We start from the raw sequence: 122,780 nt of genomic DNA, 5'->3' as shown, positions 1-122,780 counted from the left end.
AATGCATAGGATCTATTCGTAATACAGATATATGATAAAATGTTGATGTTGCTTTTCTGACATGAGGCAGGACATGTAGTATAAACTAAACTTGCTATACTCACAGTTTTTCCAATGTCTTAATGTTGTTGAATGTTCCATACTGCAAATTTACTAGCTTTAAATCAACCAGATGTCTGAAATTGTAAAAATATCAATTTCAGTATATGACTTTATGATATAATATAACTATTTTAGCGATACATTTATATTGCACATATTACCGGAGGTATTTACTTACAAATGCTTTAGGTTTTTAAGGTTATCAAATGCTCCAAGTTCAATGGCCTCGATGGGGTTGAAGCTTAGGTTTCTGGAAAGAAAGAATACTAATATCAGTCATTCTCTGATCAGAACAGGTGTGAGCATTTCAAATAAATTTTCGAATCGATATCTTGTTATTTATCGGCTATGACTTTATATTTTTTTTCAGTTTTATTTAATCGGAGTGGCTTCATCAGTTACATAAACTGCTGTCCTTGAGGGCTCTGATTTTATAACAGAATGAATAGTGGAAGACAGGTTTATATGGCAGGTGATCACAGGAACACTAATATGCAACACTCTAAAAAAAATCTGTCAAATGACTAGTTAATCGGGTCATCTGGGTGCAACTTTTATTTTATTCATATTTGAATATTTTGCTGCCGTATTTCACGAGAGCAGATTTATTTCTGACTAGAATATATGTCATAAATGTGACTTTACATATCAGTTGACTACCGATCTAGTCAATTTGACTGATTTGTTTTAGGAGTAAACGTAACCCAATGGAAGGTGTTCTTATGCCAATCGAACCTTCCTTATTTAAAACCATTGCATATGTTGGATCGCCAGGTCTTTCATTCATGAGATTTGTATGTTTCATAGATAACTTCTGATATACTTTGCATTCATTCGTTCTTAATAAAGTATATTCCAACCTCTTTATGCTCTCTCTCTCTCTCCCGCTCCCTCTCTCTCATCAAGTGCATTTGAAACCCAACAAATCCTGTGAATACTTACAAATCCTCCAAACTAGTCAAACCAACAAATGTTCCTGTTTCGAGACGTGTTATATAATTGGCGTATATGAATCTGCAGTTTTTGAAAAAAGGCAATGGTACAAAAGACACCTTTTAAGTACTTAGGGCGTTAAGAAGAATTACATGCAGGAGCATGACGTCACATAGCCGAGGGCTTTTGGTCTATTTCAAATGTACATTCTGTGGGTAATTACTGTAATGTCCGAAGAACTGATGTTTTTATGGTTTTTTTATAAATCAAGTGGCGACATTGGATCTCATAAATGATAAACCGTCCCTCTCTTAAAGCCATGATCAGTCGATATACTTTACTTATGACCGTTCATCACCGGTCATTGCGTTTAAAAAATATATTTTTATACTTCTCCGAGGCTCATTTCAAAACACATGACAGGCGAATCATTGACATACTTTACTCATACTTTGATAGAGGTTTGATGTATTCTCACTCTAAAGATTGTTGTATGACGGAGTTTGAAGCGCCCTACCAAGAGAAAAACTAAATCGAATTTAATCACCAAAAATTAATTCTCACTTAGGAAACGTCCTCGAGCTCATCAATTCATAATACAAGAATATACATAATATGTATATATTATATTTATATATTATATAAATATATACATTTTGGAATTCCCCGTTCACTGTACCAGACGAACATGACAATATAAATAAGTATAATTGATGTAAGACGTTTTATGTTTCAGGAGCTAGCATTTGAGTCAGATTAAATAAAGATACAATAAGCTCATCAAGATTCCTAATACTTTTTTTAACATGAATCATGTAATGATGCATTTGATAGACTATGTCACTTACAGCCATGAAAGTGATTTTAATTCCGAGAAACATCCTGGCTCCAAGTTAGAGACGCTGTTGTTGCTCATATTCCTAGGACAAAAACAAATATGTATTTGACATTTGGACCAGTTTCACAAAGACTTGCTAGTGTGATACCTTTGTTAAGTATGCACAGCAAAAACTGTGGTGTTAACCGGTGTCCATAGAGGACCACACCAGTTATTTTACACCGGTGTTAAATTGGTGGTGTTAGTTTTACACCTGTAGGTGTTATTACAACACCTTTGGTTGTTACATTTACACTCTTTGGTGTTATGTTCAATCTTTAGGGTGTAATTTTAACACCTCAGGGTGTGGTCCTCTATTAACACCAATTGGTGTCAGTTTTAACACCACATTTTTTACAGTGTGGTAATACCATTATAGCAATCCACAGCAGCCTAGTACAACGAAGGACACAGTGACAGATATCCAATAATTGCAAAGTAACCAAAGTTCTAACTCTTTATGAAGCGGATCCCAGTATTCTCATATAGCGGTAAGTATCAATGTATGTAGTTTCGATTTGAATAACTTTGTTATTTTGTAATAATAATAATAATAATAATAATAATTAGACTTATATCGCACCAAATCCACTCTGTAGAGTGCTCAAGGCGCTTTTTAGGAAATTTTATCTAAATGTCATTGTCTTTAAAGATTATTTATTTTCCTGCACCTCTCATTATAGTTTTTATTCGATGTGGAATTAGTTGTGATTCTTACTAGATTTGTCAATCCTACTTACAACCGCTCATGTTCTCATGATAAAACTTTTTGACGGAATATGCTATTTCTGTAATTCAAAGAATCATATTTTTTACAATTTCAATTCTTTATTCCATTTCCATTCAAAGCATAATACAAAGTAATGTAAAGTAATACAAAACAAAAACAATTTTACAGACGAGCATTCTTACTTCGTGAAACAAAAGACAGTATAATATTGAGCATATTTATGGAAATGAGGGGGGCCCACTAAAAAGCAACACTGTAAAATGTGGACCCCCTTGGAAATGAAAAAATATAATCGACTTATTCTTATGCGTTTATATACAGGAAACAAAAAGAGAAGGAACAAAATATTCGTTATACACATTCACAGAACAGTTACTGGATTGGACTAAAGACGTATGAGTTGCACCGTTTCTCAATATCTGGTTCCCGGTACTTGTGAACAGCAAGTTGTAGTAGTTAGATAATAACTATATGTACAAATTCCCACATCCAGTAAAATACTTACAAACCGTAGAGAGCTGGAAGGCCAGAAAATGTATTCAATGATATATTCATTATGCCGTTGTGAGAAAGCAACCTGTAAAATTAGATCATTTAATTGTTTTCGTAAGTATCATTTTTCTACACTAGATATCTCTTTATACTTTTTTAAAATTTATTATAAGATTTGTGGCTACAATAGAATGGTAGAAATGTCATATAAACAATTAAATTTCTTGAATATCAATGATCTATGTGAAGATACTAGTAATTGAGTGATTGCTTTGAAAAAACTAAGGTGACATGGAAGTGAAACTTTCAATGCAATTTTCTCTAAGAATTATACATATATGTTGTAAATATGAAAAATACGTCATCAAATTATTTTGATCGATGAAGTAACAAACTTACAAAATTCTTAATCGGGGAAGATTTTCAAATACACCAGCGGGTACGAGATTCAGCGAATTGTCGTTCAGATATCTAAGATGAATGAAAGATATTTAGTTGGAAAATGAATAAATCTAAATACTTTATTTTCATTTTTTATTATATTTTATTTTTCTTGAATGACGTGAAAAACAATGTAATGCCTCTTTACGAATCTCAATCAACATACTGAATTCAATAAAAGGTGGTACGTTCGAATTTGCAGCGATCTATAAGAAAGCCCTGATAAAGTAATTCACTAACATTTCACCAACATTTCCAAAACAGTCATTCGATTTAGCTAACATGATCTACATCAATATAGACAGGATTACTCATGTCTCATCCTTTACATTTCGGTAAAATTGATGCTTGAAAGGGGAAAAATAAAAGAATCACAACTAATTCGTTGAGGTAATTGAACTCATTGTCAGGTTTTAGTGTAAAATGATGATGGCATTGGTATGAAATTAATAGTTCTCGTATTTGCCAGAGATGTTTGACACTTACAGTCCTCTCATAGAAATTAGGTCGGTAAAGCATCCCGGCTCTAGAGTAGATATGTTGTTGTAGCTCAGCATTCTAAAATGAAATGTTTGGCATTTTGTCTTGTCAATATCATAAAGTGTGGATCTTAATTATTATGACAGTATTGATAATAACATACAATTTCAAAAAATATCAACAGCCAATATTCATAATACATGTAATTATAACAATGGTGATGGTGATGATGATAATATCAATAATAATTGAATAATACTATTGACAAAGATAATAATGAATATATCATGATAACAATAATGATTCATATTTTGGGGTAAATATGAGATACTTCAACTTTATAAGCCTGTCTTGCAGCAAAACTCGCATAACATTACATTTATTCATTCTAATACACGAAGCACCTGCTTGGAATGATAGGAGGTCCTATATGCATGTTTGATAAGTGTTTGGTAAGACTAGGCCACGCGGATCGAACCCACGATTTCTCGTTCCAAAGGCGGACATTCTAACAATGAACTACCATGCCCTAAGCATAACTTTATAGACTACCAAAAATATATAATGTATATTTTCCTATTGGTACATTACAAAAAATTGGAGATCGGGGAATAAATACATGAAAATCCATATTTTACTGTTTCGAATTAGACAGGAAATTAAATACTCCGAAAATTTGCTTAACTAAATGAATTATAAGTGTCTGTCTTGAGGGATTAACGGATCACGTATGCCTTGGATTATTAGAGTGTATATGCCTTGGATGAATATGCCTTATTCAATTGAATATTCCTAAATAATTTCCCAAAGAAACTCATTTTCTGAATCTTAGAAATGTCAAAATATTCGTTTTCTACGTTTTTCATTGCTCACCAATTTAACAAAAACACACAGTGATGACCCAAAAGTAGGAACTAGTCATTTACACACACACCCACACACACGCGATTTTTTTTTAATAACAGCAACATATGTTTGGTTTAAAAAAATCTCCGTCGGATTGTTCATAGACTAAATTGTATACTCACAGCCGATCTAACTTGATGAGAGCATTAAAGACCCCGAATGGAATACGTTGGAGATTGTTATTGTCCAAGCTTCTACGAATGCAATATAATACAAAAGAAAAGTACTTATGAATTTAAGATATATAAAAAGTTTTATACATCTGAAGCACAGCAAAATCATATTATCTGCACTTTCCAACTTAAATATAGACGAGTGCGAAGAGCATTTAGATAATTCATGTTTAAGCATTTGGATGGTCGGATCCTTATGCTGGCCATTGCTCTAGAATATAGACATGTACAACGAAACAACTCTACAATGGTAACCATAAACTTACAAACGTTTCAGCAATGTCAACCCATCGAAAGTTCCAGGTTCTACAACTGAAATCATATTTCCGGAGAACACCCTGAAAAAAAATCAAAGACATTAAAATGCAACATGATATGATCAATAATCAAGTAGTAAGATTATCAGCAAAAGAAAGGTGTCAAGCTGTGTGCTTGAATGTTGCGTGGTTTCTCTTTAAACACGCGACCATTCTTTGCAAGACTTCGAGAAAGTGTATTTCCTTTACTGTAAATTTCTATTTTGAATCATTTCTAAATATATTACCCAATGGACAGATGGGGGAAACTGTAATATCAGTTGAAGGTTTCTCCCTCGAGTTCATACTAGGTTCTTCATACCGTAATGGAAACCATTATTGATGTATATGAATTAAATGCATTATTACAAACCATAGACATAAATCTTATCAAAGCATTGATGCTCAATACTTTCACCAGCTACTGTATTAAGAAGCATAGTCAAAGATTCATAACAAATGAGTGATCAACAGCAAGAAAGAAATGTCACGTAATAACTTTTACAATAACATCTTCATTATGTTTACTGTGAAAACATGGTCATGCATTCAAAGTTGCTATCATACAATGATTTTTATTTTCAGTTATAGGTTATCAAAATCAATGAAAATGGTACCTACAAAATTTTGAGACTGTTTGATCCGCGGAACAACCCTGCTCGTAGAATTGTCAAGCTATTTTCATTAAGATACCTGCAAACAAAATTAATATTCAAACCTCATTCAACATGTTAAAGCAGAAATATGTATTTCGTGAATTTACCATGGCAACCTAAAAATGTTTGGTTTGGATATTGAGTATGTTGAGAGCTGGTGTATGTTGAGTATTTTTTCCAAAAGTTCTCTGGCTGATGACGTTATTTTTGTATTTCTTCATAATAATGATGTGAAATATATGTGTATTAATTACCATTCAGAGGGAACCAGACAACTGTTCTTGAATTATATATTTAAAAAAAAACGCACATTGCATATGATGGCACTTACTCCACCACCCCAAAACACAACACCTTTCATGAGCGCGAGCACACCCACACACACTCTCTCTCCCGCCCGCCCCATACCCAGCACATCATTTCGTGTCAACAACCCACGTATCAACAAACCAGCTAACGTATCATTACACACGAACGCACAACACCAGACACATCCTTACTCTACACCATTAAAAGTACACACTAAGCTTGCAAACACTCCCACACCATCAGACAATTTTTTAAGCATGATGTTTTTATTAGATCTTATTTCTGAGATCATACCCGTTTCATTACATTCACACCCAAATATACCATCAGACACACACGCGTATTCATACGTACCCATACAATCGGTCTAACCCGCGTGTTATTACATCTACGCAACACACAATCAGACACACCAACGTATCATTACACACGCACTCACACACCAACACACCCACGTACCATTACATACACTCCCACACACCCATTAGAAACACGCTCGTTTCATTTTGAATGCACTCACACATATACACAATTGCTTTCACAGTGTTGCTCACACCAGCTAAACGTGTAAACAAATTGTAGTGATTTTATGTATTTTTACAATACTCACAAATTCTGGAGTTGTGACAAGTTCGCAAAGACATCATGGGGTAAGTCGGAGATTCTGTTGTGTGTCAATGCCCTTGAAGTAATTATAAAAGCATAAAATATCTATGAGGACTGAAAAATATGGTATGGATATGCAAACTTGTTAAATAATGAAATTCGATAATATATTCCAGTTCCATTATGTAATTTCTTACTAACTTAAACAAGTACTATAGTTTAACATTTTTTTTTACTAACTTCTTCATTTTTGGAGAGAGAAATGGAAATAAAATTATGTGAAAGGCATATACAACTGCACAATATTGTGGTATAACTTTTAGACGGTTTACTCACAGGTATTGAAGCTTCTGTACATTTTTAAGGACTCCGGGTTCTAGACATTCAATTTTATTCCATGATAGTATCCTTTAAAGGAAGAAAAAAAACATTTTGCTTGTTTTATTTAAAAAAAACTGAAAGAGTGTTCCAGGCTAAATAATCATGTAATGTATAAAAGAACATTGAACAAGGTGCACATTAGAAATTCCATCGAAATTTAGCTCTAGAAAATTTCGACTGCACAACTTTTAAATGATTGTATTTACATTATTCACTTTCATATAAATAATAACAAATTATAGTAAAATCATTTCCCCATGTACTTGATGATTATAGGACTTGTTTTGTCCCATTCCATCTATTTCCACGAGTGTCGAGCAATTTCCTTTTTTAAACGTATCAAGTCTTATCATCAACTTACAGCTTTTGAAGCATATTCTTGTCTTTCCAATCACAATAAAGCATGGAATACAGGCCGGTATCTTGTATAGTTCTGTATTAAAAAAGATTACCAGTAAACATGGTAAATACATTAAACATCATTCGATTACACTTTAAAAATATTGGGTAAAAGTGCTCCATGAGTTGTCCAACCAACATTCGGCATTTTTTATATAGTGTGATAAAAAAATTGCCCATTCCAATTTAAATGCTCCTTATTTTTTTACCTTACTAGTCTTTATTGGTCCTTAAATAGTTTTAAATTGTATATGCATTATCATCAGATTATTATTATTATCAACAAGTATAATTGTTTGTTTGGTGTGTTTTGATGTCAGTTGGACAGGTCGAAGGAAAGCGAAATTGAAGGCCCAGTAGCCCACGAGGCTATATAGAAATTTATGTAGTAAATTTTTTATATAAATACAACTCATCTGATACTCTATGTTTCCTGGTAGTGGGACATTGACTTACTTATGCTACAGTCACAACGAAAAAACAGACTCCAAGCGGATCAAAGCTGTAGCGTTAGTTCGAATGACTTACCATCGGTCGGTTTGGAGTTTTTGGTGTGATTGTAGCGTTACTTTTTATGTATATCATTACAATAACTAACGAGTAAAGTTACTTACATTTCAGTGAGAAGCAGGAGCAAAGAAATATCGAAGGGCGGTAGTCGCATTATTGTAGAATTCCCTGTGAATTTTCTGAAGCATGCGAAAGAAAAATAAAAACAGGGACCCCTAATTTGATTTTCGTAAAAAGATGAGCAAAGAAATGGTTGTAGAATGGTGCAATATTTTGAAGAAACTATGTAAAAATGGACAAAGGTATGTAATCAAAAAAGACAAATTTCAAAGCTGAAGAATGAATTTGGAACAAAAACACAGAATAACTACATAAGACAAATAGCAAGAACATTTCCATGCGGATCTTTATCCATAATGATTTTTGTTAATGTCTCATACGTACACTCATCCATAGTAATCCCTACAAATGAATTGCTTATAATTGCTTGTAATTGAATTGCTTATAATTATAATTTTCTAGATATTTTCAGAGAAGAAATTTGTCAGATACCATCCTTTCTCACTTCAGGTAGTATTTTTGTCTTGGTCACGTCAACATAGCAGATATATGAGAGTATACTTACAATATTCTAAGGTTATGACTGAAGGTGATATCACCAACTTCTTGGTCATCTTCTTTACACTCTGCTCTTATATGATTGCATACTTGGCACTGTGGCGGACATTTTGCAATACTTTCTGAAAGGAAAATAAAATAAGAAAGACAAGAAAGTGTTAAAGGTGAAGATGTCTTTCAAATCTAAATTCATATCTCATCAGTTCTTTCTCTGCAAAATGATATGAAGGATTGTAAAAAAAAACCTCCACCGAGAAGCCTTTATTTAAAAAAATAACTCAATAAAAATTTGCCACGAAACAATTATGATACTTTCGTACTACATTCAATATTGTTTTCCAAGCATACACTAGTGGTCTTACAGAAATGCTGTAACAGAGACTCGTCATCGACAAAATTCATATCAGTGAAAAACTAACAGTGGTAAAAACCCCTCATTGAGAGACATGCAAAGATCATTTCAATCATGCGCATAATTATTTATTGTATAATTATCATGATTATGTTGCATTCATCCGCAACAGGGGCCGCGGAACGGTTTTCAAAGTGGGGGGGGGGGGGGGCTGATCATACAAAAAAACACAATCGTATGGTCATTTTGCGTTTTTGTACATGGTTTTGGAAAAAAAAGTGGGGAGCTGAATCCCCCCGCCCCCAGGTTCCGCGGCCCCTGCGCAAATGCAACGACCATCCTTCTCCTTTTACCCATGTCCTGAAAGACGTTTACAAAAAGGAATCTAAAAGCTCCTTTTCTCTATAAAGCATTCACTCTAATCAATCAAAACAAATCATTCAATTAAAACAAAGTAACTTGAATTACGTACCGCAGAGCATCTCATCACTCCCATCACTACAATCCTGTATCTCATTGCACTGCTTTCTTGTAGAAATACAAGGCTCTGTCTGGTTCAAGCATCTCACGTAGTTTGATCGGCAAGTGGCGCCTGAAATGCAAGTAAGAATTCGAGGGTAACTGCAATCCCATTGACCATATGCAATGTCAATTGCTTGAATAAGAAACAGAAGTAGGGCCTAAAAACATTTGGTCTTTTCCGTTGTTTTAGGTATTACTTTGAATATGTATTGTGAACAAAAGTACGTTGCGTGTTTATTCCCTCACCACCATCAATAAGTTTAACATTCTATGAAACAACTACTTCCTTTTAATGATTTATATTGGACAATTTCTAATAAATTTAAACAGTCAAGGCTTACTAACTTTATAAGAAAAAAATCAGGAGACGGATTATCTTTAGGTACTAAAAATCACGGCACTCACCACAAAAGAGTTCATCATCTCCGAGGGGGCATTTTATATAGCCATCGCAAATATCGTGAAGATAATTATAGGTCACGTTACTTTTGATGCATTCCAGGTGAATTTCCTCTTCTAACATAAAATGAAAATGTATGCCAACATAGTAAAAAGAAAGTATACAAACAACAGCAGTATGACAACCATTGTAGACGTAGACATTAGTAGAACTATGTCTAAATAAGGGGAGATAAATATGCACAATCGACTTTGGAGGAATTATGTGTGTGGGTATGTACGTACCCACATGCGTACCTATGGGGGGCAGGGGGTGCAGACTGCCCCCACTGACAATCACAACCCATGCAAGGGACGTATCCCTGCCCCCCCCCCCCCCTGACGAGCCACCAATGGTCCCCTCCTTTGGAGTTGAATCCATTTTTTTCCTTTTTGGATTGTCATTTTTTTTCTGGTGCGAAATGTCATTTACATGCGGTTGTGGACCCTTTTTTTTTGCTTGTCAAAGTATTTGTGGCGGACGATTCCCCCCCCCCCTCTTTGGAAAATCCTAGGTACGGCACTGTACGTAACTGTGTGTAAATAAGTAAATTTACGTTTTATCATTCAGGCATCATTATCCTAGTTCCTTTAATATCATTAATATCATACCATATTAATGCTACTTGTATCATTAACAGACAAGAGAGTGAAGGCAAACATATCATGCGAAACGTGTTCTACAACAAAAATAATTAACACTCTACAGTCAACCCAGGTGAGGTACATGTAAATGTTTACCCTGTGGGATTGGTTCCTATAGCGCTGGTGATAAAATAGTAATAGTTGCACTTTATAGTTCATGACAAAAAACAAGCTGTATAAATCAAGCTACTTTTGTTATTGCTATCAACATAATCCCCATCCTCATTATTAATGAAAATATAACTTTACGCTGATATTCACGATGCTGTGTAACAAATAATACAAACAAAGCTTTGAATTACGAATTATTAACAATATGTTATTAAATCAGGAGCTGCTAGCAGATCGGCTTAATAGCTGAAGTACTATTTAAAGAAGTATATATGATTTACAAGGGAAAAATATCAACCTAACAATAATTGAAATAGGTTACTTACCGGCTCCAACGTTATGTACGATCCGAAAATAATTTTGCCATAAGACAAAGCAGGGTAAAAAAATGAGTTGAAAAGTAAGCTTCATTGCTGTTGTCCGTAACGTTCCATTCCATTCAAATAGAGTGTCTTCCCTCTTTGAAAGTGAATTTTTATAAAGCTTGAACGGCCAACATCAGCCAAACGATACTATTAAATCCGCCGAGGGCCAAATTTTCTTCGAAACCCAAACAAACGGCCCCGTGTTGGACAAGTTGACGGAAATGATGAACAAATATCGGACCGAATGCGAAGACACGCGTTGTTTGGACTGCGACACCATGGGATGCTTCATTCCATCATTAAATATCTTGTTAGTCTTGATTGTGTCAGTCTTAAATGTTTCATATAGATACGATGGCAAAATGAAAATGACAATCTAGGGGGCCTTTCATCAACATTTTTGTCCGACAACTTGTCAGATCTGACATCTTTCCTTGATTTTGATTGGCTGAGAAGCACTGTAACTATGGTAACTGTCGGATAAAATGGGACATGTCGGATTAAACGTCTGACATGTCCTTTCATGAAATGCTCCCCTACTGCACGTCTTTATTTAATAACAAATGACGCTTCATGACAATTTTTAGCATAGCAACTACATTTACATTCAGATTTCAATAAAAGTAATAAGATCATGGTATTTAGAAGTCCTACACGTACGTCTTTGAAATCAAATTCCAAGGAAATTCAATTTCATTAAAAAATATGTAATATTCGGAGTCAATGGCTTGTATTCTGATAGCAGGTTTAAAGTTGTGGTTTAAGTATGGAAAGCCAAAAGAATCAAAATTTTTATTAAGTTGTATGTTTCTTATGTTTACTGTGCTCTTTCCTGATTCATCGATGGTGAAGACAATCATCTATTTATACTTCCTAGACAGTTATGAATGATTTGAGAGCCAAATGAGCTGAAGTATGACATCTCTACTGTTAGTGATTTATGTAACAATTGGCTTTCCATACTTAAACCAAAACTTTAAACCAGAGTTTAAATTAAACCTGCTATCAGAATACGGGCCAATAAGTATATGCCTGGCAAATTTCAGTAAAACTTTTCGATTCGAGTTATTTTTGCCCACAGAAAATAGGGCTAGTCGTTCTCGGTCCATTACTAACTTTGGCCAAACTACAGTTATTATTGATATATTTAAATGATGTGAAAATGCTCCCTTCATAACTGTCCCAGGACCAAATTTATACAGCGTATAAAGTACAATGACTACTACCAGCATGACCAGTGCTGATCTAAACAATTATAAATATCATTCGCATGAAAAAATACTTTCTTCTTAAAAAACTAAACCAGCATGCACTACGTTTACTGATCAGCCGAGTAAAATAATGTAGACGGAATACGTTTGTTGCCATAAAAATTACCAAGTTTGTAGAAACATCACTCGTCAATTCAACAATATTCCCACCAAATTGATCATGTTTGATGAAGGAATGATACTGCGCATGTTTGTCAAAATGTAGACACATAATAACCACGTTAACCGTCAGTCAAATTAGGAGCAAACAATGTGTTCAGTTATATGAGCTGAAATGTAGATGGCTCGAGGTAAAGTCTGCGCATACTCATGTTTGTTTTACTGCATAAAATGTTGTCGAAGTTTTCCTTTCCCTAAAATGTCGTCATGATTATTGAGAAAAGTGACACCTTCTCTCAAAAAGAGCATGTATACTATTTCCACTCTACAAATTTGTATACAAACACAAAATCTAATGAGCAAGAAAATATTACAGCTTGAAAATGAGAAATCGCGTGCAACATCTTTTGTCTATCAGTTCTTTGCCTCATAAGCATGATAAGAGTAAAGGGAACAACAAAACCTAAACATTTTTAAATGATGAATAATAATGTCTCGACGAACTTCCAAAGGAACCTTGATTATCATATCCCTGGCTTTATATCGGAAGGTCTTACAACGTAGGGCCTACCCACAGATATTTCAAGGAATTACTTCCTGCCAGGTACCCTTTACGTCACCTGGGTTGCTGAGTGCAGCTCAACCATGTCAACGCGGAGCGTTTCTTACCGATGGAAACTACGCGATGGCTGAGATTTGAACCCACCCCTTCTTTTTAAAAGTACATGTTTTAATTATATTTGGGTTGATTTTCTGCTAAATTTAAGAGCATGCACCAGTATCTATCAGAGGAACGTGGCAGTGTTGATCGATTCCCGGCCGCGAGGGTCGTCGATAGCTACAATATATCATACTCGCTCATGGCAATGAAAATGATATCAAGTGCCCTTCACTCAAGTGGACTGTATCCTTATGAGAACAACTAGCAATCGACTAATACTAGTAGTGACTTTTTAAGACTTTCCATCGATGTGTAATGTGGGCGTGTGCGCGCATGAAATATATTTTTTTTCTTCGTATTGATATAAAGTAGAGAAATGACAGTGATGAAGTTATGTTTGCAAATGGAATTGCTGGAGTGTATTGCTCCTGGACATAACTTAATGACAAATATACACTATCTATACTATCCTTGTAAAAACATAGACATTGGCGGACCGTGGTGGAGAAAAGGCAAACAAAATTAAGAAATTTTAACCGGCAAGGGCATCATGAACGAGAAGATGAATTCGGCAATGTTCAGGCTCTAAAAATGCATCGAGCGTTGTTCGAGTTAGACGATGCCATAAATCACAACAATGATTATTGCGTGAATAATCGTAATGATGATGGTCATAATGCCAATTGATATTAATATTAATAACCAAAATATTAATATTATTAAAAATGATAAAAATATTGAAAGTAATGTTATTCATCAAAAATAATGACAACAACGAACATCAATAATGATAATAATAATCATCATCGTCATCAAACCACGATGGTAACGAAACAATAAAGAAATATTTTATACAAAGATTGTTATTTCATTCTTTCTCTCAAATGCACTTTCCATTGTGCTTTGTTGACTACGTGAGGATTAGTGTTTGATTAGGGAGTAGTTCCACTGATATGATCTGGCTTTCATAACGATGAAGCCCCTCTTGCTGTTATTAATTTTCTCCTTAACCATCCCCCTTTTCTCTCATCTCCTCTCTTACCCGCCGTCTCCTCTCTCTCTCTCACACTCTCTTTCACCTCCTGTCTGTACTGCTTAATTTCGTCATCATCTGTAAATAAAGTAGCCTCCCACACAACCACAAAGAAAATTTTACAATAAAACATTAAAACATCTTATTCAGATCTCGGGAGCAGATAAAACTGGCCATACTTTGTTCTCAATTCAGTGCCGGTCGCACTACACGTCGTTAGCCTAACAGAGCGCTAAGAGTGAGCTTATATAGTCGCATCCTGCGAATTGTGAAATCAAAATATTTATCTCAATGTGTAAGTATTGTTGTAACATTAGGCATCACTGCCACATTGCCAGTTGTAACAGGGCCTCTGTTAGCGAATTGTTAATAACGTTACAGTGCGATCAGCTAATACAGGTCTTCAGTCTGATTCTTTGCAGCATTGGTATTTCATATCACTCTTGCGATAGAAAACAGCCACGCAGCCTTAAGCTTTGATGAAAATTTTACAGGTTATAAACCGTGCATAAAACCGATCCCAAACCTTTCTGTAATCATATTCGCCATTTCATCCTGAACCAAAACCTTTTCACATGCCCATTCCTAATGGGATACGAGAAAAAAAATCGCATGAGCCAAATCCTTCCATCATCATATTTATCACATTGCACCAGATCATTCTACAGTACGTATATACGTTTAAAAAGTCCCCCAAATGTAAAATCTACATTATGGGAATGAGCTTCACATAATTATATCGGTCTCTTATATCGGAATGGAATAGAGTTCAAGGTTTAATGTTTCTGAGAATACCGAAAAGAAAGGTTTATTAAGATCAATAAGTTTCATATTTCGGAGAGAAAACTAACCGATCCTTGTAAATAAAGGTGTGCTGATCACAGCTGTTGAACGTTATTATAATCACAATCATGCACTACCCGAAAGAAAAAAATATTTGCCTTCACTTTCATCCAGTTTGCATGCCTTAACGAATCGTGCAATATGCGGTATCAATGAAGGAAAACAATCGGTTCTACCGGTAGTTTCAACGTTTCTACAATATTCAATATTGTTTATTTATCTATTCCCATTCGGTCAGAAAAAGGATAGGCAAATGTCATCCGCATCGTCTTACACCTCGTGATATCTGGGATATTCGAAATTTGTCAGTAAAATTCGAAAAACTGAATTTGCGCCAGACTTTCCACCATCTAGTAAGAGCACAATGGAATCACGCGTCATTATCTCTTTAGCCTTTTACATAATTTTTCAACATAGATTTACCTTCATGAATGCGAATCAGACTTTTTCTTCGCCACCTCCTTTTTCATCGCCTCCACCAAACGTAAATTCTTGTCACAATCAATGTAAGTATAATCTTACTTTAAAAGTAAAGTATTGCCTTTTTTAATAAGGCATTATCATGATTATGGTATTAGAGTTGAATGGATGCGATAAAGAAATATATATCCGAAACATATATATATATTAAATGGTTCCTTTGGAAGATAAGTCATATTTTATCGATGCACACTAAATATGAAAACACTGAATATGAAAATACTACTTAATGTGAATACACTACTGCTCAAAATGTCTGCTTTTCAGATTGGAATATATAAATCTTCAGCTCGCGCTTCGCGCTCGCATCATTTCTGTACCAAAATCCCATACTTTTCATGATTAAATAGGTGAATAGAATGTCCCGTTTTCAGTTCTAAATCTCAAAAGAACTCCCGCTTCGATTGAAATAATCTTTTGTTGTATATAATATATCTTGTTCTTTATTAAAAGCGTCCATTAAACTCTTTTTTTCCAGATCGAAATATCAAAATTATCAGCTCGCTCTCTAGTGACATACATGTATCTATCCTCCTCATGAGTTACTATATATAAAAACAAACCTTAACAGGTACATTTTTCCTGTTTTCATATCATACTAAAAAATTTCAGCTCGCGCTTCGCGCTCGCATTGTTGGTGATATATATATATATATATATATATATATGTAATATAGGCCTATGTGTGTGGGGGTGTAGGGGTGTGTGGGTGAGTTAGTTAGTTTTGTGTGATCGAGCGCCTTTGGAACGTTGCCTCATGATTTTGCCCCCCAATCTGAAAAATGGATCGACGCCCCTGTGTGTATACATCATGCTCATTAAAGAGATAACTATGTACAAGTTCCAGACAATTTTTGTCATTTTTTTCCTTTCGTATGAGTTTAGAATAGGCTTACGTGTAACACAAATTGAATTTTCAGTACACTACAACAATGAAGGAACTTCCAAGAACACCATGCATATCAACCACTCCAAATGTCCTAACTTGTGATTTTAGTGGGGGTAATGTTGAAAGATCCCCATCCACATGAACAATTGTGTCAATCATCCCCCCCAACAAAGAATACCGATCGACACCCATGTCTGCAGATATTTTCTACATATCATATGCATGGATATAGATTGATTGTCTTGAGGAACTCGATGAGGTACTCATTAAGTTAGATTTTGGAATAAGTGAAGAAATCGGGAATAATCTTTACCAACCCCCGTTGCTCTAATTGCCGAGCTGAAACGACTACTTAAAATCAGACATGGACTCTTTCTATGTACCCGCATCCCAACACTACATTTTTTTTTAAAGCCACTAAGCTGATCTACGTAATAATTTACACTTCTGTAAATTGATTTTAGGCCTTAGCGAAGTATAGTCGTTAAAAATCATGACTCTTAAAGTCATGATTTTCTTAAAGAGAGAGGGATTGCTGGTTGAGTCTGTGAGAACCTTAAACTTGATGAAATGACTATAGACTATTCATGTTTCGTTTCACATTAATTTCGCTTTGTTTTTATTTCTTGTTTTTGCAGCATGTACACGTATCAGCCAGGAAACACAGAGTCTGATTACTCTGATGCCCATTTTTAGCAGTACTCGACAAGTGCTGAATGTCACGTGTCCTAATCACTTCAAGCTCATTGGTGCTTCGTTTCTTGAATGCATCGACGGTCATTGGTCTCCGCCGTATGAATCACTTTACTGCGCAGGTAAGAAATTTCCATATAGGCCCACGTGATGCACTTTTGTTGATTACAATAACACATTATAAAGATAGATAAAACGTTTACTTTGTTATTTATAACATCTAAATCTCGCATTGGCTTGTAGATAATATCTTTGTCAAAACAAAATTATAATCTTCTAATTTGATGAAATATCAGTTTTTTATTGTTTCACTTCTAATTCTTCTCGATTTGTGTCGAAACTTTGTATGTACAAATAAAGGTTGTCAAGCAGGACATAAGCTTAGCTGAAAAATGTAACATCGTCTACTTAAACCGTGGATTATGAAAATAATAATGAATGACATCTATATTTATAACGCGTTCGCAAAATGATCTGAATGAAAAGTTTTTATTCGACGGCATTTGGAATAGGAACAGCGTTTACTCCAATTATTTCACTATATAGCAATTCCATTAAATGATCTACCTATTGTATGTCCGACCTCAAATATTTCAAGTCCTACTTCACCTCATACACTAACCAAGTCATTGTCATTTGACAGTGTTACAGACTGTCAAAAGAACAAGAAATCAGAGACGGATAAATTCATGAAGGTCCCACATATAAGGGATCGGACGTACATATTTTTTGGAATTGCCCTACAGTTATCCTCAACTGATAACTGCTAGCATGAAAATTTCCAATTTAAATTTTAAAAAGAAAAGAAATTCATGGAAGATGGTCCTGTGTAATTTCTTTTAAAGCTCCTTGCACTACTTGGAACTTGACATTACCAGCACACATGATTACCCAGCCACCGCTACCACAGACGGAAATGGTTCGTCATATGAGCTCATTCTTAACAGAGTGTCATGAACATCCCCCATACCCCGAGGCCATCCACCACGGCAGGAAGGTCCTACCACTGAGCCGCCACTGACTAGACCTAAGGGAGAACTCTTCTGCTACGATAGCGCATGGTTCTTCCGTAGTCTCTTTAGGTGCAAGAATGTTACAGGGAATGTACCGATGGCTATGACGACAGAGGCAATGACGACTGAGATTATGTCGACGAGTGTTTTCTCGACGGTTGGCTTTGATGACTTGGAGCGTACGAATTGTACGGGTCAAGGTGAGTCTTGGGGTGGTTTTCCCAATCATCCTTCCAATATGCATAGGTCTATTTCTGATGTGTTCATTGATAAATCAATAACTGAATCTAACCCTCAAACATGCATCCACAGCACCTGGTATATTCATAATATTGGGAAGCTGGACGGGAATCATCGCATACAGAGAGAGAGCAAAATGAACTTGAATAATTCCGAAACTAACCGTACTACATTCTCGAATTTCCATTAAGGCCACCGCACACCTTACGACCCGACCGGTCGCCGACTGGCTTGCGACTGGGGGAGGGGAGATGTGACGTCACAGCTCTTATCAGCTTGAGAGTCGCAGACCGGTCAGAGACAAGTCGCAAGGAAAATCGGAAGGATTTGACATGTCGAATCCTTATGACTGGATCGTCAGCTCAATCCAACCTCCAGCCAATCAGACAGCAGAGTTGCATAACGCGTATTATGATAAACAACGCGCATACCCAGTTGTAAGCGCAATTTCTCAGTTTTTATAGCAAAAAGCAAAAAGCGCATGCGTGAGTCGCGATCGGATCGCAAGGTGTGCGGTGTCGAGGCTTATGACTGCCTTGCGATTCATCTCCGACCGTCGGGTCGTAAGGTGTGCGACTGGGCGAGGGGAGTTGTGACGTCACAGCGCTTGTCAGATTCAGAGTCGCAGACCGTTTAGAGACAAGTCGCAAGGACAATCGGAAGGATTTGACATGTCGAATCCTTATGACTGGATCGCAAGCTCAATCCAACCTCCAGCCAATCAGACAGCAGGGTTGCATAAAGCGTATCATGATAAACTACGCGCATACGCAGTAGTAAGCGCAATTTCTCAGATGATATGCCAAGAGGCAAAAAGCGCATGTGAGTCGCAGATCGGATCGCAAGGTGTGCGGTGTCGAGGCTTATGACTGCCTTGCGACTCATCTCCCCTCACCCAGTCGCAAGCCAGTCGGCGACCGGTCGGGTCGTAAGGTGTGCGGTGGCCTTCACTCAGTCGCAAGCCAGTCGGCGACTGGTCGGGTCGTAAGGTGTGCGGTGGCCTTTAAGGCCTTTAATATATAATTTGTACTTTGACCTATGAGATGTGTCGTTTTGTCCCTCTAAAGTGACATGAAAAAAAATCGACTCTAATCATTGTAATATAACGCAAATCCGCCCAAAAGGAAATTCATCGCGTAATATTTGTTTGCTTGAATGTCTTTATCATTTTGAGGAGTATCAAACTGAGTATTAAATAACAGGTAATGACTGACCATGAGACCGTTTCGAGAAAAAAACCTGTAGGGTGTTTAACTCTTGTTATCATAATTATGAGCAGTGCTTCTCAGCCAATTAAAATCATGGAAACATGTCATATCCGACAACAACAAAAATAGCTCTAATAGAACAACCCCAATATGAACTCGTCTTGATCGCCATTATATACTTTGTTCAGATCCCATAGCAAAGAATGAGGTAAATGGAATCTCTGATTGATACCATCAATTTCTGAGTGGTTGGTATATTGATATTCTAATTGATTTTATAATGTATTATACTGTTATGAGTACCTTCTGCAACCTTCTACAAAGCAAAACATGCAACATTAATCGCCAAACACCATTTTTGTAATAAATCAAAACAGATCTGTCCATCGTGAAATCATTAGATACAGTAGTATCGATAAGTAGATAGCATTAGTACATTAATTATGCTTTAGAAATCAGTAAACCTGAAGTAATCAATATCAGGAGCAAGCGGTAATTAATTCTTACATATGCTGCAGTATATTGAGAAATACATTTGAGTAATTTGACCTCAATACATTCACAACCCCAATATGAATAAATACTTCTTGGAGGTTGCGGGATTCCATGCCCCTCTCTTCATGATAGTGCATGGCGCAATAAGCCAGTTCGTAGTTCCTTTCTGCGCATGATCAAAAGATTCTACGCATGATCAGAAGAAGGTCATTTGTACTAAAGTGACATGGTGCTTTAAAAATCTAATGTGATAAGCACCAACTTTGATGTCTTGATTATTCATATATTCTTTTGAATTGTCGTTTTCATTTATATCCACAAAAACAAAAATGCTTCCACGAACGACTGGTATTTCACAGTTTGCAAAGTACATTGTGCAACATGCTAAGATATGCATTCAAAGTAGGAATGCAACAAATGCCTTCATTAAGTGTTCATTTGTGTGCTATTCTAGTCACCTAGCTGGTCTAATCTATTTCTTCATCCTGCTATGTAAGGCAAGCTTATGTAATATCTTGCTTTGAAATCTGCCTATCATGATGAAAGAAATGAAAGGTCATTTGACCGAAATTGTCCATGTAACTACGAACTGGTCATTGTCGTCAATTTGTGACGAAACTTTGTATGTACAAATGAAGATTTTCAAGCATGACATAAGCTTACCAGAAAATGTAACATTGTCTATACGTAAACCGTGGATTATGAAAATAATAATGAATGACGTCTTTATTTATAATGTGTTCGCAAAATGATCTGAATGAAACGTTTTTATTCGACGAACTGGTCTATTGTCGCCATGATATTGAAATGAGATTACCTTGGTGCATCGAATGGAATATCGGGGTTTTTTTTATTGTTTCACATCTAATTCTTCTCAATTTGTGACGAAACTTTGTATGTACAAATGAAGATTTTCAAGCATGACATAAGCTTACCAGAAAATGTAACATTGTCTATACGTAAACCGTGGATTATGAAAATAATAATGAATGACGTCTATATTTATAACGTGTTCGCAAAATGATCTGAATGAAACCTTTTTTATTCGACGAACTGGTCTATTGTCGCCATGACATTGAAATGAGATTACCTTGGTGCATCGAATGGAATAGGGCGACAGACACTGTTCACGAACAGTTGAAATAAACAGCAATTGAAATATACGCCACTGAGAATACGTCAAGTTTGTCTTTCGTCGGCTCTCATCAAACGTGTTATCATAAACGTCTACATTTCTATTCAAGCAGATAGCCCTTTACAGGTTTAGCTCAGATACAATTATTTTACACTTGATCAGGTGATTAATTGATATATAGATAGATTAAAATGAATGAGTTGAAGAACAAAATTGAATAAACATTCAATCAATTAGGCCTAACTTATCAATTAACGGTGATCAATGATGAATGATGGTTCCTCTATAACCTTAATTGAATGGAACCATGGCAAATACTGGCATTATTGCAAGATTTGATGTTGGCAAATAGAGCCAAATGTTGATTGTGTTTACAAGGAATGAATTGTGTTTGAAGTTCTGCCGCTCAGCAAATCTGTCACTGGAGAAAAATTGTAATATAAAACATTAATATAAATTTTACATCATGCATATTACTGAATATTCTCACCAAATTTCTTTTCGCAGCAGACAGTGGTAATATTACTTCATTTACAGTTGCAGAAGATTCAAGAGTTCCCGCTTCGATTTTCTACGCTCTCTCAGCACTCGCTAGTGTTCTCTTCCTTATTGTCATTGTGCTGGTTGTCGCCCTCTGTAGGTTACGAAGGTACGCGTATATATTTTTTTCAGATAGGCCTACTGGTTGTAATGCTTCTTTGTTTTGATATCTAGGCCAATATCAAGATTCGCTTTCTCAGAATATTTAGGTATATACCGGTAAGATGTCAAATTAAGTTCAAAAGATATAAGAACCAGTTTTGATGAACGATAAGTTTCCAATTGTTATACCCAAAGTGAAAATCAGTTCATATATTTTTACTAAAAGGTAAAGGACTAGTCTGCGATCCGGTATTATACAACTCCCAAGAAAGTTTTGTAATCTGATTGGTCCAAATCGGATCACATGACATTCAGTGAATTGCACTATTGCATCCAAAATGCACTATCCTGCACTCTGACGTCATACCAAAAGTACTATCCTGTACTCTGACGTCAGAGTGCAGGATATTGCGAGGTCCGGAATTATCTAGAATTTAGATCACATAGCATTTTGGGCAACTCAGTAACATGGAGGTGTATAATACAAACAATGCACGCATTCTTGTGCATAGAGGACCTAACTAATGAACTCTGTGTGCTCGACTCGCCAAATGGACATACCGCACTCGGTCCTGCGGTCCTCTGTGCGGTATATCCATTGGCTCTTCTCGCACATCGTTCATTATTAAAGGGGAAGTTCACCCTGAAGAAAACTTTGTTGCAAAAATAGCAGAAAAAATGGTAAAAAATATTAGTGAAGGTTTGAGGAAAATCCGTTAAAGAGTAAAAAAGTTATTAGAGTTCAAAGTTTTGCACTTGTGACGTCATAAACGAACAGCTGCCCCATGTGTTATGTAATATAAAATGCATGAATTTCAAATTTTGCATGGTTCCTGATGACTTAATTTTCTTTTCTATTCATGGTCGGGTGTGAAATGATTTGTCTATTGATATACAAAAGGTACAGCGAAAACCATTATCAATTTTCTGAGAAAATTACATTTCATTGATTTTTTACCATTTGCTATGTAGGTATGCTGCTCGCATATGACGTCACAAATCAAATAATTGAAAGTCTAATAACTTTTTAATTACTAGTATTTGATGAATATTTCTCAAACCTTCGGTAATATTTTTTCTGCTATTTTTAAAATAAAGTTTTTGTCAGGGTGAACTTCCCCTTTAAATTTTGGCCCTGCGTGCACGTGCTTACGTGCATTATTTGTATACTAATGCCTCATTGCATTACGGATTACTGTGTGACTGACTTCTCAGGACACAGGCCCTTACAATCATGACAAAGAATTCAACGATATATTCAAATTCATATCGTATGAACCGATTTGTTTTTTTAATATGCTTTTATTTCTGCCCAGAAATATCAAGGGTCCAAAGCGTATGCAGAAATCAGGATTTAAGGATCAATTGAGTATCTTCCAAAAACCGACCCCATTGAATCGTCCGCCGAAGCTTCCCGAACGACCAAGCACTGTTGGTTCCGTTGGTTCCATTCGGTACAAGGAACATCAACCGCCAAAGTTACCAGGTCAGAAGATAGCCGAAGAGGAAGCAGAGGCGAAAAGAATCGAAGCCATCCGAACAGAGATCTATGAGCAGATTGGGAAACGAAACGATTTGCCCGAATATATTGACATCTACCAAATGAAGTAGCAAAAGTCTATGGGTATAAACGGAGGGCAGAGAACAGTCAGAAAGAGGTTTATAGGGGATACAATTATTTTTCCCTTCCAGAATCTAACATGGTGTTGTCGCACTCTCTCTTCAAAAAGAAACGGGGGGAAAAAGGCGCAGGACTTTTCCGGGAGAATTTACTATACTCGATCTATTCGATTAACTTTCTAGTGTCTGCGCTTTAAAGGTCAAGTCCACCTCAGAAAAATGTTGATTTGAATCAATAGAGAAAAATCAGACAAGCACAATGCTGAACATCAAAATCGGATGTAAAATAAGAAAGTTATGACATTTCAAAGTTTCGCTTATTTTTAACAAAATAGTTATGTGAACGAGCCAGTTACATCCAAATGAAAGAGTCGATGACATCACTCACTATTTCTTTTGTTTTTTATTGTTTGAATTAAACAATATTTCAATTTTTACGAATTTGACGATTAGGACCTCCTTGCCTGAAGCACAAAATGTTAAAATAATGGAATTCCACGTGTTCAGGGAGGAATGAAACTTCATTTCTCGATCATGACAATGACGCAGAAAATAAAAATATTTTATATTTCATATAATAAAATACAAAAGAAATAGTGAGTGAGTGATGTCATCAACTCTCTCATTTGGATGTAACTGGCTCGTTCATGTAACTATTTTGTTGAAAATAAGCGAAAATTTAAAATGCCATAACTTTCTTATTTTACATCCGATTTTGATGAAATTTTAAGTGATATGTTTGTTGAATTTTTCTCTTTTTATTCAAATCAAGTTTTTTGGGGGTGGACTTGTCCTTTAAATAGGACCGAGTAACATCTCATATCCTTTCAATCTGAATAAAGCTAAGTTGTTAGAGTGTGTTATACCTACTACGCCAGTGCTATTAGTAACGTGAAGTAGATGTATGTTTGCATAAATATTATACTTCGGTGACCTGCTTACCTTGTCATAAAGTCAATATTGTATTTTGTTGTTATCTTTTTTAAGGGGGGAGGGGGTTCCTTCTTCTCCCGATTTTTTTTTCTTCCCCATTTCCGCATCGTTCTTTTCACAAACTTCAAATTACTAACTGATTTTGAGCTTATTCGACTTAATAGTTCCACAAAGTGCATTCTCCTTTTTACTTTTTATTTCTTACTTCTCATATGAATCCAATCAGTGCAATCTGTACTTTTACCCTAAATTCCTTTCAATATTTTTACGCTCTTATTGTTGTCCTGCGTGAACCAGAATGTTGTGTAATTATGACAGTTTACAATCATTACCTATTTTATTCACCGTACATTCATATTATTCATTTTATTATTCCTTGCTCCGTGTAAAAACCTTTTTCAATAACGTGATAGCAGCCTAATTCATTCATTTTATAAAATATTTAGTGTAAATTCTTGTCAAACTTTTTAATTTTATGATCTTTTCTTATAACAACGTATATCATGTCACTTTTGTTATTCTGTTTCATTTACCGTTTATGTTATGCTTCTTTCATATGTTTATTGACCCCATGTCGACTAAACTGAAAATGGGCTATCAATCCGTTTTGCATTTTTTTTTATACGGAAAATAAATACTATACTACTATACTATACTATAATATTCCTCATTGGCTGATAATGATACCTGTAAAATGATTCACATATACCTGTATACTTCTTTATTTCAAAATTGAGTTTTTATTCTTTACTATGATATTTAGTTTCAAGATATTTTTTCACTTTATGGACTTCATTGCTTGCCTTTCTGAGTTCTTTTTCAATTTCCCCTGGTCAAGAACTTTGGAAAAATCTATGAAACACAAGTCAATATCGATGTTCGTCACACATTTAGTATGAAATGAAGTGTGTTGTATATTTTACAGGGGTAAAATATGCGACATGTCCGGTATGAAAAGTATTATCATTGTTATTTATTGTTAGTGTTATTTGTTACCCTCCTCCTCATCATCATCTCAATGCTTAATTAGTATTATCAGCATGTTTTTCCTCATCGTCACCTTCATAAAAGTATAATAATTTCATTTTTATTGTATTAGCTGATGCCATGTTGAAATAGCTTAAGCAGGAAGACGGATATTGAGGAGTAATAGCAGGTTTTGTTCTGTGTTAAAAGTAGGTCTTAGATGTAGATCGATGAGTGCAAATAAATTTATTTATTTATCCTCGACACAGATTTTTTTTAAACTAAATTTCATGCTATTTACGTCAATCTGCATTTCCCAAATAATATATCTAGTTGTTAGCCACTAGCCTTCAATATTTATTATTCAAAGGTTGTTTAATGCCGATATTTGTTTATGAAGATATAACTATTAGCAGTAAATTGCTATTCGGAATGTTGTGATAGTTGTAGAAAGTACTTAATTCTTTTTTTTAATAAGAGCATACTTTATCAACATTATTATCGTTTTTACACATTAGACATGCCAGAGGAGATTGATTTTCAATAAATTTTTGTATTAATCTAGACATATCTCTACCTCTCACGAATGACGTTTTTTATCCAATCCTCACATTCGTTCTCGGCGATTGAAAACCATTCGAGCGTACAATGTACACTACACGCCCGAACCCGTCTTCCTTGTTGTATGGGTGTGGATGTTCATGCGCATGAGTCGTTTTGTGAGGTATGAGACGGTGAATGTGCATGTGTGGGTGTGTGGGTGAGTGTGTGTTGAGAAGGATGAGGGTTTGAATATTTAACTCAAAAGCAAAGGCTTGTTGAACGTTTGTGAAGACGGCCGGTATATGTTCAACTGAATTTTTTTCTTATAATTCATATCATTATAATAATTATGAAGAATTAAACAAAATGTAAAAGTAAGAAATCTTGAAAGTCGATTATACTAGTAGATTCAGCATAAAAGGTATCCCTGAAAAAGACGCTGCATCGATTCGAAAGTTTTATCGCCATAAATGGCACACATCTTACTCTCGTCTTCAATGTATTGTGCTATTGTGCTTGTACACGTTTATCGTAATGCTTGTATGACAGCTATCAATGGATCGCTACTTACATCGGCACAGAGTTGACCGTGGACTAATTATAGCTATGTTCGGAAACGAAACAAAAAAACCCAGATAGAGAATGAGGGAGAGGGAGGGAGGAAGGGAGTTGAAAGAAAAACAGAGAAAAACAAATGAACCTGCATTGTAAGCCCTTCTTTCTTTCCTTCTTATTTCTTAACCCATTGGATCTAGAAGCGGGTGATCTCTGTACAAAGCAAAGGAAATGACAGAATTCACTAGTCAACATGTTAACAATCAAAACTCGTAGACACTTCCATCATACAAATATATACCCCTATACATGCCACTCAAATTTCACGTATGAATTGATCAGTTAAGAAAATAGACCGAATGGCGTTCTGGAAAATCATATTATACTGTTATACGCGTATATCGATTGGAATCTCCGAAGGTTTTAGAGGTCTTGATGGCTATGCGGTGAAAATCCCCTTCCCTATGATGCTTGGCTCGCACACTTGAAAGAAACAAAAAAATAAATGAGCTAAATGCATGGGACTAAAGGGTGAGTGCGGTAATATACCCATGGTTGGTCCGATGTTTTTCAATGGGGGGGGGGGGGGGGGAGATGACCTAAGCATTTGAATTATAAAGGATATTTCACCGTTACACCGCCACGTATTTCGGCTCTTTTCGGACTTTTTTTTAGCACCGAGAACGACGGTCATCCCGTGCGTGCAGTGTCGTACAGTGGGCCGGGGCGAAACAAAAGTGCGCCAAAAATCATTTTGGGAAATTTCAGATTTTTAAGTTTTGTCATGCCCAATATTTCAGCTAAAATATTTCATTTCTGGTATGTGCATAAATGTTGTTAACTTCCTACCTCAAATCGTGAAATGTGACATTTTGCGAAATGCCGCGTAAAGCCTACGGCAGCCTAGTAGAAAAACAGGCCATTCACAGGAGGTTTTTCATGTATGAATCTGAAATGGCTCCCACAAAATTCTGATTTTTTCTTTTTTCGTGTGAAAGGGTTCAAACTAGAAAAAAAGACACCTTTCACGTGGTTTATATGATAATTAATCCTCGAAATAGGCTGATAATCCACCTTCTTTCTGCATTTACATTAGAAACGTTTGGATTTCCGTCTAAATTCTAGCAGCATCATTTTTTTTTACATACTACAGTTTACATACGTTTACATGGCGTAATTTGTCTTTTCACAGATAGGTTTTTAAGTAGCCAATCAAAATTGGTATCAAGGTGACGTCATATTGGCTTTATATTATTTTCAGTCGATTCTACGCCCCAAGTCACCCCTAACCAAAATGTGAGAGTAAAAATTTAACACAGAATACAAGTTTGGCACACCAGCTTACAACTCATTCTCGCCCACTGTTCGTCGCCCGTGATTGGTGTCTACTTAAGTCATAATAGATGTCATGACATTTACTCCGGCGACAACTACTGATCCGATGGAAATTTTGCAAGTTAAACCAAACCTATAATCTAATTTCCAAAGCTGAATCAATCCTAATCCTTATATCTACATAATTTAAAAACAGAAACTTTATTACCCTTTAATATTTAGCCAATCGTTTTCTTTCGCCAGAAAATTGACCAGCTTTGCCGAATCGTCTTATTCTCTTATTCTTTCATTTTTTTCACTCTTTCTTCTCCTCTCTGACTTTCTCTCTCTCTCTCTCTCTATATATATACATAATATATATGTTTATGAACTTCACTTTATATATAAGGGTGTATATATCTATTCATGTAACGAAATCGCAGTAATCATGTTCTATACATTCCGCCTTGGCAAAAGGCAAAAATCAACAAAGACGATGTTATGCCAATCTCAAAATCATGTGGCGTATATCTACATATCGTTTTATGAACTTCACTTTATTTAACAAATGCAGGTACAAAGTGAATACAAATTAATATAAAGTAAAAATGGTGATAACCATACTGAAGCCAAGGCATGTAAAAATGAGCTGTTTTACGTATAAGACAATTAAAATACTGGGCAAAAACTTACCAAAACAATGAATTACCAATAATATCAAATGCACAAGAAATTATACCGTAATAGGCACATATACACGATTATCTAATCAACTTTTCTATCACAGGCATACACACTTTTGTCTTGATAGACTAGGAGCAAGGTCAGGACCTATAAAATAGGAGTTCGTTCATCCCACACCACAAAAAAGGTATGACACCAAGTATGGGCCTTCAAGATCACTGCTAGGTAGGTAGTAGTCTTTACATGTGGTATCGCTTTTTGTCTACAATCGAATATAAAGAGCAGTGTAAAATAGAAAAAAAATGAAGAGAAAATTCAATAACCTTTAAGGAAATGTGAAATGTTTGTTTCCATATTTCCGCTTGCATATATCATAAATTCGTCATTGATGTATCGCAATGTGGCTGGGTAATAGCTCTAACGTTACCATGGTTACTGCAACACCTAAGAGTAAAATTTAGATATCAAACATTCAAAATAGGAATACACTCATGGCCAATGTCCATTTCTATCTCAAGTAGATATGAAAAAAATTAGACGATAACAAGAAATACTAATTGATTCATGAAGTGTTGGATCCCAAATTAACGGCACTACAACATTGTGAATAGTAGCCCACAAGGCAGTTAAAACGCATCTGAAATATTTTGTATTATTGCCAAAATATTCATTTAGTTATGAATAATGCATATCTAATCCGACTGTATTTTCGTAGAGCGCCACATGTCATGTTATCGTCTCAATTGTTTCATATCTACTTGAGATAGAAATGGACATTGGCCATGAGTGTATTCCTGTTTTGAATGTTTGATATCTAAATTTGACTTTTAAATGTTGTAGTAAAGTTGGAGACTTAGAGCTATCACCCAGTCACATTGCAATATCAATGAGGTATATACAAGCGGAGATGTGGCAACTTACATTTCCCCTTAAAACCATTAAAAGTTGTTATTTTTTAAGATTGTTCTATGGGCCAGATGTTGCCATTATCAAATGATGAAAAGTGGCCAGTGGTTAAATGATTTAAACGTCCACAAGGCAAGATGGTGATCTTGATGATATTCACAAGCTATGAATTTATCTTGATAAAAATAAACTTTATAGCACAGAGAGAAAAATAAAGAACAGTGCCACTGAGTCTTCTAATGTTCAAATATCGTTGTACTTTCAACCCGGGGTGGGGGGCACTTACATTGAGGAGTGGATACCATGCGCGACCAAAAAAAAAACACGTAAAAAGGATGTCTTTTCACGATAGGGCACGTTACGTACGTAACGTGATAAGGGTGTCAAAAACACAAAAATAATGAAAAAAGGGTATCTATTTCACTAGGGCAATTACGTGTTTAGGGTCGAATTTGCGGGGGTGATAAAACAAAATTAAAATGTTTTATATAGGATGTCCTTTTTGCCCCAACACTTCGTGTTTAGAGTCCAATTTGCGCGAGGTGTAGAAGGTGGGGTCGTACTAAACCAAATAAGGTAAAGCCGACGACCGAAGGACCCGTAACAATAAAACATTCCTGTACTTGTTTAGGGGTTCATTTCAGGGAATATTTGCCAAGAGTATCGTTTTGTTTCCAATGCTTGTTGACGGTAGGGTTTCACACCCCAATACTTGTTAAGGGGTGCATATTCAGAATATGGAAATTACGTGTTTAGGGTGCTTTTTGAGACCCCATGGTCGCGCATGGTCGCGCATGGTATCCACTCGTGAATGGAAGTGGCCCCCCGGGACTTTCAAGGGGTTTGGTGTCAAGTGCAAGCTTTTACCAGGACTAGTGTATTTTTTATTTATTTATTTCATTTCTATATAGGCCTACATTTCTTCCAACATGCATGCAAATCAGAAACATACATAAATACAAAATCAATACAAATCAATCATACAAAGCGCTTACACTTGAAAATTGGTAATGACAAGGAATATACAATAAACAAACACAATAGATAAACCAAACCTTAAGAAAACATGGATAGTTCTACATGTGTATGCTTGAAAAAAGAAAAATAATCAGAGACCAGCTAAAAAGCGAGGCTTGTATGACGCTGATATAACGAACTGTATACATTAATATCAACGGAACGTAAATAGGAGATTATGGAGTATAAGCCGTATTCGATTACACGGATGATAAATGCATGGTCATGTATGATGAAATAACTGAATAAAGCTGTAAGTGATGAGTGCAATGCAAGTACACGTAAGACGGTGGGGTGGGGTGCAAATAATTTGACACTACATGCTCTCAAACAAGGAATTGTAGTTCTAAAACTTCGTTCTGAAATAATAGCAAACAGCTAATTATTCCTTGCAAATTAACCAGAGGCAAAGATCAGAACATAGGGTTTTAGATTAGAGTTACGGAGACATATTCATATTTAGGCTTCCATCCGTCGCGGCTATTGTCGACTCAAAGCTGACATCAGACGTGGTGGTACGGCCAAATACCCGGATAAGTGTTTTGCCAAGGGCGCGTCGAAAGGTTGTGTTCAAAAGAGAATAAATTACGGTGTTCCACCAAGAATTGTTTATTAGGAGATAGGCAGCTGTGATTCTTAGAGAATGAGGGATCTGAACGTGGTGGGCGAAGTGAAGTGATGCCATGATGTTCCAAGGCATCACCAAGATGTAGAACGATATCGTAGCCATGACAACGGTCCAAAGGCTCCTCATCTTGATGCTGTTTTCACGAACAGGTTGTGGTAAATACGGTGTCATGTTGAAAGGACCATCAGTGGAACTCGAGGTGCCGTCCTGCATGTTTCCATTCTGGCGAAGTGAAGACTCGTTACCAAGACTCCTTGAATGACGAAGAGCTATACGCACGACGTTATAGTTGGCGAATGTCGAGATCAAAAGGCTACCATAGAATATAAGGAGGATGACGACGAGCGATGGCCGAAAAGATATGCCAATTCCAACTGCTGAAAAGTCTGAAACGCACGTTCTTTTGGTGGACGTGAAGTCGGCTCCTACATTGGTGAAAATGGCGTTCCCAATGGAAATAAAGGCAAGAACGGAGAGAACGTATTGTGCGCGCACTGCGGTCATGATTGAAGTATACCGCAGCGGTTTAGTGATGGCGATGTAACGGTCAACGGTTGCAAATGCCATTGTTAGAGCTGACTGGTTCAGACATCCCGTACAGGCCATTGTTCGTACTGTACAGGTCACTGTGTTCTGTAGTTGCGGAGCGCAGGAAAACAAAAAGCTGAAGAAGCAACAGAACAAACCAGTGAGAAGATCGGTAACGGCTAGTGCCTGGAATATAAGGCGAGAGATCTCTACAAAACAGGATGGCTTCAGATGAAGAACCATTAATGTTAGAGTGTTCGATGTAATAATGAGAAAAGTAGAACACGCAAAAGCTATCGCCTGTGCAACATTGGGCTTCAAAGGCCCAAGGATAATTTGAGAAGATGGCGTTGATGCTGAGGAATTCATGCTAGCGTCCCCATAATCAAAGTACTCGGAGTCGTTCACAGTCGAAGACTCCATCGCACTAATTATGTTGGCATATTCACCAGAAAATCACGCAAAACTGTTTTTAATATTTAGCATCTGAAATATAGGCCTACATAGAAAGTACGAGTAAAACTGAACTCATTCTAAAGCTTCATTTTTATCCCCGAACGTAGACTGAGCTTAATTGTCAAGTAATTTGGTTGTGAGAAAAGAAACAACGAGGTTTTGTTTTTCCCGAGTCGTATATCAATGAGGATTTTTGCCTTTGTGCGGAAGTAATGTCACCTTCACTGAAAGAAAAGCACATCTTGGATCCTGCTCATATAGGTACTTATCCAACCAGATAAACCATTTGATCATTACCATCAGCTGTATACAGAAGAGAATGAATACCTGTGTGTCTTCCGGTCACTTCTTCTTTGGAAATTACACACGATACAACTATAAGGGCACGGTAGAGAGTTGATCATGCCAAGATTAAGATGATACTAGACTGATTATCATTTTATCAACCGTGTCTGCAACGGCTGTAAAGCAAACTGAGGAGATCGTATTGATAAGCCATAAATAGTCTAAAAAGGCCTTCGAAAAGGATATTTTCCGAGTGATAAGTATCCGAATGCAAGTGTTCATTTGATGCAATCGACTCTGGGTTTGGTTACTTTAAGGCTGCAATATAAACAGAAAGAAGAAAAGAGTTCATAGTTTGTTATTTAAATAAATTGAAGGTTGTATAACAGTAAAATATAGATTGATAAGGGAAATACACGAAGACATTTAATTTTTTTTCTGACTGGCGTAGTCACATGAAGGTTTATTGAGTGCAGAATCTTGGATTCTGAGATAAATATCGGTAGGATTTAGACATATTGATAGAAAATAATAAGCGTTTAAACTCTGTTTAAGTAAAGTCTTTTAATACGTCTAATTTGAAAATAATAAGCACCACTTTTACTTCTTCAAAACAAACTCTCAGATGTAGGCCTAAAATATTCGGACCCCCATACTCGGTAATTGTTATTCCATTTACAGTTCAAACTTAGGTCGTATAAAAATATGCAATATCAGTGATTAAAAATAGATGACAATTATATTATATAACATGCAGTTACATTAGATTATAATAACAAATAAGAGATAATAACAGAAATGATAATAGAAGTAGTAATGATGACGTAGTGTTAAGAGTATATATTATCAATGATTCACTTACCTTTATGCATGTAAATAACTACAAATAATTAACTTATGCTATCATATTGTAATTTGTGTATTGTATACTTGCAGTCCCGATGAAGATCTACATGGATCCAAAGCTTGACCAGTAACAGAACTCTTCATACACACACACACACACACACTCACACACATACATACATATATCATCTTATCGCAGATTTTAATCATGATGACATTGTGCTCTCATATTGATGTTTATCGCATGCTTCTTTATTATATTCCAAGATAGAAAAGTATGTTATCAAAAAGCTCTTTTCCATATATATCGATCCATTCTCCATTTACCGCATACTAGCATTGAACATCAGGGAGGTCAAGATGTAGAGTAGATTTCTAATCTAAATTATGTTCTAGGGTATGGAAATTCCTCTTTATCAACGCCTTCATTTAAATTACTTTCCAAATTACGTGCCAATCATACATTGCTGCGACAGCACTGTCGTCAACTGGTCAAGGGGAGATTGCATATTGGGGAACAGGAAAGATCCAGGGGCGGTATTCTGAAAACGTTCTTATCTTAATTTTGTTCTTATCTACGTCACTTTCTTAAATTGGTATTCTGAAAACGTTCTTATCTTTTGTTCTTATCTTTGTTCTTATCTTGCTCTCCACCCCCAATGCTGAGCGCGTAAATTTACAACTCGCGCATATAATATTAAAGTGCGCTAAAAAGATAAGAACAAAATCAAGATAAGTGGTATTCTGAAAACGTTCTTATCTTTTTTCTTTCTTATCTTTCACGGTATTTAAGATAATATTTAAGATAGCTAGAGGGTTATCACATCTCACGATGTCTGCGTTTTTTTCTTGCTCAAAATCGATGGCCACTAGTAGTAATAAGTACCCACAAGTATTACTCCCACCATTTCTTTCATTCACCCTTTATTTTGCCCGTCTATTTTTTCTATCCCTTTTTCTTTTTTCTTCCTTTCTATTTGTCTGTCTTTCTTCCTTTCTATCTACATGTCTTTCTTCTTTTATTTCATTCTTCATTTATATCTTTTCTTTTGTTCTGTTTAAATCTTTTAATTTTTTTCTTTTGCTTTGTTTCATTTATACTTCATCTTTCTTCCATTTTTATTTTCCCTTTTCGTTTTATCCCTTTCTTATTTCTTTATAGCTACTGAGTATTTATTTCTTATTTTCCCCCTTTTCTCTTCCTTTTCTTTCTTTCTTCCTTCACTTTTTTTGTCATCTTTCTATTTTTCTTCCTTATTTTTTCGTCCATTCTTTCGTTTTTATATATGCTTTTCCTTTTTGTTTCTTTCTTCCTTCACTTTTTTGTAATCTTTATTTTTCTTCCTTATTTTTTCTTCAATTCTTTCGTTTTTATATATGCTTTTCCTTTTTTTAATCATTCATTTTATTTTCCCCCTTTTGCTTCCTTCCCTTTAATAATTCTTAATTTTTCTTTCTAAATTTATTTTATTTCTGCTTTCTGAATTTTTTGTGTCTTTTTTACTTTCTTTTTTTTTTCTTTATTTCGTCGCTCATTCTTTTTTCGTTCATTCTTTATTTACCCTTTTCTTTACTTTGTTTCTTCTCTCTGTCTTTCTTCTCTTAACTCTTTATTTTCCCTTTTCGTTTTTTTTTCTCTTTCTTTCTTTCTTTCTTTCTTTCTTTCTTTCTTTCTTTCTTTGAATTTACCTTTCTTTCCTTTATCTTTTTGTAGTCTTCATGTTTGCGTTAATTTTCCTTTCATTTTTTCTCTCTCAATTTTATTTCTTTGTTTCATTTCCCTTTTTTCTCTTCCTTCACTTTTTACATTTTATTCCCTTTTTCTCCTTTTTTTCTTTCTAACTTTCTTTTATTCGTTTTTAGACTATTTTCTTTTTCGGTTCCATGTTACTTTTTTTAATCTTTTTAGTTTGACCTTTTTCTTTTGTGTGTGTGTGTTTCCTTTTAGTTTCTTTCCTTTCTTTTTGTTCCTTCACTTTATCATTGATAATTGTTTTATTTCTTTCATCCTTTTCCTTCTTTTATTTATTCTATTTTTCGTTCTTTTTTATTTTTAAGTCCTTTTTGCTTGCTTTCTTTCGTTTACTCTTTATTTTTCATTATTTTCTGCTTTGTTCCTTTCATCTTTTTTCTGCTTCATTCTGACCCTTTTCTGTCTTCTTACTTTAATACCTACTTACTTTCTTTCTTCATTTTTTATTCTTTATTCGTACCTGCTTTATTTACTTTTTTCTTTATTTTATGCACGTGGACGTCTCGAAATAATAAAATCAGTCATTGCGTATAAAATGCCTATTTCGCGCAATGCGCCAGAAACAGTGTACGCGCAGCGCCCATGATATTCTCTTCACATAAGGTACGCTTCTATTGGTTAAACTGCCAATATAACGCGCATTTTGATTGGTAATATCCTATAAATGGGCGTGTTGAAGATAAGAAGAAGGCAGTCCTTACAAAGATAAGAACGCGTTAAGAAGATTTTCAGAATACCGATTTGCAATGATTTTAGCGTCTTCTTATCTCAGTGAGATAAGTTAAAAGGTAAGAACAAAGATAAGAACGTTTTCAGAATACCACCCCAGGCGCTTATTGTATTTTATGGGCCCAATTGTCTTTGGACTCTGCTTGTGCACTTAGACCCATATATTTCTTTGTCATAGTTGATGCTGGAAAAGCTATTGAGATCGGTATTTATTTTCCATCAATAGACTTTATTTCCCCTGCTCTTGAAAAGGATTTTATCGAGCGGACTGATCGACTTCATTAAAGGAAAGAAAATCATTATTTCAAGATATTCATACGGGCGCTTACACTATAGATTTATTGTTTCACTTACATTATAGAGTCAGAAAGTCAACATGTGAGAAAACCCAAAAACATGAGTTGATCGGAAAAGAAAAAACATCAGAGGAGGGTGCTCAATTGCAAATTTGCTCTCTCAGCCAATTTGATACTATGTAAGCTGAATTATGATTTTCCAGCGAAAATCACTTCTTAAATTACGCCATCACATGCTTTTATGTCATCTATACCCATTTTTCTACAGCAATTATTCATAGGCCTATCCTCAATGAATTTAACTTTGGTGCTACTAGGATTCTTGAAATGTTCGATATCTCCATAGAATCATGCAAAGGAATAACAAAAATTGCAAGTATATAGCTAATCCAACGCCTCCAAAATACTTCCAACATTTTTGCTGACATTTCGAATATATTCATTTTGATCTTCCCTTTAACCGGTCATGGAAGCCGTGTCATTAAGGGGGCATGCTTCATTATTCATCAGAATCAAGGTTACTGTTAAATTTAGATTAAATAATAGGGTGATTAATCAGTAATTATATGAGCCGCAGAGCCTAATTACCGTATTTCGTAATAATGCGTAACTTTCGCCACTTAATCATTATAATTAAGGGGCGGATCCACGATTTTCCAAAGGGGGAGGAGGGGGTACATTTTTCCGAGGAAAAATTTGACAAGCAAACAAAAACAAAAAAAGGTTTTCAACCGAAAATTAATGATATTTCGTTCCCGAAAAAATTGACAAGCAAAAAAAAGGTTTTTACTTTCAATGGGGAGTGGGGCACAATTCGGTTTTATTGGCATTTTTACATTACAAATTTTAATTTTGCTTCTCAAGGGGGGGGGGACTCGGCCGGCTGTGCCCCCTCCCCTCCCCCCCCCCCCCTCCCTGGATCCGCCAGTGATAATTTGAGTATATGACGAACAAATAAAATATTTTTCATTTCCAACATATATAAGATTTGAAGATTTTTTTTTTTTTGAGGGGGGGGGATTTGAATAGGCCAAGTGCACCTCACATCCCCGTTTCAGAAGGTCTTTTAAATGCAATTGATGTTAAAAATTTCTTACTGTAGGTAAGCAAGTAAGCATCCGACCAAGTAAGCGAGTACAAAGAACTATGATAGTTCCACATCAATACCAATAGCAAATCACTATTGTCATCATGGTCATCAGGACCATATTCCTTCAGTAATGAACATTTGGGTCATGTGTTGTAGGCCTATACATCTTTACATCATAATGCAGTGGATTGCAAAATCATGCACAAATTTACGCATTGCTTTCTGAAACATCCTCGTTAATAAAAGCCTAATGAAAGTGATTTAAACTAGAAATCAAATCGTTATGGAAATGGAGAACGAAATCAATTCTATCCAAGATTTAGAATTTCTCCTTCATTGAGCATCCTTTTTTCTCATTTTTTGCGTTCCGCCCTGAACACGGTAACAAACGCTTAAAACGTCAAGCACATTGTTAAACCCCACTGGATTATGGCTGTCTATGTTGATCATTATTTTTTAGAATTGCCTTAAAAACAAGTCTCACTGGAATAAAAGAATAGAGTACTCACTTTTAATACTTTTCTTTTGTTGTTGCTGGCGAATAAAGAATCATGTCGACGCATTGATCAGCTTCGTGTCATCATTTGTAGTGCAATAAAGGCGAGGGATCTCTGCCAATTGGTTATGAATATCACGAGTGAACATCACGCATGCGCTTCGTTTGGGAACGTTAATGTGTTTTGCGTGAAAAGTTTAATCCGTCATCATGTTAATGAAGAACGTGATTACCATTAAAAAAATCATTCATTATATATACCTTTTATAAGACCGCTATATCTATTTTTCTTCTAGGTTTTTATTCCAGCCATAACTCCAGCTCGATGAATGCGAAAGGATAGCGATTTTGAGCTGAAGAAATTGATAATGAGTATAACTGAGTATGTAAATAGAATTGTTTTATTATGTAATATTACATAATTATAAACATGGATTGTCATATGAAATCGAAATCTATGATATGATATATTTGATCTTTCAAAATAGATGGACATTCTGTCATTTGATTTTTTTTACAAAATATTTAGGATATAGGTATCATTAGTAACGGGTGCAGTTGTAAGTCCATAAGCTAGGTGTTTAAACTTGGGTTATAAACAACAACAACACAACACACACTCAAACTCACCCCAAACGCACACACACCCTTACACCCCAAACACAAACCTCTTTTTCACTCCCCATACAAAAAGAGTGAAAGAAAAACACGCTCACCATCATCCTCACACACACAAACACCACCCCACCTTCACCACCACACACTACTTCTATTAAGAGCTTACAGACATGTTTTGTGATAAGCGCTATACAAATAATGTTAATTATTATTGTTATTCCTCACACCCCCAACCATAATCCTCTTTCTCACAAAAAAGGAAGGACTCACGAGGAACATTGGAATATGTATATATATGACCTTTTCAACCTCCCACCACGGTCACTAATTATTATTAAAGCCACATCTAGCAGCAAATGCGAAACGAAAGATAATGATGACAAATAGTATGCAGGCCTATATTTCTTTTAGACGTGGATACCAGGTGATGAACTATACAATGAACTATTTTGGTCGCATCTACCATCAGATTCGGAAGGGAAAATGATGACAAACAATATTAATGACCTCCCCCCGGGACCTCCTCCCTCATTATCTTCTGTTGCATAAATCTTCTCTCGTTCTCTCAACATAACCCTCTCCCTCGATCTCTTTATCCCATTTCTCAACCCCTCCCCCTCTTTCCCGCCAATCCCTTATTCTCCCTCGATCACTCTTTCACACATCTTTTACTATATCCTAGTTTTTCAAACGACATCGCCTTCTCCATCACACCCCATACTCTTTTCATTCCGTATCTTCCTCTCTCCCCCTCCTTCCCTCTCTTCTCTTGTCTCCCTGAAAATAACCACTAAACAAAGAAAAACATTTTACAGAAATACATCATACCATGGGTCAGGTATATATGGCCATATCCTTGCATCATCTTTCCATTTACTCCTGCTTTATTTTTCTTGACCTAAAATTCCCATCTATCATCGATTTTGTACTCGGAGCCAATTACTGTAATCGTAGCACTTGCGCCAGGCAGTTTATACGGTGCTGATGTTCCAAAATTACGGAATGGTTTGCCATATGCAATAAGATCCTGTCCATCAGTAGAAACGTTCAAACGTTCTTAGACTAAGAATCTATCTGTTCAATTAATTCCCATACATACACATTCCCTTTTCCCTATTTTCTAAATTTGTTCTCAAGCATTTCATAAGCCCTTAATTGCAGCGCAGTAGAATATTATGCACATAGTTTCTGCGCTATAAATCAGTATATTATTATTTATCATTTTATGGTGCTAAATACATAAATCGGAGGTAAAATTGAATTATACATAAAAAAAAAATCCCCCATGCAAATATGTGATAAACGTGACCTCGAATACGGTAGAATCGGGTGTAGAATACAATAAATATTGTCCGTTAAAATGTTCAAATTCAACAGTGTGAATATTATAGTATCACACTGTGGACACACGTACACCTCGAGAGTGTGAGTGTTCACAACGTTTTCACATGGTCAACCACAGTCATGTTTAAGTCACAACGTTGAAATGCTCATTTTTTCAGTGTGAAAGTGACTTTACATCTGTATTTAGCAGAAGATACAAAAAGATCTACAATTCTACATAATGTCAACGGGTCATCAGCAGCAAAGTTGGGATCACTGTAGACATCTGGCAGCTGTCTGTTTTGAGGAGTTTTGTAACTTTTTTTTAATTTCTCCCCGTACACAGACGGCTCACGATCGTGCAGCCGCCATTAGGGGGTTAACAATGCACCCCCGGCGGGGCTCATCGATTTTTGTCTTTATTTCATAAGATATATAAAAAGAACTGGACCAAAATATAGATTATTATTCCGTTTCGGTCTGAAATGCACCATAACGGGGAAAATAAACTTAAAAGAACATACAAAAAAAACCAGTGACTTACAAATTCGGCTGTCGCGCAACTCCATTTCCCTGGTCTATCCGCTCTTAATACATAAACAATTGGCCATTGAGTACAGATCGAGTTAAAACTTCGTTCTCAGCTGTCAGTGGCGTAGCTACGGGGGGGGGGGGTCCTGGGGGCACGTGCCCCCTCCCGAGATTTGGTGTCCCCCCAGAAAAAATTGGCAGAGCAAGAAGAAAAAAAAGAAGAAGAAAAGAAAAAGGAGAAAAAAGAAAGACAGAAGAAAAAAGAAGTAGAGGAAAATGAGGAGGAAGACGAGCGAATGAAATAATGTGAGGGGAAGATTTGCAAAAAAATCTTTCATGTCACTATATACAAGTTTTGCTTGGGCTTCGCGCCGGAATTGCAAAAAAAATGTATCCAGAATGCCTGTTTGATGAGATTCATATTTTGCTTAATAGGCTGATATGTAGCAATTATTGAAGTCAATATACAAAAGGGCCCGCTGGAAGAGCAGTCTTGTGATTGAAGTGGCTACCCTGGGTAAATAAAACGTTATTATTATTATCATTATTACATCAAAGGTTAAAGCGTATAAGGCACTAGACGACACCGTACTGAGTTGGTCCCAGAAGACTCCATTGCTCCACCTTTTCCCAACGAGGCCATGCACCCTGCACTCCTGCTGTGCAGTTTTTGCCAACCGACATCCCTCCTCTTTCTTCTTGACCGCCTCAACCACCAAATTCCTCCTGTCTTTCCTGCCTTGCGTGCTATCTACTATCTAATGCCAGGACGATACCCTATATATCCCGCTCCCGCCCACTTGGAAAGCACCACGCATCTCCTCCCACTTAGCCATTGCCACGGCTTCATCTACAGCCTCTTCTGTCGGTGGCATAGAATCAGCTATTGTCTGATCCTCGGATTCTCTCATCATCATGACCAAGACCAACCCACCTTTACCAGCTTAACTCTTCTACCACTGATGCCATATGAAGTCTTATCGCTTTCCGGATCTACAAAAGAATGCCAAATCCGTCAACATCCTTGGAACACCTAACCACGTCCGGTAGAACGAGTTCATCTTCTGCTGCATCCTCTCCGCACTCTGGAAACTGCCACCTCATTCACCTGCAGTTACCACATGATCCGTGGCAGCAACCCACAATGGCTGATGTTGGCATTGACCGCGGAAAATATGACGTAGTTCCGGCAGTTCGTGTTGAAGGATGGTGTTGAATGTCGTCTGCTGACTGAATCCAGCACTGCGGCTGGTGTTGACGATCTACGTGCAATTTCCCCATTCACCAACACCAACACCCAGGGATTGGGAATATCATGATAGTTCGGTGTTGGTGTTGGCAATCTCAAGCTCGTGAACAGGCGGCGAACACGATGAAACATCCCCGAATAGCTTTTCCAGTTAAGATGAGTTCAAATCGTTTGAGCTTTATATATTTTGATGAAGAGTAATGTTCACTCTTTCGAATGCTTGAATTGATTAAAGGATTTGCATTCTGTACGATGATAATTTAATTAATTTCTCTCCACTATCATTTTCGTCGTCGAGACTTCTGGCGTGAAGTTGAGATGATTTAGCAGCACAGCGCAGAGGCGTGACGTCGGTGCCATCGATAAAGCAATCGGTAGCGTTCCTCTGAACCCATCTCCGTGTTGGAGCTCGGTTCAGCGCCCCTCTTACGCTCTCCACACCAACACTAACACCGAACTTGAAATCACCCATTGTTTTGTTTTTCCAGGTGGTGGTACGTGCGAAATGCCATAATATATGAAATAGCTCAATTAAATAAATTATCAATTAAATACGTGCAAGATATCAAAAATATAGCGCTCAAAATATCTTTTTGTCAAGATGCCCATTATGACCTTGTTAGAAAATATTTCTGTAAAGGAAATTTATTCATAAAAAGGGCAATTAATTTCCTATGTATTCTTTGGTTTCATGAATGTGTTTTTCACTTTTATTTTTTTAGGATATGTGTTATGATTTCACTTTTTCAATCATAAACATCATGAAGTCAATTAAATCCAATTAGTATAGAAATGACAATACGCTGAGGAATTTTGTTGAATACTTTGTATTGAGATTCCACATAAATCAGGTTACTAAGACATTTTTAGTCAGGCAGATTACTATGCTTCAAAACTACCTACCTGGGCATCACATATTTGGTTTTAAAAGTTGCACCTGACACAAAAGGAAAAAAAAGTCATGTAATATGTGGTACAACCTGTCTGCAAGCACAGACTCACATGTGACTCTATCTGAAACCATGTCTTACAGTGAAGACTAGACACCAGTCTCTCTTTGTGCCTTGGTAAAGCCAGCCACGGTACATGGTGAATATAGTCTCACTACTTCAGACTCATTGTGCACTGTGCAAAATTGCAAGTGTCTGTGAATGAAGACTACGGTATAACTTAACGACTTGGAATTGCCATGTGGACCATTAAAGTGGGGGTGGAGATTAGGTTGGGACCGCCCCCCTTCAACTTTGTTGCGGTTCACCATCATATTCAAATTTAATTAAAACAATAATGGTCAATTAAATTTTTTTTAAAGATTCAATTGTTAGATAATACAATCTATCAAAGCCGTTCGAATGGACATTGATATTCCTCTCCAAAACACTTCTTTAATTACTAACCCATTTAACAGCCCCACAAACAAATAACACAAAGACATTAATGATTTATTTGAAAGCTGCTTTAATGCAGGTTGTTATTGGCCTTTTCATCTAAATTCTTGTCATATAAAATTACACATAAAATGTTCACATATAAATTAAACATTCAGTCTGTATTGTGCCAACATGCCGTAAATATCATATTAAAGTACATGAAGCAAAATATATATATTTCAAAATTTTGCACTGATGAGCATATAGAAGAATGATCAGGAAAAATAACAGAAAAGGAAATACAATGTACATACACAATAATCTGAATTAATCATCAGTTATGAGTTATTTTAATAATATTCTAGGAATTGTGTTTTCTTCTTTTACAAAAAGAATAATCATATGCAGCAAAGATACACAAATAGAACTGACCAAGTTCTCTCCTTTTCTTCATAAATACAAAACCAATTTTCAATATCAACAATGCATTAAAGTATAGCATAATAGAATTTATTATAACAGGTAAATTTCAGGTCGAATATTTGATCACAGATGCCCAAGATCAATTTCTAAGCCTTGATTGTAAGATTTTATCCAATCACTCAAATTCATATTAAATTCTGATGCCCTAACTATTATAATCTTCAGAGATTCTGAGCTCACATAGAAACTGATAATACGTGGAACTTGACAGAGTAATGTACACATGCCATGTGCAAAGTCTATATATGCCCACAAAATGTAATTGATAGATGTAAATAAAACTATTGAAGGTAAAGAATAATTCTCATAAATAATATATCGAATATACTTTCATAAATGAGAAAGAATGTTGATTAAATGAATGCCTGTATAAAGATAATAAAAGTCAAAAAACATCCCTCCATGGAAATATATCTAAAATGAAACTAGCTAATGTACAAATCACATTAAATAAGGAAAAGGCTAGTGACAGTGTATATTTCTGCAACAGTAATAGTACAGTATAATAGTTATTTTAATATGTATGAAATATGAGATTTGTTTATGATGATGCATGAGATTGCAAATTTAAAATCGGTAGTATATGATTTATGGTGTCAAGAACACCATCTGTAGGTGTTCCCAGGTATTATATATAACATGGAATTCTAGCAGAACACCAAATAGGGTAGAAGAATAACAGATTGTTACAATAACACCAATGGGTATTGAACTAACACTGGTGAAAACTGCTTGCTGTAGCAATGTATCCAATATAAGCACTGATAGTGTTCATTTAACACCACTGATTCAACAATGCAGAGTTCATAAAAGTACATTGTATGGTGGATCTAAAAATGGCTACATCAAAAGTATATTCCAATGACCAAATGAAACATCTTTTGATCAGTATGATTAAACATCATCTTGTATTCATACTTGCAAAAACAAACCTGTTTTACTATTTGATGGAAGGGACTGGGAACACAAGACTTCAATTTGAGAAAAATAATAGCATTCTTCCTGTGACAGTAAGATATTTACATATCAGACAATAGGAGTAAAAGGGGAGAAACAGATTATTTCAAGAGTCTGAGGGTAGTGTTGTGTGGAGTATTTCAAGGAATGCAACAATATTTGGGTGGAAAATCAGTATTTTCTTTTTTTCTGCAATATACTTTTTGTATACGTATCAGAGGAGTTTTTCATAACTCCTACAATGTTTTTGTAAAAAGGGACAATGTTATGAATTTCGGAGCTCTTGGCACTGGTATTGGTTGTATTCCTACACAAAATAATATAATATTATTTCTTCCATGCTTGCATCGGTGAGTAACACATACTTTGTTGAGTATAAAAAAACTTGTACAGCGACAGGTATAGTCAACAACTAAATAGTGCATGAAAGTTGCCATTACTGGCCAGTTGACATTCAATATCATATCATAATAGCGATTCGAAAACTGAAACCAATTACTTCACAGCCATTTTAACATGAATGACACAGAGCAATGACGGCCTTCAAGAAACGATGCCTTGGAGATAGTTCATGAAGCAATTTGTAAGTTTTAGCTACTTTAGCCTTCAACTGATATGCCTAAAGCAAATCTGTCAAGAAATTACCAACATGCTTCAGGGTAATCCCATAGAATATGTATAATCCAATTCCTAATTCATCTCTGCTTTCCAGCTCATAAAAAGGAGCCATTATCAAAATAAGGTTCAAGAAGTGATTTAAAAGAAAAAGATGGAAACAGGGGAGGGGGTAGGACAATTATTTGATGGAAATATCTTTCATAAACACTCGTACTCAAGTTCCAGAAACATACAAACAGCAGAGACTTATACATTTCTGTAGGACTGCTCAAAGCCTACAAAAGATGAAAGTCAACTTGAAAATTTAAATTATAAAATAAAAACCCTGTGGCTATCATAACAATTACCATTAGAAGAATATAAAGCTTACTTCAAACAATGAAAATTAGTGTCATTAAGGATGTCAATGGATCTCTGTCCTAAAAGAATCTGTATGAGTTATTCCAAGGTTATTTCAAGGTTTATTTCATTTTTTTCACTTTCTAACAAAGGTTACTTTGACTAACTCACAAAACATCGAGCAAGGAGAGTGAAGGTTGATAAAAAAAAGACAATCACTGGTCAAAAAGTCTGTTACTGACATGTATATTACTGTTAGTATTCATTCAAGAGTAAAAGTAATTCAACAATCTTTCTTCTTCTCTTTTGAAATATGACACACTAATAATTACAGGGGACCCCGGACCTACTATGAATTACTTGCAGGTGTAAACAAAAATATATGGTTGGAGTTGGCATGTTTCAATGGTGACACAACATTTACTACTGTGACAATTGATCCAGGCTTAATTTCATCTCAGATGTAGGGTAAGGGTTAGGGCTGCCATAGGGTTTTACGTTAAGGCCTGGTCACACCGCCCGAGCGTTGTTGGAGCGGTTGGGAGAGAGGGTCGAATTTCGCTCACAAAACTGGAGAAAAAGTCGAAAACAAATCGTAAACAAACAAAAAAACAATCGAAATTGAAAATGGTGACGGTAGCGAGCGGTGATGAATTTTTTTCTCTCCGCTCCACGACCGCTCCAACAACGCTTGGGCGGTGTGACCATGCCTTAAGGTTTAAGGTAACATTTAGGGTTGGGTATAGTGTTAAACCCAGGTAAGAAGTTGGTCATTCAATTAGTGTGTGGAATTTAGAGTGGAGCAATTGTCGCCAAAACAAATGTCATGAAACCATTTCAATATGATATACAATCATTATGGCTATAGAACATACACGCATATTAGAGCTTGTGAAATGCTTAATAGTGAATACAATACAAAAATATATCTATTTTTCAAATAATCTCTACATATCATACATAGTAATAGTCGTATTTTATAAATAGCTTCATCATTACAAATTCTATTCATGAATCTTAATCCATTCATGACGGCATTTTCTGCACATTAAAATTGGTTTGCCTCATATGCCAAGTTCTACTAGCAGTGGTAAAACAGTTCAAGCTCATATCAAAATGTACTCACTGGCATCAGGCAAAGATCATGTTTACAAGATTCTAAACTGCGATTGATGACTGCAAGCAATGTTACATGTATGTGCAAAAGGAGAAACTGTGGAAGATTAAAATCAAATGATTTATAATCATTAATCAACAGCCATCATTTCTCAATTACTTCAATATGAGCTTTTCTGTAGTTACACAAAATAATACAGAGACAAGTAAGGGCCTATGGGTCAATCTGCATGCCATGTCTGTAAAAGTCTCAGTTGATACTCCTCTTACACTCTTGCACTATAGCCCTCATCAGCAGACAAATGTACTGCTTGGAATTTGTGCAATGTTCGCAAAGTGTAAGCACTCACGTACTTGAGAAGGTGTTGTAATACTACCATGAAATCTTTTTTGCTACTGACAATGAGATGAATACAGAGATGCCAAGTTCAAAGACCACTTATGCGTGAGATTTTCTTTGAATCTGAGTGAGATCACAGACATTGTGTACAATGTATATGGGGATAGGCTGTGATAGTTGCATGAGACAGAGATTTGAGGGGATGAACAAGAGTCCAAAATGATGTGTGAGACTTGGTAGCTCTGTGAATAAGAGCACAGGCATCTTTACACCAGCATTTTTTTTAAAAATCACTCTCCAATCAGCTAAGCTAACCCTTGGTAGAATCCCTATTGCAAGAAGAGCAGCATCACTGCCAGTTTACTGATATCAGTCAATTATGTGAAAAATGAGTTCCAATACCACTGGGGCGCCCTCGTGCTGTGAAACGGCACCATGCACAACCGGGATGAGCTCGTTGTCGAGACTGTTCATGTAATGAGGTGGGAGCAGTTGACCTTTTGACCCTGATTCATATCCAACCTAGAAAAAGGGGAGGAAGAATTCATTCATTTGAAGTATGATATTCAAATCAAGGGAATGACCAATATTTTACATAATATTCAATAGAATGGGGAAATAGAGTAAGGGCAGTGAAGAAGTGAGTAATGCTGATCAGTATGAGAAAATCTTGAGGTTAGAATTATTAAGCCATGATCGATCAAAACCTTTAGTAAATTACTTTGAAATGAGTCCATATTCCTAATGCTCTATAATGAAGAATATCAGAAAATTCCCTTCACACATTTTGTTTACTAGAACTACTTGTTAAGGATAAATCATACAGGGTTCCCACAGAAATTTGAAAACAGAATTCCATGACTTTTCCATGACTGAATTGCTGCTTTTCATGACTTGCCTCCTGCCACGGTTTCCAAAATCAGACACAGCAGAGTATGATAATTAAGTATGAGAGAACTTTGCAAGACACAACAAAACGGAAAGCTGCCATAGCCATGCAATTCCATTACTTTTCACAAATTTTCCAAATTCCCTGACTTTCCAGGACCACAATTTTTCCAGGACTTTCCATGACCGTGGGAACCATGATCATACAGTATCATTATTTATTTGGCCATAAAAACATAGACAAATTGTACAATTTAAATACAAAAATACAATTTGAAATTGAATAATTAAATATGGATAAGTAGAAATGAAAGAAAAGAGGAAAAGAGTAAAGAAAATTGTTTTTCCATGGACCAGGGGCCCGATGCTGAAAGAGTTGCAATCAAATGCATCTCTAAAAAAATCATGCGCAACTTCATTTTCAACCAATCAACAGCGCGCATTTTGGACTTGCAATTGATTTTTTGACTTGCGTTTAAACGCAACTCTTTCTGCAATGGGCCCCAGGGCTCACAAAAGTAAAATTCAGTACTATTGCCAAGAGGCATGCAAGCCCTCATAGAAAAACCATTTAGAAAATATTGCACATTCCAGTATGTCTCATCTGTATTGGGATTGGGATTTTTGTTGTTGCATTATCTGGTCAAAGAATTAACGCTTCACATGTCTTCAAAATTATATCAAGCTAACTAAATGTTTTAGTAGTGAGAACAAAATTGCCTCAACACACACAGCTTCTTTTCCTTCCCTTGGGTAGGTAGAGGGAGTGGGGAGAGGCGCTTACACAAATTAAAACATGGATTTAAAAAAATGAAATAAACTGACCCTTTCAATGTCCACTGTAACCCTGAGACCTAGTTTCACTAATCCAGCTTCCCTCAGTTCATTCAGGCTTCCACTCAGTGCCAGACAAAATGCAGAAGCCAAGCTTTCTGCTAGCCTGCTCAGGTCAACTGGCTCAGGAACATTCGGATGACCAAGGGACTCTCCTTCCCCGAGACCATTCTGGATAAAGAAGACCTCTGTCCAACGGATGGCTCGATTGTGACCGTGGTACTCGGTTCCATTGTGGATTCGTATGCTCTCCACGCCTGTCAAGGATCGACCGTCGATGGGACTGGTCACTCTGTGGTACAAATACAAATAAAATTCAAGATTAAGAGCCATGCCATATGAGATACAGATAAGAAAGAAATTAAGGATCTGACAGACACTAGTGCCATCAACTCTTTATATGGAAATTATTCTAGCCCAAGATACACATGATGTCGAGCATTGTGGCCCAGTGGATAAGTCTTCTGACTTTGAAATAGAGGGTCATGGGTTCAAATCCCAGCCATGGCGTAATTTCCTTCAGCACAAAATTTATCCACATTGTGCTGCACTCAACCCAGGTGAGGTCAATGGGTACCCGGCAGGATGAATTCCTTGAATGCATGAGTGCTGAAAGGCAGCTCGAGCTATAGCCGGGGTAATAATAACAATGCGCCTCGGAATAGAATATTTCTAGATATATAGCGCTATATAAATGCCTATTATTATACCATTTTTTCCCACTACAAAATAATGCAACTAGATAAGTGAATTTGTTTTTAGAAAAGTAGGGTCAGTTGGTATGCACTGGCGGGTCAAATGTGAATTTAAATAAGTCAGCATGCTTTCCAGGATCTGTCATGCTAAGGCAAAGAAACTGTTTCTGTGTTTTGCATGGTTTGCAAGAAGCTAATATCTAAGTTCTTGTCATTTCATGAAGTATATCAGCTCTAAAAATTTGCTATTCAATCACAAGCTCAGTTAAATTTTTCATTCTAATTGACTGATAAGCACTGGTCACCAACTGTTACTATGGTAACTGCAATGAACGCAAGTCTGAATGATACAATGTTCTAAACCTTACCCACTGTTGAAGTTCTTATCATCCTCCACCCACTGTACAAGGACAGTCTCTTCTGGCGTGTCTGCTACGCTGCTCCCGCAGGGTATAGACATCTCCTGCATCTGACGCATTGAGTCCTTAAGAAGCGTCATGGTCTCAGGACGGATCTGGACCATCAGACCGTCCTCAACGATGCTGGACTTTGCTGTCAGACCAGAACTGCTCTTGAGAGCGCCATTGAAAACGACAAAACTAGCTCCAGTCACTGAATTAATGGATGGAAAAGGTTGAAATATTAACATGATGAAAATCGCAAATGTTCATTGGTATTAAGTCTCATAGGCGATACTGGAACTTGTGATGTGTAGCATTTATGTAGCTAAGGGTGTATCTTTATTTGATTGGTCAATTAGTGAATTATAATTTTTTAATGAGAAGGGGAGAGGGGCCTTGTTGATGGTAACACACAATGATTTCAACAACTTGAAACAGTTTCATCAGATGCTGAAGGATTGCAAAACATTTGAGTTTTGAGGAATGGTAATAATCCAAACAAAAATCCCTCTATATTCTCTGCAAGGTCCCTGGGTCATAAGCACAGATGAAACGTAATTTACTTCATATCATTACTTCAGAGATTGGTTGGTCCTTTTCAGGACCAACACTTGCCCCAGAAAGATACATGGTGTACCGTGAAACTTACTACAATATACTTCATATCAGTTTTTACTGAGCAAACAGAGGAGCTCAAACACATATCCTATTGTGAAGTCAGGTGATAAAATGTGACATTCAATATAGTTTGTTTCTCTGGGCTCACCAAACATTGCAGTGTTGTTGTCTACATTCAACACTCGGCACGAAGGAGTGACTTTTGTGGTGGGGTTGACAAACTTTTGAGCACAACTGTATACACAAATTGTATCATGAAGACTAACCTTTTCTTGGTTTGTTCTGTATATTGATGGCCTGTGTCTGATAGGTACCCTGGTCATTCTGCATACAAACCAGATGAGAGTCTGCATCCGGACTAAAGACAGCCGCCAGTGCCATCACATGCTCATTGGAGTTATTTAACACCTTCATGAGCTGGGTAGGAATATACCAAAACAGTGGATTAGCTCAGCAAGAAGCTCTCAAATTTCTTTTACATCAAAGTAATTAACTTAAAATACAAGAGGGTATCATTGCGGCTCAATATACTGCCTGAATGAATAATTCCCACAAAATTTGGACTTTTAATATATTTCATCATGCTATACCATAACATCACATCAAAAACACTGAAAGAAAAAAACTGTAACCTAATCCCTTTAGTACACTATTCTGCATACATTTCTCTACATTTCTAGGTATATTTGTTGTCTAGATAAATTTGCAATATATATACATATACAAACCTCATCATATCGATTTCTTGGGAATTTGATTACTGTCTGTTTGTCTTCCATATGAATAACAACACCCCTGATCACAGGCAACTTGTACTGATAATTCTTAAAATCCTGCAAAGATATAGAGATTGTGAATGAAAAAAGATTTTTCAATTGACATATATCATAATGATCATGGCCAGGGCCTTGTAACATAAGCCCGCTGGGAGAACAGTTTCCGGAACTGAAGTGGCTACCCTGGGTAAATATACCGCTATTATTATCATTATCATAAACCTGTAACATAAACTGGGCCGATATCTATAATTGATACATTTATCTTCAACATGTTCAGCGATTTTCCTACTATTTACGTTCCCTTGATTCGAATGATCTTTTACCAAGTTCACATTATATTACATTGTTTACGTATTCGAGAGATCAGCGTCCAACAAGCCAAGCTTCTCAGCTGGTCTCTCTTTTCATTTCACCCCTTTCTTTTTTTAACATACACACGAATACTCATGCTTTTAAGAATGTTAAGTTTTATAAAATGATGATATAAGTATCGTATTTTGTTCGTATAATTACCCAATCTTTGCAAATGTAAGGTTCTTACTTTTGTTCATTTTCGTAATTGTATTTATGTATTAATGTATTTTTGACTTGTATGTGAAAAATGGAAAGAAAAGAAATGAAATAAATCAATAAACTATTGTTGCTGTTGTTGTTGATCACATCAATGTAAAATGCAGCCCAACGATCATGGCAGGTCACAAAACACAAAAAAACAAAATAACACCAACAGAGATCATGATCACTATCAAGTTGCTTTAAACTGGGATTAAGAAATGGGGGGATAGCTACATGTATGAGAAAGCACTATGTGCGCATAAAGTAGTATTAATCTAAAAAGCCATTTATGATATTCCCACCATAAATACTTATATCACATTGTTAAGTTGTATACGAACAAAGTGTTTTGATGCAGAAAGCGATACATACATTGAAATAATATGTCGACAAAGAGCAAATCAAAAACTAAGTTAGTGAAAATGAGGTGATTTAGACAAAATGAGGCATGACAGAGCACAATAAAGAAAAAAAGAAGAAACGAAGATTGTGAATTACTTACAGCTAGTAGGTTCATGATGGTATGACCAATCTCTCCGAAGACTGGCTTTCTGAATCTAACGCTCATTAGAGGACATGGATAATCTGTGGAATATAAGATTTTTTGACATTACAATAAGGCACTTTTAGTTTGGATGAAAGATGCTTCTCCAAGCGCCGACAACCAGGCCTTCATAGCACACATGGGAGATAAGTTCAATATTTGTTTTGTACATTTCTTCATTTTCACTTTGTTGGAGTGTGATGCAGAGTAGCCCAAGAACTGCAATTGCCACAGTACATGAAATTGCCAAACATATTAAATGCAATATACATTTTATATAACAAGTTATAATCTCACAATAACAAAATGAATTATGAACAAATATGAAAGATATAAGGTTGTACATCATGTTGATTCTCAATAAACAACCACTACAGCTACTCGATCTTCTGCTCCTGATTTCTCTACATTTCTTTTCAACAATAAAGGTGTCCTACTAACATCTAAATTCAGCTCCGAGTCTCAAAAGCAACCTCAGGGGGAAAACCTTAGCCCAGGGTGTTTCCCACTTCTGGAGTAGGACGGCTACCAGATAGGGTGGTTCTGGGAAGATGAGTTTCTGAAGACATTGGAAGGTTGGCCTGATGTAGAGAAATCCACCATGGTCTCTGCTACCAAGGAATCCGCCTCCAGCAAAGATTGTATGACTCATGTCTGTCACAGTATTACCTGATAAAAAAGGGGGAAGAGTGAAAACCAAGATTAACTTCAAGTGCAACTTCATTATAAAATCTGGGGTTCTCGATCTCCGGTCACAGCACCTTTGCCCGTGAGCAAGGCTTTTGATCGGCAATGCTCTTTTATCCAGCATTCAAATAAATGATGCTATATGTGCATTCTTGGTAACTAGGTGTGCACTTGTTTGAATAAAAAAAAACACCACTCCAACCATCACTACCATCATCACATCATCATCATCATCTTCATCATCACCATCATCACCATCATCATCGTCATCATTATCATCATAATCGTCATCACCATAATCATCACCACCACCATCACATCCATCACTATCATCGCCCTCGTCATCATCATCATAAGCATCATGATCATCACCAATGCTATTAATAACATTACTAACTACCGGTAATCAACGGAGTTGATGAGTTACTATATGTCCACATCTTAATTTTAGTGTGAATTTCTTTACTAGAACCACACAAACACACAGCACATACAAAAAAATCTCAAATGAATTAACCTCTTTTAGCATCTTCATAGAGACTGTACAGATGACAGAAGATGTCTCTAGGAATAGTCTTCTCATCTGGTAGACATTCTAAAATGATCACTACCTCATCTTGACCAACTGTTGCTAGTCCCTTGGTACTGAAACACCAACATGTCCTATTCACACAACAGTTCACTGAAACAAAACCAAAATAGATGATTTTAGTTTCCAAGGAAAATGTAATTTGCATATGAAGACAAACAATTGATGATGAACTGTACAGGTTCTTACAAGTGTCTTGTATAAATGAATGTCTAAGCCCTCAAATGTGACATATGAAAGCTTGAATTCATAGTCTTGAATGAAAATTTTGATAGGTATTTGTTACATGATCAGAGATATAATATATTCATTCTCACTGCAATTACATTGTGCATACAGCTTGAATAACAATTTGTTAAGAAATATGGGGCCCGTTGCAGAAAGAGTTGCAATCAATCGCAACTCTAAATATCATGCGCAACTTGATTTTCAACCAATCAACAGCACGACATGCGACTGATTATTTACTCTTTCTGCAACGGTCCCTTGCCCTCACTGATAATGTTACCATCACCAACAACTCATCACAGTGGAAGGAAAAGTTCCACATTTGCTCAAAATAATATAAAGTCTATCATATGGATTTAGGGAGGCTATCCACATTCAGGAAGAACAGAACCCCCCTCCCCATGTATAGAAACTTATGACAATATGCTCTCTCCTATAAGTATAGTAACACTATGATGCTTAACCATTTTAATACTTTTACCATGCAGCATCAGCAACTAATCCATCTACGATGAAGGTCTGATAAAGCTGGTAGCCTCACAAGTGGAAAACTTACTAAAAGAGGTAAAATCTCATGATTGTGAAAAAATAATTTCTTATATCATTCTTACTGTGCAATTTAAAGGAAATTTGTGTGGTACTTACAGTCTACTATCTGGACGAGAACCATCAGATTTTTGCTTAAAACAAAGACAGCAGGAACAGGATTGTCACCTGTATGTTAGAAAAATAACAGGTTTGTAAGGGTTCAAATATATTCTTTGAGGATGAGTTATACTTGGGGTCAAAAGAACATAATTATCTCTAAAAAAGATGACAATACAAAATACAATACGTAGGTAAATTACTACTAGAATGATAAAATGAATTGTAATGTCTCTAAAAACAAATTTATATGGACCATAATGTTGGAAAGAATTATTTGACTGAGAAACTATAGTTTTTTTAATCTCACATAAAGTTTTGAAATCATTCAAATCATTATCACTTGCATATTCAAGCATCAGGCATTTCAAGATAATTTTCATGATACTGCCACCAGAAATTACTATCCCTTATACCCCCAAACAAAGATATAACTAGAACATAGCAAGATTAAGAATTAATAAGTATAACATTATACCCAAAAAATGAATTCATGGAACTCATACTAAAGACAGATAAAACTTACTCTTCAAGTCATTCAAAATCTTCTCCATGTTGGGATTATCATCCACAGAAAACTCTGCAAATTATTAAGCAAATTATTAAGCAAATTAAAAACATATTCCTGATTTGGGATTTCTTATTTAAATGCTAACAGTAATTAACAATTACAATATAAAGCTATATAAATGTAACTATTAATTTTGACTTTGAAAACAATACAGAGTCTTCAGCACTATCATTTATCAGCCCTTTTTTCTTCCTTTTTTGTTCACGAAATCAGCAACCTTCACCTTTCTTATTGCAGATGCAAATTAAGACATTCTATTCACTGTTAAATTGTGTTGTGTTGTAAAGGTCCATGCTGTATACACTTATTACCATTATAAAAATTTGGTTTCCAGCACTAATAATCCATGACAACCCAAATGTATTTCAATGTTGTCATTCAGAAAATTGAAATGACAAATCAAGCATAAAATCAGTGCTTTGTTATAAAGAGATGGAAACAATCTCATGATTTATTTAGTACTTGATTTGCTGTAGACCTATAACTAATATCAACTTTATTGCTAATATTTCGTATTTTCCAAAGCAATAAGCTTCTCAATGGATAATAATAAATCTATTTCTCCTGTACATTCTATATATTCCATAAAGTATTTATTACAAAACATTCTGTTGATGGGCTGTGAAAACCATGAATCTAAATATCTAAGAAATTTGAGAACAAACTTTTCAGGATAATATCTATTTTAGAGTTGTGTCACAAGGGACAACCTTCTTTTGCCTACAATAATAGAAAGAGTTCTAAACAGGGAGAAACCATTTCCAGACAATAAGAGGTTTCCACCATTGCCCAAAATGCCCATTATTCCAAAATACACCTTTCTTTGAGTTGTTATCAGAATGTTTGAGATACAAGGCTTTAATCGCCTGATAATTTGTACCCCAACTCCTTGCATTGCCTATTTCCCTAAGGCAATGGGCTTGGTAAAAATACATAGTGAATTCCATATTACATGATTGCTCATACAGAATGAAATTTGTTCCCTCACCTCCCTTCACCTCAGTGGTAAGAATAACAGGAGGTAGTCTGGATTCATCCTCAGGGATGAGGCTCTTGTGCCACCCCTGACGTTGTAACCGCCTTCTGTTCCCTCCCTGGAGCTCCGGGATACCCCTGATGGAAGTGGGAATGTTCTGAACTGATGGATCACCAGGGATAGGCGTTGAGATCGTGTCACCCCCGCCTGTGGAAGGCGGGCTATTTGTCTGTCCAGTGGTGTCCTTGCCCGGGGCAGTGCCGTCTGAGAAGTGGACACTCCTTGTCTCTCTCAGTCTTGTACCTGCGATCATCATAATAATGTTAATATTCACAAATGATAATAATGTGTTCATGTGACCCGGAGATTCCTTTCCTACAAGTGAATAGCAATCGATATATAATGTGTATTATTTCTAGGCTTAAGAATTGTCCATGAATGTTTTCAACATTCAAAGATCTTCATCAGGGAAGGTCATACAAACTCCTTATTTTTCTGTTAAAATTACTCCAGTGGAAACCGTCTATGAAGACCACCAAAGGGTGACAAGAAAAGTGGTCTTTCTGAGTAGGTATTCTATACAGGCAGATTCCAATAATAATCTTTTCAATAGAGAATAGTTGTCAAGAGCAACCAAATTTGTGTTTTTAACAGGCAGGTAGTCCTCCTTTATAGTGCGTATCGAAAAAAAGTTAACACTTTGAAAAAGCCCTGGGACTTAAAAAATATACAAAATGTGGGTAAGTTTTTCACATACAATCTTAGGTTTGGGTCTCATCTATCCAATGAAAGTTAACCCTTTCTAGGCCGGAGGGGGGGGAGGGGGGTTCGGAGACCCCCCTCAACGCATCGTGCGATACTTTCATAGCGCAAAATATTTTGACCGCGCTGCTTGCTGACTTTTTACTTTCAAGTCTTGCGCAACTTTGAGACCAATCTTGCATCATCCGGGTACGCGGTTCAGAAATTATGCAACGTTATGTAAGTGCATGTCAGACCAAAAATTGCTCAAAACTGTGAAAATGTAAATTGTGTTTTCAACCAAAAATCCTAAATGTATCATTATTTTTAGTTTTGCTGGTCTAAATGTATGTATTTTATGCTGTTTATGCTCTTAGAAGAGTCCCAATGAATTCCATTGAAAAAACAATTAAAATAAGTCCAAAAAACAAAGAAATACATAAGAAATTGCAAAAAACAATATAATACATAAGAAATTGATCTGATATCACAATTTTTTCATGTAAACTTGCTAAGAACATAACAATGAATTTCTATGCCAAAAATTAGAACATTTGGAGCTTTTTTTATGGAGTTAGAGGAAAAAGTATGATTTCGCTTACTAATTATGCATAAATTAGCATAATTACTTAATAACAATTCGCATGAGAAAAATTACTATACAATTTTGTAGATTATATCCCAGACAACCTGCGTGCCAATTTTCGGCGCGATCGCGCAGTTGACGGCCGAGATCTCTAGGGTGGCCCGGGAGACCCCCCAGCCTTATGAACTCCAAAAATACCCCGGCCTACATGTAGATGGGGTTAAAGGTTTGACATAATCCACTAGAGTGAACACTGTCAATATTTGTATTTTTCTATTTCAAAGTCTGCGCAAATCATTTTTCACTAACTTTTCAAATGTAAGTAGTGTTCACTCAAGCGAAAATATTTTTCCACAGTTATATCGTCATTACTTAAATGGACCTGTACAAATGTTTAAATGTGATTTTAGGATTTTACAATTGTATAATTTACAGGATTTTTTTTCTAAGTATGAACTTTTTTTTGATACACACTGTATAGGTGATTGCTCAAGCAGGTGTATTACAAACTGCTGCAAATCTCAACATTTAAACCTAATTTTAACCTGGCAAAAAATGGTCAAACATTACACAGCCCATTCCTTATCGTTTAGTATACTAGCCTACATGTCAGGTTCCATTTTAATACCAAGAGACGTCGATGTGTGCCCAACATTTTCAAACTTTATTTACCCTCTGAGACAGGTCTCCTCAGGACGGACTTGCTCCTCTGGACGGTATTTTCTGGATTGGTTGTGGCAGGAGGTTCCAGGGTTTGTGCTACTGCTTGATGTGCAGGTGAACCAGCTGGGCTGTTCTCTAAAGAAGTTGTTCCACCCTGCCTTCTGACCCGCTCTAGAGCTTCAGCTAATCAAACATAATTATAAAATGCATGAATTGAAAAATCTATGCATAAAATAAATCATGACTTATAATCTTGTTTTGAAAAAATATATGACACATCTATGCATAAAATAAATCATGACTTATAATCTTGTTTTGAAAAAATATATGACACATCTTTTTTTGTTAATATTTATTTACAATATTTATACTATGCGACTGTTATTATTTTGTTATAACCTTTGTAAATATTGTATATATATGTATTTTGTAATTCTGATATTGATGTGAATGCAGAAATAAAATAAAATCAATCAATCAAAAACTTTATGATTTCATGTGATAATCGGCCCATTATTCAAGTAATATCAAGTCAAGAAATATAACTTCCCCAAGTCTGTTTTCTTGATAATAATAATGAATGCATTTATATCAGGAAATAAACATTACCCAGAAGATCTGCTTTATGGATAATTATGATGATTATAATAAGCACATTGCAATAAAAATGTCCCTCTGTCTTACACAGTTAAATATAAAAATCATAAAACAGCCCAACATTAATACATGCGATAAAGTAAAATGGTAACAAATTATAGTCTTATTTAAATTGTAGGTATTGTGATCAAATTGAGACATGATGTTGCTGTATATTTCAAGTACCGGTAATTCAATTTCAATCAAGTCATGGGGAAAAAATGCCCAGAAAATCTGCTTCATTTATTAAAAGTAACAATAATCATTTCAAAATAATACAGTGCATTACAATTAATATATCAATTCAAGAAAATAAAAATGACAGTGAAGATCCGAGTTGTGATTATAAAGGCAACTCTTTTTGGGCCCGATGTCTGTTGCATGTTTCTAACTAACCTTTCAAGGTACAGAGACATAGAGAAAGAGAGACAGAGAAAGAGAGACAGAGAGAGATAAACAGAGAGAGATATTAAAGGAGAGATACAGACCTGTGAGTATAGCATTGAGACAGCCTACACACACCCTTGCTTCTTTGCTATCCATGTACCTCAGTCGAACACGAACACTACAACACTTGGAGCAAAACACCTGTAAATACAAAAGCAGAAAATTCATGAGTTATCCTTCTACATCACTGGACTAAAATGTATGCATGCATGACATTTTCTACAGTAAAATGCCAAAGGGGGCTTTAGGGGGATTCATTTGCATTGAAAATTTCTGATCAAGAGTACATTTTTCATTTCCGATAAAAAAGAGACACAGGGATCCATATGAGCTATTTTTGTGTCAATACACTATCTAGGGTATACTGTACATGTATATTCCTTGCACTAGTATAAGCATAAGGTATCATAAGAATTACTTCATCTATGAATATATTTTATTGTATTTGACATGAGTTATGTATTTCTACACTTTGCTCTTCATACAATTTGAATTATGCCCAGGTCAGTTTTGGAACCATTAGCAAAATCATTGAATCTTTAATGCATTTTATTTATGAATTTGTCTGAAGCCATATAAATTTTATTGATTTATTTTGTTTTTTAGAACCTGGTCTGAATTACAAGTACATGATGTTGCAGAAAAAATGCCACCCCTGAGATGAAGTCAACCAAAAATGGTCATTCATCAATCATGTTACACACATTAAAAAAAAAAAAAAAAAACTTTTGTGTACCTTTCCACATGCTCTGCAATGATGTCTCCTTTTCCTGAAGGTGAATTTCAGGTTACATCCCATGCAGGAAGGTGCCTCTGAGTCAGGGATCCAGATAGGTGCAACATCACCCGGCACAGGTTCACCACCTCCTGGAGCTGCTACCATGTGTTGAGCATTCACTGCATTGTTCTGTGCTGTCATTGGATCCATTCCCTCAGACACAGCCAACTCTCCATTCTCAACAACACTGACATCACCGGCCATGTTTCCATTGGCTGAAGGCATGGCTCCGTTTTGGCTTTGCTCAACCGGAATACCCATGCCCGGTGTTAACGAGACGTTGGGCGGTGCCACGAAATGTGGATTATGAGACGGGTCACTCTCATTAATGCCCTGTGCGTGCTCATCGGGATATCCATTCATTTGTTCTGATCCACCCATGCCAAAATCAAGAGTCAGTCCCTGACGGGAAATATTGCGCTCTTTGTGTGTTGCTTGTTCCACCTGTTGGTAAGATGGAGGGTCCGGCGGTAAATTGTTTAATGAATCCTCAAGGTTAGCTTCAACAGCCAGCTCTGGAGACATTGAAGGTGGAACTGGTTGAGCTGTGGATAATTCCGGAGGAGCCCCAGCTGGAACTGAAAAATTTTGCACAGGGGCAAGATCTTGCAGTCTGCTATTTTCACTGACCTGGTGACTAAGTTCTGTATGATTGTTCATAGGGCTTGACAGATGAGATGTGTTTGGTTGTCTTTGAAGTTCTTTGGCAACAAGGGGCAGGCCTTGCTCCCCATTTTGATGGCTGGCTGCATGGCTTACAGTGTCAGGGTTAGCTTGGTGTCTTTCATTATTCATCTTTGGCATAACAGAACTGTCGACATCGACAGATTGCTGGGTGATTCCAAAACCTACAGTGCTCACAGCTGGATGGACACTTGATGAAGGGTCAGCTTTGCCAGGAGAAACCCCACCAGGACAATCTCCTGACTGCGACTTGGTTTGCATAGATGGGTTTAAAATGTTGGACAAAGCAGGAGGTACAACCTCTTCTTCCGTTGAAGATTCAAACTGAGGATTGCTTTCATAAAATGGGTCCACTTTGGCTAACTCATTGTCATTTCCTTTGGAATTGTTCATTTCCAACCTATACTGTTGATCGAGAATCTTTGATAAAGGACTAATTCTATCTTCGATATTGTCCTGATCATCAGGAATGCTCAAGTGATTACTATGGGGTGTAATACTCACATTGGGTGGTGCTGAAATGTCATTATTCAATGGTTTCATACTGTTGCGAGGAACCCTGGCAGTTGTCGGAGATGTAATATCTGATTGTAGTGGTACCATTCCCGGTGCTGAAGGTGTCACACTGCTGTCCATGGTATTCCTGTCCTTGTTCATCATTTCATCTTGCCCTGTCAACATGTAAGGTGATTGACTATCCCCTCCCATCACAGAAACATCCTGATTTGTTGGTCCAAAAGTGGGCATTTTCTTATCCCTTCTTAAAACCTCACTCCCAGACACATCATATGCCAATGGTTTTGAATCAAGATCATCCAATTCATCAAGTTCTGACTGAGACACTGTCACATTGGACAGAGTACTGAATCCAATGACGGGCGGTGACTCGGTCACTCTTATCACATTTGATGGCGGCTCCTCTTTCCCCTGATCTTTGTCGCTTGTGTTTTTCAGAGGGCTCTGTTCTGGAGTCTTGTAGCCTAATTGCTTTGGTCTTGCACCTTGTCTCATGTATTCCTGCATGGTTTCTGAATCCACTGGTGGAGTACTGGAGCTCGAGGTATAACTGGTTGGTGAACCTTTCTCCAAAGTATTGTCTTTGTTCAGTTCTATTGATCCAATTTCTGCTGTCTCTTGCTCCACAGGTTTCTGAATACCACTGCTCTCAACAGGTTTTTCAACTGGTTTATCGATCGATCTTTCAACAGACACTGATTCATCTTCAGTTCTAGTATAGAGGATGTCATCCCTTGAGTTTTGTTCTGTTCCACTTTTGGTGGAAGAATGATCATGAGTTTGTTCGGATATTTGACCAAAGGTATTTGGAGTAGACTCACCTACTGTGTCTCGCACACTTCCTACACTTTCTGAGTTGCTCTTTGATAGTGCCATTTGTGAAAAAGTGGATACAGGAATTTGTTCTTGATTGCTATCAAGTTTTGATGAATGTTCCTCACTTGAATGTCCTTTCAATTCAGATTGTTCTGTAGGTGGTGAGGAGTCAATATCATTCAAATCACTTATTGACATTGATCTTGTTGAATATGTTGTAAAGTCTTGCCGATCTAGCTGGGAGTTACTGTCTGAATACATGACCTCACCAGTGTTTCCAATGTTCTCGTCGGAGGCAGTTGCTTCAGATGGCTCTGCTTCCTTCTCAGCAGCCAAGCTCTCTTTCAGAGCAGAGAGAAGAGAAGATGGCTTGGCGGATGGTGCAAAGTCTGCCTCTGATAAATCTATCAGCAGATCACTTCCAGAGTTACTGGATGCTGCATCTGACTGCGACCGTTGATCTCCATCCACAGACCCATTGGTCAGCCCCCCTCGCTGGACATCCTCTAAAGATAGACCATTGGAGTGTGGTGTTGACTGGGTAAGATTGAAGTCAGGTTTGCCAGTGTTTGACATCATGTAAGGTTGAGAGCCTGACCCTTGAAGGTGAGATGGAATAGCCTTCCAGTTGGCTTGCTGGACGCTGGGTTCCACAGATTCTGCAGTAGGGAATAGCAAGAAAGAGAGAGAGAGGAAACATCTTGATTTCGAAAACGCATACAGTCTGCAAGTACATTTACATGTACATTCTTTTTTTTTTGGCATAGTGAATGAATGCGGTCTGATGTCAGAGACAAATTTCAAACATGTACACTGTAATATACTATGGAGCAAGATAGACTTTGTCGTTTTGGATTGAAGACACATTCAATCATGAATATTTTTGCTAGAGGGTTTGGAGTGTAGACCTCATCCTAGAAATATTATAATTTGTTAACAAATATGAGTTTATGCTTGCAGACTACATCTACACTGGACTACAATTCTAGGGATTTTCCTCAACATTGCATGTAGGCCTCATTTGTCCTTGTCCTCAGTCTGCAATTTATAAACCCGGAGGATCCTCTAGAAGTTTAGTAATCCTCTCCTTCAGACAAGTCTGAAAGCCTCTGACCAATTATGATTCAATCAAATGGCAATTATGTCATAGTACATGTCATTCTACACCTCCTCTTGACAACCATGGCCAGCTACAGCTAGTCTAAAGGCACAGACCTTTGCTTTTCACAATTTGCATAGTGCATAACGCAGAGTCTGAAGTAATGAGACTATCTTCACTATGTACTGCTGCTGCTTCTACCAAAGAGACAGATAGTTTGGAGTCTAGTCTTTCACTCTAGACATGTGGTATACACGTACATGTACTTTGCAAAGTGTCAAATGAGTATGTGCTCACAGACTACATGTAGTAAATCTTAAAGGACAAGTCCACCCCAACACAAAGTTGATTTGAATAAACAGAGAAAAATCCAACAAGCATAACACTGAAAATTTCATCAAAATCAGATGTAAAATAAGAAAGTTATGACATTTTAAAGTTTCGCTTAATTTCACAAAACGGTTATATGCACATCCTGGTCGGTGCGCAAAATGAGGAGACTGATGACGTAAATCCACTCACTATTTCTTTTGTATTTTATTATATGAAATATTCTGATTTCTCCTCAGTGTCAAGTGAAACAATGATTAATTCCTCCCTGAATATGTGGGAATTAGCATTAATACTATCATGGCTCAGTGAAGTTGGTCCTTATTGTCAAATCTGTGAAAAATGAAATACAGTATGTACAGAATTTAAATTCAAATCAACATTTTCTGGGGTGGACTTGACCTTTATAAAGCAAAGCCATCTTTCAGTCTCCTGATCCACAGAAACTGACTTGTAGCATTTATATCACTTTATAAGTGAGAATCACAGATTTGGGAAAAATTTCATTCAAGAAGTAAACACATTTTGTCTACATGTATATATGGATAATTGAATTCATTTGCTTTCGATCATTGTTCTTGCAATGTACACAAACATTTGATTTCGGTAAGATTGATATTTATTTCTTTAAACTTACTCTATAACAGCGAAAATCAATAAGAATGTGAAAATATTTTTTTTAAATAAATAAAAAAGTAATTTAAGTAAAAAAAAGTGCATTTTAAAGATCATCTTTAAATCCATTCTAAAGCATGACTTCAACAAAGGGTAAAAAAAGTAGTTGGTTAAATAGATCTGCAAAATTAAACATTAAATTGCATTGAATGGGGTTTTTTTCAGGACTCTTTTTTTTATTATTCAGGGCTATTTTGAGCATTCCTGAGGTGACATCAGCCCAAGTACTGGGTAATCTCCCCCCCCCCCCCATTGTTTCAGCTGAAAAGTCCAGCAATACAAGAAGCACTTCACAATTAACCCAGAACCTCATTTTGCTCTATCCTTGAAAATTGCAGTCTTTTTAACAAATTTGATTGTAAACTGTAATCATCAAAATATGAGCAATGAAAGCTGCATGTACAATACACACAGGCCCTAAACAAGCTCATGTACAGTATGTATGTACATGTCCTACACATTATATACTGCCAAGCAATATATCACCCAGGAGAAAAGCTTGTCTTTTGGGACAGTGATTGTGATCACAACACAGAATGAATTAAACTGCCATCTGGGTGTACTGAGCCAAATGTCCTATAATGACTCATGCACGGCTTTCACAGTTGGACAGGCAAAGTTGTTTATAAACTCCCACAGCCACTTTTATGACAACGGAATGACCAACTGGATTTTGGAGATATATTTAAAGAGTCATGTGAACATGTATGTCTCATGAATATATTTCATACATGTACTTTTCTTAAATCTGAAAAAAAAATCATATCATGGATCTTAAATTTAATTAATTTCATCACAATTACCGCCATACACTGTGGAAACATTATTATTTTGCCAAAATTTACCAAGAGTCGGGGGGGGGGGGGGGACACTCATGTATACTATGGTACAGGGGTGTGTCATCCTTTCAGATTTCAACTTTAGTCCTCTAGATACTCAGTAAACTTTAAGAAGCCACTCAAAATTTACGGAAGTATTTGCATGCAGGGAGAGGGGGGGGGGTATGGCGTACAAACATTTGAAAGGGCATCAGAGGCCATAGCCTTTGGTGGCCTTGAATTGATTTAAAGGCCTAGTCACACCGCCCGAGGGTTGTTGGAGCAGTCATGGAGCGGAGAGAAAAAATCATCACCGCTCGCTACAGTTCACCATTTTCGATTGAAAACAAAAATCGAAAACAAAAAAAAGAACAATCGAAAATGGTGAACGGTAGCGAGCGGTGATGATTTTTTTCCTCTCTGCTCCACGACCGCTCCAACAATGCTCGGGCGGTGTGACCAGGCCTTTAGCTCTGTTGTGTAGAGAGGACAGACATACATGTACATGTAACCTACAATGTACAAAAAATTCTTAAATCACACTTTATGGCCCAGGAAAAAAAAACAACAAATTTTACATTTTCGGGGCTACTTATCACAACTTACTGCCTACCGGTATTTAAATATTCAACATCGGATAAGCTTTGAAATTACAATGTGATTTTCCACCTGATGCTCTAGAGCATTTTGAGGGCGAAATCGCCCTGAGCTCCCATGTTATTTTTCCCCTGTCACAGACACTTGAACAGCTTCATAAGAGAGCTCTACCATCACTGTGAATGTATATTTGTAAACACATTATTTCCAGGACTTTTTAAAAGGATATTACATGCAAGAATGCTAGATAATACCTTATGTATGTTCATACATGTATGTATACAGCATGTACATTAAACGGCACTGTACACATGCATACTGTAGGCCTACATGTTTACAAACACCCATTGAGAATCAAGATAGATTACAAGTTTGCAGTTCATGCTGTGTACATTCTCTAATTATAATGAGCTTTCTATCTTATATCAGGTTTCCAAACCTTTAAGCTTTTAAAACATGGGTCTACTCACCATGTTCAGTAGGCCTATATTGGCATTGCATACATTTTGATACTGACAGTAACATATACTGTATGTACATGTAGGCCTGAACATACCTGTACACATTCATTCACTTTCTCACACTGCATTATTGTCAAAGAACCTACCTGTATCTCCAACTTCATGTACCTGCAGTCTCCAATCTTTAATAAAGCTCACAATGAAATGCTCCAATCTACTCTAAACCCATATCTGTTATAATGAAATTTAGCCTCTAGGGTTGTTAATTATGCGTGCATGTCTACACTTTAATAGCAGGGATGACGGAGAGAGAAAAAGCCAGATGCACGCGGCTAGATTTATGTTGTGATCCTTCCTTCGATGAGATTTAAGTGCTCCATTTTATAAGATGAGGGAGCGGAGACTGACAATATTCATTCATGCCACTCGGATGTCATAAAATCTGCAGTATGCCTACATGTAGCCTAGTACATGTACACATGTACTGTAGCTAGTTGAAGCATTGGAGGTACATGTAGACAGTGTCTAGGCCTGTATAAAACTGTGCAAGTCAATGATACTTCAGTGATACATGTAAAGCCTTCAATAAACTATGAAAAAATACATCACCACCAATAATCCAGTATGTATGTTGTGTTGAGGTCTTGAAGATTCATAGTTTGCATCTTATGCATTTTTGCCTCCACCTACTGTATTATAAACAAAGCCAGCAGGAAATCTACAATAATTTGAAGCGTTGTCAAAGACATCCTAACAACTACGTGTAGATGCATCTACATACATGTATTCCTTCCATCCCCACCACAGGAAATACATTGTTTGGGCCCAGAGCAAACTTTGCATCTATCGACCCTCCCAAATTCATGCAGAATGTAACTGAATCCTACACTCTATCATTTTGTCACAACCTCTCTCTAAACACAACAAAGCTTTACCACTAGAAGGTTTATCATGTAACAAAACCTTTCACAGCTTGGCAATATTCTGGCACAAATCAGTAGTTTTTAGTTTTTACAAGACCTTGTCCTCAAGAACAGTAATTCATTTTTCCAGTGTGCTGTACCTTTCAACTTGAATACAATTTATTCACTGTCCTGGGCTCCATAACACGAAGGTTTGTGATGAATTACAAATATGGAAGAACCGCACTGATTGGTCACTGGCCAGTATTTCAAACCTAATGCGCGTGTAACATTTATATTGATTGGTCAGTTCATTTAGCGATTGATCGCTAATCTTTGTGTTACGGAGCCCAGGACTAACTTTAAAAATCACTTTCCAAATATAAAATAAAAATGAAAAAATAAACATCAAAAACACAACATGAACAAGTCTTGTCATGGCTGTAAGCCTACAGCCCTACATACATGTACATGTATATTGCACTTTAATACATGTACTTTAATTTGAAGAGTGAGGGGGGGGGGGGGGTGCCGTTCCAAGAAAAAAAAAGGCAACTTTAATTTAAAGGACAAGTCCACCCCAACACAAGTTGATTTGAATAAAAAGAGAAAAATCTAACAAGCATAATACTGAAAATTTCATCACAATCAAATGTAAAATATTAAAGATATTTATGGCATTTTAAAGTTTCGTTTAATTTCACAAAACAGTTATACAGTATATCCACATCCTGGTCATTATGTAAATGAGGAGACTGATGATGTCATCCACTCACTATTTCTTTTGTATTTCATTACTTGAAATATGAAATATTATATTAAATTTACTCCTCATTGTCAAGTGAAACAATGATTAATTCCTCCTGAACATGGGGAATTAGCATTGTTTAGTAAATGTATTATATAGTATAGTGAAGATGGTCCTTATTATCAAATGTCTAAAAAATGAAAAATGGTATAATTCAAACAATAAAAACAAAAGAAATACCCGGTAGTGAGTGAGTGACATCATCGACTCTCTAATTTGCATGTCACTGAGTTGTGCATATCACTGTTTTGTGAAAAATAAGCTAAACTTAAAAATGCCAATTATTTTACATCCGATTTTTATGAAATTTTCAGAATTTTGCTGAGATTGATTTTTCTCTATTAATTCAAATCAACATTTCTCTGGGGTGGACTTGACCTTTAAGTTTAGGGCCTACATGTACTTCAAATTGTAGAAAAGTGAATGCATGAAAGTCTGAGAGGCAAGAGCTTTATTAAAAGGCCTGTCCCTAAATTCAGCAGGAACACAGGAAATTGAAAAAGGAACTTGACTTGATGGGTGCTACAAACATGCATTAGAGCCCTTGGATGTAATCTCTTGTCCAACAAGTAAACTGACAAACTACATGAAACCTTAATATTATAAACAGCATAATTTTAAACCTACATTTCATACCTGGACCCACATTGTCCCAATTTTACAAGCCTTCAGATTTTGGTTCTTTACTTTTGAACAATAACAACAAAAAGGAACAGAAAAACATGGATCCAAGAATGAACATACATGTATTCCCCTTTTCCATTTTCCAGAACTTACATGTACCATGTTTACAATACTTCAAGAAAAAGAAGAAAAAACCTCACATGTTTAAAGGTCAAGTCCACCTCAGAAAAATGTTGATTTGAATCAATAGAGAAAAATCAGACAAGCACAATGCTGAAAATTTCATCAAAATCGGATGTAAAATAAGAAAGTTGTGACATTTCAAAGTTTCGCTTATTTTCAACAAAATAGTTATATGAACAAGCCAGTTAGGGTGCGTTTATTCGACACTTTTTTACCCTAGAATCATGATTAGAATCATGATTCAAATCACGATTCTGCAGAATCACGATTGCGTTTAGTCGAAATTGAATATAATCATGATTAGAATCACAAACATGAAACACGAAAAAAGGGGCGTTTGGAAAGACGTTTCTGTAGAATCACGAACGAAAAAGGTCGTATGAACGATATCGTGATTTGAATCATGATTCTATGACGTCATTGTGTCGTGCTTCTTCCGGGTTCGACTCAAAGGCACGCGCTGTGTTTCGTGCAGGTTAATTTTCGTGTAGCAGTATTGCCAGCATTTAGGAATTATCATTCTGTGTATTGTACCCCCGGGGTTGTACTGTAGCGTCATTTGTATATTTCATTGTTTTCATCCATCATTTCTTCAAGTTCCAAAGGCACAAATTGGACTGACGATGAACTCGGGGCTCTGCTTGTGCTTTGGGCTCAGCCTGAAGCACAAGCATCCCTTACCGGGATTCACAGAAATAAGACGATCCCTTTCAGCGGCGCTTGCGAGGGAGGGATTTCAACGGAGATGTGGCACCGCCTGTCGAGACAAAATTAACAGAATTCGTGCCCAGTACAGGACCATCATACTACATCATAGACAAGAAAAATCGATCGGGAGGTGGGAGGGAGGATGAAGACCCCTTCTGGTTCCCGATCAAAAACAATACGAGGTACAATACACGGAATTCTGGAAGTAAAAGATTTATTTTTCGGAAGCCGAGTAAGCGTTGCACTTGCACAAACGATCGCGCGTTAGCTCCGGCAGCAGCAAAAATCTAGCAGCCGACGTGAAGTTAGAAACACGTGCGAAAATGTTGACCTATACTTCCTGGGTCAAACTGCGCACTGTGATGCGCACTGGATCAGCCCGAATTTAGGGAGAAACAGCGTTAGAAAGATGGTCGTATAAACGCTGATTCTGTCGGATCGTGATTCATGCTGCTGTTTTGAATCATGATTCAAATGGTGATTCAAATCATGATTCTGGGTCGAGGTCGCATAAACGCAGCCTTAGATCCAAATGAGAGACTCGATGATGTAACTCACTATTTCTTTTGTTTTTTATTGTTTGAATTATACACTATTTCAATTTTTACGAATTTGATGATTAGGACCTCATTGCCTGAAGCACAAAATGTTAAAGTAATGGAATTCCACGTGTTCAGGGAGGAATGAAACTTCATTTCACATGACAAAGATGAGAAAAAAGAAATATTTCATATTTCATATAATAAAATACAAAAGAAATAGTGAGTGATGTCATCAACTCTCTCATTTGGATGTAATTGGCTCGTTCATATAACTATTTTGTTGAAAATAAGCGAAACTTTAAAATGCTATAACTTTCTTATTTTACATCCGATTTTGATGAAATTTTCAGTGTTATGCTTGTTGAATTTTTCTCTTTTTATTCAAATCAAGTTTTTGTTGGGGTGGACTTGTCCTTTAAAGATGCACTAAAAACAGTATCAAGATGCACTAGGTTGCCGGCCCGGGCTAAAAATTTGTAAATAACATTTTGACAGTACTACAACACTGGTCTGCATGTAATACTTGAAAACGGGGGTTTATTTTCACGGATTTCGCGAATTGCCGATCGGCCGCGAATTTAACAACACAGGAAAATATTGCCAATATCCCCACAGGATCGCTTTGCTATTGCTCATCATGTGTAGTGAAAAAGCTGAGATATGCACCTCTATATAAAAGAAGGTTTAGAAAGTACCATCAGTGATTCAAAAAGTTAGCAAGAATTTCACTTTGTTTTATTTCTCATACAAAATCAGAGCCTTACATACAACTATTTTCTAACATAATTTTATTAATATTTATTCACTTACTTTACATGTAATATTACAATGTATTTTCCATGAAATACTTTGATTTTATTGTCATCTGATTGACTCTATACATACGTATTGGCAGCTATTTGCATACTCATTAATATTCATATTGTCACATGACCAGAGCTTTTAAAGGTGTAAATTTCTGTTCACAAAATTCAACATTTTTGCACTTTTACCAACTTTTTGAAAAATGAATGTAACAAAACACCAATGCCAAAGATTGCTTAACCCTATGGATTACAGGTAACATGGTAAAAAAAGTGAAATTTAAGCCACCTTTTCCATGCTTTGTAACTGTTTTTACATTGGACATATTTATGTACAAAACACGTGTTTTCAGCATGGGGATTTTGAGGAGCATAGATTTGCACATGATTTGCACTAATTTTGATTCTTTGAAATGCTGTGGAAGTGTTTCGTACATCTAAAAACAACCAGCGAAAAATTCTGTACGCAAAAATCAGAGCATTTTTCAATTTTTTAGAAAAAAAAATCCTTCCATATTTTTTTTTTCGGGGGGGGGGCGCTTGCATCTGAAGTATTAAAAACAAAACATGACAAAGAAAATCCATAATACTGTACAGATACTGCATGTGGTCTGTAATTGGTTTATAATCTGAGTTCGGTAACATAAAGATTAGTGATCAATCGCTAAATGAACTGACCAATCAATATTACACACGCATTAGTTTTGAAATATTGACCAGAGACCAATCAGTGCGGTTCTTTCACATAATTTGCAATTCATCGTAAACCTTTGTGTTACAGCGCCCAAGTTGCAATTTAGCAAAATCTTTTATTGATTTTTCTCAAATTGTTGGTGTACAGCATTACAGCAATATTCAAAACAAGTTACACATCATGTGGAAGAGCCGTGGTGTAGTGGTTCTGACTCTCGCCTTGTAAACAGAGGGTCGTGTGTTCGAATCCCACCATGGTCTAGCGTCCTTTGGCCAGGCGTTAATCCATACTTTGCCACTCTCGACCCAGGTGCTAAATGGTATGTTTGATTTTGCCAGCTCCATAATGAGGCTGGGATGAATGCACGGGATGCTCCCCAGGGAGAGGAAATTATGTACTTATCGTGCAGGTTTGAAATGAATCCAATGAACACTATGTTGTATTAAACTTGCGTTAAGCCACTCTGGGAAAAGCACTTTTTTTGGCTATTGTTATCATCATCATCATCTTTCTTATATCACGATCAGCGTTCTCGCCAGAAAAAAATTCACCCATGTCGGGGACTTGTGCTGCCACTCCTGGGGGGTGGGTGCGGGAGGGGGGGTTCACCCCTCCCTCGCAGAGCGCGGAAGGGGAGGCCTTTTCATCAAATAGAGACGCTAAGGAAGCCCCATTGTGGCATATTTTTAAGCCCACACAAATACACATAAATGCACAGATACTTGCCATTCAGTCCAAAGAAAGAGAAGTGCAGCTTTCCAGCTTATGAATTGTAAATATTTTCGAGAAAAGGGAAATCACGAAATGCATTCAACTTCGGAACAAAACAGCGTTCATGATTGAGGGTCATGTGATATGTAATGGAGTTGGTCAATAGAGTCGAGACGCGTCATCCAACTTAATTCGCTGAGCTAGCTGAGCGCATGCGTGTGGCTTTCGTGCACATACACAAATGCAAAATATATCACGGACACTTCCTAGTGATTTATGACTGTGTGTTCCAACACCAAACAACGTAATGGCGTGTAGATCGACATGTAAGTTTTGTGTGAGTCTGTGATCTGACGTTTCACCATGGAGCATAGCCGGTGTGATGTGCGGGGCAAACGGGGGAATAGGCAATGGAACGACCGTACCGTGCCGTCATATGCCCGCAATAGCAGCCGCGAGCTAGCTGGGCGCCTTGCCACTTTCCTAGCCGTAGTAGGCCTGTAAGTGGTCTTAAGTTGGTGGGACTTCGGCGCAACCCGATAAATGAAGTTGATATCACTAAGATGAGTTCATGGATTGTATTATTTTCTTCTGAATATTTCCATTTAATTTTTCCACGCATGTCGCTGAAATTTTACGCATGGTTCCACTTGGTCTCCATTTCCGCACGCATGGTGTTTGAACCATGTGTATTATACACTGGCGAGAACGCTGATCACGATAATTCTCTTTCCGACCGTGTATCTTTGGTGCCCACTTTATTCAGGTTGAATAATTTAAGTATTTTCTTGATTAAAAAAAATTAAATTGGCTGTACGTTAAAAATTGAATGTTTACCTCTCTCTCTCTGAACTATCAGAAACATGTACATTCAATACAAATAATGAATTCATAATATCAATAGTACTCTGCACAAAGCACATAATATTTGTTGGTTTTGAGTCTAAAAAAATGTTGGACTATTAATTGTAGATGAAGGTTTGAGTTTGCGATTCATTGCCTGCATGCAATACTGGAAAGCATGCATGATCCCTTTGTACACTCAGATACAAAGTACAATGTCCATACTAATAGTATAATTTGGAAAATTTATGCAATTCAATCCATGACTTGCATTATTGTACTGTATCAGAGTGGGATGCAAATATTCAGTTTTGTACTGTACAAAGTTGTTTAGGTCTACATGTATGCATGCAGTTTATCCTATTCATTTCTCAGCAATCAATGATTTTACGTACAAAGTCATGTGTAATTTGTGTGTGTATGTACAACAGGTCTATGATCAATATACTCTTCTTTGCTTTCATACATGTATACATGTACATGTACATACTTTATGTAGAATAGATTTTTTAAAAATCTGATTAAAAAAAAACTTGTTTTATGTTACATACTGTAGGTCCTCTGTACATGTATGGATTTGGTATTCTATAAATTCTGCTAAAATGCCTGACCATATACATGTACATGTAGATGTGCATACATGTATTGTAAATTACACGAATAGTGGTTGGGCCAGAATCCCTACCCAATTTGCCAAAATGATTTAGGTATGTAGTTAGTAACTGCTCAGTAATGGCAATGCATTGTATGTACTGTAGTACTCATTGCTCAACATTTAATAGCAGTGGCCAGCAGGCCCAGGGCAGCAACAAATGACATCAGGTAAGTGAGGATACCTGCCATTATTGACAACAAACAGAATCGAGAGCTCTACATGTATGTGCATGTAGTATAATCTAACCAACCACACAAAAACTAAACATGGATTGTAAATAAATAGGCTTTAATAGGAGGAAATTATAATTTTTTAAGTACTATCTATTGTCCACGGCGGACTGCATTTGCATTTGCATAAAATAAGTCAGAAAGCAGAGGATTGAGGGTATTTGAATTCCAGATCATCATGATTTAGCTGTGAACCAGAATAGCCTGGCGGTTAAGTGGCTGCCCGGAAAGCAGTAGATGGCAGGTTCGTATCCCACTGGTTCCAATTTTTTCTGACTTATGATTTCCAATACAGATCGAGCATGCGATCTTCAACACATAGGAGTAATGCCATAAACATGGGTTGAATTCCCTATTAAATCTAATCATTGTGATCAACCTCACTCACACACCAATGATGGATGTTAATAATTAGAAAAACACCTTCATTTTTATTGAACTCATCGAAGACCTGGTCCAGCTCATTGAATGAAGTCTGGGACCTTTGACCTTATGACCCAAAGTCATCCTCACTCAAAACAGTTCTAAAGGAAGCTGTTATCAGACTACTTTCATTTTGCTGAAACTCATCTAAAGACCCTGTTGGACTGTCCAGGTCAATGGACAAACTCTGGGACCTTTGACCTTACGACCTACAAATCATCCTCACTCACACGGATAGAAAGATGGCTAGACTTACCTTCATTTTGCTCAAACTCATCCAAGACCCGGTCCAGGTCATTGGCCGCAGCCAAAAAGGAATCCATATTGAAATACCCCTCCTACATGTACATGTACCCACAATTCCTGGTTGTGTTTAGAGATTGTAGTAGAAATGACTCCAGGAGTCCCTCAGACACAGCCACATGCAAGATTACAAGGGGAGGGGGTGCAGACTAGCAGGCAGACAGGCAGGCAGACACGGTGACAGAACAGGCAGCAAAGCGATACAGAGAGATGCCATTGGTTGAAGGGGGTGGATTTTAAGACAGCAGCCAAGTATAAGAAGCTGATGAAACAGAAATGAAACAAAAAAAGGTTTGAAAGAAATTAATCTAAAATTAAATAAAAAGGGTCAGGTCCAGCCCAAGTTTGTAATTTTAAAGTTGACTTTTAAGTTTTGAAAGTGCAAAATCAAATGAGCATAACACTGACAATTTCATCGAAATTGGATGTAAAATATAAAAAAATTGAATTTTGCGTTTATATCACAAGTCACAACAAAGGTGAAAGCACTGATGAGCCAGTGTATGTCACATTATTTTTTTTTTGTATTGTTTTGATAGGAATTTGTTTTGAAGTTTTAAAGATTTGGCAATTAATGAATCTCTTCATTAAATCACAGGTTGCAATGTTTGCAATTCCACATATTCTGAAAGGTATTAAGACTTTTTTCACATGATTAGGATTTTTTTTCAGATACAAAAGAAAAAGTCTGTGGGTGACATCATCAGCTCCTTCATTTGCACAATTACCAGGATTTGTATTTTTGTGAAATATTTACAAAACTTTAAATTGCTTCATTAAACTTTCTTCTTTAACCTTGGGTTTTGTCTTACTTACTGTTCAGATTTCAAAAGACCTTTTTATCAAAGGTAGACCAAGCCTTTTTAATTTTAAGGGCTATGTATTGCCTACATGTACATGTGTAGTTGTGTACTAGTCTACTGGATCACCTTTTTTGTCTCTTTCCTGTGCAGTTGAGTCTGGTATTCAATCGAACTTGGACAACTATCTAGGAATGATAACTTACATACACGGTACATGTAATCTTTAGTTTACTCCACATTTTTAATGAAATAAGGAAATCTGAGCATACTGTAGGAAACCTAAGAAATATGTAATTAAAAATATAATGAAAACCCAATAATGAAATTTGCAAAAAAAAAAAAAAACACAATGAAAACACATTTGGCTTCCCAAAATTTTAGTACAGACTTTAAGAGACCTTGACAAAGTTAAACTGAGATGGTATTCTATTGAAAAAAGTAATGCCACAATTATCATTAGGAAATCTTGAAAAAAGTACACCTGTAGAACTTTCTACACAAATCACATTTACATGTAGGTAGATCTTATAAACATGCAGTATCATGCAACGCCCCCTTAAAGGACAAGTCCACCCCAACAAAAACTTGATTTGAATAAAAAAGAAATTTCAACAAGCATAACAGTAACACTGAAAATTTCATCAGAATCCGATGTAAAATAAGAAAGTTATGGCATTTTAAAGTTTCGCTTCATTTCACACAACAGTTATATGCACATCTCGGTCGGTATGCAAATGAGGAACTGATGACATCACTCACTCACTATTTCTTTTGTATTTTATTATATGAAATATGAAATATTTTTATTTTCTCGTTATTTTCATGTGAAATGAAGTTTCATTCCTCCCTGAACACATGGAATTCTATCATTTTAACATTTTGGGCTTCAGGCAAGGAGGTCCTAATCGTCAAATTCGTAAAAATTGAAATACTGTATAATTCAAACAATAAAAAACAAAATAGTGAGTGAGTGACATCATCGACTCTCATATTTGGATGTAACTGGCTCGTTCATATAATTATTTTGGTAAAAATAAGCGAAACTTTGAAATGTCATTACTTTCTTATTAAATTACATCCGAGTTTGATGTAATTTTTAGCATTGTGATTGTCTGATTTTTCTCTAAAAATATTGGTTCAAATCAACATTTTTCTGAGGTGGACTTGACCTTATGAAATATGAAGGAAACCTCAACAAAATGCAGATAGTCATGTAGATAAAAGATAAAAATAAAACATGCCAACGGCAAGTGAAAATTTCAAATTTCAATAAAAATCAGATATAACATGAAAGTAATGACATTTTAAATTTTGTTTGATTTCACATAATGGTTTTGATGTCATTCCTACATGTATGACCTAGGATGGAATATTGAGTGACATCATCAACCTTCTAATTTCACTGCTTTGTGATGTTCTGTGAAAAAATATAAGCATTGTCATAAACTTTCCTCTTTTACACTAGAATTTTATGAAACTAAAAGCATTATTACTGTCTAATTTTCTCTTAGATTTATACGAATCAACTATTTGTTCGGGTTGATTGAAATTTTCATGGAAACGACTGTTATCAATTCCTGTGAAATATATTTCAAAATGGATGGATTTTCAAACTTTCAACTGCACACAGCGGAAATTATACTTCCTCTATTTAATAGAAGAACAGAATGATACACATGTGTGTCTAATTTCTAAATGACCTCTATTACCTTTCACCTTGTGACTGCAGACAACAATCAATTACAATTAAAACATACCCTAATCTAATGTAAACCAGATGATTGACGGTCCGTTTTGTTTACCAAATGCTTTCTTAGAATTTATAGACTTGTCTAGCCCCGCCAATCGGCCATCAAGCTGTAGGCCTTAAACAGTTTTTTGACTAGATCTATGCGGCTTGATGTATACCCAGTTGTTGTATGTCCAGACAGGTTGTGCATCCGCACAATCAATTTTAGAACTAATTTGGAAAAATTTACAAGCGAAGTTTCATCAATTTTTAGTACAAAATGTTAGGAAATATTATAGAGAACAAAATATAAGATGATTACTTCCATTGAATTCACATTTTTAGTGGAATCCAAAGACAAAGGCTTCAAAAATATAGTGTCTGGACACCCGACCCCCATCCTACCATTCCCAGCTGATGACGTCATGATACCAGTATTCATGGGCCTACTGTAGGATAGATAGATTGCACCATCACAGATGTGCTCAAATGAGTGCCTTGATCCCCACTTTTCAATGCTTTACTGCATTGAAATGAAAAGTAAGATTTCTCCACACAATATTAAGTTCATTCACCTGTCAAGTGTTGACACCAAGCAAGTACGCTCATCAACATATCAAGTTTCATAACAAGATTATTGGAAGACGCCAAGTCATTAAAAATAGACAGTGAAGGGGGGGGGGGGAGACTGAAGTCACTGAATCTATTTTTAGTAATTGCCTTCTATGTCCCGCAGGGGTAAGTGACAAAAAACTGTCCCCATAACAAGGACAATCTAAATTTATCAAGACAAAATTTGTCTTGGTTTATGAGGATAACCTTGTTTTCTGGGAAAACGGGTGAAAAATCATGATAAAAGGAAACCCTCCCATTGGAGAAAATCTGTCCCCTAAGGAAGGGAAACCTGACCTCACCCCCCCCCCAAAAAAAAGGGTTATCACCCAAAATATAAGGTTTTTAACCCCTCCAAAAATGAACACCCCCCCCCAAAAAAAAAATAGTTATCCCCAAAAATATAATGCAAGGTCATTTTAAAAAAAAATGACGAGCAAAAAAAAAGCTTATCACCCAAAATATAAGGTATTTTTAACCCAAAAAAAATTAACAACCCCCCAAAAAGGTTATCATCCAAAATATAATGCAAGGTCATTTAAAAAAAAATTGACAAGCAAAAAAAAGGTTTTATGTAAGGTCATTTTAACAAAAGTTTGACAACCCCCCCCCCCCAACAAAAAAGGGTTTTCACCCAAAGTGTATGGTAACTTTAAACAAAAAAACATGATAATTTAGATTGTGAATTATGTATTTTTTTCCATCATAATGAAAAGACCACAAATAGTCACGGTAGGAGGGACATTGTGTCCCCGCCCTACTATTTTCGGTAGGGGGGCCAGACGCGTCATCCCCCCCCCCCCCCCCCCGGGATATATGCCCATACCTCAAAGCATGTGTTAAATTGAAAAACAAAAACCCAAGGCCACGTACAGCCCGTTTATCTAGTCCTTAGTATTTGCCACCCCCCCCAAAAAAAAAAAAAAATGTGTAAATTATGAATAAAATATGGGCAAATTAACACACAAAAAAAGCATTTGGTCAAAATTAAAGAAAAAAACAAATAGATATCAAAAGAAGAGATCATAATCAATGCTTGCTTAAGACTACCATTAAAGGAAAAGTCCAACCCAACAAAAACTTGATTTGAATAAAAAGAGAAAAATTCAACAAGCATAACACTGAAAATTTCATCAAAATCAGATGTAAAATAAGAAAGTTATGACACTTTAAAGTTTCGCTTCATTTCACAAAACAGTCATATGCACATCTCAGTCTGTATGCAAATGAGAGAACTGATGACATCACTCACTCACTATTTCTTTTGTATTTTATTATATGAAATATGAAATATTTTTATTTTCTACTCATTGTCATGTGAAATTAAGTTCCATTCCTCCCTGAACACGTGGAATTCCATTATTTTAACATTTTGTGCTTCAGGCAAGGAGGTCCTAATCATCAAATTCGTAAAAATTAAAATATTTTATAATTCAAACAATAAAAAACAAAAGGAATAGTTAGTGAGTGACATCATCGACTCTCATTTGGATGTAACTGGCTCGTTTAGTAACTTTTTTGTTAAAAATAAGCGAAACTTTGAAATGTCATAACTTTCTTATTTTAGTAATCTGATTTTGATGATATTATTAGCGTTGTGCTTGTCTGATTTTTCTCTATTGATTCAAATCAACATTTTTCTGAGGTGGACTTGACCTTTAATTAATTACGTGTTGAAATTCAATCAATATATCAATCATGGTGTTCGATTTCTGGCATGAAAAAATGGTCATGTTGGTGTCATCTTTTTCCCCTTCTGAAACAAAAATTATCTGTAATTTAGAGAAGCCCTGACGGACACCGAGCCGACGTAAGAAGCACTTTAGGGAATATTGTATATTTTTTTTGGTCAACTTCTTCCAATTTTATTTTTCCGTAAAAAAAAGTGATAAAAAAATCACCATTTTTGGCATTAGTAAGATCAACCACTACTCAGTCAAATTGTGAAGTTTATGAGGCTCATCAATAATCATGCATGTTTGCGAAGGCACGATTGTGGCCGACCCGGCAGTAGCCTCCTCATTGACGTTGCGTATTGACATTCTCCGATGTGTTTGCGGTACCGCTGGCGCTGGCAATTGAAAGGCGCACTGCGCCACGTGTTCAAGTTCTGGCTGGTAGGCCCTATACGGTATAGCCGATACGCCTACTCAGCTCACTGCTCCTGACCTGCCTACTACCTGGTAAAATGTCACTAAGGTAGGTATATGGCTTATATAAATGCTATTGTAATTTACAAGTTACATGGAGTCGTGATAATAATTATTCACATAGTGTGCATAAGATTTTGTACATGCCGGCAATACGAATGACACAAAACACTCGGCCTCTCAGCGTCTCACTCTCAGTCAAAACAAACAGTGATGATCTGGTTAACTAATTTCAGTGACACTGACGTCGGATTTTCTTAGGAAATTTTAATGGAAATACATGCAAATTTACGATACAAGTTCACAGATTATTGAAAACTACAATTATATACTTACTATCAAACTTTAGATAGCATTTATTTATTCACACTTTACTGTAATATTTGTTATGGCAAAATACAGATTATTTTCGTCATTGCCCAAGTACACGGCAATACAGTACAGCTGACAGACACAGTCTCGATTGGATGGATCACGTGCGCATGCGCAGCGGTCGGTAGGTCGGCGCGGCGAAAGACTTCCGCATGTGACCGTCTATTTCACTTTTTTTCAGAATGTCCGAGGTAAACTCCGAGGTCAAGGAAATCTATGAGTAGTGTACCAATAGGCTACCCATTAAGGAGCACCAATTTAGTAAGTATAAAAACTGGACATGTTGGAGCCTTTGAGGGATAATGTTCGGAAAAAAATTATTGATCGATATTTGTCTTTTCCTCGTCTCGCCTCGGTCCCATACACATGAATTGGTGTCCAGTTAATCATGACTCGTGTCGCTTAGGATGGGGGGAGGGGGGGGGGTCGGGTATCCGGACACTTAATATTTTTGAAGCCTTCTTTTTTGTCTTTGGATTACACTAAGAATATGAATTCAATATTTGTAGTCATCTTCTATTTTGTTCTCAATGATATTTCCTATCATTTTGTACTAAAAATTGCTCAACTTCGCTTGTAAATTTTTCAAAATGACTTTCTTGATCTTCCAGACACACAACCTGTCCGGATACTTGCCCCGGGGACCCCGACACGTCTTCAGTACGTGTTCGAGCTGCCGCAGTAATCCGGATACATACATACATACACTCATTCAATGAACAAGGTTATAATATAACCTTGTTCTCAGTTATATCTCCATGTGTGGCAAAATAAGGGTGGCAATGTTTGGCTTATTTTCTCTTTCTGTGGGGCAAATGCTTGATTTTTTTACACTGACAGTTTCCATTACATCTATTATTCATACAACATGTACAACAACTTGGCTCTTATTTAAATTTGATTCTTTAAATAATTTTTTTCTTAATTAAAAATAGAGATCAAAAAATGAAAATATTCTTGCCATATTATTACTTTCCACCAGTAGAGGGCGTACACAAATATATGCCCAAAATTCAAGGTTTTGAGCGCTCTGGTGAACAGCGTTCTCGCCAGTATACGCATGGTTCAAACACCATGCGTGCGGAAATGGAGACCAAGTGGAACCATGCGTAAAATTTCAGCGACATGCATGGCGACATGCGTGGAAAAATTAAATGGAAATATTCAGAAAAAAATAATACACTCCATGAACTCATCTTAGTGATATCAACTTCATTTATCGGGTTGCGCCGAAGTCCCACCAACTTAAGACCACTTACAGGCCTACTACGGCTAGGAAAGTGGCAAGGCGCGCAGCTAGCTCGCGGCTGCTTTTGCGGGCATATGACGGCACGGTACGGTCGTTCCGTTGCCTATTCCCCCGTCTGCCCCGCACATCACACCGGCTATGCTCCATGACCTACCGGGAGCTGCGCTTACTGATATGATGGGAGTGGAACTTGGAATAAATGCATTGTGTATACAAGGAACTTGTACTGTGTTTGTCATTTATCCCGCCCTCTATAAACACAATGAACGAATAGCAAAGGATTGTGCTGTGTTTGTCATTTTATCCCGCCCTCTCTGCACACAATGAACGAATAGCAAAGGAGTTTGAGAACTGTGCGTGACCGCTATGGTGCATGGATGTTAGGCCTGGGATGATTGTCATTTTTACCATTCAATTATTTCCTGAAAAAATAATCGAATGATTCGATTGTTCGTCGGGAATCAGGTCTTTTAAGTCACAATACATGTAGTTGACCTACTTTATGGTGAAATCTCCATCAAAGTCACATGTTTAGAATAAATGAAAGTAGGACCTTTTCCCCTTTTCCATGATATTTATATCTTAAGAAACTACATGAAATGAGATTAAAACTTTCACTTTATTGTTCCAATGAAAATCCTTCCTAAATCCATGCTGGTACTCTGGTATTACGCATGCATCCCTCCAAGTGCCACACCCCTGCATATGAATGAATCAGCCCAGATAAGCCAGTCCAAAGCCCAAAGATGTAAACAACTCATTCATGAACTATTCTTTGAGACTGACCCCAGGTGGAGCATTTCTTGAACAATTTCATCCCTTGCCCATACCATGTCCCCGCCCCCACTTGTGGCACTGCCCACGATTCTACACATGTATTTCAAAAAAATATTTTGCAAAATATTTAATTTGAAATACCTTTTAAAATTACGATTTTTTATCATTTGAACCTACATGTAATGGATCTATTTTTGGAGACTAGTCGAGAAAGTACCGGTGAAGACGGTCGCATGTTGGAATGTAGTTTTCATTGTGTGAGGGGATAGAAAAAAGGTTGCATTATTGTTTTGAAACATGAAAGGAATTCTCTGGCTCCCACCCTTATCTTTCTCTCTCCCTCACACACACACAGATGGGGGAGGGGTCAATTTATTTCTGAAGTCATGACCTCTCCTGATAAGGGAACCACTGCTGCCTTCTTTGTTTCCCCAAAAGTTTCATTGGCTATCCGAAGGTCCAATCAGCTCAAGTGAGCTTGGTTGTGTGTTTTCTTATTGTTTTGTGCACGCAGACAATGAACTCATTTTGTGTATCGAGGGCAAGGTTGGGTGGGATTAAAAAAAAATCATGTTGGTGTGTAACTGTGAATGTAATACAATCATTGATTATTTTTGAAAAATTATCTCGGTAACATAATTTTTAAACCTGTATGAAGTGTCATCATTGTTTTCTTGTCATTTTGTTATTATCACTTGGGTATTCGAGTTCTCCCAATGTCATAATCGGGATCTGCCGAACATTCGATTTGTGTAAATTTTGCTAATCGATTGGTGATTGGCGGCATGCCAATCGAACCATTCGATCAATCGATGTTTACTCCCAGGCCTAGCATTTATGTGCATTTGTGTGGGCTTAAAAATACGCCACAATGGGGCTTCCTTAGCGTCTCTGATGAAAAGGCCGTCGCTTCCGCACCCACCCCCCGGGAGTGGGAGCACAAGTCCCCGACATGGGTGATTTTTTTTCTGGCGAAAACGCTGCTGGTGAATAAAAAAATTATTCCCAATTACTAATGAAAAATAAATTGCAACTGTATGGAAAAGTAATTTTGGTCAAAAAAGTGATATTTTAATGATTTTTTAAAGTGTGTGCTCTGTACAACATTGGCATACCATAGTCCTACCTCTAGATTCCCCACAGGCAGGGTGGTAGCAGTGAACAAGTGCATACATACATACATTTAATATTTATATAGGGGTCAATCCACGTCAAATCAACCAATTTTCAGACAATTTGTCACCCGACCCCCTTCGATTTTCTTTAAACTCGCACCAAATGTTCCCCCAAGTGTCTGACGGAAAAATCTGAAATATTTTGCCCCAAGGTCAAATGGTATGGCCTCCCTTAGCAACCAATGCGTGGACAAACAACCTAGTTTTAAAAAAATTTACTATATTTGATTGACTGCTGCAACCAAGTTTGATAAGGTAGAGTGCTTATTTTCTGGAAATTGGAAGAACTTTTTTGTCTTAACATCCACAGTATATTACGGCACGGATCTGACCAGCCGTTATTGCGCACGAGGTCGCCGAAAATGGTGTTAAGCGTCCAAGTCAGTGATTTTGGGTGCACATTTGGAAGCTCATAACTTCCAAATTCAATTAGCTTAGAGCCCAATATTATGCATACTTGAAGACTATCACTTGCTCAACAGACCTACAAAAAATTGGCTCAAACGTGCACGTCGTTTTCTTGAAGGGCGCCCTCAAAGTTGGATTTTTTATAAAAGTTGCCAAGTTCAAGGTCACGGATCACCCCTCGTCCCATCGAGGAGCTACTCCAATTTCTGTATACTGATAGACAATTACCTATATTTTCATGGGATACTTAAAATTTTTTGTGACCGAAATGTTAAATAGCTGGTTTACGCATTTGAATATGGTCGTAAACACCCCCAAACCAATGTAAAACGATACACACAGTTTATCAGCACATTTCAAATTGCAATAAATTAGAAATGAAAAGCCAACAAGTACTGGTATTGTCTGTAATGGTAGTCTGTAATTAGTACTAAAAGGATATGCATTACAAAGAGTTTGACTATTTGGCAAAGACCTTAAAAAATACAGCTGAAAATCATTAAAAACAATAAATCAGGTCGATTTTCCGTGATTATAGGGCGCTAAACTGTATTTACACGCACTTTCACTTGTGTGTCATTTCAACACAAATGATTATTTTAAGCTGATAATTGCCAATCTTGTTCCTTTTAGGTTCTATTTCAATATCCAAATAACAAACAAAGCAAAATTTCTACCTTTTGACCTTGACATTGATCTAAAAATAGCTGAAAATGCCTTAAATTAGCATATTCACAACACCCGTGAGCTTTACAACACATTTCAGAATTGATTTTCTCACAGACTTAAAGCCTGATCATGTTGATATTTGCACTATTGATAGTCCATAATGAGTACTTGGATGATCTATTATTAATTCTTTTTTTTGTAAATAACACAATGACCTTGAAGAGATGGCTGAAATTCACCCAAAATCTTTAATCTGCCAATATCCTATCGTTAAAGGTTGTTTACTCCGACTTTCACGTATGTGTCCTTTTAAGACAAATGATGATTTTAAGCTGATAATTGCAAATCATGTTCCTTTCAGGTTGTATTTTAATATCCAAATAATACCTAAAGTCACATCTTTATCTTTTGACCTTGACATTGATCTAAAAATAGCTGAAAATGCTTAAAATTAGCATATTCACAACACCCGTGAGTTTTACAACACGTTTCAGAATTGATTTTCTTACAGACTAAAAGCCTGATCATGTTGATATTTGCAATATTGGTAGTCCATAATGAGTACTTGGATGATCTAGTATTAAATCATTTTTTTTTACAACACAATGACCTTGAAAAGATGGCTGAAATTCACCCAAAATCTTTAATCCACCAAAATTCCATTGTTAAAGGTTTTTACACAGACTTTCATAATATGTGTCATTTCAACACAAATGATGATTTTAAGCTGATAATTGCAAATCATGTTCTTTTCAGGTTGTATTTTAATATCCAAATAATTCATAAATTCACATCTTTATCTTTTAACCTTGAAATTGATCTAAAAGTAGCTGAAAATACTATTTTAAGGCATTTTCAGCTATTTTTAGTTAAATTTCAAGGTCAAAAGATATTAAATGTCAAGGTCAAAAGATAAAGATGTGACTTTAGGTATTATTTGGATATTAAAATACAACCTGAAAGAAACCTGATTTGCAATTATCAGCTTAAAATCATCATTTGTCTTAAAATAACTTTAAATAAACACACCAAAAAGTTCAACTTTTTACATCTATGACTAGAAAAAGAAGGAAAACGGAAAAAAGTAGGAATTAATATGTAGGGCCTAACTACTTGTAGCATGATAAAATAATGTTGAAATTTGTCATGGATGATAGTGAAACTAATAACACAATCCAATATAAATGATATCATTATTTGCTTGACATTTAGTCAGCAGGGTGTCAGGATATTTGGTACTACAGGATTTGACAAAATTTGTGACTGCTACCCTCCTGTCATAACTTTTGTCATATCTTTTGCTTGTATAAAAGGATTGCGCATTTAAAGCCGTGTATTTTTGGTGCGCGCTAAAGAGAAGAGACAAAATTTATGAAAATTTTTGTGACAAAAGTTATGACATCCACCAGAATACCGATTTTGTCATATCTCTGAAAAAACAATGAAAAGACAATGTTCAGAATCACTGGCCTGGTCTCCCATCTGAAGTGAATAACAGACTGGTCCTCAATTCTCTCTTTTTTCTACAAAAAAATTATGACTACCTCTTCAACTTGATCCTCAATCTCTAACTTACTGGGCTTAGATTTGTTCTTTTTGATGCTTGGACTCTCCAAACAGTGGAGGGATCACCTAAGAGAGAGCTATAGCATTGTGTGTAAGCGTGCCACACCACTGTATTCAGTGCAGGTGTGAATGCAGTTTGAAAACACTCCATCCATCAGAAAGAACAAAAATGTTGATCTTGTGTATAGGAGAGTCACAACCTATGCACGTTTAAAACTAATACACTATTCATCAAAAAGTAGGGTGTTCACCCGGTGTATTGCACCTGCCGGTCCCAGCAAAATTCAGGTCAAGTCAATCTTGACGTTCATATGCCATAATAATCAATATAATGATTGTGGGCATTAATGGAAAGACAAGACAAAGAACAAATCTACCAAGAAATTATTCATATAAAGGACAAGTTCACCCCCCAAAAATTGACTTAAATAAAAAGAGAAAAATCCAACTTAAATGAAAAGAGAAAATTCCAACAACCATAACACTGAAAATATCATTAAAAATGGATATAAAATAACAAAGTTATGTTTTCAAATTTCAGAAAGAGTTCCATATACACCTCCACCAAAAATGACAAAAGCTTGTCGAGACTTTCATTTTGTTCTCTTCAGATTTTTTTTTTTAGTGTTTCTTACCTTACTTGGGACTTGACAATAAATAGTATTAAAATATACTGTTTATTGCCATTTAGATTTCACAAATTATATAAAGACATACATGTAGGTAAAAATTATTATTAAATATCTGTAGATTTTGAACAAAAGAGCTACTCTGGCAGTTTTTATCAAGCTATTTAGGTCCCAATGCGACAAAAAATGTTTCTAGATTTTTATTTCATTTTTTTTAAATAAGAACGTGTGGCAAAAAATTGCTTAGATCTACCCCGGGCTCAAGCTCAGTCTGGTAGAGGTGAGGATTCTCTTTTCCAGGGTACTTTCCAATGGTGGTGCTAATTAAATTCACAATCTGAATCTGAATACACTCAGTCTGACAGATGAAGTTATTTATCATCAGTTCAGCCAGTCAGTATAGTATGTAACTTCTGTAGACCTCATTGCCAAATTCTTTATGATTATTTGATGAATATAGGCACCAATCAATAAAGTTCTTTTGAAAAATCTTGTACATTATCATCAGTAATGATGGCTCAACTTTTGAAATCATTTTTAGCAGCGACACTTTTTTGAAAAATAAAAAATGCCTATGTGCCTTTAATGCAGTACAACCTTCATTTGCTATCAAGCGCAAGGAAAGAAGAAGCTGTTATTGTTAATAAAAGAATTACCTTAATAAGCAGAGTGAATGAAATACTCTAAAAAATTAAACCGGACCCTTCACCAAATTCATGTAATGGCCTGCATCAATCTGCATTTAAAATAGTTTGAATGCCTAATCTTTCCCTTGTGTTGTAGTATCTTTGATATGATTATAAATTGCGTGCCCTCTATTTGCAATGTCTGTCTAAAATGCAATGGTCCCCCAGAAGAAAAAGTGAGTTTTTCAACCTTTTTTAATCATTTCTTTTAAAGGATTTTGTTTTTTTCCTTACTTTTGAGGTAGCATGTGATCTTGCACTTAAAGATTTTTTTTTCCTCCAGTGTTCGATGGAAGTAGTATTATTCTTAATAAAAATACACACTAAGGAAATTAACATTGATAAGTTCAAATACCAGAAAATGGAGGGAATAAATATGACATAACACCAACAATGCCAAATTACATTTTTTTAAGAGTTCAATGTGCCAGGCTGTAACTTGTCAGAATGATTCATTGTATTGATAAAAGTATCACATTATGAAATAAAGTACCGGTAAGTTAAGTTCATAGCTTTATTTATACATAGAGTTATAGCTCTATGATTTGTACATGACATGTCAACACTACATGTAACTGTGTCCCAACCTGGTGAAATGACCCATAGCATTAATTACAGACTGTGTCCAAGACATTACATGTATGTGCACAATTATCATTTTTTTTCTTTATCTCTTTTCAATCTGATCCACAAATATTTCTCTCAATTTCCTTCGTGGTTCTTATGTTTTTTTTTTCAGGAGAATCCAATGTTTCACTTCTCAAGGATTTGCCACCACAAGTGTTTCTTTCTGGGAGACTGCCATATTACAAGGAGAGTCTTCTCTTGCTTCCATCCATCCTGGAATACCTCTCTGCTATCAAGCTCACCCCCTTCCTTGCTGAGGCCTTGGAATTTTCGGAGAATGGCATCAGGAAATGGGAACACTTCCCCCATCGTACCCCAAGACTTTGATTACTTTCTGGTCCTGGATTTTGAAGCAACCTGCTTGGAGAATCAAAAGATAGAACCTCAGGTATAGTCATCTCACTTGGTCTAGAATAACTTGTGAAGTCATGATTCATGGCATTTTTGCCAATTTGTGACATTGGTTGGAACATTTTAAACCAAGCATGGAAGGGCTTGAGATGAGCTATCCTCACTGCATGATCTCAATTTAAAAGGACAGTTTAAATTGGAACCTAGATTTGTACATTGTTCTAGTAATTTACGTATGCATGCTGGCATGGATCCTAGTCTACAAGCACAGACTCATATTTGTCACTTTAACCAATAACAGGTCTCGAGAAAAGACTAGATGCCAAAGTCTCTTTCTGTGTCAAATATTTTGGTAACCCAGAGAGCTTCGGCCCGCTTCATGGGCCGGAGCCCAGGACTCCTTCGTGTAATACTAGTCAAACACATACTCTCCAAAATGGGGTGGAATGTGGTCGCAATAGCACTCCAAATAAAAGGGAAAATAAATTATGATTTTACCACAATTATATGGATGAATGTCTATCATGAGACAGAATTCCTGACATGGAGGCACAAACTGGACCCTCAAAAAGGAAAAGTTAGACGTCTATGTCGCGTTCGTGTTGGTATCGATCGGTCATTTTGTTTTCAATATTGACAGAAGGAGAACGAATGAGACAGAACTTTTCCTTTTTTGTGAGTCCAGTTCGTGCCTCAATGTCAGGAATTCTGAGATAAGTGCATAATTTATTTTTTCCCCTTTTATGTGGAGTGCTATTGCGACCACATTCTACCGCATTTTGGAGAGTATATGTTTGACTAGTATTACACGAACGAGTCCTGGGCTCCGGGCCGGAGCTGCCTGGGTTAAAAATTTGGAAGAGCCAGCCACCATACATAGTGAATCTAGTCTCATTACTTCAGACTCTGCATTATGCACTATGCAAATCATGAAAATCAAGGGTCTGGGCCTGCAGACTACATGTACATGGATCCAGGCAGTGGTGCTTGTGACCCCCCCCCCCCTCCTCCACCCCCATTTTGACTCAAACCTGTGTACAAATAGATGAATTATGGATTCAAACCCTAGTAAGGAACAGGAATTCATACCTTTTGGGCAATCAGTTAGTCTCAGGTCACATGATCAAGGTCAATCAACTTGGTGTTTTAAATGTTATTTTATATGAATATTGTTTTTGAAAAAAAAACTATAGTTGTTTACCAAGTCAGCACTGCTGCTACAATGTATACTGAATCGCCCCTGTAACTGGATGGAAAGCCACACCCTTTCAAATTTTTACATTCTTAGTAGTTTCTGGCTTGGAAAGACCTTAGCACTCATACATGTACATGTAGTTTCTTCTGAAAAATGCATGAAACTTGCTTTGTTCAGTACTTAGTTCATCAGCTTTTGATTGTGATTTGTCAATTTCACTGTTGGGTCTGGTCTGATTCTTTAAGTCTGAAATCAGACATTTTAAACTTATAAATAGTAAATCTATTATTTTGATGTACATGTCCTTTATCAGTACTAAATACAATGAAAATAATATCCAGAAAAAATAATGAGTTGTATACTGGAGGGGAATAAGTTTAAGGTGAATTCATGTTCCATGGCATTAATTCATTGGAAGTACACTCTTAAAATAATTTTGAGCAAATTCACAACATTTTATTGCATTATTCTTTTGTAGGAGGTGATTGAATTTCCTGTTCTTAAAGTTAGTGGTAAAACTTTCCAGACAGAAGCCACATTTCATCAGTATGTTGAGCCACAGGTTCATGGTGTTGGGGAATTCTGCACAAGGGTGAGTATGAAGTATTTTGGATAAAAATGCTACATTTATTTCAAAATATAGTATACACATATATCATGTCTTTCAAGGATCTAGCAAAAACTATTGGTAATGAAGAGATATAAAATAGGAACTTCTTCCCGGGGGCAACTTTCTATCAATTTACTACGGAGGCTTGCTGAGGGTAAAGTAAATTGATTGAAAGTGGCCCTAAGGGAAAAAAGGGAACTATTTTATCTCTCTTCATTTCCCATTAGCTGGATCCAAGAAAGGCATGGTGTATTTGTTTTATATCCCTTCTATATGTTAGAACTGTACATGTAGATCTAGATCAAGTTCATCTACATGTAGATATAATCTGAACCAATTCAAATCAGGTGTAGCTAACATTAGACGGTCACAAGCTAGAACTAGGTCCTAGTTTCTAAGTTTAATGCTAGCCAGTGCCAGTTCTTGTGTAGGCTGCGTGCGGTATCTACCCGTCTCCAGTTATTGAGAGGTACATGTCCGGCTAGCTAGCGTGCTGCTGCGATTGTGATGTGCCGCTGCAGTTTCACTCAAGATGTAGCGCGCAGGATTAATGGCTGGATCTTGACTCACCTTGTTTTTCTCCTTGACAAGTATCCTGTTTGAAGATGCTACATATTATGATAAAGCGATCGATACTTGATAATCCAAAGAGATGGCCATTTTGATTAGAATTGTATCTTCTGCATGATAATTCATAAATGAGAACTAATTTCACATTGCCTTATTACTACCACACTGGTAAGTCCGACTTTCATGCAACGTTGATATGCTGCACTGGGCTCGGCCTGTCGCGCTGGCTGCATACACTCACTGCCACAGGCAGTTATGCCATACCAGCTGCACCGCGCCCACGCACAGGTTAGTACATCACACAGAGCCCTGTGCTGGCGTAACTGGGATTTTGATGGATAGGGAAAATTACTATATCATGGCAATAGTCACTTTTCTCATGCTCTCGGCTTTTGCAGTGAAAACTATGGGATATAATGCATTTTAGATGTTAGATGCCATTCAGAATTTACTGAGAACTAGTTATATGTTGTTGTTTTTTTTACTTTTATTTTGGACCATAAAAAGCAAATTGTATAGATATCCTTCCCACTCCATAAATTGGTAAACAGAATGATTAATTAAGAGAATAAAATTACATTGACTTGAATTTGAAATATACATGAAAATATTAAATTGATGGAAAGTTATGAAGTAGGTCAATTACAAGAAAAAGGTTATAGAATTTTATTTCATTTCACAAGTTATCAGAGGCTTAAAATGAATAAAATATATTTTGCTTGTTTATTCCCAGCTTACAGGAATCACCCGTGACATGGTAAAAAATCAACCAACATTTGCAGATACTTTGAAGGTATGTTAGTTTATATTTTTGCATGATTGATGAAATATTTGTTAGTAGTACTGCTTGGTGTTGCAAGACTACAAAATTATTGCATACCAAAAAATAAAAATAATTTAAAAATCACCTCTTCTATTATGATAATTATATGACAATGTCAGAATTGGCTTGGTACAACCTAATGGATTTTCAAAAATATTTAATTAATTCTTTATATCATCATGTGCATGGTATATATCTGTTTATCGATTTAAAAAATTTTAGTTTGCTTTATGGTCTGCAATAAAAAAAAAGAGTCCACCGAGAACAATTGATTATCTTAAATAGTGACTTTACTTAATAGTGAGAGGTAACACACATTAATTGTATCTTTATTTTGATAGGCCTACGCTTATATCTTATTTTAACACAAAGTGTTTGTACATGTAGTTATTTATTTTTTGGTTTTGTTTTCATTTCCAATAGTTATTTCACATATGGATGGAGAAGGAAGGCCTTATAGACCCAGACATTAAATTCATATTTGTCACGTGCGGAGACTGGGATCTGAAAACTATGTAAGGGAAACATATTTTGAATACATCCAATAACTTATCTGTGTTTTCAGGAATATGTATTTCTACATGTATAGTTCTTAAATGCTGCCAATTGCCTTTTTAGATTTAAAAAAAAATTGTATCGAATTATATTGAAATTCATGCAAATGTATTTGATTATTCTCATATGATTGAATGTCAGATTTTAGAGAAAGAGACATTATAAATGCTTTAAAAATGGGAAACAATTATTTGACGATTTTTCAGCGTCTTTTTTTAACTGTGGGTTGTAATAATTTTACAACACGTGAGCTTGAGTAAATGAACAAAATGAATGAAATATAAAGGCTACTGTTGTGGCTCAGTGGATATGTACAGACTTTGAACCACGAGGTAAGGGGTTCAAATCCCACTGCAGCACTCATTTCCTTTGGCAAGGCGTTAACGAACATTTGCCACTCTTCACCCAGGTGTAGTAAATACATGTAGGTACCCAAGAGGAAGGAATTCCTTGAATGCTCGATGCGCCCAATCAGGGTAGCCATGCTAAAGCCGCGGTAATAGTATGCAGTGCTTAGAAACATTTGTATTAAGCACTATATAAATGTTGCATATTATTATTATTAATATGACAATTCAACCATCTGATATTACCAGGAGTGTAAAAAATTGTAAGTGGGAGTCTTTAAGCTGTTTTTTTATTGTGAACTTACAGGTTGCCAAGCCAATGTGCCCATTTTGAGCTTCCATATCACTCATACTTCAGAAGATGGCTTAACATTAAGAAGGTAAGCATTCAATAATTGAAGTGGGATTTCTACTAATAATACACCTCATTAAGGTCATTAGTTAGAATTATACGCACAAGATACATTTGTAACAGTTTAGACTTCAAAACATGTGTGTAATTTTTTAAATGCCGAGGCAAAATGATGTGCATATGTTTTATAACAGCGCTTCTCAACCTTTTTTTTACTTGATTCGGTATTTTTTTTAGGCCCACCTACAAAAATTTTAGTAAAACATCCATTTTGATGATAAAACGTTTCATGAAATTTGAACACAAAGCTCTGAAACTTATTGGAAACAAACAGTTTGAGAACTAATCTGCATTCGCAAATGTCTGGTAAATGGGCGACAACTAACTACATACATGTACATAATATGCCTGCATATAAGGTTCAAATCAAAGTGAGATTGAAACCATCGTAGTGTGCATGTGCATTCTTTGCAACATGCATGATACCTAAGTTTTACATAATATGTTCATACACATCTGTGAAATATACTATAGTTTTTCCCTATTTTTGCTCCATCTGGAGCATCTCACGGCTCACCTAAGAGAGCTTTGCGGCCCACCTGTTGAGAAGTGGATTCTTGTTATTTGATAAACAAAACTTTTCCCAAAGCCAAGACAGGTCAATAGTATCAGTCATTGGCAATTTTTCTGTAAGCTGAAAAGAAAGCTTGTGGGCTGTTTCATAAAGCTGTTCATAAGTTAGGAGCAGCTTAAAGAATGACTGGTAATCCTTTCTTGTGGTAAATTATTCACAATTAAATGTTCATTGGTGATAATTAAGCATGTGAGAAAGGTGAACCAGTTCTCAAAGTTGCTCGTATCTTACCAACAGCTTTATGAAACACCCACCTGTTCACATGATGATAGATTACAGCTGATCATTTGATTAAGATCCATATGGCCATGTTACAATGCAATATACATGTAGACATTATTTCAACTGATCGTAATGTAGTCAAAACTTATGCGTAACTTAATATTGATTTGGCACAGTTTTTATTAGAACTTTTGGCACAAGAAATTTCAATATTTGAATCAATTTTGATTTGGTAGCATGTTGTTGCCACAGATTGGCCCCGTTGCATAAAAGTTACTATTATACAGATATTGACTTATGGGGTGTGTAATATAAACATTCTTTGGACCGCCGGATTTGTATTTTCCCGAAGCGCGCAGCGCTGAGGGAAAATATGATCACGAGGGAAAATATTAATCATTTAGGTGGTCCAAAGAATTTTTTTTTACACATCCCATCAGTCAATATCTGTTATATTAGATAGCCTCTAATGATGAAGATAAAGTTAGGCCTAACGATGCGTGCAGCATGTTTATGATATTCACAGTGATTGATTGAACTGGTATAGATCTAACGTTAGATCTTGATCTATAGTCTAACGCAGTGAATGACCCTTTTCTATTCAAATCAACTTTGTTTAGGCCTAGCCCTAGATCTAAATCTAAGTTCGAGCCCAGTCCAGGTCCAGGACCCAAGGCAGGCCGATAATGCATGGTAACATCTAATCCACAAGAGGGCGCCATACACGTATAAAAATATATTCATGGACCGGTTGGTCAATATATTCATCGAAGGTGGACCGGCTGGGAAAATACATTGATTTTGATCATATCACGTGACGCGTTATGGACCAATCGCGCTTGGCTATCTTTCTTGGCAAGTTACTATTATGGTAACTTTGCCATACAATGGAAAGATACCATTGGAATGGATGGCAAAGTTACCATAATAGTATACAAATGATGCATGCACAAGAGTTCATTAGGCAATCTATCCTCACACGAGTTGAGGCTCTGAGTGCAATGGATTGAACATAGCCTCAACGAGAGTGGATAGGTCGTATAATGGACAAACGAAGACATGCATCATTTGATTTAGGCAACAAATGTTCTAGATTTTGTTATTTGACAATAGAGAAGAAGAAGAAAAAAGCATATGGAATTAAGACATATTTTGCCTTTGTCTGACAATTCAGTTTCTCAGAAATTTTATTATTTTCTCTGTGTATGAAAGCAGTTAATTATTTTTGTTCTTTTGTGCCGCAATTTGGTTCATGAATCTGAGTACGCACCGTCAGCCTTTTTGTTGATGCGCTTACCTTGATGCATGCAAACACACACATACACAGATGCTTTTAGTGGTACTTGCTGGAGGAGAAAGCTCAACCTTGCAATGGAAAAATTAAAAATGCACGGTCGCCGTGCAATGGAAATTGAAATTTGCATGTAGCACAAAATGGATCAAATATTGAATGGCTTTCAACCAATCAAATAACAAGAATCTTTGTATGTGTTGTAATAACTTTAGTGCAATGAGACCCTGCAGTTGATATCACTTGTTACAGTTGTTATTATCTTTGATATTGCAGAGCACTGTTTCATTGTGACTTTTCAACAGTTATAGCTCTATGTTAGCAGCACAGGTTTTTTGTGCCTTTTGAAGTGCAAAGTGACAATTGAATATCAATATATTTTTTGTTTGTATTTAATCAGGCTTATGCTACAGTTACTAGTCACTACCCCAAAGGAATGATGCAGATGTTAGAGAAACTAAACATTCCACATGTCGGCAGGCATCATAGTGGCATAGGTAAGCTGATTAACAATAGAGAGAGCTATTATGGTATGGGGGATGTGATGAAGAAATAAGAGAAGACAATGAGGAGGGGAGGATGAAAGAAAGAAAAAGTTGGAGCAGTTAAAAATGGAAATTGGCAAATCAAAAGATTAAAAATGCAAAATTAAAAACAGGACAAATTTAGAAAAATTGTTGTTGGAAGGCAATCATTGCAAGAAAGGGAATTACAGTGAAAAGGGGAGGGAAAAAAAGACAAGATAGTAAAATAGCATTAAGAACGGACATAGTGAAGCTTTTCGACATGCACTCATCGGATTAAAATCGCATGAATGACTGGAATGCTAGAGCAAAACAATGTATAATAGAACTGAAACTAGACAATGGACGCTAAATGGCGAGCCGTGATTGGCTGTCAAGCAAACAAGTCAGGCTCGGTACCATCGGTATATTGAAGCGAAGCAACTAAAATAACTCAAGGGTTCTTACGAAGACAAGATGATAAGAAGGGAATGATGAAGGAAGAAAGAAAAATGGGCAGAGTTATAAAAGGAAAAGAGAAACATGAAGGGGTTTAGAAAGAGATTTGACAGAAGATAGGGATGTGGAAGAAACAAACAATATTTGTATTATTGGAATTATTTACAAGATTTTAAATTTGATAAAGCTGTTCAGCGAACAGGTGGTAAAATAATACCTCCATCACATTTCCTCTATGGCCGCTGTATGGCAAGTCAAGAACAGCTGTTTTACTTAATTTTATTTAACCCATCCATGTGTAGCTGGTTAAAAGCTGTTTTCGAATCGCTGTAGGTCGGCTTTATTCATGATCTGGTGAGAAAAAGTTGTAAATTGTAATATTAGTTTTGGTACATTTTGTTGTGCAAAGTATTTCTCTTTCTATTTCCTTTATACTTCATATCTCCTTTCTCTTAACTGCTTAGAGGCAATTTTCGAATTTGCAGTATATAAAATTGTTATTAATATTATTCATTTGCTTGTGAATGAAGGGAGTTTTGGGCCATGCAAAGAAAGGTGGGTGTTTAATAAAGCTGTTTGTAAGTTAAGAGCAACTTTAAGAACGACTGGTGATCCTTTCTAGTGGCAAACGGTATATTCATTGGCGATGGTTTAGCGCGTATGAAAGGTTCACCAGTTGTTAGTAACTTACGGACAGCTTTATGAAACGGCCCCCTATTGTCATTGATCAGACTTCCGTGAGATAGTATAATGAATGGTAATGTACCATCTATTCAAGCAGGCTCTAATCTTTAATCTTCTGCATTAAGCATTATTATCTTATAAACACCTATACTCATCCTCCATCCTGGTATTGATTTTTCAACTGGCAAATAATAATATAGCCGTACCATGAGTTAACATAGCCAAATCCACTTGCTTTCAACTGCCAATTTTGTATCATTTTTTTCACAAATGTAGCTTTTTTATTATACTATCAGAGTCTTCACATTTGGAATTCTAAATACATAAAAGGCTATATTGAACCATATAGGATGTAGGAATGCAACTGCAAATTTGATTTACCATTGCAAGTACAGTTAAATTTTTCCAAGTCAAATATCTTGGGAGTCTCAGAAATCTGTTTGAATTGGCGAAATTCGGCCTACAGAAGACGAATAATTGATGGCATGCATAATTTGATCTCACAAATCACCTTGGCATAGGCAATTATTCAAAATTGTAGAAAGTAACTTCAGAGTTTATTGTATGTGATCAACTATAATTTTATATGAAAGAGTCTAGTTGATCTTATTTACATGCATGTGCTTGAGTTATTTTGTCTATATCTCTTTCACTTAATTTCTCAGATGATTGCCGCAATATCGCCAACATTCTCCAAGCTCTGGCCCACAGGAGATACAAGTTCAAGCAAACAGGAAGTAGATGACGGGTCACATTCACCTTGACCCCAGGATCACTTAGACCCCAGGGTCACTTAAGATGACTTCCATGATCAGTGTCCTTTGCTGGACACCAGAGACACTTCTTAGCTTCTAAAATTGTGAAGTGCCAAGTACAATGTGGACAAGGATTTCTTGTAAAACAGGAGTGGTCCATTCTCTTCGCCTTCATTTGAAACCTGAGGGTTGTGGGATCTACCTACATCTCAGTTAACAATGTCCTTCGGCTAAATACTAGTGCCAAGAAAATATTTTTCACAAGTCTAAATTGTGTAGCCTTCTTTGTTGATCTTTTTTGTCGATTGTCACCCTGGATGTAGATGACCCACTGCTTGCAGCTTTCAGGTGTGACATCACATCAGTGCTGCTGTCTGATTGGCTGGAAGTTGGATTGAGCTTGCGATCAATCGTAAGGATTTGACATGTCAAATCCTCATGATTTCCTTGCAATTTGTCTCTGACCGGTCTGCGACTCTCAAGCTGACAAGAGCTGTGACGTCACATTTCCAGTCACCCAGTCGCAGACCAGTTGGGATGCAAGGTTTGCGGTGGCGTCAAGAAATAAGGTAGATTGGTATCAAGGGAGGCGAAGTCTTTGATGCAGAGAATTCTCCAAACTTTTTCCTGTTGCCGAAAGCCTAGATTTTTAGTATCTGTTGAATGTTGAGTTTGTACATTCATTGTAGTTTGAGGTTGTCCTGGAGTGCCATCTTATTCTTTTAAATGTACAAGCATCCTTGTAGAAGAATACATTTATGTATGAAATAAGATCTAGGCCCAAGTCTAAAATTCACATCTTCATGTTTTTCCTATCTATCCCCTGCAATGATTTCAGTGTGAAGACTACTGCAGTTATCAAACATGGAAAATAATGAGTTCTCGGATAGTATGTCAAAAGAAGGAATTGAATGAAATATTTCCTTAATCATAGTTTTATGTAAAACGTTCATGGGTGGTGTTCTCAAGTGTTTTAATCCACACTACTCTGGAAGGCTGGTGTAAATATTTCATTATATTTGTAACAAATATGTGCCATGTAATTAGTTGGGATATCATTTTCTTCCAACTTCATAACGAAAGTCATTTTTTCACAATTGAACATGGCAGGATGAAATGATGAATGAGATGACAAATGGCATTTCATATGAGTGTGGTTAAAGTTCATATAGGGTTAACTAAACGGTTACACTTCGTAATTCAAAAGGTTCGTAACTCCGAAACACGTAAATTGCCTATACCTCGATGTTCGTTAATCCGAAAACGTAAAAGGCTTTGTTAATCCGAACACTTGTGGCGTTATTCCGAAGGTTCGATAATCCGAAAACAAAAGGTTCGATGCTCCGAAGGTTTGTTAGTCCGAAAAAGAAATAAGGTTTGTTGTTCCGAAGGTTCATTAATCCGAACACGAAATAAGGTTTGTTGTTCCGAAGGTTCATTAGTCCGAACACGAAATAAGGTTTGTTGTTCCGAAGGTTCGTTAGTCCGAAAACGAAATAAGGTTTGTTAATCATTACGTTTTCGGACTAACAAACCTTCGGAATTATGAACCTGGGGAAATACAATTCTTCGGAATAACCGAACCTTCGGATTGAGGAAGCTTCGGAATTACGAATGTATGCAAACTAAACCATGGCTATCAGAATACAAACCCATGTGAAACAAGTCAAAGCTTTAACCAGGAGTTGATAATGATATGATAATAAATTGGTACTTATATAGCGCATAATCAATTGAAATTGCTCTATGCGCTTTGTACAAATTGCTCTCCAATATTACAGTTACACTACAACAAAAATAAATGTGTTTTCAAATTTCTTTTAAAAGATTCAACTGAAGTACATGATCGAAGGTGAATTGGTAAACTATTCCATAATTTGGGACCGCAAAAATCAAAACTAGCTTCCCCCCTTTTGAAACAACTCTAGGAATGTGTAAAATTGTAGTGTCTCCACTAGAACGAAGTCTATAATGTGGCCAGTGTGGGATCTAAGTAAACTATCGAGGTATTTGGGTGCCATTTTATGCATACACTAATAAACAAACAGTGCAACTTTGTAAGGAATTTTTTTTGTCAACTGTTAACCAGTGCAAATGCTTTAACAAAGGAGTGGCCCACTCATACTTCTGAGCTTTCAAGATAATCCTAGCGGCGCGATTTTGAATGCGCTGTAACCTTTCACAGTCTGTTTTATTGATGTTGAACAATAGATAATTTGAGTAATCTAGCCTACTAAGCACAAGTTGAAATGTAGACACTACTATGGTATTAAACTTCACCATTATGGCAACCAACTATCATGATGGTAATAGGGTTCAGTAGCCAATCAGTGGAGTGGAGGACTCCATGATAGTAACAATAATTAGCAGCTAGTTTTGTTGGGTCTTTATGAGATGGTAATTTCCTGAACAGGTTAACAGTTTTGTGCCAATAACCGTGATATGATGAATTGAATCTTCAATATTTTTTAATGGAAGAAGTGATTGAATGATTTACAATGCAAGTACATGTATTATATGGATTTAATAAAATTCTATTGACAGTATGGAGTGTGTACTAATAATTTTTTGTATTCAGTTGGTTAACTTTAATTACTTCCATCTCTTGGGATAGATGGATATACTTGCACAGCCAGCCTATTTTACCTGAATTAAATCAGGTGCTTTCAAGGACACAATAAAATGCCCAAACAACATAAGATGCAGATAACAGTCAATCTATGCATGCTCAATACTAAAGCAAGCTCAGCCACCAATTTCATTTATTGAAAGCTTGTGCTGATACATCTTTATCCAAGTCCTTCATCCCTTTTCCCTCATCGTGTTAAGCAGGGAATGCTGAATGGTTTTGAAAGTGCAAGAGCTGAGCCAAAGGGGGGGGGGGGGGGCTGCCCATGCAAAGAATCACAATCATTAAATAATCCATGCTTGATATCAAATCAAGATTATTTCATTCTTTGTCAATGATACCCTACTTGTGGTTGTGCCATCATAGAAAAAGAGACAGTATTCAAAAGTGTTGGATGAGGTCTAAAATGGCAAGCTGCAAAAGAAAGCAAATGGTCATGAACAAGAAGAGTCAACAAGGAACATGTTCATTTTTTCTTCTTTTTTTTTTGTTTGCTTGGATTCATTCTAAAGTTCATTTTGGAATGCATAAAAACAAAACACTATGAAACATTACAGGACTGGTTTACGGTACGCCATGCTTGGTGAGACCTTGAATGACTGGAAAGTAGATAGAGGAATGGATGGAATGGAGAGGCGAGAAAATGGAGGTTGGGAGGTAATAAACCAGTTCGTAGTTCCTTTCTACGCATGGTCAAAAGATTCTTTGCATGATCAGAGGAAGGTCTTTTGTACTTAAAGGTCAAGTCCACCTCAGAAAAATGTTGATTTGAATCAATAGAGAAAAATCAGACAAGCACAATGCTGAAGATTTCATCAAAATCGGATGTAAAATAAGAAAGTTATGACATTTCAAAGTTTCGCTTATTTTTAACAAAATAGTTACATGAACGAGCCAGTTACATCCAAATGAGAGAGTTGATGATGTCACTCACAATTTCTTTTGTTTTTTATTGTTTGAATTATACAATATTTTCAATTTTTACGAATTTGACGATTGGGACCTCCTTGCCTGAAGCACAAAATGTTAAAATAATGGAATTCCACGTGTTCAGGGAGGAATGAAACTTCATTTCACATGACAATGATGAGAAAATCAAAATATTTCATATTTCAAACAGTAAAAAACAAAAGAAATAGTGAGTGAATGACATCATCGACTCTCATTTGGATGTAGCTGGCTCGTTCATATAACTGTTTTTGTGAAATGAAGCGAAACTTTGAAATGTCATAACTTTCTTAGTTTTACATCCGATTTTGATGAAATTTTCAGTGTTATGCTTGCTGAATTTTTCTCTTTTTATTCAAATCGAGTTTTTGTTGGGGTGGACTTGTTCTTTAAGTGACATGGTGGTTTAAAATCTAATGAGATAAGCACCAACTTTGATGTCTTGATTATTCATATATTCTTTTGAATTGTGGTTTTCATTTACATCCACAAAAAACAACAATGCGTCCACGAAGGATTGGTACATGTATTTCACAGTTTGCAAAGTACATTGTACAACATGCTACGATGTGCATTGAAATTGGAATGCAACAAATCCTGTCATAAAGTGTTCATTGGTGTGCTTTTCTAGTCACCTGGTCTATTCAATTTCTTCATTCTGCTATGTAAGGCAAGCTTACGTAATATCTTGCTTTGAAATCTGCCTATCATAATGAAAGAAATGAAAGGTCATTTGACCAAAATTTCCATGAAGTAACTACAAACTGCTCTATTGTATTCTTTTCTGAAAATGAGTGTTGTTAAAGGTCAAGTCCACCCTAGAAAAAAATAGATTTGAATCGATACAGAAAAATCAAACAAGCATGACACTGAAAATTTCATCAAAATAGATGAAAAACAAGAAAGTTATGACATTTTAAAGTTTTGTTTGAATCATACAATATTTCAATTTTTACAGATTTGGCAATAAAGACCGACTTGACTTAACTATGAAAATATGTTTAGAGAGGAATACAATTTTGTTTCACATGACATTAGAGTTTTTCATATTTCATCTAATAAAATACAAAAAGTAGTGAGTGACATCATTAGTCTGCTCATTTGCATACCGGTCAGGATGTGCACATGTTTTGTGAATTTAAGGGAAACTTTAAAATTTCGTAACTTTCTTATTTTACGTACAATTTTGATGAAATTTTCAGTGATATGCTTGTTGGAATTGTCTGCTTTTATTAAAAAAAACTTTTTGTTGGGGTGGACTTGTCCTTTAAGGACTGTAAACCAGAAAATTTGAGAGGCTTCAGTTGAGTAGTTGGAGAGATGAGAGAAAAGATATCAACACAGAAAGAAACAAGTGACTTCCAAACTTGTGTGATTTTGCAGCCTTTAGAAGTTGACCTCACCCGACATTTCAAAGCACTGCAGCGTTAGGTAATCCATAGACGTCCAATCATAGCAAGTGTTTAGTGGTACAAGCAAGAACATGGAGAAATTTCAATTGGCAATTCAGTTAAAATAATGGTCTGTTTTATTTACACAGTTATGTATTCAATACAAATTAAACAAAATCTTAGCAACTTGAAAGTACACATGATCACAAAAAAGATGGGTTGATTTGATCACTTGACAAGTAAAAAAAATGATTTACTCTTATGAGTGCCGCAAGTTACACATGCAACCATCTTATGTCAACAGAAATTGTAAGATGGCCATACATGTATGTCAGACAAAATACTGCAAGGTTTTCTTACGAAAATTGTACAAATCCTAGTGCCATTGTCTAACCGATAATCATTTTGTTTCTAAAGAAGATCTTGAGCTGTTCTATAAAAGAATCTATGCCCTATCTACAAATCTCTATAAACACCTAGAATTTGTATGAGTGGTCAGATTTGTATGATAGAATTGTTCGTACAAACTTTTGTGACCGTAGCTTTACAGATTCTTAACCCATAGAGTACTGAACTGTGATTCCCAAATAGGCCTATGTATTACCCTGTATATGCTTTGCACATAGGCCAACCAATCCCAGTACAAGTAGGCAAGAGTCTGATATCAACATACACAAATTGACACAAGGATCTGTTGTTTTCTGCAGATCAAACACACAAAAGGCTAATGTATTTCAAAAGATGTTTCTTGAATTTTTCTTCAGAAATGGTCAAGTATACATAAAATAAAACAAGTGGAATGCCTCTGGCCGTCTCACCTGCATCACGCGATTCAACATAGCAGCAGTGCTGACTTTGAAAACTACTATAACTCGCACAAGATGTTCAGTGATACTTGGTTACTCTCATTTCCACGTTTTATGAACTAGACCAATACACTTACAGAGATAGGATGGTAATTCAACAAATACTCCCAATGTGGCCAAAATTCAGTGACCTCACATGACCTTTGACCTTGATCATGTGACCTGAAACTTGCACAGGATGTTCAGTGATACTTGATTACTCTTATGTCCAAGTTTTATGAACTAGACCAACATACTTTCAAAGTTATGATGGTAATTCAACAAATACCCCCAATTCGGCCAAAGTTTGACCCTAAATGACCTTTGACCTTGATCATGTGACCTGAAACTTGCACAGGATGTTCAGTGATACTTGATTACTATTATGTCCAAGTTTCATGAATCAGATCCAAAAACTTTTAAAGTTTTGATTGTAATTCAACAGATACCCCCAAATCGGCCAAAGTTCATTGACCCCAAATGACCAATGACCTTTGACCTTGGTCATGTGACGTGAAACTCATGCAGGATGTTTGGTGATACTTGATTAACCTTATGTCCAAGTTTAATGACCTAGATCCATATATTTCCTAAGTTATGATGACATTTCAAAAACTTAACCTCAGGTTAACATTTTGATGATTCCCCCAACATGGTCTTAGTTCATTGACCCCAAATGACCTTGGTCATGTGACATGAAACTCTAATAGGATGTTCAGTAATACTTGATTAACCTTATGGCCAAGTTTCATGAACTAGGTCCATATAGTTTCTAAGTTATGATGTCATTTCAAAAACTTAACCTCAGGTTACGATTTGATGTTGACACCGCCATCGGAAAAGCGGCGCCTATACAGTGCGTCCCAGAAAAAATGAAACCGAGATTTAGCGATCATTTATCATTACTTAATCATAAATAAAATAGACAAATGACCTACCAATTTAAAGCTTAGAATCTCCTCTTTCATCTGATATTACTTAGATTATTTCTCATTCACGCATGAGTGAGCAAATGCAATTTGAAGAAAGGATATCAAAAACTCATTTGGCAGGGGGTATCTGGGTTTCAAAAAGAAAACCACATTTTTGAAAAGTTCAATATCTCCTCTTTAATTTGATACCTAAATTACAGAAAATGGTCACGAAATAACAAAGTTCTGAATTTCAATAATTTCATAAAATGAAGAGGTTCTCCAGGCTGGCTTTCAAACTCTCTCGACACTCTGTTTTGTTGACAATCAGCCATGCATTAAATCTTTTGTTCACCATGCGAAAGCTTCTGTGGGAAACCGGTGAAAACACGTTTATCTCATGAAATTATGGAAATACAAGCCTTATTTCAAATGACCAGAACTTTTTTATTTCTTGACCATTTTCTGTAATTTTGGTACCAAATTAAAGAGCTGATATTGAACTTTTGAGAAATGTGGTTTTCCTTTTGAAACCCAGATACCCCCGGCCAAATGAGTTTTTGGTATCCTTTCTTCAAATTGTTTTTGCTCACTCATGCGTGAATAAGAAATAACCTAAGTAATATCAGATGAAAGAGGAGATTCTAAGCTTTAAATTGGTAGGTCATTTGTCTATTCCATTTATGATTAAGTTATGATAAATTATCTAAATCTCGGTTTCGTTTATTCTGGGACGCACTGTACAATGTAGTCTCACTCTGCTATGCAGGTGAGACAAAAACAGTCCTTTCATATTTAAAGTCTGTTCATACAGTTCTCAACATAATTTTTCAAATCACAACTAAGAAGTATTCAGTCCTGCTCATCATGGGATTTCTTGCAAACAAGCAACTCAATGCAAGGAATTATACTTGGTACATGTATTGGGTACATGTAGGTCCTTAATGTAGTCATAAGTGATATTCCATATCAATACTCAGAGACATTTCATACATGTAGATTTTCCCTTTTAAGTACAGTTCACACTCTTATTTAGGAACTCGCTGAGCTATCCTCAAAACAATTGTTACATCTAACTGGAATTTAACCATCCTTACAAAACTGAAATGAACTTAAAATCCAGCAAGCCCATTCACAAGTCTACGCAACATTGTCTTTATTTCCTCGTCTGTCAAAAACTCAAAGTTTGCGACTCGGGCATTCTCCATGGCCATCGTATTCTTCGATTTAAAATCCAGCAAGTCCATTCACAAGTCTACGCATCATTATCTGTATTTCCTCGTCTGTCATAAACTCACAGTTTGCGAGGGCATTGACCACAGCTATCGTTGTCCTTATTGATTTGGCTCGGACCCATATCCTACCGTTCATACCCAAGGCAATCTCATATGGAATGTTCTCATTGAGTAATTTCATAATTGGACAGTCTTTAGACAAGAGCCTGGTAGGGGAAGAAACAAAGAATTCATTTAAATTTCTTGAATCAACATTCTTATCAATATGAAATATAGCCTAAAATATAGGGGAATACTTCAGCTTTTGTCTCTGCCTTTATACGAGTCTGATGCTGTTACATCAGCAATGCAGGTAGTATGATGCAGAAGACAACGAAACGTGTCTGCTTCTGCCGATACACTCCTGTCTTGCATTACTTGTTGTTTTCTATTACTGGCAAATATCCAGAGGCAGTTTTATGTAAGGAAAAACCTGCACCGTATCCTTTTCAAAAGAAACAAGAAGACAAGTAATGCAAGACCAGTGTATAGGCGGAGGCTACTTCGCACCCACATTTTGCAGTCTTCTGTATATCAGACCATTATTGATGTTTCATACATGTATTAAACAGCAACAGACTCCTATGAAGGCAAAGACAATAGCTGCAGCCTTCGCCTGCATTGCGGGCTATATGAAATGAGAAATGGCTCAAAAGTTATCAACAGGAAGAATAACAAAATAAAATCAACCAAAATATACTTGGCTGTCTATTGTGCTGATAATGGAGGGGGGGGAGAGCGAACATGATGGTCATCCTTTTGATCTTGACAGTCCTCTGCATGAGCAAAATTAAAGTTGGCACATGCATTTCTGAAAACAGAAAGTATCAGCTAGCACGGAAAATAATCTTGAAATTCATTATTTTTATCCAATATAAATTATGTAAAATCATACAGGAAGCACAATTTGCAATTAGAGGTTCACCATATAAGAGCTGCAACCCTTCTATGTTTGATGGGAGTCTCCCCTACTGGAGATGACTTTCATGGGCCAGGTAACATAAAGCTTAGCAATTGATCACAGGGCTGATTTCTATGATCCATTGCACTAACTTTTGTGTATGATCAATCATTATACAATCAATTTCAGGGCTGATTTCTATGATCCATTGCATTAACTTTTGTGTATGATCAATCATTATACAATCAATTTCAGGGCTGATTTCTATGATCCATTGCATTAACTTTTGTGTATGATCAATCATTATACAATCAATTTCTAAGCTTTATGTTACAGGACCCCCAGGAACAATCATGGCACGAGACAACAGACCAAGTGCTGTTATTGCGTTGTTTAAAAAAAAAAAGGGTTCCATTTCAAAGACAATTTTTATGACAATTTCTATGACACATTTATCATCAGCCAATCAGACTGAAGGATTGCGGTTTAATTATTATTGCAAATTTGTTATTGACACAGGCCATAGATTTTATTTTGCACATCAGCCAATTCATGAAAGAGTCTCGTTTGCAAGATAACCATTTTTTAGAGGGGACTCTGATGGGTTTTCATAATGTGGATCTTGAAGCAATTCTGTATATACCGGTACATGCTTATTTCTTATTTTATCAACTGGGCATTGTGGCGTGCGCCTGTAATCCAAGCTATGTGGGGAAGTTACAAATTGATGCAGAGGTCCGAGGTTCGAGCCCTGGTCACGTCTTTCGGATGGTGACGTTAAAGGTCGGTCCCAGACGTAAATAATCATATCTGATTGATACACGTCTGACAAAACTCAAATACACACACACTCTTATTTTATTTTTTTGGGGGGAGGGTGCTTCCTCCTGCCAACTAATTAACCAAACTTTACATCTCTGCCATAACTTGGCTTCCAATAGATAACCTTACACCAAAGGCCTGATCATGGTAACAGGGCTGCATAGCCAATTAAACTCAGTTTCCATGGTACATGCGGGTACCTGTAAGTTCTTTATGAAGAAACTAGCCCCATAAACATATATGTACGTACCTTCTGACAAGTCCCAGGCTGCATTGGAACATGAAGCCGTCGGCTCCTACCACACCTAATCCCTGTGATCTACCGGTACTGTCGATGCATACCAGTTCTGGTTCCATGTCCCGATTTGCAACCAGGAGTTTGGCATACAGAACATCTCCGACCTGCAACATTGATGTTATGTCAAAGGAAAGACGACATATAAAGATGATACAAGAGTTTCATCATGTTGTCAATCTTTCCTGCACATTGACCAAAATCACTAACAATGGGACAAGTCATCCCAAAAGGGCCAATACATACAATAATTGCTAGGGAAGGTTCTCTGTAAAGCCCAAATAGTAATTTGGTCCTTAAAAAGTAAACATTCAAAAATTAGCTTATCTAAAAGAGCCATTCTTCTTCACACTGTCAAACTTTGCAGTTGTAAATTCAAATAAAGGAGATACGAACATCAGGGAATAATTTTCCTGGAATTGCATTGCAATTTGATCCACATTTTTGAAAGACAGCTATGCATGAAGTCTTTTGTATAGCATAATTTTGCATAGGACTGTACAGTACATTACTTAGTTGAGAGCTTTTCTCTTATGACCAAAAATGCTAATTCAAATTTGTAAAGCAAAATTATTCCCTATTTTTTTCTAACTGCTTGTTCACAGATAGTGCACAAAGTGAACATCTCATGTTTAAGTAATCACTGGACTTTCTCTCTCTCTCTTTCTTTATTTTTGATTAAAAAGAATAACATTTCACATTGAAACAAAATCTTTGCCTTTGCTGAAACATTCAATTGTTGCCTAAAGGCTGTCACAAATTGTCCCGTCTAGCAGAAGGGCGGTAAGTTGTACAAGTCCTGCAATTTTCAAATTCTGTGCGGTTGTCATAAAGGCGTTAGCGTAAGCATCCGCTAGAGTAATAGTCCTTCTGCCTGACAAATAGGAATGGGGATTGATGTACTGTACGTAGATCCTAACACCCTTCTGCTGCCAAGCTAGGTAACAACATGATGGTAAATCATACTTGCCTGAACGTTTGGTCTATTTCTCTTTGTTGCTCCTTCAAATGCAAGATATGATAGAGTAGCATTGGATTGGCCCCCAATGTCCACTCTGAAGATATCGCCTGCCCTCTGGGTCACTATTCCTAGAACCTTGTCTCCTTTAGCTGGTACATACTGGAAGAGATCGAGATTGAAAACAGCCATATGCATGAATGCCAAATCCTTCTGATTTGTCAGTTTTGAATTAGAAAAAAACCCTCCTCTTTCAAACAAAAAATTAAAATAGAAGATTGCAGTCATCTACAATGTATCTAGTCTTTATCTTGTCTTTCCATTGATTGTGATCAAAGGGTTGATTATTGAGGCAGTTAAACTAAGATAAATGACTACATTCTATGCCAATTTGAAAACATCGTATTCGCAAAATGACCATGGCTACCTCGCACACATATTTGCCATTACAATGTTTTGGCATCGAATTGATAAAGGGGAAGAAAAAAAGTATGCATGTCTGAACGCTCAGCTACAGCTGCAGCTGAGCATACAGATGCGCCAGCGAATTGGCTGGCACGTTCGTACGCTCAGCTGTAGCTGCGCTGACGGCGATTGAGCGAGTTAAGACGAACCTGGCTGATCCTGATTTGTTTGTCCCAGAAAACAAGGATATCTTCATAAACCAAAACAAATCCTGTCGATTATTGAGATTGTTTTTTTCACTTACCCCTGCAGGACATAGTCCCTCTGGACAGCAATTATAGGGATTGAGTCTTTTGAGAGTGCTAAATTGGTGTCAGCACTTGGCAGGAGAATGAACTTTCCTAGATTTCTTCTGTGGATAAATCTTTGAAAACTGAGCCTGAGGCTGAGACAGTATCTGTAACAAAAATTGGACAATCTCAATTTTCTGACCAGCGCCTCTACTGACCACTACGAGCCCAATGGGTTATATCATAACCTTGTTCATTGAATGAGTGCCTTTATCTACTCTTCAAAATGGGAACCAGCTATGGAAAATTCTTCTGAATTGTGCTGGTTCCCATTTTCACGAGTAGATAAAGACAGTTTTCTTGAGAACTTTATTTCATCAGAACCATCACTGACGGAATAAATCTCATTAGAATCTGTCTTTATCTACTCTTCATAATGGGAACCAGCATGTTTAGTTCCCATTTTAGCAAGTATATCCAGATCAAACTAGTTTACTATACTCGCTGAAATGAGAACCACCATGTACAACTACATGGTGAGTTTTCCACGCTGGTTCCCATTTCAACAAGTAGAGAAAAGACAGCAACAAAATCAATCTTTCAGATGTCAGAAAAACTGCCACTCGTTAGGCATCATCCATATAATCGTGGTAAGTGCTTGATTTCTGTTTTCATGGTTTTAACTATTTATGTGGAGAATTACTTTGACCATACTTCACGCTTGTCAGGTGCAGGTGAGTATGCCAAATTGCACGTGCGATCCTGGGCTCTCGACCGCTACATGGCCGGGAGCCCCCTGGGTTAGTGAGTATGGTCAATTACACAGTAACTTAAGGTCCTGGCCCTGGGCTGGGCCTGGGGCAGGCTGAGCTCCCGCCCGTGAACTCCAGTTCCCTGGGTTAATTTTAACCTAGACCAAAAGCTTTGGTGTCTGTTATGTAGGTTGTTCCACTGAACTCTGTTGGCTCCACTCATAAAAAAATCCTCGAAACAGACGGCTGAAAGCTGTCTAATTTTACTGAGCTGTCAGTGTCAGTCCCACCTATTGATTTTTGCGTTACCTACCCTCTTTTGGTGGCAATCTATCCAGAAAGTATGTGGTTTCTTCCGTCTTAGAATTCCTGCTTTTGTTGAGCATATGTTGGCTTCATCTTGCCTTAGCCCTGGTCCAAGAATAATTTGATTATGAAGCTCTCCGCCTCCGGAAATATATCCTGTCAACGAATCCCCTGGCAGAACAACACGCGGTTCAAAATCATCAATGGGAGCTGCCATCTTTATTACCAAAATGTGCACACTGCCATCTACGACAGGGAAAGTTGTCATGAATGACAGGACTTGTCAGAATGTCTCCATTTTATTCGACAGATACAAGAATAACAGCAGTGCTTCTCAGCCAATCAAAATCAAGGAAAGTTGTCGAATTGGACATCTTGTCGGACGAAAATGGTGATGAAACGCTCCCTAAAGTTGGCAGGTTCAAAATTTATCACTATGCACACACATTTCGTACAAAGAGGATATAAATATAAATCCAAAAAGGGTTATTTCATTTAGTTTTCTTTTACAAATGATTTAAGGGAACACAGTGGCGGATCCAGGGGGGGCGCTCAAATAAAATAAAAGAAAAGTAAAAGAAAGAAAAGGCGCTGCTTGAAAAAAATAAAAGAAAAGGCGCCGCTTAAAAAATATAATATTAGCAAATGATTAAGACTATCCCCCAGCAAGCACAAATCTTCCTTATCTTTTCTATTAACTACCCTTTTAACTTCGCCGGTTAAAAATAATCAGCAGTGCGCTGCTTGCATATCTGCCTGCATATAACTGACGCCAATCAAGAATAATCAGCACCACCTTAATCTAAATCGGCGCCGGACAAGAATAATCAGGGCCATTTGGTTATAAATCGGCGCAAGTCAATTCAAGAAAAATCAGCGCCTCCTGGTTCTAAATCGGCGCCAGTCGATTATGAATTGCTGCTGCCTGAATCTTACGTGACGTCGCGACGTCACGTAAGATTAAGGCAGCGGCATTTCATAATCGACCGACGCGTCGGTGAAAATAATCAGTATACTTGTTCCAAATCGGCGCCGGTCAAGAATAATCAGCGTCCCCTGGTTCCAATTTAGGCGCCGGTAGAATGAAAAAGGGCCTATTGCCAACCAAATCTATATCGGCGCCGGTTAAGAATGATCTGCGCGGTACCTGATTTTATTGTTGAATGGTCATAACAAAGCTTAGGCCTATCGCATGCAATTACAGAGTGGACTGGGGCGGGGCAGTTGCCCACAGATGTCATGAAATCTTTAATTTATTTTTAAAATACCATAATCAAAAGGCGTTTAGCAAATCCTTTAATTCTGATCTTATTTTCCAATGCTTTGATAAGAAAAAAAGGTCAGTCACTTTTCTTCTTTACACATTCCACATTGTGCCACCTCTATGGCCTTTAAAGTGTAAAACAGATAGTGTTTTATGATGATGATTCGATATATTTTAGTCACTGGCAAAACTTTTCTAAAAACCCGTCCCCGTTGCGAATACCGGGAGTGTATAATTACGCAACCAGACGTATATTCGTTAGACCTTAAACCACTGAATATCATTTTCAATGTACAGTTTGTTATTTGATGTCCATGAATGTTCTATGATAACCCCCGATGATAACATATACCGTCTTCGTTAAGTAAATATTTTGGTACATACAATATATAATATGTAAATATATATATATATATATATATATATATATATATATATATATATATATATATATATATATATATATATATATATATATATATGTACCAAAATATTTACTTAACAAAGACGGTTATCATCCGGGGTTATCATAGAACATTTTATGGACATCAAATAAATTCAGTTACCCTGTTTTAATATTATTCGCCCGGCTCCAACTCGTGTACTGTCTACCCGGACAGAAAGTTAAAATAAATATCTTGGCAGCGTTCGACTGCTTTCGAGACATTATATGTTTGCAGACAAATGTTATACACTTTTCAATGGAAATCCATTTAATCAAATTGGGGGATTTTTTTCAATAGAATCTACCCCACTCCTATCATTGATAATGCTTATGTTTATTTTCCGGAATATTTTTCTTCCTGCATGGGATGTAAATTGGAAGTGATTGTGAAAAGATGAATGGTATATAACTCACGCTCATAATTACAGAAATCCGTATAAGGGATGGATATTGCTGTCCTGTTCTTTTTAATTTTGGGGAAGTTCTCACTGTTTTCATTCAATTTCATTTTATTTTATTATTTTATTGTTATTTTATTGTTAACATGGAAAATTCGTTTTGCTCACATTATGAACATTGCAAGAAAACATGCATGCATAAAGTTGCATTAGAAAGCGACAAATGCAGGGAAATTCAACGGGATAATGCTTTTCCAATTATTATGTAAAAGTAAAGACGATAGGATATGACTGCAATACAATCAACATATTGGAACTCGTATCGACCTTGGCATGGATGTATTCTGGGGGCCGGGAGGGGAGTTTTCGGGGTTACAGCCCGATAGACCGCGGGTCCGATAGACCGCGGGTCCGTTAGACCGCGGGTCCGATAGACCGCGGGTCCGATAGACCGCGGGTCCGATAGACCGCGGGCCCGATAGACCGCGGGTCCGATAGTCCGCGGTGTGTGTAAAATTATGATCAGGACAATATAGTGAAATCCATGTCATCAAGAGGTCAAAAGGTCAATGATACGAGTCCATGGGGTTCTATAACGATGACCCACAGGACAATCGCCCCCTGACATCTACTTCAAGGAAAATATCCCCATATTTTTATCGGCGGGGACCCCCCCCCCCCGGAAATTTACCCTCTAGACGCCATACGGAGCCTCTAAAATGCCATCGACTTTATCTTGCCATGTCGACTAAATAAGCTTATTATGTCCGCATGGCGAGATCCATACGTTATCCTGCCAAGTCAGTCCACTTATAAAAAGTTATATGTCAACATGGCGAGATATTTTATCTTGCCAAGTCGACTTAAATAATTATGTTACATGTCAACATGGCGATATATCGGGATTCTTACCGGGAATTGTACACTTCATATCTCGCCATGTGGACATATCGACTTGACAAGATAGAACATATGATGTCGAAATAATAACCTTATTAATTACTTAGGCGGCGGAAGCAGGGGGGGGGGGACCTTTCCCCCTAAATTTGAGGTGGAGGGGGACGGTCCCCCCTAAATTTTTAGTTGAGAACCTTTTTTTTGCTTTGGTTGATTTGCTCGTCACATTTTTACCTGTGTCCATCCCAAAATTTCAGGTGGATCCCCCTAAATGTTTTGCCTTCCGCCGCCAATGATTAATTAAGACATGGTAAGATAAAATACCACGCCATGTCGTCACGTTGATGGCATTTTCACAGCTCCGTACTAGGGGTAATTATCTGGGGTAATTGTCTGGAGAGTAAATTTCCGGGGGGGGGGTAACAGTCCCCGGCGGCAAATAAGCGGCAAATAATATGGGGATAATATTTTCCTTGAAGTAGTTGTCAGGGGGTGATTGCCCTAATTGGGTTGTTAGAGAACCCAGGCGCGGATCCAGGATTTCGTGGGGAGGGAGGGGGGGGGTCAAATTTGACCTGATGTTTGGCGCTTATGTGTACTTTTCGAAGAATTGCACCTTCTCCCTCCCGGCCAGGCTAACTTAAATTATCTTATAATCACATAAAAAAAAATAAAGACCACTTTTTAATGTGTTCTTGAAAAAAAAATCAATGAATACATAAATACCAAAAGGTAGGGGGGACAATGGGGGGGGGGGGCGGAAATTTGTTTCAGCCATATTTTCCCGGATCGGCAGCTCGAAGATAATTTTGGTTTGTTTTTTTGACGGGGTAGTTCTCATTAGTCACTTTTTGGCTTTATTCTTATAAATTGATATAAAATATATCATAATCCTCATTTATATGATGTGAGCGTGAAGCGCGAGCTGAACATTTTTGAACTTTTTTAAAGAAAGAATGGAAAATTTCAATCAGTTTTTGTAATCGTGAACAGGATAGCCATGTAATTTAACGATTGATGCGAGCGCGAAGCGCGAGCAGAAAAAAAATCGAGATTTAGACCTAAAAGTGGGCCACTCTGTTCATGTTTTGTAAATCATCAAAAGGACGGGGTCTTCCCACATTAATAATGCGAGCACAAAGCGCGAGCAGAAAATTTTGATATTGTGAACTGAAACTGGATGATTTAAATTAGAGAACAAGTTGGCTATCTGAACAAACATGCGCGAGCGTGTTTCATATTTAGACCTAGAATCTAGGCATTCTAAATACAACTTTAATCGTAAAAATCATGAAACTTTGATCGTCCGATCTGAAAAAAGAGTCAATTTCAGCTTTATATTTCAAGCACTTTGTAGAAAAATTGTAAGCTGGATATGGATCGCACTTAAAAAAGAGCTGATATTATTTTGACATAGGACCGGGACATCCTTATGACATGCCATCATATGAAAATGATGACTATCTTCCTATTCCTCTTGCTAAGCGCGATATGATACAAAAGGGACAATTTAATTATTAAATTGATTGATATCATGGCAGAAAAACTGGACATTTCACTTTTGTGATTATGAATAGGATGCATCAGTTAATATATTTTAACCATTAATGCGAGCGCAAATCGCGAGCTATAATTTTTGATAAACTGTCATAAAAGGGGGATTTTAAGTAGTTTGTTGTATAAACAATATTGAAACATTTATATAACTCGCCAATCAAAATGCGAGCGTGCAGCGCGCTAGCTGATGCGTCTTAACAATCAGACCAGAAAAGGGATATTTTGAAAACTTTATGGAATACACGAAAATAGGTACCTGATAAATCAAAATTTGCGAGCGCGAAGCGCAAGCAGCAAATGTTAACATTCAAACCATAAAACTGACATTTTTACAGAGCACTTTTAAAAAACCAATCTGTAAATTACACAAAATAATGAAAGTTCGATTTCCGAGGTGAAATATGTGTTGTATATTGACTTCCAAACTTGATATTCGAACTCCATATTGAACAAAATATGTAAATCACCTAACAGACAATGCGAGCGCGAAGCGCGAGCGAAAGTTTTATATAGTGGCACGAAAGATTCTTTTTATTTTCCAAATATTCTCCTCATCTTATTTTATGCGCTCGTCATCCTTCTCTTTCTTTTCTCCTCTCTTTTTCCTCCTTTTTTCCTTCTTTCTTTCCTTTTTTTTCTTTTTTTTTGCTCCTCCAAGAAGGGGGGAGGGGAGCTCGACCCCCTGGATCCGCCTTTGGGGACAAGGGGCGGGAAAATATGACAAGCAAAAAAAAACAAGGTTATCATCGCCAAAGTAAGGTCATCTCGTCCCAAAATGCATGTTTATTTTGATTTAGAATGATGTATTTCTATGATCATAAAAGACCAAAATAGCAGGGGGACATTTGATATTGTGTCCCCCTACTATTTTGAGTAGATGGGACACGTCCCCCCTGGGATTTCCGCCCATGATGTAATATCAATGGGAGCGCGAAGCACGAGCGATTTGGGGGGTTTCAATTTAGTTTAACTTCTCACTAGAGTAGGCCCTATAGTAGAATATTGTGAACGGGAGCTGTAGTGTTGTTTTAGTATACCCTTCAATATTATTAATGATAACCTCTTGGGAATATGCAATCTCGACTAATTATCCTCATCATTGGCGTATTCATTCAGCATGGGTGCAGGGGGGGGGGCGAGGGCACCAAGATAAAAAAATAAATGAAATGGGGGGGGTAGACGTTAAAGAAAATCTGAGATTTTATTCTTGAAAAACACATTGAGGTATCTCACAAGGCCTAAATAAATAATGAGAACGCGAAGCGCGATCTGATTTTTTTTTATAGAATTTTCCTGTATTTTATCCTGAAAGCCCAAGTCAGGGGCGGACCCAGCTTCCGCCAATAGGGGGAGGGGCCATTTTTTCACCCATATTTTCCCCGATCGGCCGCTCAAAGTTGATTTGTCCAAGTGCCGTAATGAGCCAACAATTTCGAGGGGGCTCGGTACGGCGTATCGCATAAGATTAATAAGAAGTTGGCAGTGAGCGAAGCGAGCAAGCAAATATGTTGACACTTTTATTACAAAAATACAAGGTTGTGATAGATTTTGACATAATGTTTGGAAAATAATAGTATATTTCATCCTAATCCCATTCCTTTTCTCTCTATTTTTTCTTAGTCTTGATTCTCTCTTTTTTGTGGGGGGGGGGGGAACGCCCATGTCCTAACAGTCATTTCCTAGACTTACTTTATAAGCAACATAAATGTGTTTTAATCTCATAAGCCCTATGCAAGCTAAAAATGAAATTTCTTGTATATTGTCCTGAAAATTTAACATTCTGGGCAATGTTTGTGAACCTGAACAGGACGCGTATGTAACTAGATAATTCCCACGAGCGCGAAGCGCGAGCAGAAATGTTCAATATTCGTTATAAAAGGGACCTGTTAAGGATATTTTGCAGTTAGCCATAAAGACGATACATATTTCAACGATTAAACCGAACATTTTTGATATTCCAACCTAAAAAATGAGATTTCAAACCCCCCAATGGGACATTCGATTCATGTTTGTCAATCATGAAAAAGGATGGGTAATTTTTGGTATCTTCCTACAATAATAATGCGAGCGCAAAGCGCGAGAAGAAAATCTTTGATATTCTGATCTGAAACTGGATAATTTGAGCCCCATTTTCTTTTCTTTTTTCCCATCTTCCTTTCATTTTCAATATTATTCTCTTCCTATTTTTTCTTCTTCTTTTCCCTTTTCCTTTCTTTTCCCTTTTCCTCTTTTTTTTTCTCTTTCCCCCTTTACTTCTCCCTTTTTCTTTCCTTCCCCCTTTTTTCTCTTTTAATTTTTTTTTCTTCTGTCCCCCTTCCACTCTCACTCTTTTTCTTTTCTTCTTTTCCCCTCTTCCTCTATCTCTCTTTTTTCTTATCTTTCTTCCCATCTTCCTCTCTACTTAAACATTCTTCTCTTCCTTCATCTTTTTTTTTCGAGTCTTCTTATTTTTCCTCCTTTTCCTTTCTCCTTTCTTTTCTTCTCTTCCTTTTCCCTCCTCTCTTTTTTCTCTTCTTTCCCCTTGTTCTTCTCCCTTTTTCTTTTCTTTCCCCCTCTTACTCTCTTTTATATTATCTTCTTTTCCCAAGCTTCCTCTCTCTTTTTATTCTCCCCTTTTCCCTTCTCCCCCCTCTTTTTTTTGGAGCTGGGAGTGGGGCAGTTCCCCCTCAGCCCCCATGGATCCGCACCTGATAGAATCCCATGGTCTCGTATCATTTAACCTTTGGACCTCTCGATGACATTTGATATATCTGAACATAATTTTACACGCACTGCGGACTATCGGACCCGCGGTCTATCATCGGACCCGCGGTCTAACGGACCCGCGGTCTATCGGACCCGCGGTCTATCGGACCCGCGGACTATCGGACCCGCGGTCTATCGGACCCGCGGTCTATCGGGATGTCCCCGTTTTCGGGGCTTAGGCCCCCTTGGTAGGCAAAAAGGGGGACGCCAAAAAAAAGAAGAAGAGAAGAGAGGAGAAGAAACAAAAAGAAAAGAAAAGAGGGAGAATCAGGGAGGAAAAGAAGAAGAGAAAGAGAAAGGGAAAAACAGAAGGGGGAATGGGCGCCGAATTGATGTTTGAACGGGGGGGGGGGGGGTGCTTGGAGCCAAATTGCTGTTTGACTTAGGGGCACCGAATCGATGTTCGACATAGGGGGCGCCAAATTTATGTTCGACATAGGGGCGCCGAATTGGAGTTTAATATAGGGGGCGCTGAATTAATGTTCGACGGGGGGGGGGGGGGCGAATTGATGTTCGAACTCGAGGCGCCGTGTTGATGTTCGACATATAGGGCCGCACCAAATCGATGATCTATACCTATAGGGGCGCCGAATTGATGTTCGACATAGCATGCATGGGGGGGGGGCGCCGATCGATATTTTACTTAGGGGCGTCAAAATGATGTTCGCCTGTCGACATTATAGGGCGCTGAATCGACCTTTAACCTATATTTAGGCATGCTAGGGAGGCGCCGAATTTATTTTTTTATTATAAAATATTTATACAGGATAACAAGATAAGCTGAATTGCTGTTTTACATCAATGTCCTGATTTAACAAGATTAAAAACATATTTAGTTACAATAGTATGATGCAATACAGTATAGTATCCACATTCTGATGACAAAGCGACAATTCAACACTCTAGGAACCTAAATAGCGACGGCACCTATATTCAAGTTTATTAAGAAAAAAAAACAGCTCTCCAAAAGGACAGCCACTCCACAAGCACACGAAGCGCAAAACCAGCAACCCATTCTCCAGAGTGTAGGACACTAGATAACTATACACAAGGTTTGCAGGTATATATCAATTATTTAGCTAAAAATATGATAATGAATAACTGTAAAAATGATGTTAAGACACTAACATAAGTGAAATTCAGTTCATGCACTATTAAAGTAACTACAGGAAGGCGATCAGCTCCCTCCATAGCCATGAAAACTCAGACCAGACTCTGCCCATGTTCGACATAGGGGAAGGGTCGCGGGGGGCGCCGAATCGGTGTTGACTTAGGGGCGCCGCATTGACGTTCGAGATATATAGGGGCGCCGAATTGATGTCCGATCTGGGCGCGCGCTGAATCGATTATTTATTTATTTTTATTATTTTAAAAGGCTAGCCCAATGAGCAGAAACACTGGTTTTCCTTTGTAAAAATTAAAAGTAAAATGTGCATTACATAACCACAAAGATGAATATCAGCCCTGACAAAGATGATAAAACAAGACTTATATACAGCAATATGTTACAACTTCAATGTAAATATCTAGTAACCATAAAGGAAAATGAGCGAAAACAAAATAAGTGAGTGAATAAAATGAAAAACATCAATTAATACATACTTGGAAATACTGCTCGATTATATAACACAAACGATTAAACAATATCAAGTAGTATAGTATAACATTGAATTAGGCTGAGAGAATTAAACTAAATGTGAAAACATTCGCATACCACTTATAAATCCATAGATACGCATACAAAAATACATTAAATACATAATATCAAGTACCCTCTACCCTTTAACATAAACTGACACAATACCATGAAATCAAGATTAAATAATGAAAATGTATGACCCATTGTATAAGTTTAATAAAGTTGGAGTAAGTAGTGGATGCAGTTGATTTGTCAATATAATTGATAATAATTATAGATCTATTGGCAAGAATAATGAGGAGATTAGTTTGTGCATGGATACATTTATAAACCATGTAAACCATGCACCGTAGTGTTTTAGTTTGCACTCCTTGAAGAGATGGCCGATATCAAAGAGCAAATCAACTTATCAATTACATCGAAAAATCAACAGCATCCATAGGCCTACTACTACCACTGGCGGATTCAGGGGGGGGGGGGGCACAGCCGGCCTGGCGTGCCCTCCTCTTTTGAGAAGCAAAATTAATATTTACAATGTAATAATGCCATTATTAGTGAGATACGTGTCATATTCATGTTTACAATTACTACAAAAAGTTTTTCATGTATTCGGGTGTAATTCTAACAAAATTAAAAAAAGCGTTTGGTGCTCGCAGATAACTTTATGTATGCTCTTTATGAATTCATAAAAAATAGTCCTTGAAATGTCCCTTTTTGGGGCCAATAGGCCTATACTTACAAAAAAAAATTCTCGCGCTTTGCGCTCGCGTTGTATGTTTAGTGAGACAGATACGTATAATGATTACAAAATTTTGCTTATACATGTAATGTCTGAATATCAAAAAATTTCAGCTGGCGCTCCGCGCCCGCGTTATCATACACACGGTAGGGGAAGGGGTGTCTGGAAAACGAAGACCGAAGACCGGGGACACATATCACACTCGTGTGAAAGCGCTTGTAGTGCACGCACGAAGTGTGTACAAAGCAGTGCAAAGTGTGTACAAAACACGTGCGCGGGTTAGAATGGACTTTGGACCTTGCCGCCTACACATGTTCTCCCATTGACAATGCGTGGGTCCCCGGTCTTCGATCTTCGTTTTCCAAACCCGTTGTTGGGTGTCTGGAAAACGAAGACAGAAGACCGGGGATCGCATCCGTCTAGCTAAAATAAACCATTATTATATTCAGATCAAATTCAGAAATATTCTGATATTGGATATGTAATCAGTTATAATTGGCTGATAACTTAATGATTAATTGTATGGATATCGTGATGCATGATAATTGATTGAGCAATATATCGCGCTCAACTCAGCTGGCATTAAAATTTTACTACCATTGACATAACGCATGTCCCCGGTCTTCGATCTTCGTTTTCCAGACCTGTTGTTGGGTGTCTGGAAAACGAAGACAGAAGACCGGGGATCGCGTAAAATTTTGTCTAGCTAAGATAGGCCTATAATATTCAGATCAAATTCAGGAATATTTTGATCTTGGATACGTCATCTGCGATGATTGGCGGCGGCTAAGTTATGGTTACTTCTGTGAATATCGTTATCATAGGGCATAAGAATACATAACAATTATAACGTACATAATTTATTTCACCCACGGAATTCAGCCATTGCAATTCTCAAAACTGTCATAAAACTGAAAACTTGCATACAATACACCTCATACTGCGCAATCACGTACATATACAAGCAGACTCGACTCAACTGGCGTTTGCAATTATTTTACTGCCATAGACATTACGCATGTCCCCGGTCTTCGTTTTCCAGACCTGTTGTTGGGTGTCTGGAAAACGAAGACAGAAGACCGGGGACATGCGTTATGTCAATGGTATAAATTTTAATGCCAGCTGAGCTGAGCGCGATATATTGCTCAATCAATTATCATTCACATTACGATATCCATACAATTAATCATTAACCAATCATAATTCATTACATATCCAATATCAGAATATTCCTGAATTTGATCTGAATATAATAATGGTTTATTTTAGCTAGACGGATGCGATGGCCCCGGTCTTCTGTCTTCGTTTTCCAGACACCCAACAACAGGTCTGGAAAACGAAGATCGAAGACCGGGGACATGCGTTATGTCAATGGCATAAAATTTTAATGCCAGCTGAGCTGAGCGCGATATATTGCTCAATCAATTATCATTCACATTACGATATCCATACAATTAATCATTAACCAATCATAATTCATTACATATCCAATATCAGAATATTCCTGAATTTGATCTGAATATAATAATGGTTTATTTTAGCTAGACGGATGCGATGGCCCCGGTCTTCTGTCTTCGTTTTCCAGACACCCAACAACAGGTCTGGAAAACGAAGATCGAAGACCGGGGACATGCGTTATGTCAATGGTATAAAATTTTAATGCCAGCTGAGCTGAGCGCGATATATTGCTCAATCAATTATCATTCACATTACGATATCCATACAATTAATCATTAACCAATCATAATTCATTACATATCCAATATCAGAATATTCCGGCCTGAATTTGATCTGAATATAATAATGGTTTATTTTAGCTAGACGGATGCGATGGCCCCGGTCTTCTGTCTTCGTTTTCCAGACACCCAACAACAGGTCTGGAAAACGAAGATCGAAGACCGGGGACATGCGTTATGTCAATGGTATAAAATTTTAATGCCAGCTGAGCTGAGCGCGATATATTGCTCAATCAATTATCATTCACATTACGATATCCATACAATTAATCATTAACCAATCATAATTCATTACATATCCAATATCAGAATATTCCTGAATTTGATCTGAATATAATAATGGTTTATTTTAGCTAGACGGATGCGATGGCCCCGGTCTTCTGTCTTCGTTTTCCAGACACCCAACAACAGGTCTGGAAAACGAAGATCGAAGACCGGGGACATGCGTTATGTCAATGGGATAACATGTGTAGGGGGCAAGGTCCAAAGTCCATTCTAACCCGCGCACGTGTTTTGTACACACTTTGCACTGCTTTGTACACGCTTCGTGCGTGAACTACAAACGCTTTCACACGAGTGTGATACGTGTCCCCGGTCTTCGTTTTCCAGATACCCGTAGGGGAAGGCGGGGTAAGTTGAGCATAGGGGCAAGTTGAGCCACCAGCCCCAGGCCAATAATGAATGAGTCAGACATTGTGGTGGTGTCATGTATTGATGACCCATAGCATAACCACTAACCCCACCACATTGTTTCCAACTTTGAAACAAAAAGTAGTTTTTTAGAGGGAAAAATATGAATTTCAGCCAAAAAAGTAAAAAAGAGTGTGAAGTAGATAAGTGCTTTATAAACACACACGTCTTTAAATATAATAAAGACATGATAACAACATTATTAGTCCAGGTATGGATCTTCATTAGTCTTTTATATGATGGATGCATAATAAATGTGTGGATACAAAATTATCGCACTAAGTTCGGACTGGGGTAAGTTGAGCCAAACAGCATGGGGCAAGTTGAGCCATGGTAATTCCTATGGTAATGTATCTTAAAAAACAAACAAACCATAAATATCGATTGAAATGCAGGCTGAAAGGAGCAAATTTACATGACTGCTCTTTTCCTTTTACAGGATGTTAGTATTTATAGAGAATTAGCAAGTGAAAAGACTTTAAACAAAAAATTGACATGCTGGTTCTCCCCCATACATTTTGTACATAGTTTTTGTGGCTCAACTTACCCCAGAAGGTGGCTCAAACTTACCCCATATATGGGGCAAGTTGAGCCATTTGACATCGTTTTTTTCAAAGGTCACGATGACTTTCAGTGTGGGGATAGAAAGTTATATATAGGTGGAAAATATTTCAGAAGAATTAAATTTCAAGGCAAGGTACTTATTTTGACAAGATTATTAATCATATCAATTCTAACATGCAAAAAGCAAAAACTGTCACAACTTACCCCGCCTTCCCCTCTCCTTTTAAAGTCACAGTCCTTAAAATGTCTCTAAGTATACCTAGTGATCGAGTGCGCTTTGCACGACCAAGGATCTAAAAAAGTTTGCTGGTGCCCCCCCCCCCCTTGCCGTGACAAACAGTGCGCCACTGCCTGGCGGGAGGGCCGCGGGGCGACATTTTCCAAAAGTTCACAGGAGAGCCAAAATTAGGCCGGGCCCTCCGGGTTGCAAAATCGATACTAGTACGCGCATGCTTGGTAGAAATCAAATTCGATAGGCCTACAGTTGACATGTTTTGCATGTAGGCCCCCAAGTTTGGGTCTTATATTAATGATTTGATTCATGAATGGTCCATTTATGGTAGTCTATTGTAGTCGAATCTAAGAACATGGCCTACATTCAACTCCTTTTAGATCTGAAGTCTCTTACTTTGTTTGTTTTTATATAGTGACTTGTTT

General features: G+C 36.7%; 4 protein-coding genes across 6 annotated transcripts; 1 reads left to right on the top strand and 3 right to left on the bottom strand.

The window, feature by feature from the left end:
- Positions 1–30,354: 30,354 nt before the first annotated feature.
- LOC121424192 (probable G-protein coupled receptor 21) lies at positions 30,355–32,161 on the bottom strand. The gene has a single exon (XM_041619801.1). It carries the CDS (start codon positions 32,159–32,161, stop codon positions 31,022–31,024), a length of 1,140 nt encoding a protein of 379 aa, XP_041475735.1. The 3' UTR covers positions 30,355–31,021.
- A 14,641-nt stretch (positions 32,162–46,802) lies between these two features.
- Positions 46,803–79,574, bottom strand: LOC121423664. Of its 2 annotated transcripts, XM_041619088.1 has the most exons (16): positions 79,550–79,574; positions 73,873–74,181; positions 59,453–62,169; positions 58,758–58,857; positions 57,643–57,816; positions 55,656–55,946; positions 54,623–54,676; positions 54,097–54,165; positions 53,152–53,316; positions 52,389–52,616; positions 51,906–51,988; positions 50,798–50,902; positions 50,336–50,486; positions 49,419–49,662; positions 48,347–48,647; positions 46,803–47,155 (listed from the first exon to the last, which is right to left on the bottom strand). In XM_041619088.1, exons 2-16 carry the CDS (start codon positions 73,937–73,939, stop codon positions 47,003–47,005), a joined length of 4,902 nt encoding a protein of 1,633 aa, XP_041475022.1. In that variant the 5' UTR covers positions 73,940–74,181; positions 79,550–79,574; the 3' UTR covers positions 46,803–47,002. The 2 variants fall into 2 exon arrangements, with proteins under 2 accessions (XP_041475022.1, XP_041475023.1); XM_041619089.1 differs by lacking the exons at positions 73,873–74,181; positions 79,550–79,574 and adding an exon at positions 65,637–66,366.
- Positions 79,575–79,713: 139 nt separating this feature from the next.
- On the top strand, positions 79,714–96,898 carry LOC121424344 (ERI1 exoribonuclease 3-like). 2 transcript variants are annotated; one of them, XM_041619994.1, is made up of 8 exons: positions 79,714–79,846; positions 87,487–87,759; positions 89,396–89,509; positions 90,831–90,890; positions 91,344–91,435; positions 92,130–92,202; positions 94,722–94,818; positions 96,633–96,898. In XM_041619994.1, exons 1-8 carry the CDS (start codon positions 79,802–79,804, stop codon positions 96,710–96,712), a joined length of 834 nt encoding a protein of 277 aa, XP_041475928.1. In that variant the 5' UTR covers positions 79,714–79,801; the 3' UTR covers positions 96,713–96,898. The 2 variants fall into 2 exon arrangements, with proteins under 2 accessions (XP_041475928.1, XP_041475927.1); XM_041619993.1 differs by having other exon boundaries at positions 87,484–87,759.
- Positions 96,899–104,185: 7,287 nt separating this feature from the next.
- Positions 104,186–109,699, bottom strand: LOC121424532 (exosome complex component RRP40-like). The gene is made up of 4 exons (XM_041620249.1): positions 109,457–109,699; positions 107,709–107,858; positions 106,694–106,845; positions 104,186–104,887 (listed from the first exon to the last, which is right to left on the bottom strand). The coding sequence occupies exons 1-4, from the start codon at positions 109,664–109,666 to the stop codon at positions 104,674–104,676; spliced, it is 726 nt and encodes a 241-aa protein (XP_041476183.1). The 5' UTR covers positions 109,667–109,699; the 3' UTR covers positions 104,186–104,673.
- Positions 109,700–122,780: the final 13,081 nt, after the last annotated feature.

The sequence above is a fragment of the Lytechinus variegatus genome, chromosome 11, assembly GCF_018143015.1.
Source record: "Lytechinus variegatus isolate NC3 chromosome 11, Lvar_3.0, whole genome shotgun sequence".
Classification (NCBI taxonomy): domain Eukaryota; kingdom Metazoa; phylum Echinodermata; class Echinoidea; order Temnopleuroida; family Toxopneustidae; genus Lytechinus; species Lytechinus variegatus.
The sequence above is the reverse complement of the archived record's forward strand: the minus strand, read 5'-3'. Positions and strand labels throughout refer to the sequence as shown.

What these genes read in the sequence shown, in the direction of transcription:
- LOC121424532 (XM_041620249.1), bottom strand. Translation starts at nt 109,666, where the DNA reads ATGGCAGCTCCCATTGATGATTTTGAACCGCGTGTTGTTCTGCCAGGG. An exon ending in TAGATTGCCACCAAAAGAGG is followed by an intron (nt 107,859 to 109,456) that starts GTAGGTAACGCA and finishes GATCTCTTCCAG; the next exon opens with TATGTACCAGCTAAAGGAGA. An exon ending in GAAATAGACCAAACGTTCAG is followed by an intron (nt 106,846 to 107,708) that starts GCAAGTATGATT and finishes TCAATGTTGCAG; the next exon opens with GTCGGAGATGTTCTGTATGC.
- LOC121423664 (XM_041619088.1), bottom strand. Translation starts at nt 73,939, where the DNA reads ATGGATTCCTTTTTGGCTGCGGCCAATGACCTGGACCGGGTCTTGGAT. An exon ending in TCTCGTCCAGATAGTAGACT is followed by an intron (nt 53,317 to 54,096) that starts GTAAGTACCACA and finishes GTTTTGTTTCAG; the next exon opens with TGAACTGTTGTGTGAATAGG. An exon ending in ACTCGGAGCTGAATTTAGAT is followed by an intron (nt 51,989 to 52,388) that starts GTTAGTAGGACA and finishes TATATTCCACAG; the next exon opens with ATTATCCATGTCCTCTAATG.
- LOC121424192 (XM_041619801.1), bottom strand. Translation starts at nt 32,161, where the DNA reads ATGGAGTCTTCGACTGTGAACGACTCCGAGTACTTTGATTATGGGGAC.
- LOC121424344 (XM_041619993.1), top strand. Translation starts at nt 79,802, where the DNA reads ATGAGTAGTGTACCAATAGGCTACCCATTAAGGAGCACCAATTTA. An exon ending in GACTGGGATCTGAAAACTAT is followed by an intron (nt 91,436 to 92,129) that starts GTAAGGGAAACA and finishes GTGAACTTACAG; the next exon opens with GTTGCCAAGCCAATGTGCCC. An exon ending in CAGGCATCATAGTGGCATAG is followed by an intron (nt 94,819 to 96,632) that starts GTAAGCTGATTA and finishes TTAATTTCTCAG; the next exon opens with ATGATTGCCGCAATATCGCC.